We start from the raw sequence: 144,179 nt of genomic DNA, 5'->3' as shown, positions 1-144,179 counted from the left end.
CAGCAAAATGAGAAACCTTATTTTCAGCCCCATTGTGTCCCTAATGCAGCACAATCACATCAAGGGCTGCAGTGGAAGAGCTCAGGGGACAGTTGGTCAAGACCTTATGAGGAGCAGCTGAAATCACCTGCTTTGTTCAGCCTGGAGAAGAGGAAACTCGGGGGAGGCCTCATTACAACCTTCAACATCCTCACAAGTGGAAGCAGAGGGGTAGATACTGATCTCTTCACTCTTGGGACCAGGACTAGAGGAAACAACATGAAGCTGTGTCAGGGGAAGTTTAGGTTGGATGTCAGAAGAAGGTTTTTCACCCAGATAGTGATTGGGCAGTGGAACAGGCTTCCCAGGGAAATGGTCACAGTACCAAACCTGACAGATTTCAAGTGTTTGGACAATACTCTGAGGCACATGACGTGATTCTTGGGGCTGTCCTGTGCAGGGTTAACAGTTGGATGATCAGTGATCCTTGTAGGTTTCTTCCAACTCAGGATATTCTCTGATACTATGATTCTATAAAAGACCAATAGAATGAGGAAGGTGAGGGAAGAACAAATTCTTTCCTGCCAGTGAAGACAGCAAGAGCCAGACAGGGACTTCTGGATATAAACAGCCAGAAAAGACAACAGCATAAAAATGTGATTTTCCAAGGCCCTGTAGACTGCTGACAATTAAAATAAGAAAAAAATAGGCACTGAATCCACATGTCAACCTGCAACACCTAACCCACAAAAGTGAAAGATGCTACTAAGGCAGCAGACAAGTGTTTTGAAATTAAACGGGGGAGAGAATTTATTGCATTAAAAAACAGAAATGGATTGACTTGCTGCATTAACCAGCTGCATACTGGTGTGAGGACTAGATTGTTAGGCTGTCCCAAATCACCTCCCTGTCCTCCATGTGTCTTAGCATAGCTTCTAGGAGGATCTATTCCATGATCTTCCCAGGTACAGAGGTGAGACTGACAGGTCGGTAGTCCCCAAGATCCTCTTTTCTATCCTTTTTAAAGATGTTTCCCCTTTCCATCATTTGGGACTTCACCTGACTGACATGCTTTTTCAAATGTCATGGAGAGTGGCTTGACAGCAACATCAGCCAATTCCTTCAGGACTCTGGGATGCATCTTGTTGGGTACCATAGACTTATATACATTCAGGTTCCTCAACTGGTCAGGAATCTGATCTAAGTACCTCAGCCTTCTCCTCATCCAGTTTATCAGCATTTTTTATTGGTAGGGTACACCTTCTTTGGCCTTCCTTCTCTGGTTAACATACTGCAGAAGCCCTTCCTGTTATTCTTTACATCCCCTGTCAGGTTCAGTTCCATCTTCATCTTGGAGAAGAACACTGAGAAACAAATTGGAGGAATTGAATCAGGTGTCAAAAACCTTTACAGAAAACAAGAGAGTTTGAGGATTTATTACCAGATGAATATCTTGACAAAGATCACATAATACCTGCGGAACAGCTGTGCTGTCACAAATCCCAGGAAATGGAAGCATAAGAGGAAGACTGTTTTTTAAAAATTTTTTTTAACATTTTAAACTCTGAAACATGTTTAAATCTGTTTACTCATATTAATATATTTAAAACATATTAAATATGTGAGTTTAATACTTCTTCAGAGTAGGATCCCAGCAGCTGAAGCTCATCCTTTCTTAACCAAAGCACCACTCCCCCAGTAACTTGTTTGTGACTAGAACTTCATAAGAAAACCATAGAAATTACAACATAAATTAGAATGATTCCACTGAAACCAATGAGGTTCATCTGAGTTGCTTCAGCTGAGGATCCAGTCCAGCTGGATATTACATATATGGCATAAAATAGATGTTTTAGCTTTAAACTCATTTCTCTCTGTTCACTTTAGGTAATAGCTTCTTGGTTTTGAGCCAGTTCTCTTCCCTACTTCTTTTGGCTGGCTCATATTGAGCCTTGCAGATTATTTTTTAGTTGTATTCCCTATTGTATGAAAGCCAAAACATAGAAGTGTTTACATTCTCTAATTCTGTACTCTTCGAGTCCATGTAAATGGTGCAGAAATTGCTATTTTTCATTCTCAGTCTTTCTTTCCTTCTTTGACTGTTACAGAGAATATCAAAAAGCATCAGGCGCAGCAGCTTTCAGCCAAACCTAATTAAAAGGAATTTTTTTACATGTAAATTAACAAGTTGAGGTTTTCATTCCTTGTGACTCATTTGCTTCATCTTAACAAGAATTCTCTGCTGTAAGAGCAAATGTTAATTTTAATGATTTCAACTTCCTTTTTAACCAGAAATGGACAAAGTGTTTGGATATTTTTTCTGTTCTTTTGGCTCTTTCATCATTCCTATCAGATGTATCTTTACTGCTTCAATATCTTCTCCAGAGGATAATTGTTTTCACCTGGTATAAGCCTAATTTCCATATCCGATTTCCAGCCTCTGGCACTTCTCTCCCATATCCATCTCTGAACTCCTTGTCCTACCAGAGATTAAGGATGTCACTTCTATGGCTTTACTCATGATCCACAAAGCTTTGCTTTGTCTCCATGTTTTTTTCCCACTGCCTCTTTTTCTGTTTCACTAATAAGAGATGCTCACTATACACCTGTAAAAATGCTTCCCCTTAGCACGAGTAATTTTAATGATAGGGAGTTTGTGAACAAGGTTATCAATTCCAATAAAAGTTAAAGAAAATTAAAATGATAATTAAATAACCTGATTACAGTGGTGGATCAGAGTGACCCTGGGAGCAGGTGACATGTGAGTAATCCAAGGCAATGAAGCACAGTAATGTTTTACACCCAACTCAGCTGCAGCTAAGCCAACAAAAATGGTCCTGGAGTTTTGTACCTTTGAAGTCTCTACAAGATCGGATTCCTTAGAAGTTTAAAAAAAATCCACTGACAAACAGCTTTTCCTAAACTTATGGAACTAGAACTGCTTGAAGATTAAAGGCAATTTCAGTACTTAAGGAGAATAATTGAAATACCCAGGGAACTCCCTAAAGAAATTCTTGATAAAATGAGGATCCTCACACTGGGCCCCAGATGACTCCACATCTATGTGTCCTGTCATTCAGACGTAATGCGTACCAAAGTAGCAGCTATTGAACATATTGTTACCTTCACTTCCTTTTCTGTAGATTTACATATATATTTGCTGCTGTAATTCTGTGTCATCCTTTATATGACAATCCTAATCCTAATAATAATCCTTCATAGAAAAGGGTTTTGGGTTTTTTTTATTGGATCACTCTGTGAAACTGTTACACAATTTTAGTATATTGCTATTTAGTAAATTAGTATATGATGGCCTGGGTTTTGGTAAAATAATAATGTATACTTTAAGATGTTCATCTTGGAGGATAAGACACAAGATGTGAAAGGTGTTAAGAAAAAGTGGTTATTTCTAGATGAAGCCAAACACCATATATCCCTTATGTCTTATTCAAAGAGCTGGCCATGTTAAAAATATAACATTATTTCTATCCCTGCAAAAGTTAAACCTAAATGGAGACACTAATATTTTTTCTTGGAATTTCTTCTACATGTTCCTTCACTGAAAAAAATTTTTAAGTATAAAAGAAAGGTAGAAGACAGGAAAAGATATATTAATTCTTAAGAAATATGCAGAAGTAATAACAAATTTTCATTAGCAACATATGAATAGGTAATATTCTTCAATTACTTCCTCCCTCTTCTCAGCTGTAAGTTTCTTCTGTTTTTAGTAATAGATCAGCATGAGCTTCCACTTAAGAAGCATTTTGTCATGGCTTGACATTCAAACAATTATGCCTTCAAACATCGCCTTTTCTGTCCATAAAAGGTGCCAAATTTGTGCCAAGGAGCCTCAGGACACCTTGCCAGCAGCAAGCAGTTGCAGCCTGAGACCCAGTAATTTCAGATGTAACTCATGTCTATGCCAATCACATTAACTAAAGTCATGGTTATAATAAAGCCAAATGGCACAATTCATTTTGGCTATTGACATCTATAAACTTGTTTCTTAAAGGTGAACTATCTAAAGAATAAGGTTACATACAATTATACTCTGCCCATATCTGTTGTTTGCTACATTTTCTTTCTGTAGCTAGCATGTCATGAGAAAAGCACAAAAAAGATCCAATTTCCATAATGCTCGTTCTGAGGTTTTTCATAGTAAGTCTGTTCAGAAATAGGTATTTAACTGATTTATATGTTATTCAAAATGAAGTGATGAATAGTTTTGTAAAAACTATTATATATACTCACACCATGTTCACTTAAGTATGGAATCCTACAAATATTTTCATTACTTTTAAAACAATTTATTTTCCCAGCTTGACAAACACTGGCTTAAAGTGAGATAGGAGGAGTAGCAGTTAGTGAAATTTCATTCCATGGGTTGTTCTTGAGTGACTCACTGTACTAAGACTGAAACTACCACCACTGTGCTACTTGCTTTTTTTACTCCCTTTATAATTTCCAAATCTCATGCTATTTTTTGAATGTCTCCTAAACTGGTAGAGCTGTCCAGATGGCCATGTAAATGCTTTCAGTGTCAATACTCATGTAAACATGCATTCACACCCTTATTTCTGGTATTTTACTTAGCATTGAATGTTCTTCTGCTTACTTTTACAAACATTTGGAGAATGCAAATGAAAGGAATTCTGAACACTATAGAAACTGATTCACAGTTTCTATACAAAAAACTGCTACTGAAGCCTCCTGAAATAGATATAATCATGAGTGTATTCTTCCCCCCAATGACCCAGATTCGAAGAAGAAGTAAGTGGGTAACTTTAAACATGCAAATAGTGTCAGTTGCACACAGATCTAGAGATTACATTTCTGGCTTACCCTGTAGCTGTATGATTCTTTTTTGTGTTCACCTTTTTCTGAAATTTTATTAAAAATCCTAAGGAATATCATAAAAACAGTGACAATGCAAGGATTAATCAGTCACAAACTTTAATATCATAATGAAAGGGAGAAAGAATGATGCTGAAACAAAAGAAACAGATGAACAAAAGGACAAATTCAAATAAAAAGGAGCAACGAGAAGAGTACATAAAGCCAGAATGACTGGTGACATAAGAATATAAATGTAAAGTCAATGATTACCAGGTTTAAAAGGCCAATAAATAAAGAAATTGATTGAAGCAATTCCAGGGCTAGAATTTGGTGATGATAATCAACAAGATGAGGATCCTTCAATAGGATGGAGTGTTACTAGGGAAAGAAAGTCTGTACGTGAGCTGAGGGAAATTAAAATACAAAACTCATGTGATTCAGAAGGAGTCAATGTAACAGTATTCAACAACTGATCATCAGTTTATTTGATTAGTTCTCTAGTAATCTCATTACATTACATATTTCTGAATGATTTCCTTTAATTTCATTATTATGTATCCATTTAGAGCTCTTTCCTTTAGGAAACTTAAACTTATTAACTTCTCATAAAAGCCATAAAGAAACTAAGCACTCAACACGTTAATTGTGTATGTTTTATAATAGGGTACCCAGAAAAACACTGAGCAAATCTTTGAAACAGATGTTTAAAAAACCCAGATATTTTGCCTACGAAGGAGTTTACAATAGTATTGGATTTCAGACAATTTTGAGTCAGTCAGCACAAATAGTTTAATCAATTATTTGCAATATTACTCTTCTACAAGTCCACAGATATAACCCACTCAGTCCTCTGCTCCTTGAGTATTTTAGACAAGTTGCACAGAAGTACTAGACTAATTGCTCAGCAAGCAAAGATCTGTTTAAGACGATGATGTTGACTCCAGCTTGTTTTGCTGTCTATGAAACAACGCTCTAGGAAACTGGAGGATCCATTAAGGGGTAAGAAAACTAGCAGAAGATAGCCCTTAGCAGAGGAAGTAAAAGAAACAGAAGAAATTAATTGGGAAGCACAAGGTTGGAACTACAGTTTATGGGAAGATAACTTGATGGTAGTGGATACAAGAAAAATAAAGGAACTGAAGTTGAATTAGGTCCCTTGAGATTACAGGCAACCAAAGCCACCTTTTTCAAGAATCATTGTGATGCCACCTCTCAGTCTCTCTTGAGTCCCCTTGTAAAGCAGCACCACAGAGCTGGACTTTGTCAGTAAATAGTGGTTGCAAAAATGTTGGAGTTGAAAAGACTTTTTTTCTTCTCTTGTATCAGAAACTTCCATACTTCTGCTTCTGGTGTAAAACCAGTGGCCACAGTGACACACCTACCCTTCCTCCATAAATCCAGTGCGCAGGCTCCACAATGTCGGGTGAAGATGACAGTAGAAACTTTACATTGCATTAAGGGGAGGGTGATGTCTGTGCAGCGACTCGATAGGCAAGATTCCCCTTCCTACTTTTCAGTGAGACTTCGCAGATTACCAGTGACCAGCAATAAGATAAGACTGTCTCCTGTGAGACTGTGGGAACTGTCAAATGTAAGGCAATACTTTAATGGTCTTTTCCAGTAAACCATAAGTAAAGAAGCTTATAATGAAGGCATGAAAATTGAGATTATACAGTTACTCATGTTTTCATCTTCCTCCACTTATAATCAGCAACAAACAGAAAAGAAGCTAGAACTTGAATACATAGAGAAAATGAATAACACTAGCAATAAAAATCACAGTAATAATAGCAATAATAGAATTCAGTTGCCTTCTGTGTATGACCCAGAAGGAGAACTTAGGTGAGGCAGTTAAGCGGGCATGTTTTGCTTTGTTGCCATGTCATTTTTCAGCAGGTTTAAAAAAAAAATAAAGGGACTGTCATATTTTCTTGAGAAAAATTTAAGAATTGTCAAGCTACTAAAATAAGAAGACTATTCTGTACTCACTTCAATCCACTTTAGCCATTGGGCAGTTATTTCTGAGTGCATAGATATGTGCTTCACATTCAAAAATAATTATGGTAAAAAGCCTATATGTTTGTGAGAACAGTATTAGAAATCTGTTTTTCTTTTGGAATCATTATTTCTTGATCATAAGAAATGAATACACTACAGGTACTTGTGGAAACGTATTATAATCTACACTAAGACAAGATGTCTCTTGGTTCTTTTGTTACCTCAAGTCAAGGGCTGGACTCCAAATTATCTTATCTGCTCAACTTAGCTTCTGGACTCTGAGTTTTGAAGAGATATAGGCCTTTCTCTATAGAACACAACAATTTTCCTTTTTTAATATCAAATCCCTTGGGGCAAGAATACATGACCTGGAGTGAGAGAAAAAATGATTTAGACACAGGTTCCCTTAAGAAATAGTCTGAAGAGGCTCAGCCAAAGTTGCATTTGTTCTAATGTTTCCAACAAAGATTCCTACAGAAAGTCAGATAGCATCAGTAAAAACAATCCAGAGGTTAAAAAACAGAAAAATAAATAGCAAAATATAGAGAACAGTCCCTTTTTCTGTCATTCTCTGAAAATGGTATTGTATTGAATAACACTGCTACTGCTGATCCTAATCCATAACCTGTACAGGTTTTCACCAAGATTTGTACCAGTTTCAATTCTGTATGGTCCCTCTTCACCCTTAGAGGTGTTTCTCCAGTTCAGAATAACTCATCCTTTAGTTTTAGAAAGCATTTTCATCTTTCAGTTGAATGCAAGTAGTTCCCATTTATTAACTGTGGGATAATTGCTCAGAAAGAATCTGTTTGGAACGCACATATTAATGCCATTAATGCATCTTTTCACTAATGGATTCTTGAGTATTTTTTAAAAAAGCTTTTGACCAGTATAAGTAGAAGTTAGAACAGCTTTTCCATCCTGTAGGTATGATATATTTTCTAGTGTGATCTTGTCTGATTTTTTTTAATTTTATTTTACTTTCAAAACCTTAGAAACTTGAAAATTTAATTTTTACCACAGGAAAAAATTACTGTTCTGTGTCTCCTCAGTGGTGAGAACAATTGAAGCAATAACACTAACAGATATGAATTTCTTCCTACCAGCAACTTATAATCCAAGAAAATTACCTTGAGGCCAGAGGCACAGAGTATCTGTGTCAGATCAGCACACGTGGAATACAGTCAACTGACAGCACCATCTTCTGCCAAATACTTTTATCCTGAAAACAAACCCAAAGGCCCCGGGTATGAGTGTTCTCACACATTTATATGAGATGTTTCACATTTCTTTCTTTTTGTCCAGTTTGTCAAGAGATGGTTAAAAAACATGACTACACTTCCCAGCTGTAAAACTGGGGTGCCTGGCAATGGTTCTTTGCTTCCTCATGAGCAGACCCTAATAAAATAACCTAGGAGCCATTTGGCATCTGAATTAGTTTTGATGATCTATACCTTAAATTCTTGATGGTTAGACTTGCAATTGTAAGTGTGCAACCCACGGGGCAAGTGAATGCCAGACTATCGAACTGCAGATCACTGTTCTGTATATATACCACATTACTGTGTAATGCTGCCATTTTTCTAGTGTAAATCAGGTCACCCTCTTTCTGCCTACCTCTCAGTGTCCTCAGTAAACTGAGGTTTCAGAACCCTGCCTAGCCCAAGGCTGCTCTATTTTATCCTCTGCTAGCCCCAAAGTGTTAAACAGGAATCTGGCATGAAAACAGAGTTGAGAAAGATCAGTAGCCCTTTGCAGGACTGAGATAATTAAGCAGACTACTTGTTTTAGAGAGTTTCTATCCTTGCCTTTGCTTCTAGTTATGAGGAGTGAGGTACTAAAGGTCCAGCATTCAGAGTCCTGGAAAAAAAAAAAACAAAACAAAAGAAAAGGAATAAAAGAGAAAGATAAGCAAGGAACTTGTTTGACAGAAAAAGTGTTTACAGGAAGCTCTTTTGTGCAGTAAAAAATAGCTCCAGACAAAGAAAGTGGCTGATACTCAGAGTCATGTAGCGGGGACATCAAGTTCAGTGGAGACTGGGATTGGGGAGGGTGGTGGTGGTGGTTAGACTTAATGCGTTTTCTTATACTCCTAAATCAGAGGCACAGTCAAAACTCTGTGTGAGCAATTAGCAGAGGGTAAGCTGTGCAGAAGAAGGATGCTTGGGGGGGGGGAATAGTCAAGTCAGAAGAAACAAAATAGGGGTGCAAACAAAAGCGTTCCTTGCTCTGCTGGGACTAGTCAGGGTGGTACTGTTCTGTGTGAGCAAATACTGTTAATGATAATGCCCAGATATTGTGCTATAGATTTTTCATTAAAAAAAAAGAAAATGTATTCCACATATCCCCAAATTTTGATAGTTACACAGCTAGAAGGAAACAACCACCTTTTCCAGTATGATGATCTACTGTGTGCATGTCAATTTTGCTGGAAATAGGCTTGCTTAATTATGAATGAACAGAGAGCTTATCTTGTCCAGGTTGAAAAAAACTGAAAGATATAGCCTTTCGTATTCATAAACAACAAATCTATTATATGGGCCTGATAAGATTAAGGCTAATGCTGGAAACTCAGGGTAGCTGGCAAGGATTGCAAATGGCTCTGAGAGTCTGGTGCAAGAAGATTTAGAAAGTAAAGGGAGGTACTTCTAATACAAGTCTGATGAATTACAGGGGATCTAGGAGGAAGAAGAAAAAAAAAAAGCAGAAGCAAACCCAAGTACATCTCTCTCTGAGTCTCAGTAGTCAATTGATTTTCCTGAGGGTATTAAGGGTCAAGTTTCATTAGGGAAAAAAGCAACAGTGACTAAAGAAAGGATATCCAAGCACCTAAAAATACTTAAAAATTAAATAAAATATTAACATCAGCAGTTAGACACAGTGATTAGGAAAAAAGGAAAGGGTGAATTGGAACCCTTTATGGGAAAATCTTATGGAATTTAAATTAAAAGTTTTGAAAATAATTGCAAAATGATTAAAAGAAGTGAGCAGATGATTTGATTTTGAAAAGGATTTGAGAATTCTGAAAATCAATATAATTTCTCAGCTATGAATTTTCTCTCAAAAAACAAAACAAAACAAAACAAAACAACAACCTTTTGGAAATGTTGAAATGTGACTTTTAAAAGGATTATATTTGAACTTGGTGGGGTGTGGGAAACCAGGTCTTTATTAACAACCAGAGTCTAGAAAACCTAGAAGTGCTAGTTCCCATGCTCTGAGCCTGGAAATTCTTATGACTGACAGATAGAGTTATAATTGAAACACAAAAACTCGGAAAAACTACAATTTCCACTTAGGTGCTCAACTGAAGGGTCTGGGAGATATTTAATCTCCAGCAGGCAGACAGAATACAGAGATGTTAAAAAGAGTGGTTGGCATATTTTAAAATCCTGCTTGGCATATCATATCCTTACAGAAATCAAAATACCTCTGCAAATATTTCAAATTTGATGAAAATTTTTTCTCTGATGGAAAAATTGTTCCCTTTGAGAATTTCTTAAGTCTGTTTAACAGAGTTGAAACACATCATAGTCCAGAGGTGAGACCCAAGAAAGTAATAATAAAGGTTTTATGCAGTACTTTTAATGGTTTCTGAGTTAGCTACTTGTAAGTCTGTTCTGTTCCTCTACCTCTACCTGAGATCTTAACAGCTTTATCACAACTGCCTAGCTTCATCAGTTTGATAATAGCCAAGAAATGTTTTGACCCTCAATACATTCTGTCGAAAGCAAAACTTGTAACTTGTTGCCACAGTGGTATGGCACCAAAAGAGAAACACCTATTTCCACAATTAAATAAAACAGTTAAATAAACACTCACATTTCATAAAGCTGAAAGACTGAATCCTTTGCTTTGGGATTACCAAAATACTATCTTCACCATATAAAAATATCTTTAAGAGTTAAAGTGACAACACTAACTCTACATGGGAGTTATGGTTCAACAATTAGCTTTGCACATCTTATTGCATGACCAAGACAAAAAAATTTGCCCTTTAAAGGATACAATTTTTGGGGGATAGACATTTCCCATCCAGTTTTGTTCTTAAGGTCTTTTTAATTCTAAGTATGTAAAAAACTCCTATTAGAACTAATTAGATGTCCGAGTAGCTTCTTTCACAAAAATTTTCCTTGTCATAATATTGATGCATTTCACAAAAAGAGCCAGCAAGTGTGTACTAGGAACTGTCCAAGCTCCCTTTGGGTAGCTAGCCTTGGGGGCACAAGGCTCTTGATAAGAAATACCAGCGTGGATCACCAGCTGGGTAAATCACAGTAATTTATTTGATTTCAAGTTGCTCCTGTATTTGTTAGGGTTAAAATCAGAAAAGCAGTTACGATTCCAATTAGAAAAAGATTTTTTTTTTTCTGCATTTATCAATGAAATAATAGACCCATGGTGTAGACCTTCTCAGTATTTCTGTAAGGGAGAAAATAATTACTATTGAAATTTGAAAGATAGTGACATGAAGACATTTAGGGCATTATACTTACATAAAGTGGTACAATTTATAATAATTGTACAATTTTTAAAGTGGTGCAGTAAATGATCGAGATCTGCTGCTATCCTCAGTAAATTTTTATTGCTATTTTAAATAGGGATTTGGTACCTAAACTCTTGATTTGTAGGTCCCAACTAAATTACTTCCTTGATACCCTATGCAGAGTAGTGACCACATGGGTTGCCAAGGAAGGAGTGCTCTGGCAGGGGCACTTAAGGATATAGAACAACAGTACAGGAATTAATTTTCCAGAAACTGAGTCATGGTTAGACATCACACCTAAGATATGTGAAACAGAACAATTATCTTCAGCTGTCTAAATTTAAATACCTTGACTGTGAGAAACAACAATATCAATTGTCTTGTTTACAGTTTCATATTCAGTGTCTTGGCATCCACTGAATCTCACTTTGGACTGCTTTTGTATATGAGGAATCTAACAAAATGTTAGCATGACCATGTCCACTGTAAGTCTCACAGAGTATCAAGGCTCAAGGGATTAGTATTTTAGTCTGAAGGAAGTGGCTGGACTGTCTGTGTTCAGAACTATGCCATAGAAATACACATTCTGAAAAGGGGTGACCTGCTGAAGGCAAGGATGGGAAATGGGAGAATGAAACACATTGGTGTGTTGCTTAGAGGCTGCTGCTGTGGTCAGTTTGCCACTGCATTAGGCAAGCAGAGGGTAGAATTTCAGGATTCAGGAGGATCACTCAAGAAGCAAATCCAGGGGTTTCCTTGTGGAAAGAAGATTTGGGATACCAGCTATGAAAGTAAGCAGTGCAGTAGCTGGTAAGCCCATCAAATAAACAGGGAACAACAGAGATCCTGTAAGTTATCATGAAAATACTCAGTGTGAATTTTCAGAGTGGGAGAAAGAGGCAAGACCAGACTGCAAAGCACAGCTGCAGTCATCAGTTTTGGCAGCAGACCAGAGAATTATAAAACATTCTGTACCGACAGAAAAAAAACAAACCAGCTGCACCTCTTGGATTTTCTGTGGGACCAAAGGACTTCTACCCTTTCTGTTATCTGTATAGGTAGTTGGTGCAAAGCTATACGGACAAATAAATGGGCAGTATAACACCAAAAAATCCTTACTCTATATGATACACTTGCAAATATCTGAGTGACATGAATTGGGTGGGGCATACATTCACCAACAAAAAATTTGCTTCCAAAGTGATGGAGGCATTGTACAAAGTGGAAAAAAAAAATGCCCAAAGTAATATTTACAGAAAACGTTTGTGTAACAAGTAGAATGTCAGTTGAAAGGGTCAGATTATCAGTTCAATATACATTCATAATATAATTCACAGCTGATTTCATATAGTGTATCTCTCTTTTCTCCTTTGATGGTGTCCTGTAATTGCTGAAATTAATTAGGTCTATGTGCTGAGGGAATCCTTTGGAACTGAGCTTGTTACACTGAGTAAAACATCCCCTTTCTTTCTTCGTTAGATATCCTGTTGTTGCTTAAGGACCAAAACAAAACTTGAGAAGGAGTTGTAAGAGCATGAAAGACTAAACATTTACTGAAGGCTCCAAAACTTTATCATAGAAGTAGAGGTTCACGTATTTTTATTTACATTGGAGATGTCTGATTACAAGATAACAGAAAAGTTAAAATAATATTTGAGAAAACTGAATCATTATTACACTTATAATAACAGGGGAAAAAGTTTCAATGCATTAACCTGCTTTGGGGAAAAATATGCTTAGTTGTGAAAGAAGTGTTATAAATAGTATGTAACCATATGTTGGCCGCTTAAATTTACCTACAGTTTCTTTAGCTATTAGTCTAGAAAAGGACTAAGGACTTGACTGTAACCAATCCCCTCTGCTATTCATCTGCATACATCAAAATCTTAGCATAGATTTATAAATTATAAGGGAAAGTGTCTCTCATGAGGAGAAAAAGTCAATTTTAGTAGGAACATTTGAGATGAGTATGTTCTTTTTACACATGCAGAAAATGCTGTGGTTTGTCACTACATTTGTTGTGATGTCAATTGACACGAACTATGAACCATCAGAGCACTGGTGGTGGCACATCTGCATAGAGGTCCATCTGCATGGAGGCAAATCTGCATGGAGGCAAATCTGCATGGAGACTGTGTTTGGGGTGATACTGTATTCCAGACTAGCAATCTAGCAGGGCTCATCAACATGTGTTCTGAGCTGTGTTGACCCAGTGGTCCTCCAACCATTCTAGAGCTGGTGTGCGTGCAGCCAGAGAAGTCATATCTTTGCCAGTCTTTTGCACTCCTGGCTCCAGTATCTGAAGCACAGACCTGTCTAAAAACAGAAAGTCATTTTTACCTTTTGGAACAGCTTCTTATCCCAGAGAGAGTGGCTACTGCAGTCCCCTCTTTGGTCTTATCTGGCTGGGCATCCACAAGCCAATCCATTTCCTGATTCTGTCTTGGTTTCTGTACATACAAAATGTGACAGCCATTTTGATCTTCAGCTATGACCTCTTTCATGCAAACAGTCTTTTCTTAACATAACCCCACAAACTAAAATTTGCTGATTTTTCTTTTCTTACACTTGTCACAGGTAAAGAAGTGTATATCAGCCGAACAGCATGCACAAACTACTGCTACTTCCACAACATTGACTTCCATTCCTCAAAGACTTAACTCTTCTATTTCTACTAATCAGTTCATTAAACAGGTCTTTATCACTGAATTTTCTTTCTGCATTCACCCCCTGAGTGATGGATGTTATTTTCATAGAGTGATTAAGACTTGCATTTTGTTCCTTCCAAAGATATGATTTTCAGCACAAATGGTAGTTTTGATGCCTTGCCTCATGCAGATTTAGTCTTCTTTTCAAGAGGTAAAATGCTTTTGAAGGTCTGAATTTATATACAACTATTTTTTCAGTTTCTAGGGAACAACATATAAAGAGTTTGGGCTTTAATTTATTTCCTTGAACTTTAGTCTGCTCTATGGCCAACACTCTTTGCTGGTTCAATACTTGGAATGTTCCTCAATATACTCCATAAGTGAATATCATATCGTTTGGTCATCAGTTGTTAAAACTTCAGTTACATTTGCAAAAGGATGAATTTGGATGAATCCTCTTCTCTGTTGCATGGGGACTCCATCTCTCTGCACCAGGGATTGTTTGTAGACAAGATGTTATGGAGCCAGTGTTTGGTGAAGAATTCAGGGAGAGTCTGGTGGCACCATTTTTTGAGGCCCCCCTTCTGGACCCAAAGCAAATATTTTCCAGAATCAGGAGTCAAACTAGGACATTGCTTGCACCATAATGTGTGGTGCATACTGAAGGCTAACTAGATGCAAAGCTTTCCCCATACCCTCTCTTTTACATTGCCTCCCCCCACTATAAATACCATCCCCACCATGATTTCCCTCCACTCAGAAAAGGAGCAAAAAGAAAGTAAAACACACTAAAGAAGTTGTTAGATTCTGTACCCTGTTAATTTGTCATTCACCCAATAAAAACCAATTAGGAACCTTAATTTAAAACAATTGACCCATCAAAATCCTGAGAGCATATTCTTAAGAATATTCCTTCTGAAGGGATGAGAAAATGTAATTACATGTTGCCAGACTCATTGCTTTCAATGCTTCATTGTACCTGAGTGGACTGTGTGTACAGAACTGCTAAAAAATTCATCTTATGTACCAAAACAGACATAGATCTTTACTAGTAAGCAAAGCAACTGTAGCTTGCAGGGGAAAAAAGGAAAAAAAATATTTTTCTAAAGACAAATAACATGTAGCTTAAATTTTTTTTTGTCAGGTAGTTATAAATCTTTAAGTGAAGATTAAAATCCTGGGGAATATTAAAAGCAAGCAAGCAAACAAAGCAGTGGTAATAGAAAACTTTAAATGCAAGTGCTCACTTTCCAATTGAAACGGTTTAATTTAAGATGACATTTAACAGTCCACTCCACCCACACTCTTGGAAACTGGAATCCAGACAGAACATCATTATGTTAATTTTGCAATTGAAGTTTAACACTGATCAAGAAAATAAAGGTATGTTCTAATTTCAGGAAAAGATATGGAGCACCAGAAATATAAAGAACATAAAGTTACTTAAATGTATAAATTACTTACAGTGATAACAACGCTACAGACAAAACTCATGTTGAAAGGCTCATGTGTTCCTTCCTCATTTAAACAATGAGAAAAACATAGATTTCCAATTCAAATCATAAGAAACAGCAACACAAAATACTTTCCTACTCTGCATCATCCAGCTGTCAGTCTTCTGCGAGTAGACTCTGTACTGGTAGAAATAGTAACCCTGTGACAGATGACAGTAGATATCTGGGCTGTACTGGTTGACTTCAGAAAGGTAAATAAATGATTGGCACACAGTATAACAGGATTCATTTACTCCGATATGCTACTTCTAAAATGTTATGGTTAGAGGGACCCTGCATGGAAATTACTTCTGGGAACCTTAGATGAGTATCAGTGACTTTTTCTGAGACAGTATCTTAGCTTTCAGGGTTGTTTATAGTCAGACTCTTCTGCAGAGACAACATAGTTGTTTCATACAAATCATTAAAAGCATGTGAGTGTTCCCATGCAAAATTTTCATAAACAAAGAATAACATGGGATATTCTTCTCAGCTTTAAAATTTACTCACATTCCCACCTAAGCTTTAGCAGATAATTGCATTTTGTTGTCTGTAGAGAATTAAAAAAGAGTAGCAGAGAGGAAATGGAACAGAGGCGCTTCCCTAATATGCTGTGCAAATCATACAATAAAACGCACAGAAAATTAATACTTCTCTTGTCTCGTATTGCTGTATTCCCAGCTACTGCTGCAGACTCTGCTCTGACATCACCAGAAGCGCAGCTTAGAAGAAAGTTATGCTGGTAATTCTGATACATCTTCCCCTGAACTGCACTCATGCTTTGTGGAAACGACAGGGTGAAATGACTTTCTGGACCACCTAAACATAAGTCTCAACATCTGACAGATCTGACAGATCAGCAGGTGTCCTGTTTAACACTTACTTGACTTCAGTGGAACTGCTCATAGACTGCTGCACTTTCTTATACATGAAACGTTCTTATCCATATTCTTAGACGGCTTGATTCTACCCTTTTTATGTTTGGTTGTTCCTGTGTTCTGGTGATAGAACTATCATCCTTTAAAAACTGAAGCTATTTCCTGAACACCTGGTTCTCTTTGATACCTGGTCATCCTCCACTTCTATGGGTTCTGAAGGATAACTCTCTTGACTGTATTTTCACCCCTGAGGTGAGGAAATGCTACCATTTGCATTTCACAGGTAGAGGGTCAATATCACACAGGAGCTGATAGAAGGGTTTCCTTTCTGAGACCAGATTCTGTACTTTGTCCTCTGTGTGATGAGTACTGAGTGAAACTTGTATTTACACTCATTGTCTCTATTTTACAATATAGTGCAATTCATGATTTATTTATACTTATTTTCTTTCCACTCTTGTTATTTGTTTGAAAAGACTCAGGTCAAGCACTGTGTAACTCATGGACCACAATTCAGTTTCAAACAGCTTTCCATTGGAATGGGAGACACACTTACTAGATTTTGGGTTTTGCATGAGTAAGTTGGTACAGGCTTTGCTCTCCAACTAAAAAGACTTGATCTTTAGAATCAGTGTCATTCTGTGCATATGAATCAACGTTTTTCTTCTATGAATGCTCTATAACATCTATGTTTTAATAAGACCTCTTGAAAGATATTTCATAAACTAGGTATAGAAATGTATGAATGTACATGTGGCAGAAAGAATAACAAGGTGACATGAAGAAAACTGTCCCACTCTTGACCTTTTTTGACCTTTCAAAAATTTCTGGACATAAACACATGCTTGGGTGTAGTTTGCAAGACTAGGGCTTTAATGCTTTCCAAAACATAACATTGATAAACATTTCTAAGTACCTTCCCAGCTTCTCTCAGCCCTTCCAGGCAATGAATGATATGCAGATGAATCATCACACTTTGGGTTTTGCATTAAAAAATTAGAGTTAATATATTTTTACATAGTAACCACAGTCTACTGTAAGGGTAGGAAGCCTGTGTGAAGAGGAGTCTCAGAAAACGCACTCCAAAAGATGAATTTGACATTCATTCCACAATCTCCTTTCCTACTCATTACCCTGGAAATCATGGGAATTCCTTCTTACCAGCTCCTGCTTATTAGCGCCCAGGTTAGTTTAGTTTTGTATTGAATAGGTTCCTGTAATTTTCTCATGCCATGGTTACCTGTGCCACAAATGTTATGTACCTGAGCGTTTGGGTCAGTGCTTATTGGCTGCTACAGAGTTCAGAGAGAAAAACTACATACCTTCAATAAGACTAGTAGTTGAGCTGATCAAAACCAGCATCTGAATCCTAAAGCTTGCTTAATTCTGTAACAAGACTGCAAGGTAATTAATGAACAATCTTCTTTTGGTAGCCCTGGAAACTGAGCACCTTTTTGACACTAAAGTCACAGTATTAGGGAAGTAACTCCTCTCTTCTCAGATGAGACATACATAAGCAGGGCCACCTAAGCAACTGAGACAATCTTGTTGAATGATTAAGAGTCCAGCCTCAGTTTCAGCAAGAAACCAAAGCATAAAAGGTAGTGAAATACAAATTTCTTTTGTTTTCTTTGATCTTAGACTTCTGATACATACCTGTTGTTATCTTCATATGCCATTGCAGTGGGTTTCTGTGGCTGGATTTTGATAATGGAGGAGGGGGGGGCTACAGAGGTGGCTTCTGTTAGAAGCTTCCAGAAGCTTCCCCTGTCCCATGGAGCCAATGCCAGCTGGCTCCAGGATGGACTTCCTGCCACTGGTCAAGGTCAAGCCAATCAGGAGTAATAGTAATGCCTCTGTGATAACATATTTAAGAACAGAAGATTGTTGCACAGAAAGAATTCCAGCCAGGGAAGAGCAGAGTGAGAATGTGGGAATGACAAGGTAGACACCAAGGTCAGTGCAGAAGGAGGGGTAGGAGGCGCTCCAGGCACCAGAGCTGAGGCCCTGCAGCCTGTGGTGCAGACCATGGTGGGGCAGCTGTGCCCCTGCAGCCCACAGAGGAGCCCATACTTGAGCAGGTGGATATCCCAAGGAGGTTGTGACCCCGTGGGAGCCCCAAGATGGAGTAGGGTCCTGCCAGAGAGGAAGGTCCTGTAGCCTGTGGAGAGGGAAGCCCACGCTGGAGCAGGTTTCTCCTGGGTAGGACTTGTGGCCCCTGTGGGGGACCCACATCTGTATAGCTCATTCATAAAGGACTGCACCCCATGGAGGAGTCATCCATGGGACAGCAGTTTGGGAAGAGTTGCTGCCCGAGAGATGGACTCACACTGGAGAGGTCCATCAAGGACTGCCTCCCATGAGAGGGACCCCACAGGAGCAGGGGAACGTCTCCTCTCTCTGGTCAGTGGCAGAAACAACAACTGACCATAACCCCCATTCCTCGTCCCCCTGTACCGCTGGGGGAAAACACAGAAGACAGGAGAGGTGGGGGGAAGGTGTTTTTAAGATTGTTTTATTTCTCACTCTTTGGCTCTGATCCTATTAGTAATAAATTTAAGTAATATCCCCACTTTGAGTCTGTTTTACCAGTGAAGGTAATCAGTAACTGATCTCTCCCAGCTGTTATCTCAACTCATGAATCCTTAGCTCATTTTTTTCCTCTCTCTCCTCTGTCCAGTTGCAGAGTGAGGGACTGGCTTTAGTGGGTACCTGGCATCTGGCCAGGGTCAGCCCACTACAACCATTTACATTTGTTGTGAATGAGTGCTTTAGGTTGCTCAAAGAATTTATTCAAAAGAATATTCTAAAGACTATTCCAAAGAATATTTAAACACTATTCTAAAGAATATTCTGAGACCATAGTGCCACTCGGGTGGGGGGGAAGTGAGGGAGGGATCACCACCAGCACATAATAATATGTGCTATTTTCTTTTAAGGTTCTTCAAAACCAAATTATTTTATGTGTGTATTTGTATATGTATGCATTTATTCAGACAGCCTTTGAAAAGTTCTTTGCTTGGTAATACCCAGAAATTATCAGAAACATATTTGAACTTAAAAAAAAGAAAAGCCTGCATATGTGGTTCTCTCAGTATCTTGGCTAGTCTATGCCTTGCCTTTCAAACATCAACTTTAAAACAAAACAGAAGCAATGGTAGGCTTTGAAAGAAGAGTGGAAAAGGTTTTGTCTTGTAGAGCATGAAGGGAAAAAGAGGTGTAGGTGAGGAGAAAAGACCGACGTATATAAAATTACTGTTAACAGAAATCTGTTAGGAAAGTGAGTTCCTACAAGGTTCATAGGGCTCAGAACAGTAGAAGGAAATTTAACGTTGCTATTGCACAGCAATGCCAGAGCCAGTTTTGAGTGAGCAGAAAGGGTAAGTTAGTTGATGAGAAGACCTAGAAAGCTGTTCTATCATGACTGAATATCTCATAAATAAATAAATAATAATAGAAAATAGATGTACTATGAAAAATTATAATTTTATGTGACTTCTCTGTCATTTTCTGACTATGCCTTGTTTTTTTTTTCCTTTCTTTTTTAAAGAGTCAGCAATAAAGGATACAATCTGTTTGCTCATGGTTACACTTGCAAATGCACAAAAACGTTGTTTTGAGAAATGTCTCTTTTCTCAAAACACATAAAGGAAGAAAAACTCAGCATCTGCGGTATAAATACTGTGAATAAATGCATAAAAAAAGATGCAAATATGAATCTAACTAAATAGCTATAGAGATTTGAAGAAATGTGGTCATTCATGCCTTAGTAGTACACACTAGTTTTAGTCATTGTGTTTCCAAATAATCAAGTCATACTTGCGGCTGAATTTGCTTAACCAGACTCTGCATTGAGAGAAAAGAGATGCAATTAACTTAAAATTTCAGAAAGTGTTTAGTTTACAATTTCTGAAAGGGTCTGTGCTGAGATGAGTTCTTTGAGCAGCGTGCTATTGACTAGTTTGCATGGTCAGTTACTCACTAACATACCGAGCACGTAGAGCTACAGGAGGGATCACGTTTTTCAAGTTGAGAATGTGTTTGAATAATCACCTAAAGCTTCTGGTGGACTCCTGTCAAGGAGATGATGGACTCAGAAAATGAGGTGCTCCTTATCCCCACAGCTGTCTTTCCAGCTGATGATTCTCAGTCCAAATGGGGTGTGAAACAAAGTGAGTTTTAACATCAAGCTCTTGTCTGTCCAAGCAAGCATCAGGTGGCAGGGATGGTACAGAATGTGGGGTTTGCCCTGCCACCACTGCCTCAGCTACTGCCACGGAGCTGGGCTTGGAAAGGTTCCTGTACCACTCAGACCTCCTCCAAAGTCAGCAATGTGGAGATACCCAGTGGTGCTGAGGTCTTGCATTGCCTCAGTCTGTTAAGGGTAAATTTCACACAGACTTTGCTATCAAATGGATTTCATTTCCACAGTCATGAATACAGTGCCTTCCACCACCTCTGCAATCACTTTCAACTTAAATAAATTGAAGCAGACAGTGGGTAAGGGGAAATTAAACTAGCAAAGGAAAAAAAAATTACTTAAACAGACTGGAACAGTTATTGCTGCCTGCTAGAAAATGTTTTTCTAGTCTCTTATTACCACATACAATCCCTAGTCCCATGTGATTAGCAAATTCATCTTGAAACACTGGTGTTGTTTGAGTGCAGTTGAAAAATTAAGCGATAGCTTTAATTCTTGCTCCTCTTCTCATTGAAAATGATGTTTTGCAGCACTTGGATTAGCATATATAATCAGGATGCACATTTCCTATTGCATTCAACACCTGGCAATCTCCTCTGTGCCAGTTGTGCACTGTGCAATGATATGTCTAGAGGTAATTATTTCTATCACCTACATAAGGGCAAAAAATGAGAGAGGCATCTCATGCTTACCTTTTTGTTTAGTTTTAAATCCCTGGCTGGGTTTGTTTACACAGAAGCACATATTTTATTCTAGAAATTTGTTCCTGAAAATGATTGCTAAGGGAGACATATATGAAAGAAATAGGACAAGTATGCTCTCTTTATTCAGAATTTTCTGAAAATTATTGAGATTGCTGCAATGGAGAGACAAAGAAAAGGCGAAGCAAACATATTTTTTTTCCATGACATAAAAGAGGAGCCCAGAAAAAGAGTCCTAGAAATATTGGTGAATAAAAATTCAAAGTCAAATCCTCAATCCCTTCTGAAGCTTTAAAGGGGAAAAAGCATCAGCTCTGATTGTGTAAGAATCTGATTGTGTAAGAGTCATCAGCCAAGTCCTGCTAAGATGTAAATTACCCTGTCCCTGGGCAGGGTCAATCTACATAGTAATTCTTTTATTCCGTGGAGGTGATGCAGGTTACCTGTGGATAATATAATGTCTTCTGAGAAGAGTGTGCTGTGAGACAGCCATAGTCACTGTGAGCATGCAAGCAGGAGTGTCAAGGTTGAAAAAAAAATCTCTGCTCACTAATGGCTAAGATTGCAGCAAGCAGGGTAGGCGTTTAATCTTAAGAGGAGCAGCATGCAGGTAGCTGAGTTAGCAAGTGACACTGGTGCTTCTCATCACTGGAGGGCTAGTAGAAGAATTTAATGAAAACTGTGACAAAAAGATCAAAACCCACACAATCGTACATTAGCACATAAAGGAACCACCACTGGTGACACCTTGTAATCCTTTATTTTACCCTGTGGATTCTGCAAACTGGTTTCTTTGCTTTCTGATACTTCACATAGATATTAAATTTTGTCTTACAGCTGTGTGAAAACCAGAAATACCTTTTTTCCCACTTCAGACATGTAAAGACCCTTAGAAACTTTGTTATCACTAAGACCTCATCTCAGATCCTGTACCTGCCCACAGAGGTGAGCTTGGGAGCAATGGGCAGTGAGGGAGGACAGTAATATTGAGAACCTCACTGGTGTCCATTCCACAGATTGAAAACTAATGGGTAGGACTTCCCACTGTGTTTACTGGAAACAGCTAGCCTGAGGTATCTGAAGTGTGCCCAGTGGAGGACGATGATCTGTTTGTACCTCTGTTCTGTGTTCTTAAAAAACCTGGGGGCTCTCCTGCCCCAGGTGATGTCCATCCGGCCCTGAAAACGTTGCCAGCACTGGGTGTGATTAAAAGTTCTGCACAAATAGGGCAAGTATCATGGCTGATGAAGCTGTACTTCTACCAAGATGGTCTGACAGATTCTAGGAGCAGAAAATAATGTCAAACATGTAATTTTTTGCCATTTGCAAGTGAGCCAAAATGTCACAGCCTGAGGTAAAATCATGCTCTACTCCTTGCCCAACATTGTAAATGGAGAACATGGGACCACAAGGCAGAAGAGGTTCTTCAAGGCAGGATCTGTGATCATATCTTAGTCGCTAGCTTCCTCTTCTCAGTCCCTTTCAGATCTCTGTATTTCCTTCTGGTGTTACTTATGATCACTAACAGCTCCGCAGCTGAGACACAAATATGTATTTCAAAATCTTTTTCAGGGATGTGCCTGGATGGTCCTTTATATTAACTGCAAAATTCTGTAATGTGAACATTAGGTATTGTATTATTATTTCAGCCACAAGCCTACAAAAAAATAACCTCTGGACCAAAAAAAAAAAAAACACTTCAACTGCTTCCACTATTCAGTAGTTTCCCACAAAATGGAATAAGGTGAGATCAGAAGTTTCACTTCACTAGAAATATCTCTCCAGCTATTAATTATCAATAGTGGTTAGTCAGCCTAGACTAGCCATCTAGATCATTACTAGAGACAAAGACACTAAAAATATACACTGCAAATGACCCTCCATCAGCATAGTAATTAAGATTTTGTTAAAAGAAATAAAAAGGTAAATAGCGCTTGGATTCTACCTGTGTGAAAGACTAAAAACACCATCTGTAGAGATTAGTAGAGTGCTGCCTGCACAGGATGCTTCATATAAAATTAGGCCCAAATAGAGGATCTATAGGTTCTCTGTTGGCTTCAATGAAGTGAGTTGAGTTGTCTCAGCTGTGTTCAGTGGGCAGTTATCCACATTCAAAGATAAAAATAAAAATGCTACTTTTATTTTATTTTAATAGGTGACAAGGAGTATTCCGATTTCTTCAGGGACAGCAAGGACAGCTTAGGAAGTAATACTAAACACCATTTGTAATAGTTCTTCCAGAGCACATCTGGGCTGCAGCAACGAGGTAAAGAAGTTTGTTTTGTTGTCTTTTTAAGCTGCTCTGCAGCCAGAGGATGCAGATGTTTGACTGGCACCTTTCCCTGGTCAGCATATTCAGCTAACTGTGAGGGATGAAAGGCAGCAGGACCACTTGGCTGGAACGTAAGCAGGGAACAAAACTGCAGTAGATCATTTTGTCTTTTGGGATATGAAGGATTTTGGCTACACGTAAGAAGACCTAGTCCCCACTCTGTACCTAATTTTATTTCCATTACAATATTTTATTTTAAAATACTGAGTTTTATTGCTGTGATTTTAAGAGTCTTTATTTACAATATTTATTTTGCAATATTTTGAACAGTTATTTCCCAAGATTTTTTTATTCAGTAACAATGTCTTTCTCAACCTTAACAGCAATCCTGTACATACTGCAGTAACAGGCTAACTGTATCACCTTGAGTTAGTTCTCTTTCTGCAGAGGAAAATAGCAAAAACATGCTACATGGAAATACGGGGCTGATTCACCATCAACTTTAATTATTACTAGTAAGAGTGGTAACTCTTATATTGAAACAAGGGAGAGAGGGAAGCTATCTAATCCTAACTGAGCACTGGGTCAATGTGGAGCTAAATTAATGGAAAAATCTGTGCATTTTCAAATCACATCCAAAGATCTCAGTTTCCAACTGTAATGCTTTATTTGTCCACCTAAAAACCATGTGCATGCTGCTAAACTTCTGAAACCTTACTCAAAATGCTTGAAGGTCCTTTCCGAATTTCTATTACCATGTCTCTCATGAAGTTGCACAATGATGCAGTCCTGTTTGCTGGTGAAAAGCTGTATTATCTGCAGAGGTACTACACAGAAGAACCAGCCACTGATCACATTTAACACATCTGGTGGTGCTGAAATGGTATGAATGGTTATGCTGTGAAAAACATTTGAGGCAAGGATAGGAATCTGCTCTTGCACTTCAGTAGTTGAAAAAAATCTGCAAATTTGTCTTAGAAAGACATAAAAGAACACTGAATTCTCTGTTTATTTGTTTAGGAAAATATTTCTTCTGTTTTACAGAGAAAATATTTTAAAATTTTCTCCCTAGTGCTCTTCAGTCTCCATCTATAAATTTGAAATTTTTTTAATCTGCTATTTTAGGGGCAACTGGTCACAATTTCATTAGAAATATAGGATTCATTAAGACAGTTATTCTAGTGGTTTGAATTTTTTAGATGATAAAGTTCCAAAGCATTTTCCTAATCAAGTGGGTCCATTTGTGACACCTGGAAAGAGGAAGATATAATTAGTCTGTTTTAATGTACGGGAAATGTGGCCTAGAAGGATCTGAGAGAACTGCTATACTTTCTCTGTAAGAAAATCAAGTGCAAGTGTCAGAAATCTCTTGAAGACTGATTCACACCTGGCAGATATTCAGTCCTGAAGGAAGGATTGTTCTCTCTCAGGTAAAATGCATCAAAAAGCAAGATCGTTGAATGACTGGGCTTACCCCAAGGAGGAAGCTAGGGAAGATGACCAGAGATTTATTATTGCTACTAGTTTTGGCCTTTTTTTGTGCTTTGATTGTTCATTTGGATGTTTTTTTAGTTGTTTTGCAGGGTTTTTTTGGATGAACTTGCAGGTGCATTATGCAATTTTGAACCCAAATGATTGTGGCAATTATCACAGTTTTCACGAGGTACAACCGACCTTCTGTCCCATACCTCTACAGTTTCTGTGGAAGGACCTGCAATAGCTTCACAGCTACAGTGATAGTGATTTATTTGTCAAAGGGACATGGAAGTGGTGGCAATGTATGACCTGTGTCTGGCTGAGTTTTTATCCTGAACCCAATCCATATGTTGTGAGGTGAAGAGATGGATCCTTGCTTTCCTCTACAGTCTAGTGTGATGGACTAAGGAGTTATTCCTCAAGTTCAGACACAGCTGGGCATAAAAGGAGTTATGAGTGCAACCTGTGTAAGCACTGGGTACTGAGGCATGGAGCTTCTTCTGTGGGAGCTCTGATGTTAACCAAAGGAGCTTCGTTCTCGCAGAGGTGCTCAAAGCCAGAAGGAGCGCGGGATGAAGACTTTAGGGTTGTGGTATCATTCATGTCCCCTCAGGATGGATTTCTTAGAAACTTTGGTAAGATTTCATTTAGAAACAGCCAAAACCCAATCACTCAGATTTTTTACTTCTGATCCACCAGAATTATATCTCTGTACCAAAATCATTCAGCTCTCTTCTCTGATACTGTTTTCTAGTCTCCCAGACCAGGGCTGGATTTGTTCATGAAGAAGGATTTTATGGAATCATGATAAAACACAGCATTCTTCTGTGGTACATGGCATTTTAACCATCTGTATATTGTTGCCTGATATAGTTTTATTTTCTACTGTTGTCAGAGGAAATAGACATAAAAAAAAAAATCCATGTGACTAATATCAATGGACTTTTAGATAAAATCCCATAGGCTATTAATTTTATCTACAATGTGTATAATGTTTTATAATATAGAAGTAGACTGCAAAATGAAATTAATACAGACACGAGACCATTACGTACTGCAGACTGTAATTTTTCATGTTAACAGATTATTTTGGCAGTTGTGCAGAAGAAATGCTGATATATACAGAGAAAATACTAACTGAATACTCATCTCCCTCCTCTTTTTTTTTTGTCTCTCTTTTTTTTTTTTCTTTTTTTTCTTTTTCTGGCCCTGCATTTACATCCAGCTACGTAAAGCACCTGGTTCACGTTTAGCCCTCTGAAAGTCCCTCTACTGCTCTTTTCATCTGAAGTCTCCTTGCATACTATAGATCTGTCATCTTCCCTGATCCGTAAAGACTTCACAAATTTCCAAGTAACCGTATAAGACTTGAGGAATGCTCTATGAAAGAAAAATTATGAGAACACAAGGATTACTTTGCTCTCAGGAGACGCCACTGTAATAAAATCAATCATATGAATTAAAGGCTTTTGACAAATAATTCATACACACTAAATTAATTAAAGCTTTTATAAGACAGGCTCAGCACAGTTTCCTGCGTTAGCCAGCACCACATCAGCAGAGCAGTAACAGCTCTGCCATCTTTGCTCCCCGTAGTCATGATTCAGATTTGGAAAGAGGATACAATTTGCATAGAGCTTGTGTGCCAGTGAAAGGATTACCTTTTTATTTAGTAGCCAAAATAAAGCTGTATACATATTATTCTTTTTATCCCTCCTCTCCTCCCATTCCAAGACACTAGGAGCAAAGCAACTGTTTCTTCATAAACACTCCAACTACTGTGTTGAATAGAGTTGACATTTACATAAATGGATTGCAGTGCAGTTGTTGAACATATAGAGGGATGATTCTCTAATCCCATTTTAATTAGATAGATGTTGCAAGCATACAAATATTACAAGCCTCACTCCCTGTGGTGATGCCATACTGGCAAGGAATCAATCATAGCGGCCTTGGTTGCCATGGAAACTGATAGCTCCTGTGCCACCATCTAAGTGCTAAATGATTGGTGGTGTACTCCTAACGCAGGGAGAGCAATGAGTTTTTATATCCTGCCCAGCAGCTGTGCCAGAGAGTTAATTAAAAGCAGAGAACATGAAATAAATCTAAATCTGTGAAGAAATGAAATGTACAGTACAAATTGAATTCCCATGTTGGACAGAAATTAATATGCAGCACAAACCACAGAGCTGCCTGAACAAGCAGCAGCTGTGAATCCTGGGAACTGGTACCTCCACGGAAGCTAAAACCTGAAAGTGGAGAGAGTACCTCCTTATCTCATTACCTAAACAAGCACTTCCCTCAGTGCTTGTGTGGACTGATGCATGCAAATCGCATCCTCAGATGTTAAAGGTGTGCAGAAACACAGGATAGACAAAGCTTAAGCAAGATTTAATTAACAAACTTAGCAGTTTATCAGTTGTGAACCTGATATAAGTAAATATTTGCACTGCTGTACCTGAATTCACCAGACAACCTCTATGAAAGTCAATGTGGTTTTATTGATAAGCCGTGAATTTTGAATTCATACTTCACATATCACAAGTCTAGTAACTACCCCAGAAATGCTTTTGTCACAGCAAAATTAGCTCTGCATAAAACATTTTTTGTTAGCTTAGGATGCAGCTGACCAGGCATGAAAACTAAGCACAAAAGCACAAGGTTCCCATAACCCAGCCTTCTTCCACCTCAGCACCACTGTTTAGGAGGCAGATTTTTGTGAGTGGGACTGCTCATCTCTGTTCTGGAAAGAGGTTTAACTGTTCACACACAACAAACATGGCAAGCAGGCAAACACACCACAGCTGAACTCATGGTGCACAAGAGAAATTAAGTAGGGAAATTATGATAATGAGAAAGTCTCATTCCAGCCCCAAATGCAAGTATGTTTTGGCCAGCCATCTTTACAGTCAAGCAAAAAAAAAATTACTTTAGCATTCTCTACATCTGAGGCTTTTTAGGTTCTTTGCATCTTTTATCAAGCCTTTTATGTTCAGTTATTTCCCCTGATAGCCTATTGCGTCAGCCTGATTGGTTGGGAGGATGGGTCCTGGTCGTTTTTTGCCCTCGTTTCCACCATTTGTCTTTACTGCTTGTCAGCTCTTCCAGCTGATATCAGCTACACCAAAGTCCAAGGATTTTTCTCAGACCTCTGAAACTGCATAAAAAACAAAGCTGTTGAATCCATTCCTCGAGATGAAGCTATGGCACCATAATACCATATTTTTCACATTCATGATCGTTTTTCCAAAACAAGTAAAATCCTGATGTACTCTAAAATCCCCTTCCTTTTGCCTGTAACTTATGAAGTAAAAATATTACTTCTTTCCAAACCCCTTTTAGTGGGTGTTTTACTAGCAACCTTTCATGTTGGAGATGGATGATACAGAAACTCTTGACTCTACCTTTTTCAGTGTGCCTCCTGCCACCTCTAATATCTTCTCCAGTAAAAGAAGAATAGATCTTCTGGAAGACCACAAGTGTAGTAAATTATGAAATATTACAGTTTATTTTGTGTGATTTAAGTAACCTGTTTTGCAAATTATGTTATAAATAAATGTTGATGAAATCTACTCGTAATTCATCTTAAACTTTCTTACCACCGTGTGATCATAAGCCTTCAGAATAAATAGAAGTAATAGCCTTAACAATGTCACCCTAATTAGACATCCATAAAACCTCTCAAACATATTTTCAGTGATTTTTTTGTCACTTTGTGTAAGTTTCATAAGAATAAAAATCCCTGCTTTAAAAAAAACACTTTTCACTAAAGGGTTTTTTTTTTTCTCAAAATAATAGCAAGTATACAAAAAAGCAAGTTGAAATCTAAGGGAATACCATCAAACTCTGGTATCAATACAGGCTGGGGGATGAACAGACCAAGAGCAGCCCTGCCGAGAAGGACTTGGGGGTGCTGGTGGATGAGAGGCTGGACAAGACCCAGCCATGTGCGTTCACAAACCAGAAAACCAGTTTTATCTTGGGCTGCATCAAAAGCAGCGTGGCCAGCAGGGAAGAGACCTGGGGGTCCTGGCTGATGGAAAGCTGAATATAAGTCAGCAGCGCTCTGGTAGCTAAGAGGGCCAATCATGTCCTGGGGGGCATCAGGCAAAGCATCACCAGCCAGTCAAGGGCATGTTCTGGGATTCTGTGATTAGCCATGACAAAAACGATTGTATTCCAAGCAGCTATTAATCAAAAGAACCAAATATTTAAAGAAGTCTACATTCTATAAGTCAGTTGTCAGTTAAGTTGGAGCATCCAATTGTTCCAGGATCCTTAACAAAAGTTTTGGACAGAGGACGTTATTATTGATCATTAGTATTGATTGGAATTACAATGTTTACACTGTTGCCTGAGTTCATGGGTTCCTGTGTCTCCAAGAGTGGTCAGAGTCCACTTGCTCACCACTGCTTTTATTCCTGCTGAAGAACAGAGGCATTGCTGGACCTCTTCTTGGGGGGTAGTGTGTGTGTGGGTATGTGGTGTTTTTGTAGGTACTTCTCCCCTTCTCTGGAATGAGCTATTTCTGAAGAGGTAGTTTTCTTCCCCCACAAAAACTATCCCAACTTACAAAAACTCCCCATCTGTTAACTGAAATAGCTATCTATTGAAGAAATGTCACATAAGTTTCTTGTCTTTGTTTAATATCATACTACCTATATGTCACTACTTTGGATCTGTTCTATGCATTATAGTCTTGGACTAAACTCACAGTCTAGTTCTGACTGGTTTGGGAAACTGTTTTGTTCATATCTTCTCAGAACTGCTCTTCTACTGAGAGTGAAATTTTCAAAAGACTTTGAAACCATGTATCTCCAAGCTCTCTGTCAGTGGGAAGTTGGTAAGTAATTAACTTAAATGTCTTTACTTTTTTCTCAAAAGTGCAATCAGTGGTAGTCAGAAGGAAAAACTGCATTTTTCCAACAACAGTGGTGAAATTACCTATTCTTGTTCTTTTAGGTGGAATCACTAATTTACCCTTTGCATTCCTTTAGGCAAGGAGTCTGCCAGGAAAACAAAACAAACCAAAACCAAAACAAACACAAACAACCAACCAAAATGAGACCAAAACAAGGCAAAACACAGAGTCAAAGAAGAGTATATTTCTGGTTTATGTCTCTTCCTTCCTCAGTATTGACAACATATTAAGTTACCTTCCAAATCCATTGCAATAAAAATTAAACAGTAGGAGTAGAGTTGGATTTGTTTTTCTTAATCTTGTTTTTTATCTCTTGAGAATCTGGTAACATAGAGCTCCTCGTTTGGAGTTCCTGATCTACATCAAAACAGCTGTAACTGAGTTCTTCATGCACTCTTCATTCGTTAACCTTTAAGTGATTAACACTGTGGATTGGTTCATCATTTGGGTGTAGAAGTTCACACCACTTATTTCCTTGTGTAGTATCATTTTATCAATGCTGACCTCTACAGTGAATAAAACATACACAAGATTTCTTTTCCAGTCCTAAGCTAATACACTTGAAAACAAATAAAAACTTACAAAATCAGATTACAGCTACCACAATATGGAATTCTGTATTATAAATGTAAAACTTTGAAGGTATAAATAAAATATCAGAGAAACTTTTTCACCTGTCAAATTATGGTATGTCATGACCACAACTGTTTCATCACCTGAGATGTTCATAATTTATGTTGATAAAACATTCTAATATAATGAAAAAGGTAGATAGCAGGTTTAAAATCATAGAATCATAAATTAGGTTGCATTGGGAGGGACCTTTAAAGTCATCTAGTCCAACAATCACTGCAGTAAACAAGGACATCTTCAACTCAATCAGATTGCTCTGTGCCCTGTCCAACCTGATATTTCTAGGGATAGGATATCCACTACCCTCTGGGCAACCTGTCCCAGTGTGTCATCACCCTCACTGTAAAAAATTAATTCGTTATATCTAGTCTGAATGTATCCTATCTACCCTCTTTTAGCTCAAAAGCATTTCCCTTTGTCCTATTACAACAGACCCTACTAAAAATGTGTCCCCATCTTTCTGGTAAGCCTCCTTTAAGTTTTGAAAGGTCTTCTGAGAACTTTCTCTTCTCCAGACTGAACAATCCCAGTTCTGCCATAGGAGAAGAGTTCCACCTTCTGATTGTTTTTGTGGCCCTCTTCTGGACACATGTCTTTCTTATGCAACAAAAGGAAATGTTTTCTGTAAGAATACATAACAAAGCTGTGAAACTGTTTGCCCTTACATGATGTAGATGCTGACAGGTTATTTGCATCTAAACCAGTTGTGCTAGTTTATGGGGGGAAATCTGGGTGTGCAGATCACAGCATCAAGAAGTCCCTAAGATTCTTCTCAGTGGAATCAGGGGCTATGCAACAGGACTTCATACTGCTTGCCCTCCTCTAAGACTCTTTACATTCTTACCTAGGCATGCACCATCGACTCCTGCAATGGACAGGGTCCAGGCCTTGACAGAGCATTGGTCTAACTCAAGAAGCTGGATTTTTTTATTCTTGTTTAAGTGTAAGAAGGTTGATTGAGAGAGTTTTTTCCTGACTTTTCCTAGACCTCAGAGGAAAGAAAAAATGTTTTAAAAGTTTTGGTAGCTTTTCTAAGAAAACTTATTAAGTATTGCAAAAGATTTTCTGTGACATAAAGATATTCCTACTGAAATCTCCAGTATCTCCTTCCTTCCTTCCAGCTCCAGTGCACAGCTGACATTGTTTGCAGCACTTCATTGGATATTTTCAGGTTCTTTCATGTTCTAGTTACTGCTAAAAGATTTAAAAAATAAACAACAACCAAAAAACCCCCAACAAACAACAACAAAAAAAACCCTAAATCAGAAGCAGTTTGATATCCCCAGTAGGAAAGAAAACCTGAAAAAAAAGCCTCAGCCACCTGTGAAATGCCTCTGAATGCAGCAGCTGTGCCCAGAGGATGAGACAGCATTCACACTGCCTTCCTCATGTCATAAGTACACATATGGATGGTGCATCACATGGGTGTATAGATCATTTCTGTATTTCCTCTCTGTCTGAACAGTTCAGTCAGACACATGAAAAACCCTCCCATTTTCCCTTCCTGAGACGGCAATCACTGAAGTGGCTTTCACAGAACTCAATGAATTATCAATTGGAAAAGCAGGATCAGATGCTTCACTGGTAAAAGCAGTGAAGCTCTCTGCTTTTAGCTGCTGAAGAGGAGTGGCAAGCATGCCTGTGGATACAACAGCACACTTGTGTAATAGGTAGATTGCAAAAAAAAGGGAAAATAACAAGGATGCAGTAACAACATGAATGTGTAATAAAAAGGGATGAGAACATCAGCAACATAGACATGCAATGGAATCTCTTCTCATTCCATTTTTACTCCTGTGTCAATAAGGTTTCTTGTATTGATAGTCATTGGGATTTGAATTAGCTTAGCATGAGAGAAGCCTTCATCTTGAAACCATTCACAGTAAGGTAAAGCAAAAAATTCACATTCAGTGACACTGGTGTATGTGAGGACCCCTTCCAGAGTCCACATCCATAGTTCTGCAGAAACTCTAAACCAAGCTACCTATATCTATCATAACTTATTATGCAGAAATCTCAAAATTCCCAGTGTCCCCATTATATTGATAGGTTATTCTCATTAACCCACCCCTATACACTCAGTCTTTTGAATGCCCAGTACAGCACCACATGGAGCTGGACCACGTGGACATTAGTCCTTACAAGGTCTACCGAGGGCTTTCCTCCAGGGTGCTTTGACAGGTCTGTCTGAAGAAGGACTTTGAACTATTCACCAAGATAATTAATCAAATAGGGAAAGTGAATAGTGGGCAAAACTAACAGAAATCAATTTCTAGGCTTTTGAATGAGCATGGTCTCTGTGTTTCTTAATATAAATCCTAAAAAAGTTAGCAAATAGACAATGTAATAGATCTTCTGTGTTTTTAGACAATCAGCATATCTGAAAAAGATTAAAATGTTGTGCTAACAATAGGAGGTGTTCAAATCACATGTAAAACATTGTGCGGTCTTTTTAGTTTTACAAGTTCAAAAAATAATTTCTGAATAACTACTATGGTGCCATTCCCACTAAATTATGTAGAGCTTTCTGTAAGTGCCTCTGAGAGTGTTTTAAGAGCACACCTTTCAAGTTATCCATTTTTCTTAATCGGTTTTCAGACAGCCTCAAGTTACTCTGATCTATGTAAAAAAAAAAAAATTCTAGAAAGGGTGGAATTTTCTTTCACTCCTGTTCAAAATCAGTTTATTTCCAATGAGTTCAGATTTGTTCAGTTTAAAGGCAGTGATAATGAGATTATAAACAGAACCACTCTTTTTTGACTCATTTAACAATTTGAAGTGAAAGAAAGCTTCACCATTTACACATCAATATGGAGGACAAACCATGTAATGCTGAAGGAAGGGAGGTGCAAGAGACTGGTTTTCTCTTGAAAAATGGTTGATATGTCCAGATGTCAATTTGAATATGCAGTGAAAAAATTTCATGGCAACGATTCAAAGAATGACTAGCAGAACAATCTCATGGCATATTTATAAACAACAAACAAACAAAACCAAACTAAATAAAAAAAAAAAGACAGCTGGTCTTGACTATGGACTGCAGTGCTGTTTTCAGGCGTTTGAAGTCCAACAGCATTTCTCAAGGGAGAAGGAGGTACTATGCTTTTCAATATTTTTTAATACAGTTTCTGCTATTCCATTTTAGAGATAAGTCCAGAGCCCTTAAACTGACGGTTCAAGCTGCAAAGCAGCAGTGATTAAATTAATAAACTTGTTTTAAGAGTCCAAAGTTATGAGATTGTGTCAAAGCCTTCTTCCAGTTACACTTGTGGGGCCACAAAAGAATTACAGAAAAATTGTAACTTGTATCAACTGCTGTTGATGTTAGTTCACAGTTGCAAGCTAATTGTTTATAGGTAATAAAAATCAAACAGTACTTGACTTTCGGAAATTAGGTAGTCTTTGTAGACTTTCTGCTGCATGGTATGAGCTTCGGTCTGATCCATGATTGTTCAACTAATTAAATATGGATTTCACAGATTTCTTACTTGGAGCAGTGAGGGTGCATCAATTTTGGCAAAGAATTCCATACCAATTCTGGCAAAGAATGTGGAGAAAGGAAAAGAAATGGTAGTGATTTTCCCTGATGTGCCAGGGGTGTCTATCTTCTTACATGCAGTCTTTGCTAGCTATAACTTATGATACTTTTCTGTTCAAAGTCAAAAAAACTTGGGAGATTTTAAGAGCAAAACAAAAAACCTGGCCTCATACCATTAAAAAAACCCCAAAAAACATAAACTATGAAGTAACAAAAGTAAGAATCACAACTGTTTTGAACAAATTCCATCAAAATTTCAAATAGCAAAGGATTTATCCTTTGCTTACTGAAAGTTCCACTCAGAATTTCCCTCTTTTATTAATTACTGACAAACTGTGGGATCCTCTGTGACCATAAGCAGGAAAGTGTATGATAAGAAATTTCTATTTTTTAACTTTTTATTAATTATTTTCTAATAATTTCCATTCCATTCTATTATATTATTAATATTTACAGTGAGAGCAACATTAGGCAGTACAACAGATGTAAAAATATCTTCATGTCCTTCATGTGATAGCTATCAAATAGAGCTACATTGAACGAAGATGAAATTTTGCTGCCTGATATGAGGTAACAATCTGTTGAATATATTCTGTGTGCCTGCCAGGAATGAACCCAACCTACTTTGTTGTTGCTGTTGTTGCTGCTGGAACTGATGCCAGCTGGCAACGCCCTCAGCTGTGAGGTGCTCTGTTATTAGCTTTTTAGAAGTGCCCACCATCCTCCGATAGCTAATGGAAAACTGAATGGCAGCACTGGAGACACACTGTCGGGGTATAATATTTTAACAAACATGCATCAGCCAGCATACAGAAACTGACTCTCTATGCTTTCAGAGCCAGTGGCAAGTGTAAAGCACTTTAGCTTTAATTTCTTTCTGCTGGAGTTTTGCCTAACTGTTTCCCATATGGATAGGAACACATCTGAAATTCTAAATTTCCAGTTGCAAGAAATTTCCAGTTGCAAATTGTGTATTAGTTCCTTTGGGTCAAATTTTGGGGCAGTAGTTCAGGAGTATTTTGGAATCCTTAGCTCTCTCAACAGGAGGTGAGTTCAGAAAATTTGTACCCTATTTTAGTTATTATGCTGGGTATTTCAGATGGCCAAGGTCTTCCATATATCCAGTCCTTTATATTTTGCTTAAAGAAGATACAAACAGCTAGTGGGCTACTTCTACTATCACAGCCTGAAGCTGTGATAGTCTAAAATAACCCTATGGAAGTCTGTGATACTGTTATAGAAAAATCTCCACCTTTTTCCTGATGAATCAGGAATGGTTACTTCCTTTAACAGGTATTTCTTAATAGAACAAAAGTTTCAGAATATTGTAGCTGCACTGCTGGTATGAGGTGGTCATTCACTACCATGTAAGCTTTTCAAGGTCAAATAAAAGTTTAGCTAGAAATTTACATCAGATGGAATACTCGATTCTTAGTAGTAAGATCTTTTAAAGGCTTTTCTAACTTTTGGCAATGACATACTGTATGCTGCACGCTCACTATGGCTCCTCAGCTGGTCATAAATTTTCCTTTATGCTCAGCTGAGTGTAGCTAAGATCAATTTTTAAGTCACATTGCTATATTATCCATCTTTACTGTTGCAGACAAGGTGGATAATTGTTTGCTATCTTAGAGGTCCTTGAGTTAAAAAACTAATTTTTTTCCCAAAATTTGATTGTAAGTCTCAAAGTGACCATTGTTTGCTACTTGCAGGGTATTTGTGTGTATCATTTCCACAAAGAAAGACACATGCACAACCATCAAGATATACATACACATACTCAAACTCAAATAATAAATAATTTCTTTTTGCAAGTGCTGTTCTTCAAAAGTAAGGAAGAATTTGGTCATTCCTACAAACAGCTATGAAATGAAAATAACTATGAAAGAAAGATTTCTGTTTCCATTAACCAGACAAAATGTGTATTAGATATGATGAATCTTCTTTGCATGAATATAAAGCACATTAATAATTTAGCAAAATCAATGAATTTCCTCTGCTCCACTACACATAAAAGGTAAATTACAAAGCTGATCTAATTGTTAGGGGTACATTTTCTGTAGGACTACGTTTTGTGTCTACCAAAACAGATTTGTTCTTGTATATTTTTTTCTATTAAATGACTCAGTTTTTTGTCAAGTATTGTTACCCAGCGAGATCACTGCTCTTTCTGTTTGTCAGTATGGGACAGAATGCATACTGTCACACCTCAACCTTTCTGTAGTGAAATTTTTGCTTTTTCTCTACAGACTGATATTGTCAGCTTCTGGAAATCTTTCCACCTTGGAGATAACTCTCTGGCACAGTGGTCCCCAGGAGGAACCATGGCCAATCACAGCCCACCAGCAGCAGGAAATATGACCTCTCGATGCCATCCAGATCTTCTGTCAAATAACTGTGACAGACAGAAAAGGTCCTATCTGGTCTCTGCTGTTTTCATCAGTTTCCTTGTTGACTTGTGCTGGAAGCAATACACCAACATCATCTCCTTTTTATTCTCCAGCCTATCTGCAGTTTGAAGAGCCAATTTAGTCCTTCAAATGGCTTGTAACGGCGTACCAAGGCATTCAGTACAAACTTCGAACCCGCCGCTCTGGGGGGGTTGATGTTTAATGTGATATGTCTTGGCTCCTCTAACCTGAAGATGGATTTCTTCCTGGCCTAAAAATCTGTTTTTATTTTTTTCCCTAAACGTGAGGTTTTGAATAGACCAGATAAGTCTGAGATTTGTAACATCATTTAGCTAATTTAGCACTTGATATGACCTATTTCCAATCTTCAGAGGATGTGATAGGAAAAAGGAAATAAAAGTGCCTGTATTTTCCTCCTATGAATGAAAAAGTATCTCCTGATATTAGAATGGTAAAATACCCTTGAAGACCTTTACAGGTGTAGTGGGTTGACCCTGGCTGGATACCAGGTACCCACTAAAGCCACTCTCTCTCTCCCCTTAGCAGCTGAACAGAGGAGAGAAAAAAAACAGCTAAGGATTCATGAGTTGAGATAAGAGCTGGGAAAGGTCACTTGCTGATCACCATTAAAGGCAAAACAGACTCAAAGTGGCGATATTAGATGAATTTACTACTAACAGGATCAGAGCAAAAGCGTGAGAAGTAAAATAATCTTAAAAACACCTCCCCCCCCTTCCTTCCATATTTTCCCTCCCTCGCCTGCCCAGCAGTGCAGAGGGACAGGGAATGGGGGTTGCAATCAGTTGTTTCTGCTGCTACTCAGGGAGAGGAGTTCTTCCCCTGCTCCTGTGGGGTCCATCCCATGGGATAGAGTCCTTGATGGACCTCTCTAGTGTGAGTCCATCCCTCAGGTATCAGTTCTTCCCAAACTGCTGTCCTGTGGGTCACTCCTCCATGGGATGCAGTCCTTCACGGATGAGCTGTACCAACGTGGGTCCAGCACAGGGGCCAGAAGCCCTACCCAGGAAAAACCCATTCCAGTATGGGCTGCCCTGTCCACGGTCTGCAGGTCTCTGGCAGGACCCTGCTACATTTTGGGGCTCCCACAGTCTCACAGCCTCTTTCATGCATCCACCTGCTCCAGCATGGGCTCCTCCATGGGCTGCATGGGGGTCTCTGCACCCCGATGCTCCTCCATGGGCCGCAGGGGCACAGCTCCAGTGCCTGGAGTATCTCCTGCCCCTCCTTCTGCACTAACCTTGGTGTCTACCTTGTTGTTTCCATGTTCTCACTCTGTTCTTCCCTGGCTGGAATTCTTTCTGTGCAATACCTACTGTTCTTAATTATTTTGTCACAGAGGCATTGTTGTTACTCCTGATTGGCTCAGCCTTGGCCCACAGCAGGAAGTCCATCCTGGAGCCGGCTGGCGTTGGCTCCATGGGACAGGGGAAGCTTCTGGTAGCTTCTAACAGAAGCCACCCCTGTAGCCCCTCCCCCATTACCAACACCTAGCCACAGAAACCCACTACAACAGGTGACCAAGAAAAGCCCTATATCAGTACCTCCAGATGAAGTAAATATGGCATAAAAAGTAGCAATTTGGTGTCTTTTCTAACTCTTCTGCAGATATTACCTCATTGCAAGGTTAAAGACAAATGCCACTAACATGATTGACCACTATGGGAATTTCCTTCTCAATTGAAAAAGATATCAATTATATATTTTGTATAAGGCACAGAAAAGTAATGTAATAGCAACAAAGCTTTTTGGAGTTGCTAGTGATTTCAGCAGAAAATAAAATATTTATCACATTGCTACATGGACTAGTCAAGTCTGTAGTGAAGTGAAATTTCATCATGCAAGGATCAAAACTGCTACCACTGTTGGCAACTTTTTCGACAGAAACTAACATTGTGCAACTCCTAACGTGTTGCAAAAAAAGCTCACATTATGCCCTGAATTTTATTCTCAAGAGGCAATTCTCCTCATTTCCTTCAGTTATAATGGATTTTGTATACCTTCAATTCCTACCTTCCATTCAGGACTCTCAGTTTGGGCTGTGTGTGAAGGTGTAAGGCAGATCTCAGTAAGGAGCACCATGTATTAGGAAATAATTCAGACTGTGTCAAGTTTATTTTAATCCCTCTCTAAAGATCTCAAATAAATCTGACCACTACTCAAGTTTAAGTACCAAATAGAGTACCCAAGGATGACGAAAATAAAAAAGCCTAGAGCAGCTACAGTAACTCATTGACATTATGCCAAGTATACTGAGCCAAATCCATTCCTCATGTAAGTACTCTGACCACAGTGGAGTTACACTACAGAAGAATTTATTCAGCATCCTCTGATCAGAGGGAAATTCAGTTCTAAAGCAGGGGAGGAAATTCCTGACCCGAGTATAATAAAGAGACATGGAATGGAAGGGATCAAGTAAATGAAGATAGAAAGTTATCGACTTATACTATCCTGAAAGTCAATCTGCCCTTGTAAAACTTTGTTCAGAGATTACAAGAGTTTAGCGTGGATTTTTGAAGATCTCAAAAATCATCTGTACAAGACAAAGTGTATCTTCAGTGAGGGTGCAAACAACATTATTGAGATTAAATTGCAGCAAAGGAAGAAAATGTGTTTTTCAAGTACAGTGCTGTAGAATCTATAGAACAGCTATTACAGACTTCAAAGGAAGAACACAATACAATGGCACAAAGGAAAATAACTGGACCACCTTCCTCCATGGAGCAATAAAAGCAGTGATTTGTGTGGACATAGATAGAATGTCTCCCCAGAAATTATTGTATTTAGGGATGGCCTTATATAGAAAATTTTCTCCAGTTTGCTTTCTTTCTTTCTTTCTTTTTCTTTTTCTTTTTCTTCCTTTCTTTCTTTTTCTTCCTTCTATCTTTCTTTCTTTGTTTCTTCTTCCCTTCCTTCTTTCTTCCTTTCTTTCTCTCTTCCCTTCTTTCTTTCTTTCTTCTTTCCTTTCTTTCTTCTTTTCTTTCTTTCTTCTTTTTTCTCTTTTTTCTTCTTTTTTCTCTTTTTTCTTTCTTTCTTTCTTTCTTTCCTTCTTTCTTCCTTTCTTTCTTCCTTTCTTTCTTTCTTCCTTTTTTTTTTTCATTTTTCAGTATGTTGCAAAACCACAGAAAACAACCAGGCAGAAGTTTCAGTGTGGGTAAAGACGTCTTGCTGTGTAAAATACGTCAAGAAGAAATAAAATTTAAAAAGAAGTGTGAAGCTTGATATAAAAAAAATGAAAGACAACTGTTCTTGAAGGGTTGTAGCAGGGAAAGTTTGGAAGAATGCTGAAACTGAAACCATACGCCGTTGAAAACTCAACAAAAACAATATTTATTACCAAGAGGTGGCCAACAAAATGAAAATAAGCCCTCAGTACGAATTCCCCACTAACTCAGGCATTACTTATGAAGTTCTTACCAACCTCAGAATGCCTAGAATTACCCATAGCAGAAGCTGCATCCTCGGGGTGTCGGTAAGCTCACAAGGCGGCGGGCGTCCCTGCAAAAGGCAATGTTGTCCTTTGAGGTGAAGCTTGTGCCACACCCCCCCCCACCCCCAGCATGAGCTATCTGCTTTTTATTCAATTTACTGGTAACATTTATGTGGCAGATGTGGCCATCACTGCACAGCTAGAGGCCTTCAGTCCCTCCCCCCATTATGCAAGTGGCATCTCTTCTGTGCATGCGTGGGTACTCTGGAATTTTCCAGCACATGCGTGTTGCACCTCAGAGTCTTTTCCTAAAAGACTCTGGGGGCTTACTTCATCCTCCCCCTCTTCAACTTCTTCTTCAAATGCCCCTGGATGGCCACCTACCAATAGCGAGGTACCAATTAACTGTAGTTTATACAGGATGCTCCCTTCAAGGACAAAATTCTAGTTTATCAGTGCTTGTTTTCTCATCACTTGGCAGGAAAAGACTAGATTCTCACAAGTGGCTGGGCCAACCACAGAGCAAAAAAACAGCAGCATCTAATTAAGCACAAATACAAGGGTACAGACTTTCTTCCCGTATCTGAACACATTACATTTCAGAATCTAAAACTGCTTTTAGTTAATCACATTTTAACAACCTTCTATCTCTATGATCACCAGCATCCTCTTTCCTTTTCTGTTCCATAGGTATACAACAAGCAATAGCTAAATTGCTACATATGCCACTGGCTGTGGCCCCATGTCCTAAGGGGAAAAACGCCTCTTTTTCTTTGATGGACACCTTCCAATTGCATGACTTATTCTGCTTCCTAAGTGTAATCACAGAATAGTCTTCCATTTTTACTATAAATATAACTATATTATCAGATTTGTGTCTTTTCTTCTCAAGGCTTATTTGAAAGAATACTGAGAGAGCTTACATGACATACAAATTTTGCTACTTCAACATGATGTATATAACCACAGCAATGTCTGTCCTCAGTGGTGCACCAGCATGCCTTAGTGTTCAATAAATACTTTTATTAAAGTTTCTTCAGACTGAACACGTAATAAAATTGCAATTTTAGGATGACAATATTACAGACAGTAATTAAGACTGTGAAGAAAACTTCTTCACAATCTGATGGTTTTAAATCTAGTTTTATTCAGCGTTAGACCTTTTAAATGTGGGATCCAGCTGTAAGTACCAAGACAGTCTACGGATTTGGGGGCACAATTTGCATTAAAATAAACGTAATTCTTCCACATCTTAGTAGAATTTATTTTAGTTAAGTGGCTTTAATTTCCTTTTAATATTACTTGTTCCACACTTTTAACTAAATAGATCAACTTGCTTACTTGAAAATAAAGCAAATAGTTGCAGGAAAGAGGAAAAAGAGAGAAAGAGAAGGGTAGAAGGGGAAGAGAAAAAGGGGAAAAAAGGGGCAATTTTTTTTATATTTCCAAATGAAAATGTTCCAAGTCTTCATAAACAAACAAACAAGTAAATACAACACCAAAAAAACAACCAAACCAAACCAAACAAAACAAAACAGAAAAAACTTTGGTTTAGAATGTTCTGAAATACACTTTCTATATTTTAGAAAGTAAATAATCTCCTAAATAAAAATATTTTACTTTGAGTCAAAACAATGTCTTGCTGGATCAGAAAATACATATTTTTATTTCATTTAACTAAGGAAAATTTAACTTGAGGAAGAACAAAAAGTAGTTTTTCAGGTAGAGCAGAGAAGGGAAAACAATTATTTTCACTTGTTTGGCTGCTAGCCATTTAGAAACACTCTCCTTCTGTATTCAGTCTTATATATCTATGCTGTAGATAGCATATTTACAAAAGAGTTTGATTTTTTTCTTCCTTTCAATTAACCGCTGTACCATAGCAGGTTCCAGTAATCTTTTTTCACATTCTTGTTTAATCTTCAACTCAGTCCCCGCTGATTTGATCTTTTCTCTTCGTCACTTTTGCAGAACTGCCTTCCTCTTGGTAGACATGAACTGCAAAAGCAATTTCTCCCACTTTTCTGATCAGTTTTTTGTAATAGCATCCCTACCTTCCCTTTCGTCTTGTTTTGGGATGAAAGGTCTCCTCCTTCCAAAGTCCTGGGAGCTGAGATGGCCAGAGAGCTTCTTTTCACCAGCAGCATGAATGACAACTCTCCAGAGATATCTGCTTACTTATATCTGCCACTGAATCTGTGTTTTCCTCCAGCATCTGAGTGATTAGTGGGGTTCTGCTCTTGTCACAAGGAGAACCTTCAAGATGTAGGGGCAGCAACGTGATGGGAGGTTTCACAGGGAGCTTCCTATAGATGAAGGATTTTATTCATAAAGGTTTAGAGCAATATAGAGTCAGGAGTTACAGCAACCAGTCTGAATATACACAATATTGTGTGAAATATACACTATTGAGATTTATGCAATGATTTGCCACTGTTACTTTTTTCTAAGCACATCAGCATCAAGAGCTCAAGTTTCAAGTCTGATGGGTTACACCATGTACTAAATCTGGGGCAAAATCAAAGAAGTTTAACTAACATAAAAATCCTCTGGTTATTAACAAGTCTCTGTACAGCACATGAGGAAAACATCATTAAGAAGGGATGATGCAATGAAGTCTGAGGTATCACAGTGGCAACTAGTGTTTTACTCGTGCAGCAGTGCCACACATGTCACATCTTTCTGGAGGAAGATACATTGGGGCAGTAACTATACAAACGTGAAGCAACACGGGATGGGCAAACATATTCCATTTAAAAGAGCAAATCAAAGAGTGACCTTATAAAAAAAAATCATCGTATTTTAAACCGAATTATTAACCTTGGAAAAATATTGAGGTAAAGTGCTGATATGGTTAAAAATGCCTACAGTTCCTACAGTGAACAACAGCATTGTCAATCTTAGTTACTGATTAAAAAAAATTCATAGAAAATATTTTTCTGATCAAAAGTCTGGCAAATTGTATCTGACAACACTGGCTTTTTGCCTTCTATTTTTATACCTAATCTCTCCTTGTTCTTTCAGTTATGCAAGGAGCAACATCGGAACTCTCTGCCCTGCAGAATGCTGGGCTTTTAAACGTACACTCCATGCACCATTTTAATTTCTGATACTGGATTTAGCATCAGAATTGTGCTTTACAGGAGTGGAAAAAAACCCCAAGTTCAGTGGTGATGAAGAACCACATTACATAGTGAAAATTGCCAAATTTTTCCATTAACAAGCTCTATTTTTTGATTCCTATTTTTCTTTGAGAATGTGTAGTTGAATGGGGAACACTTCTATCTTACCAATTCCAGTATCTCATCTCACTGTGTACATTTAGATCACCAGTAAGATGAAAGCATGATGGATAAAAAAAGGAAGGGAGTGCAGGAGCTGGAAGTAGGAAAATCAAGGCTTAAATCCAGTCTGAGCTATTTGTGAATTATTTTCACGGACGTTTCACCAGAAAACTCTTACTGACTTAAGGACAAGTATCAGCAATTCTTCAGCTGGTGCAGTACTTTAATTTCATATCTCTTTGATTACCTCACAACACTATGATATGCAATAAAAGAAAAATCTTTAATATCCTTACCCACCTACAAGGGCAATATAATTTCCTACTGCCTTCACACTGCTCAAAAATAAAACAGTATCTTTTTCATGCTCGTTAAAGCAGTGTTAATAAAGAATGGGCACTGTTTATCAATGTCTCCTGCTGGTTACTACGCACGAGTGATATTATTTCTCTTCAAGATGTCTGCCATGCTCACAGGAACGTTACTTATCTGTAAAATGGCTGACAAATGATGTGGCTTCAGAAGTGGCATTTGCTGCCTTGGAGCACATTTTGCAGAATATGCATGCTGAGAAATGCTTCCTACATTTCCAACTTCCATAATTCTGGGCTGTGCAGGAGATTTATCTCTCCTTAAAATCAGAAATGTGTCACTGACTGAGACATTTGCCTTTGTTCCTTTAAACATTGAATTAAGGTCATGATCTTAGAGAAGGTATTAATAAAGTAACCACATAATAGAGATGAGAGCTTAAATAATGCAGTGACTTTATAGCTGGAAATCAGTTTTGCACTCAGCACTAGCAGCCACATATTCAATGGGGGAAAAAAAGGGTATGAAATTTAAAAGAAATCTTCAGAGCATGTAACTTCAATTGTAATATAAAAGGGAAACAGAGCAGGCAACACAACAGAGTGAGAGCTTAGCTCTTTCTTCTTTGTCTCTATGCTCTGCTTGGTCCTGGTGTTAAATAATCCTCAGTATAGTGGATGTAATATACTGTAGTAAAAGAGGTCGGTTTAAACCCTACAACAGATATTACATGAAATTATCTGGTGGGAGTGTGCCACTGTGCACACAGATGTGAAAAGGGATTTGGACAACTATTTAGCTCATGGTAAAAAGTATAGCCACTTACATAAGAAGCAACTCTTTACAAACACTGACAAAAATCCTGAAATAAGTGTTCTGCTGTTCAGACATGTGAGGAAATGGCATAAAATATGAAACATGAACAGCAATTAAAAAAAAATCATTAATTAATTCGGTAAGAGACATTTTCTAGTCTCAGACCATCAAACGGACTTCATTTTGTGCCTGTGCTTCAAATTACCTGAGAGACTTATCTCCTGAAGACAGACCTAATCGGAACAAATGGCAGAAACTCTTGAGGTTTCAAAAGCTGATATGCAAAGATGACTGGTATTCAAATGTTAGCTGCTATGAAGTGTACTGCACGAGGCTTTCAAAATACAAATTAACATTCTAGATAATCAAAGTATCATGTTTTGCATTTTATGAAATTTCCCATAGTTACTTAGCCCTGCCCTAATATTTACTAATGGATCAAAAATTACTCTGGTTTTACTAATGTTTCTGAGAACTATTTTCCTCTTGACTTTTCTGCCTATTGCAATATGTAACTTAGTTACTTCCTTCTAAATATTTTCAAACTTGGGCAGAACTCTGAAATAATATAGAAGTCCCATAAATAGGATTAGATATGGAGTAGTATCTGCTCTGGGTAGATTTCTTAATGAATCATGTCCAGTCTGCTGTGTGTCACCACCCCCATCTGAGATTTCCTCTTACACTTTTCAAAAGAAGCAGACTCAAACTAAGTATAAGTGAAATTGTTTAGTAAAGAATAAAAAATAGGTGCTTGTAGTTAATTACTTAACACAGAAAATTTGGTTTCAATATACTGCTTGGACTATAAAACTGAGGAGACACACTTAAACGTACTAAAAACTCATCACAAAACCCTATGAAAGCAAATAAGCAAAAAAGCCAAGTCAGTGCTCAGCAGTTTAAAGCTATATACAGGCCAGCTTTGGCCACTAGTTTGGACTTCTTAATGCCACAGTTTTTCAAAACCTAAACTTTTAAGCTAAAGTTCCAGAGTCTGAACAGTTGCTCCTGTCCAAACCAGGTTAAGTAACAGTGTGTCTTAATGAGAGAGCAGAGGAGATGCGTGAAGCTCCACCCAAGGAAGCATCACAAGCCATTGAGATGTGATGAGTTGGGGTTAGACAGAAGACGCAACTTTGAAGTGGGACTGCATTACTGCCACAGATGAGCTGATCAGGAAGAACTAGATAATGTCTTCTTCAAACAACTAGAAGAAGCCTCCTTTGAACAGATCTCTGTCTTCATGAGTGACCTAACCACCCCAGCATCTGTAGGAATGGAAATAAAGCATGGAACAATCAATCTAGGAAGTGGTAGAATCCAAAGTCCTGAGAAGAAGAAAGAGGAGAAAAAGTTAGGGCTTATCCTCAACTGGAATTAAATTAGGTTAGGAAATATTTAAACAAACTTCACAGATACAAATTCATTGGGTGTCACAGGATGCACCCACAAGTGTATTTTGAGGCAACTCTTGATTATCTTTGAAAACTCACAGTGAACAGGGAGAAAGAAAATATTCTTCTCTCCAGGAAAGGAAAACAGGAAGAGAAGAAGGAAACTGAATAGGTGGGCTCAGAGGGCTGTGACCAGGGGCACAAAATCTCCAGCTGGAGGGCCATCAGCGATGGTGTACCCCAATGGTCAATAAGACCACTAGGATCAATATAATTTTACCTCTTTCCCAGTGACAAGGATGCCAGGATGAGTAACACTCTTAACAAGTCTGCAGATGACACACAATGGGGAGGAGTGGCTGATAGGCTGGACGGATGTGCTACCTTCCAGAGGGACCTGGATAGTTCGGAGAAATGGGCCAACAGGTACTTGCTGAAGTCCATATTCTTCAACTGGAAATGCCAAATTCTGCACCTGGCATGAAATGATCCTAGGTATCAGTATACACTGGGAACCAACTAGCTGGGAAAGAGTATGACAGAAATGGACTCAGGGTTCTTTTTTTTTTTTTCATGAGCCAGCAATGTGTTCTTTTATCAAAGAAGACCAATGGCCTTCTGGGCTGCATTAGGAGACCCATTGTAATTAGGTCAAAGGAGGTGATCCTTCCCCTCTGCTTAAGCTCTGGTGTGACAAATCTAGAGAGCCAAGTTCAGTTTGGATCTCCCCAGTACCAGGGAGACATGGACCTACAGAAGCAAGTCTAACAAATAGGCACGAAGGAGATAGAGTACTGAAGCATGTTTTATACAAGCTGAAGATAGCTATCTGAGATTGTTCAGGTTGGAGAAAAAAAGGGGATTTTATCCATGTATGTAAATATCTGATGGCAGGGCATGGTAGTCGGACTGGATGATCTCTTGAGGTGCCTGCCAACTTTAGCAAATTGATGATTGTGTGGCTCTGTGAATATGGACTGCCAATTGCTGAATTTATGTAAGATTTTAAAACAAAATTGCTCAGAACTTTAAAAAGTGTGTAAATGGTCCCTTCGTTCTGGTAGATATCATCTTTCTTGTTTGAAGAATGACTCTGAACTCATTTACTTCAAAAGGAGTATTTCTATTTATTTAAAAGAAACTGCACCAACCCCCTTCAAGGATTTATAATAAAAACTTCTAAAATTTATAAAGTTACTTTATTTGCTTTAAAGTTATTCAAATTACCAGTTTCTTATTACCTGCAGTAACTTCAAAAATTTAAAGTAGCTTGAAAACTTACTCTTTGCACATAATTATATGTTGATTCTCTTGTGATTTTTAAAGGTAGCTAATATTATTTGGCACAAGTAATCAGTGAAAAAACTATCAGAGGGCCTTGATCACAGAATCACAAAATCATTTATGTTGGAAAAGAATTCCAAGATCACCAAGCCCAACCTTTGAACAATCACTGTCTTCTCAACTGGACCATGGCACTAAGTGCCACGTCCAGTCCTTTCTTGAACACCCCCAGGGATGGTGACTCCACCATCTCCCTGGGCAGTCCATTCCTATGTTTGACAACCCTGTCCATGAAGAAATTCTTCCTGATGTCCAACCTGAACCTCCCTTGGTGTAGCTCAAGGCTACGTCCTCTTGTTCTGGTGCCAGATGCCTGGGAGAGGAGCTGACCTCCACTTTGCTACAATCTCCTTTCAGGTAGCTGTACAGAGTCTCCTTTTCTCCAGGCTTAACAATGCCAGCTGCCTCAGCCGCTCCTAATACAACTTTGTAGACCCTTCACAAGCTGCTTTACCCTTCTCTGGACATGCTCCAGCAACTCAATGTCCTTCTGGTAGTGAGGGGTCAAGAAATGGACACCGGACTTGAGGTGTGGCTTCACGATTGCAAGTTCAGGGGGACAGTCTTGCTGGACTCACCTCTGCTGATACAAGTCAGGATACCATTGGCCTTCTTGGCCAACTGGGCACACTTCTGGCTCATGCTCAGCTGCTGTCAACGAGCACCACCAGATCCTTCTCTTCCAGGCACCTTTCCAGGTACTCTTCCCCCAGCCTGTTTGTTGTGGCCAAAGGTTATGATCTGGCACTCCATATTTTTTGAAATTCATATCATTGATATGATCACACAAATCTCCTACTAGGGTATCCTGCCCTACCTTATATTTAAAAAAAACAAACAGGTAATGAAACAGCATGCTTCAGGATTCTTCTCAAAGGAGGCAATGCAACAGTAGGTTCACATTGGACAAACTTTGTTACAGCGAATCTGTAAAAGGAAAAGCAACACTGAAACATTTTAATGCTTGATTCATATGATATAATCAATTACTTTGCACCTCAAGACTGGCCTCTCTATTCCTTTGAGTTACGGACATTGTGTGTTGCAGGCTGTGATAGTATAGCAAGCAAAATGTACAGTTTTATGACCAACTACACCACAATGAGGATAATTAGTAAACTAGTATAGGATTGCTTTTACCTCTTTTATTGGGGACTAGCAAGGATCAGCTATGGTTTCACTGCAACAACTGTGTGCAGTGAAGAGCAAAAACACAAATCTGAATTTCCCGACAAGCCAAGGAGCTTCTCCAAACTCCAGGGAAGCAGCCTTCACTTAGTGTTGCAGGACACACAAAGACATCAGCTTGTCTTTGCCGCTCAGCCACATACTGCTCAGAGCTGCACAGCGCTGCAGCCCCCAGTGCAGCATTCAGAAACATGACATTCAAGTTTCTGTCTTCAATTTAAGCTGTGCAACCACCACTCTACAGCTTAGAAGGCTGACAAGGAGAGCCACAGACTACTGAGGCTTAAAGACACTGGCTTGATTGTTTTCATTTCTTTTCAGACCAGAATTGCAAGATACAAGCAGAAAAAATGGTCACTTTTGAATGCACCAGCTGATGGGTGATTACGAATGCTAAAACAAGAAAGAATTAAGCTGAAAGAATGAAGCTAAAAGATTATATGAGAAATATAGGGTGAGAATAACTGATACATCAGCAGATCTCTGCAATTTGTTCTAGAAGCGTCCAAAGGTAATCATAAAGCAGATTGTGTTCTTCAGCTCACCGAAAATGCTAACGTATTATAATTTATTAATAAATTTTCAAGAATCTGGGCTATCAGGTTGAGGTACACCATATACTTACCTATCACTCCTGTGTGGTATTCACTTTGTTAATGACTTTCCCAGCCAGTATTGTCATATCTTAGACTGATCTCTCTGGATGCACTTCTGCAGTACTCAAGGATCTGATGGATGCCCACCCCACAGGATCTGCTAGCCCTTATCTTAGGAGAAGAGCAGCAGAGATAGTCACTGTTGAACCTGCTGGCAACTTCTCCCAAATTAAGTGGTTCTCTTGTCTGGCCTTTTCACTTCCATCTGAACCCCTTTCACATCGCCAGTTTCTTCCCCATTACCTTGACCAGACCCAAACAATGACATAGTGGTACTATCTGGAAAATATAAAAAGAAGCCTTGATCTCTGCCAGATTGTACATTGGGGCTGTACCATAGAAGAGTGAATCCTCCTCCAGAGCAGCAAAGGAGGGATGGATTTTCTGGGTAACTCCTACCAGAGACTGCCACCTCACAATGACTTTCAGATTGCTGCAGAACCTCATGACAAAATGCCAATTTTGAAAATTTTATGGAGGTTACTCGCAGGCTGAACAGACATCTTAATACATTTTAAAAGAAATTTCCACAATCTTTAAGACCAAGAAGTAATCACTATAGGAATATTAGTGAAGGAATTATTAACTTTGAATTCACTGAAGGTTTCCAGTTGTATGCATTAAGTGAAGCCTGGGGCCTTTCCAGTGAGATAAAAGGGAATACTGAATGATTACCCTGCCCTGAGTGAGTCAGGCACCCTGTGGAACAGCTTGTGTGCTGTTATGTAAGAAAATATTGCAAGGTAATGCATATGCATGTGCATAAGGAGGGTGAATGCAAATATCAGGGACAATCTTCATTGTGATAGTTCCTCATTTTGTGAACACTAGAGTTCACAATCTTAGTGGTCTTGCAGTTTGAGACAAATAATCACATTTAAGGGTTTAAGACTGATGTTTGGAACTCTGAACATGGTAGTAAGTTAAAAAATACTAAGATTTTATTTTCTTTAATTAGAAAATTGATTTAGTAAGCCATTGAGGAAGTAATGTCTCAGTGTAGTTTATTGATTCAGGTGGGTTTCGTTCTTTCTGCCTTTGAGATGGGGAAACTAAAACTTGTGAGAGTTTCATATATCTACCTAATTCTGAAAGGACAAGTACAATTAGGAATAAATATATCTGTTTGAAATGCAGCGCACGGGGAACCATTCTTTCTGCAGGTGATGGCTGGATCCCTAGTTTTATTTTTACTTTAAAGAATGGAATTTTCATTTGTTAGCAACTGTACTTTTCCCACCCAGATTGTATCTTTCCTCATAACACTGAATATTTTTTTTGAGAATATTGATTTAGATTAATTAATTTAACTTGAAATTAATTTTAAAATGTGTCAGTTTGCAAGTACTGATGATCTTATTACACTGCTTTGTTTCATATTTTTTCTAGGGCAACATCTTTCAACCTGAGGTTGAAACTCAACTAGGGTCCTGTTTGCAGCACATACCTGTAGACCACAAATTTAAATTTAGATAAATAACTAATTATGGTATCTAATTATTTTTGCAGAATAGTGTACAGGATTAAGCTAATAGCTCTTGTCAATTTTAAATGAGGCTTGTACTGACACCATAATGTAATGAAATAAATAGAATTGAAGGTAATATAGTTTTTATAGTCTCCAGAATAGGTACCTTTTTTAAAGAAATAATTCATTCTCTCACTTAATTTTCTTTTCAGATGTAGTAACAGAATATGCTAAAATTGATATTTAAGATGACTAAATGTGCTTTTAACTTATATAGGCTTAATTTTAACACAACCTTCAGTCTGCTTCCAGAGTATTTTAAAAATATGTTTGCCCAAAGTTTACTGAAATATTGATGAGCTTGAGTGCTCACAAAAATGCTTCGCTAAAATGCAGCCCTGTGGGAGGTCTCACTGCTGAACACTGACTCATTCATGGACAACTCATATGAGTAAAAGTGAACAAATGTCATGAAGATAGTGCAAAAAATGGGCTAGGAATTCAACAGTAGCCTAGCGGCTGCACTGGGAGGATGCGTGGTGTACGACAGTATTTTCAGCTTGCAATGCTTTTCTTTGATTGTTATATATAGATGCTATCAGAAAACATGCAAGGTTTTGTATTTTTGAATATGAACCAGTAGTGTGGCCAGGTCGACAAGAAGGCTAATGGTACCCTGGCCTGGATCATAAAGAATGTTTCCAGCAGGCCCAGGGCAGTGACTGTCCTCACATACTTGGAGCTGGTGAGGCCCCACCTTGAGTAATGTGTCCAGTTTTGAGCCACTCACTCCAAGGAAGACATTGAGATGCTGGAGATTGTCCAGGAAAGGACAATGAAGCTGATGAAGCGTCTGGAGCACAAGTCCTCTGAGGGGTAGTGAGGAAGCTGGGATTGTTCAGCCTGCAGAAAAGGAGGCTCAGAGGGGAAATTACCACTCTTTAAAACTACATCAAAGGAGGTTGTAGCCAGGTGGGGGTCGTCTCATCTCCCATCTAACAAGTGATAGCATGAGAGGAAGTTTAGATTGGATATTAGGACAAAATTGTCACTGAAATTGTTGGCAAGCATTGGAACAGGCTATCCAGGGAGGTGATTGAGTTGCCATCCATGGAGGTATTTAAAAGACATGTGGGTGTGACACTTGGGGGCATGGTTTAGTGTTGGACTTGGCAGTGTTAACAGTTGGACTCAATGATCTTGGAGATCTTTTGCAACCTAAATGATCCTATGATTCTATCAGGCACACATTTTGGTACATTGTCTTGTTTTCCAGGGCCATTCACAGATTAACACCTTGTTGGAATGGGCATGCGAGAACCATCTCTTGTTGACAGTATATCTTGTTAAGTCTGTGCCACTGAGTCGATTTTCTTCAGAAGAAGGTATGAGATAACATGAGATGAGTTTTGGAGTCTTCTATCCGGAACACTGTCGTTGCTGAGACAACACACTGGCAACAGCCAGCAATACCAGCTAGTGCAGCACATTGTAATTCCTTTTTAGGAATACTTAAAACATATTTATGAATCAGTTTATTCTTTAAACTTCCTTATATTTCTTCTCAATGTCAATTGTATTCTAATGCAATTTTTTGCCCTATGACTTTTTCCCTGAAAGAAATTATTATGTGTTGGCATTTGTTTTTGTGCTGCTTTAGTTTGAAAAGCTGAACCATTGAGTATAAAGACCACACTGCACAATGACTGAAGGAGGGAGCATAAAAAGGAATATGCACAATAATGGACGCAGGCTGATGGGAAACTGAGCTGCAATCTCACCAGGTGAAAAAGGAATAATGTTTTGGTTCATACTGAGACAGCATTTCATTTTTGTTTGCTTCTGGGGATTTCAGATGAGATCTCTTGCAGGAAACTTGTGAAAAAATCAAAGAGAGTACCCTCTTTAATTTGTACCATGGCTTCAAGCCACAAGTCATTGTTTGCATATATAAAACTGAAAAGACAAAAAGAGGATACTGGTGATGAAATATCTGCAATTATTTGGCACACAGCAATATGTCCTTGCACCTTTTCTCATTGGCAGGAATGAAAAATTCTTCACTCAAGGCTTGGGCATTCTTTTCCTCTGACTCTGTCTCTTTTTCTCTTCTCATGAAACCACCTCTTCCTCTTCTTTTCTCCTTTTACTTCTTCCCTTTAGCTGTCACTTGATACTTACTCTTCCTGTTTGGATTTATTACAGTGTCAGTATCCAACCCTAAAGTAGAAATATGTAGAAAATAATTTGTCTTGGCCCTATCCATGGCCTGCAGAGCTTTTATAATTTGCCTGATTTGTTATTACAGTTAATAGTATTACTAGTTAGACCTGCTAATACAGCACAAAAGCAAAAAGAATTGGTAGTAATGAGAAGCTTTTAGAGGCAATATTTAAGCAATAATGACCCCTGAGTCAAACATTTTCTGGCAGTTAATGACTGGCTGGAAGAGTAAAATGTCTAAGATAAACCCAGGGGCTCTCAACGCAACACACCATTAGCTGCCAGGAAATGCCTGCCTTAGAGATTACTAATGCTATTATGCATCATAAAAACATGGAGAAAATCTAATTGCTTTCCTGCATGTTCAAAAGCTAAAAGCTGAACATCAGGTTACCATGAATTGTTCCCTGTACTTGTGTTTTCCTAGGTGTTAATCACCAATGTAGTTACCAAAATAGAAACTGAAAATAATTAATTCGGAGTTGGTAATATTTTGTGCTGATTGTTCACCGTTAGGTGTAAGCCTGGATAAGTCTTTTTTGAAACACACTAAATGACTATATATATTTAAGTCATCCTAACCTTGAAGATTAACCATCAGTTCTGTGAGATCTCAAAAGTCAGGTGTTACACCGAATGTAGACTACTTTTTATCTCTTTAGACATCTTTGTGCTGATACAAGAACAGCAAGCATTTGGGAAAGAATAAAAGTAATCTTTCTAATGCCAGTCTCCAACCAATACAAGCTGGAAATAAGCATTTTTACATATTTCTGAATAGATAGGAAAATAATCTGTGAACCAGATCAGTTTCTATTCTAGAACAAAAATAAAATCTCTCACAATTTCATGGCTCAGTGATTAATATGTTTTATTTTATATAGTTTTGCATATTTTGGATGCCTCCAACTTCTCCCCTGTAATTAGTTTTGTTACATTTTACATTAAGCTTTAGATATGGCTCTTCCTTTTCCCACTGGTCTTGCCTCACCTACTTATTTCTTCTTGTTCTCCTTGTAAACAAATCTCACCTCTTTTGACAGGCATCCTGATACTCTTTGAGACAAAGTTTTGGTTTACTATTCATAAAGGGAACTTTTTGCAACAAATTATTTCCCAGAACATCATGTTTGGATGGGAACGACTGTTGGTCAAGCAGACAGGTGAAACTATCACATGCAAAATGGAAGGCATGTTGAATAAAGAATAGACCATTTGGAAAATGTTACTCTCTTCCCTGCTGAATGCCTGGGCATTGAAATATTTATAGTGTGTTTTGTCTAGAGTATAGGCTGCACAGTGCAGCTATTGCCATATTTTTGCTATTAAAACAATCACTTCCACCCACCTCAGATCAGCTTCACTGTGAAATTTCTTGTGTCCTCCTTCTCTGAATATTATCCAAAGGTTTTATTTTTGTACAAACACGTTTTTACGTAAGCTCAAAATTTGTTCTTGAGTAAATATTTTTGTGATTTGTATATCCCCTGTTGATTTAAAGTCCTAGAGAAAATTGAAAGTTAAAAAATCAGGCAAACCCAGAGAGAGTTATACAACTCAGATAGCACATGCTTAGGGAAATATGGTAAAACGTGATGGAAATAAAGAAGTGACATTACCATGTACAGGTTCACAGCTATAAAAGACAAAGAAACAAAGAAAAGTCTAACTATAGCTTTTTCCTACTTGGGAAAAGTATCCCTATCCTTACAACCATGTTTAGTGCTAATATACAAACATAACATTACAGAAATATCTATTGACCAAAAACTGATTGAGTGCAAAGGTCCTGAAATTCTTTGATACTTGTCAAGTCACAAAATCTACCATATATAAAACCACTGTCTAGTTCTACTCTTGAACACCTGGAAATCCTTGATTCATTAGCAATTTATGACAATGCAGATGCTGCTACTCAGTGACTTTGTAGAACAGACATTTAACCTTTAATTTGCTTTTAAGGATGTTCCAACCACCACAGAGAGTTACATGTGATACGTACTTGCCAACACACTATATTTGCTCTAAAATGCAGTCAGAATTTCTGTTTGTCAGCACCACAGGGTACTGGGTAGAGACTCTTCTATCACCTCTTTAGCCCCTATATGAATTTACAAACGTTTCCTGAAAATGACCACTAACACAGAAAGCACAAATGATCTTTAAGTGCATCTATCATGTGAGCCAAAAAAGTGACAGATCAAGCTGTTGCCAGTCACAGAAGTTCAACCCCAAGAGCAAAATATGACCCAGAGTCCATAACCTCTCTTCGCCTGCTTCCCATTGCCACAATAATCTGCAAAATCAGATGCTCTAAGAGCACTATTAATAGTTTCTCAACATGGTTCTTTCTTGAGCTGATAAAACCAGAAAGAAACAGTTGTCTAATGCTGTTTTTATTTTATATTCCAGTTTAATTTACTACCTATGCTGCTAACTCTTTTTAGATAAGTGAGAAAACCACTGAACTCAGATCAAAAAGAATATTTTTTCACACAGACTTAAAAGTCAAGTCTTATACAGAAACTGTTTCTTTGAACATGATGTTCTTTACTTATTTTGGATTAGTATAAAGGTCTGTAACTGAGTCCTGCTGATTTGAGTTAGCTACTTTTGATCACTCTTGCTTAAATTGCAGTGACATTTTCTGTAGTTCCAGCTCCAAGGACACAAACCTGCTTCTTGCTTGGAATGAACAGATTCTGCATGAAAAATCAACAGCACAAGGTGTCAATGCAAAGTCTGCTTAGTGCAGTAGATTAATAAACTAGCTTGTTCCCCTGGAGTACAATGATCACAAATAGAATAAGAGGCAATTCTGAACTGGTCTTCTGTTTTCATGTGTGTAACATCCATACAGTATTTTAGTAGGAACAGTTTCAAATTACTATGATGATTTAGTTACTCTTCACCTAGTACCAGATTTCAGTCAGTACCTCAACAAGGCTGTGTGCTGTACAAAGCAGAGCTATAAAACAAAACCTGGCATCTCAAAAGGGAGTGAGAGGCTCTTGCCCAGGACAGAATTGGTGCAGAAATTGACCAGGACATTATCCAGCCTAGGAGCCTACTTTACAGAGGTCTTATCTGGTTTTCAGTCCTCTAATCTCATGAGCAGCCACTTGAACATGCACAGTATGTAGCTTGTAGGTGAGATGCTGATGTCCAAGAGCAGCAGTGGGTCCACAACATCTCCCTTGTCATCTTAGTGCATGAAGTCACACGCTACATTGGGATCTAAAATTATCCTATTTGCACCTGCTGAAAAAACTTCACTGCTTAATTTCATACTTCACAAAGCTTACCTAAGATGAAATTGAGCTTGAAATACACCTTTCCTTTAAAAAAAAAACAAAAAACGCTATCTAAGCACTACTTAACAATTAAAAGAAACTAGGATGTTCGGAGACCCTGGAAAGATAGATACCTCTCTGGCTGTACCAGCAATTATCTGAAACATAAGTGGTTTCTAACCAAGTGCCTGAGAAATACTTATACTTTCACAGATCATATCCCTGCTTGGATAGCTGTTGTACAAGCACAAAACAAAGAGGATGTTAATCCGTGACTAACTTAATAACATTTGACCATATAAGAACAAAAATACTGTCCTTGTGGGCAAGAGTACATGGCTCATAGTCTTGTCCCTGAGAGTTGCCAGAAGTGAGGCAAGTCTAAGAAATAGTGTGTGTACATAGAACGATCTTTGTCCTGAAAGACTTTTACGGATTATAAATAAGACAGGCAGAAACTGGGAGACAACAACGGACAGTAAGACTGGCTGTGATGCCAGATATCAAGGGATTATTTGTCTGCTGTAAGCTTCAAAAGGAAAGACATTTTTAAGGAGGTTGAAAATGTGATTCTGGGGACCTGCCCCCTTATTCTAGGAGGGGAATGAGGCTAACTTTAAAGAACACAAAAGGCCCAACAAATTAAAGACTACACCCCTGTAGGGCTGGTATAGGACATCTGCTCACAGAGATGCTGGGCATAAGCAGAATACACATGCCTCCAGTTCTTTTCCTTCCCCTGTTTTCACCGTCTACAGATCCTAGAGAACAAAAGACAGCTCATAATTATAATTTATTATATTGCAGAAGTCAAGCCACGCTCCTTGAACTTGCTGCAAAACATGATGAGATGTGCAGAGGTCCTTTGTGTCTGATCTAGTTCTGCAAGTACATATTAAACTTTTCTTTCTGGTAAGAACACAGGTTGTGATTCAGAAGGTGCTGTTGCATATGAAGGATCAAAATGCTCAGTAAAACTCTTTGCAAAAAAGTAGAGTCTGGAAGTTAAAAGCCAGGCAAAAAGCACCATTAAGAGAACTGTAGCACCAAATTATCTTTCTATCCCTTAGGAGGCCCGCATAGATAACCAGTTTTCAGACTACAGTGGAAAAATTTTCTTGGTTTTGTTGAAAGAATAAAGATTTAGCTCAACAAGTTACTTCCATTTAATCTGTTTTCCAAAGTGAAAGGAAATATAATGTCTGGATTTTAGCATCAATCAATAAACACAACTACAGTTTAATACAAATGTTACTGTTCATTACTCTATGCTATAATGACTTCATTTGATCTGAGCACTGAAAAAATCAAGAAAACTAGGCTCTTGTAAGGCACCAGACATTTAGCAGGAACCATCTTCAATCTCACTGCTGCAAAAATGCATGAAAAAGAAAGTTCCCATGTGTGCTGTGTTGTAAAGTAGAAGATAGCTGAATGAATAAAATTATCCCACTATCATAGTATTGAAACTAACAATGGAATAAAACTACCTACAGTCTAATAAAGACCCTGGGCTGTCTGTTGCCTTAATATTTCTATTATTTAAAGGAATGTGCAATAGAAACCTTAGGCTTTTAATAATACTGAACACTATGTGAAAATTAATGCACAGACTTGCAACTTCTAATTTAGCATCAAAAAGCAAGACATTCCCATTTTTTCTATCTTTTCCCTCCATAATTATTTTAAGCAGGATTTTCACTGCAAATGGAATTTCCCATTTGCAGTTACTATACCCTCATTTAAATATGTATTTATATCAGTGACAAAAGCATGCTAATGCATATTTCTTCATCTCCTTTGAAGGAGGAAAACTGTGGGGAGGTTTTCTGCATGAAAGTTGATTCTACATGTCTTATCATTTTCTAATCATGTTTACCTGCAAGCAAGTGCAAGAAAAATTCAAAGTTCTGATTGATTTGGATTCTTCACCACTATCAGTAGAATAATTTCTTGGGACATGATTGAAGAACTGCTGTGGAACCGCTTCACCTACTAGAGTTGCAGGTCTGAAACATTTCCGAAGGTAAAAGCTTTCAAAGTTAAGGCAACTGTATCTAATATGCTGATAGTATGCAGTTAATACTTTTAATGTCAGTGAAGGACGCTCTTCAGATTTTGCACAAACGTAGCAATGTTAGTTGCAACTGCTTTCTGTTTTCCTCCCTTATCAATGTAGCAGGACGGACTTGGATACTGATGACTCTTAAAAATGCTTTTTCCTTCTTCTGGTCAAGAGCAATTTGCACTAGGATAATTGTCTATGCAGTGTAAACTGATCTAACCTCAACAGTGTTGGAGCTTTGCACCCAGCTAACGCTCCTGGACAAGATCTAAGGCTGTCTCTCAGAGCTGTTTTGTGGGCACTGAAGTTTGAACTAGTTTTTGAAAAAGATTTTATCTTTTAGCTTGTCCTTTCAGAAATTATATGGCAACAATGAAACAAGAGTTACTCACTAGGGTGTTTTTGAAGATGTTACATACTGCAAATAATGCTGTATACTGATGGCTTAAGCTGCAGGGTAGGTACAAGAAGAGGATTGCTGCTTTATTTTGATAGACTGCTTAGAGAATTCATTATATTTAACCATTATTTGGGGGTCAGAAACAGTTTTGCACTTTATGTTGCTCACAAGTGCAGGAGGACATTTAATGTGATAAACTGACAGTAAGTAATGTGGAATTGAGGCAAGGGAATAAACATGAACAGTAGTCCAAATGCCTACACTAAAAATTAACTTCAGAGCAGGGAGCCAGTGACTAATCCCCTTTTGAAATTTGTCAGTAAGCTAGCTAAGAAACTGGCTATGGTTATTTGCCACAGGATAACAAAACATATTCCTTAAGGGATAGTAAAATAACAGTGTATAAATATTGCCTACTGTAAATTAAAATATAAGCAAAACATTAAAATTATTAACATTAGCAAACAGGAAAATGTTTCACCAATAAAATCAATTACACCATCTCCCTTGCTGCTTGATTGCCCTGCAGGTAGTAACCAGCCACTTTGAGGAGTTTTCCAGTTGTTATCAATGAACTCCTCTGTAACTCTTTTGAGATACCTGCAAGGATCTGTAAAACATGAAGTCTCTAATGTTCCCCTGAAATCTACTTCAAGTGTGTATCACAGACACTTGAAATCTTGCAGGAGTCAGAAGCTGATCTTCAGAGAAAACTGTCCATGCATGGGAGGGGGAGGTCTGGAGGAGGATGCCCCTCCATCTGCACCCAGAGACGTGGCAGCGCTGGCCACTCGCAGCCAGAGAGCAACCGGGAGTGGAGCCCTGCAGAGTACATGTGTCCACTCTCCAGTAGAAGAGGGAAGGGCAGACAACAAGAACTATCCTGATTTGGGTGTAGCAAGCCCAATGTGAAGGACTGTGGGAAATAGGGGCAATATATGATATATTATTTAAACATACTCATTTCCATGTGTATCTTGAGTACCAGTGAGATGCTAAGCACCCCCAGTCAGTCATTTGGAGATAATTTCTTTAGGGTGCAGAAAAAACACTCCATATTTACTTAGAACACCAGGTGACTTTGGTCCACCACTTACCCAGGATATTTTGGTGGTAACCAGAATTACACCACAAGCTGAGTATTTCAGTATTCACTTCTCTGTATTCTAGATTATTTTGCAGTGCAGGTGGAATTCACTAAACTCTATATTAATATCATGAAGTCACTGAAAATAAAGAGCTTCCTGTCCCTATCCACCCAATTATCCTGGGAGTACCAGAACAACCTCTGCTAAATAGGATGGAGTATTTGAACATAAAGCAAGAAACACAGTAAAACAAAACCAAAACCAAACAATTTATCAAGCTGATAAATTCAGGGTTCAAGCCAGAAAACAAAGGCACCAGTACCACCTTCTGCAGATTAGAGTCATTCCAGAAGCCTCTCAACACTTCATGAAAGCAGTCCTCCACTCACAAATCAATGACATTTCAAAGACAGAGGAGAAAAAGTGATTTTTAAAGCAGTCAGTGGGAAACAGACTTTATTTCACCATAACAGCTCCAACAGGCATGTTGTGCAGAGATGCTGGCAGTCAGGAACAGAGAAATCCAGGTTCATTATTTAGGGTGGACTACTATATGGTACCAAATGTATTGCAAAGTAGGGACTTGGTAGATCTTCTGTATAGAGGGCAATGACTGATGTACTGAAATGAAAATGATGTTATAAACCAGATATATGGGTTGTACTCTAAAGTATGGGAAATATTGAAAAATATTTCAAAAAATATTTCAGTTTTTCTTTCTGTTCTTCTGAGGATGCTGTGAAACATCTGTTACTGAAAGCATGCACTGAAGGAAATACAGTGTAATTTAGGGCTGTATGTTTCCACTCCAGTAAGATGAAATTAGATGCTTTAGGGGTTGTTTGTTTGGTTGCTTGTCTGTCAAATATTTTCTTTCCTAATGTTTTCCCTTCAGTTGTAAGATCTGTATGGAAATTGTGTGGACACTGTCAGTCACTGTCAATATATATATGAGCTCTAGTCTCCAGATATTATTTATATTATCAGGGCAAACCTGTACATATTGAATTGAAGTACTTCTGTTTAGATGCATATGTCATTACCAGCCCAAGGTTTGGTAGTTACCTGGGGGACAGTGTTTGGTCTTTTAGGTCTAGCTGAGTCTATACTGCCAGTATGAAAACAATTGTGTGAAGGACCATTAGGCTAATGTAATTTCTGCAATCACACAGAGTCTCATATTGTGGTATATCTTGTACCTGGAGAAATCTTTCTTCCTGTAAAGTTTGGCCACTGCTGCGAAACAGCTCTGCTAATATTCAAGATTTTGTCCAGACATTTTTAAGCACTTTGTTAAGTGTGAATTTTCTTACCCTACAGTTAGAGAAACTGAGGCACAAGTAAAATAAATACAGTGGTAAGACCACTGTAACAAAGGAGATTAGTCAAGGAAAAGAGTCTGCAATAAAAACATTCCTTATCGTATGACTTTCCAGTTCACATATCAGTCAGACAACTTGTTGAGGCACATATCTAACTCTTTTGTGGCAGGTATCACATGTTATGTATGCTACAGGAGATTTAACACAGCTTCATAAAATTTCCCTGAAAATCTATCACGTAGTCTTTTTACTACTACATATGCTACAAAATCATGATTTGTGACATGACACTGGCTGTTGCAATTAAAAGGCTTAAGCACCAAACTCTGTAGTAGCTTATTTTTGGCTTTTGTCATGTAAACCAGTGAGATTCAAAGACTATGTGAAGAAGCTACCACGCTCTGCAGGAGCTGAGAAGGGCTGCAGGAAACTTAGCCTCATTTGCTTGAAAGAGGAGCAGTATTTCCGTGTGATCTCTGGAACAGTGGCTACCTCTGTTTTACAAAAGGAAACTCAAGAGTAGGGATGTCAGTGACACAGAGCAGAGCAAAGTAGATGGTTGGATCCAGACCGGGGTTGGGTCTACCTTTATTTGATGCAGAACCTGGTGTCAGGCAGTCGGGGGGTAACACTAGTGTGAAATTACTAGCTATGTAAACATGCCTGACAGCAGAAAGTGCCCAAGGAAGGCAACTTTAAGCAGAATCAAGTCCTAAACCTCTCCACCTCTTCACCTGCTCCCACAAAGAGACGGCTGTTTCTGTGTCTGCTCCATGTCAGTGTTTTAACATGTAACAAATACTGCCCATTGCTTGCAGAAAACTCAGAAGATGTTTTCTGAAAGCCTAGAGGAGACTGAGAGGATACCTCATTGCTGCCTTCAACGTCCTCACAAGTGGAAGCAGAGGAGCAGGTACTGATCCCTTTGCTCTTGTGACCAGTGACAGGACTCATGAAGCTGAGTCAGGGGAGGTTTAGGTTGGATATCAGGAAAAAGTTTTTTATCGAAAGGGTTGTTGAGCCCTGGAACGGGCTCCCCAGAGAAATGGTCACAGCACCATTCCTGACAGAGTTCAAGAAACATTTGAACAATGCTCTCAGGCACATAGTGTGACTCTTGGGGCATCCTGTCCAGGGCCAAGAGTTAGACTCGATGATCTTGAAGAGTCCCTTCCAACTCAGCATATTCTATGATTCTATGAAATGCTTAAGTGTCATAATTACTGAAGAAAGTCTTGAATTGCTCTGTCAAGAAGGCAAAGGACAGTTGACAAAAAAAAAGAAAAAACTATATGATGGTTTTTTGCATGAAGTATACATTGAGAATACTGTGGTAAAATTCCTTGTTGAAAGTGAAAAGGAGCCCACCATACTGTACTCGTACCGTGATTAAAACCTGGGAGGATTTCATGGCCAGGTGCTCAATGCAAGATCTAAAGCTTTCAGCTAAAAGGTTTTATTCTGTAAAACTCTAAGGAGATAGAAAATAAATATCTAGAAAACTCGTTAGAACTAAACTTAAAAGAATCTTGGTAGAGAACACACAGGTGGGATTCTACTCGTCTTTTCTAAATTATTCCTTAGAGAGGCAGTTTCTGAAGAGTGGTACAGTAAGAAATTCGTAGTTTCTCATCATTTTGGTGTGAAGGGCAGCAAAACTTGGCAGATATAAAAACATAGGTTTGTAGCATTCATATGCAAGTTGTTTGGGGTTTTTTCTTGGCCTTTTCATAGTGGTCTAGTTTGATAGTAAAACTGCTTGATAAATGGAAATACTTCTTACAAAATAACCAAGGAAAAATGTGACATTTTACCTGAATTTTAGCATCTTTTTTAATTAAAAAAAAAAAATTAAAAATATATTCCTTGAAACATTTCTCAGAGAGGGAAATAATCTCTTTTGGAGGTAGCATTTTCTTTTTGCTCTGTCTTTCTACATACCCTCATGAAGTTTTTATATATTCTAGTGAAAGTCTTCAACTTGTAGACAATAATTAAAAATGTGGAGCCTCTCAATCAAAGCAAGGTAGAACTTGGAAAAAGCTCAGATCTGCTCAAAGGCATGCTGAAATTCTGAGAGAACCTGAGAGAGAGAGAACATTTTTCTTCAGCTATGAACTCACAGTCAAACAGAACTGTTGAATCCACTGTAATACTAATTCCAGTCTTTCCCCTCCTTCCTTAGCTTGCACTACTTATAAAACTTCTAATTTAGAAAGTGATGATGAATGTACTGATAGCTCCATTCCTTGTTTATGTTCAGAGAGTTGCTGGTAGCATTATGTGAACAAAATACTTTTATTCTTTTCCCCTCATTATGTGAAGAGAGCTGGGAGAATTGATTGGATCTTATTCTGTCCTGTTATCAACAGAATAGTTTTAAAAGCAATGATCTCAGAATCCTTGTTTCCAGTGAAATGCAAAGGAGAAACTTCCAAGTTCCGAGGACTTTTTGGAGCCATCTATCATGAAATATTTGAATGCTACTTGCAAATGGCCTGAACTAAGAGATGTTGAGATAAATAAAATGCCTATGAAACCACATATTCTATTTACTTTTAAAAATAGAAAGGTGCTTTAAATTAATTTGTTCAGTTTCTTTACAATATAAGCTGGACTTACATCCTAGATTCAGCCTTTTCCTTTCCAAAACCAAGTAGTGTGCAAATGTGAATTATTGTGACTTTTGCATATTGCTTTTTTGGGTGTTTACAGAGTAATACACAATTATTATACAATAAAAATATTATTCTCCAATGTGAAAAGAATGCTGAAATCTAAGCAATATCTGTTCTTGTTTTTGCTTGTGCAAATATGAAATCTAATGTAATTTCTTATGTCATCCATTTCATCACCATTCCCTTCAATTTGTAATCCAGGTTTCTCATCAGGAATTTGAAAGAAGAATATGCCAGTTCTGTTCTGTCTCTCTTAACTACAAGCCACCACATGCTTATGATATAGTGCAAACAACCTGAAACTCCACATGTGGGATATACTTTGTTTTCACAATTAGAAGAATCAAAAGCACCGTGTATTCCTACATCCTTTGACTGTACTTTGCAAGAGTGGCTATGGTGCTAAGATTGTCAGGAATCCAGATTTTTTAAAAATTTATTTCCAAATGAAGCTTTATGATGACTTATTTAATGAGTATATTCTCCTTCTGTGACAATGCAGTCAAAGGAGGTTAGGCAACTCACAAGGAGGTAAAACTTTCAAACTCTTCAGGATGTGGTAGCATATACTTGGAAAAGGTAAGAAAATTGCTTATTTATAATTGAGCACTAGTGGTTTTCATTTGGAAGCCTCCATTTGGATGAGATAAATCCTATATTAAAAAGATGATACCACAACTGAAGTAAAGTGAAAATACATTTTAGGAAAATTCTTTGTAATTTCAGCATCTCTGCTTTTTGTCTTGCAGACACTTGATTTCAGGGGCCAAGTTGAATTTTATTTCTGAGAAACTTGTCTGTACAAACTATGGGCTGCTTGGTTAGCTTTTACTCCATCACACAAACAGGTTTGTTTGCTAAATTGCTTTACAATTTATTGCCTTGTCTGTCTTTACTGTCTTTACTTTTTGGGGTTGGTCTCTTCTCCCAGGCAACCAACAATAGGACAAGGGGACATGGGCTCAAGCTCTGCCAGGGGAGGTTTAGGTTAGATGTTAGGAAGAAATTCTTTACAGAGAGGGTTATCAGGCATTGGAACAGCCTACCCAGAGAGGTGGTGGATTCACCATCCCTGGAGGTTTTTAAAAAGAGATTGGATGTGGCCCTTAGTGCCATGATATAGTAATTGGAGTTGGATCAGGGGTTGGACTTGATGATCTTGGAGGACTTTTCCAACCCAATCTATTCTATGATTCTATGATTCTATGATTCTACTAGCATCTGAAGGTCCAAAACCAGCCTAAAAGGGTCAGAAAGGGGGAGAATACATAGGCACACCCATGATTCATGTTTATACACTTTAAAAAACCCGAACAACCTTAAAAAAAAGAGATCAAAACAGTTTATTTTAATGCAGTAAAACAAGGTGCTGTGGAAATCAGGCTCTTCCTAATCTTCATTGAACCATCCAAACACCAGTACCAACTTGACACTGTAATGAGTCAAAAAGCACATCTATAAAGTAAGATTTCAGTTCACCAAACAAAATCATCTTGTGCTCCTATGTGGTGACAAAATGTTTTTGAAAACATAAAAGTACCTGACAGTCACTTTTGTTCAGTAGGGGAAAACTAAAGGATACCAAGAAAATGCCAGGATACAACCTGTACCTTATTTGCATTTTCTAGTGTAATACCTAAATGATGCATCAATTAGCTTTTAGGTATTCATAACTTAGTTGAACTTTCTTTGATGGGAATAGTGCAACACTTGACGATTTCAGCAGAGATGGAATCTACCTCTCAGTAAATAGAGATAAAAAAAATTGCAAAAAGAAGAAAAGTCACAAAATATCATGAAGAAAAAAGAAGCTATAGTGGTCAAGATAAAGAAACAGATCTACAGGAAATCAGTCTTCAAAGCCTTCAGTGGACATAGCAACTACACAGCAAGTGAGAATTTGGTCAGTAGCCAATAGTGAAAAAACCCCAAACAAACCACAAAACAAATTTCAAATTATAATACATTCCATTGCTGCAAAAACAATGCTGGGAACCCCTCCTGCAGTGAAGCCAGAAACAGTGCCTCCAGGACTACTACAGTTGGTTCAAGGCACCATATTTAAAAAAAAAAAAAATTAAGAAAACATGTAGGATAGAAGAATAAGGCAGTTTTCCTCAAACAAGTGCATCTTTTTTATAAAGCAACTCATGACCATTTGTTCTTCCTGTAAGTCATCAGCAGCATGATGAATTTTGAATGCAGATTATAGTTGTTACAGAAAGCAAAGCTAAAGATTAACAAAAGCTTTTAAACTCAGAAGGCAGAAACATTTTGGGTGACTTGTGGAACCTTTCCCACTGGAATTTCTTTTCCAAGAGCTTAGGGAAGTGATTTAGGTCATTGTCTACATCCATATTTTTTCAACAATAGGGAGATGGCTTCCACAGTCTTTTGACCTCGAAATATGCATTTCTGTAAATCACAGACAGTGTAATAGTAACTGAGAGACGGTCAGGGCAACTTAAGTTTGTACAAAGGAGTGCAAGTTTTCCTGTCCCCTGCACTCTACCATACTTCTTGTTAACTCTACAGCTGAGACAATCAATCATTTCCTCCCAGGTTTGCTGCATTGCTGGCTTTGAACCTGTGTGAGAATTCCACTTGCTTCTGAAGGGTAAGGTGATATCGCCTTGTTGGAAGCCCATTTTAAAACTGCAAAGTAGAAACTTGACCTTGCAATGTCTGAAGACAGCATCGAGGCTGTTTCAGCTAAAATTCCTTGCTATGGTGTGAAAACGATGTCTTAGCCACTCCACGTGTGGAAAGACACAGCTGTCTGAATGTGACCCTTTATCAGAAAGAATATGTGCTGGTTGAGGCCAAGTCATGATTTCTGAACAGCCATTCTTAACTTTAGTTATGATCCATTTGGATGAACCATTTCCTCACACAAATCCCACAGAAAGGCCTTATATTACCTGGAGTAAATCTACCATCCTCCATAGAGAGTCGTAATTTAGGCAGGGGCCTAAATCACGTAGACAGCTCCTGAGCCCCCAGGAGCTGGCATCGTTCCCTGTGTCTGCAAGAGTGATGCTTTTCACCAGATGGAGACTTATTCTGTGCTGACATCTTCAGAAAATGTTCATTCTTTGCATTGTCAGGTTAAAGTAGTATTCATAAGTGAGAATACAGGCGTACATTATTCTGGGAAATAGGCCTGGAAAAACTGGAAATACACAGAGTGTGGGGGGGTGTGCACATGCATATATTGTGTAGAGAGACAGACACACAGTCCAAGCTGCCCTGCTTCATTCGAAAAAGTCAAAAAAAGACAGCTTGTACTTAAGGCTTGGGATTTGCTGTTTTGGCTTTCCTACTCCACTTGCTTTCTTGCCAACCTCAAATTAGATCAGAATGAAAAGAATTGTAGGATTTTTATGAAAATAGTGGAAAAAATGTGTCTGCATTTCTCAGTTAAGAACAGGGAAGATCGTTTTGTTCATAATGATGATGGTTCCCCTCATTATTGAACAGGCTCTTTATTGTATGTTTAGGGCAACTCTCTGCCATGCAGTATTTCATTACTCATGGGAGTTTTTAATGTTAATTTGAATGAGATTTAGAACAAGATTTGGCATAATAAAAAACTATTAATAAAATATCAATTTCCTGATATGTATTTATCACTACATTTGTAGTGGTGGTCCTTCATTATCCCCTGAAATAGCTTTCTTCTTGATTCTTTTTTTCAGGCAAAATAATTTGTGTGTTGTAACTATTCAGTTAACAGTAGACTTAATAAATGAAGGTTTTTCACCTATATGAATATAGAAATATGTATTTGAGAGGGTAATCTGTACCCACAAACACATACACTTCAGTTTAAAATAAACTTACATGTTTTAATTCGCTTTTGTAGCTAATTTTGTCTTGCTAGCTAAAAGCACCATGGTATATGACCTTATTTACAATAAAATATGTCTTGCTTCATTTGGTCACAAAAAAAGCGAACTAAAGCTGGAGTTTTTCCTGTCGTTCTGTACTGTCTTCATTCTGGTTGCTCTATCAAGCTTGTATCTTCTATTTTCACAGTTTTTAACGCGTCTCCCTCCGTACCTGTTTTTTGCCATAAATTTCACAACTCGCCACTGCCATCTTGTGGGAAAACTTTTGTTGTCACTTCACAGAAAGTATGGGAAGAAAATGACCAAAAATGGGAGAAAACTCATTAAATACAATTTGTATTCTGAAGATATTGGTAGCAGTCAGCTGAAAACTATTACTTCACATAGAAACCAAAAGTCATAAAGTCGTATATTTACCATGAAACTTAAAAATGAAAATACAAATTTCACAATGGTCGAAGTATTTGCCAACAACATCAAAACATTTTTTTCTCAAAGAAAACCCTTTATTATACAACTTAAAAGGGGTTACATTAAGCATCTAGTAATACAATTTCTATACACCTATAGCACATTAATGTACTCCATAAATCGAAGCAAAGCTATTTTGATTTTTATTAAATGCTTTGGTACAAAACCCCAAAAAATGTGTCAAAACCTTTTAATTTCCTTTCTTTCCTTTTCTTTTTTTTTTTTCTTCAAAATGCGGAAAAATTCTGTGAAAGTTTTCAATTTTTCGTAAACTGCATTTTACCATGGATTTTTTTTTCCCAAAAGAGTTCTATCTTATGTTAAAACTTGAGAAACAAACTTTATCAGGTCATAATTGTAAAATGTAAAATGTTTTATATCAATGTATGACACCTTAAAAAGCAGTAGAGTTGCAATAGCACGTAGTGATCAAACAAGGAGTGGATACTCCTTCCAAAATTTGCATGATCACAAATATTTTCTAGACCATGCAGATAGAGGAAAGAGAATATATTTCAGCTTTTTTCAAGGTCAATAGTTGCCATATGAATTTTTCCCCATTATAGGACCAGATTCAACAGTTTTGTCTATCTGGTCGACTCTCTGCAAATACTGTAAACCCAGGTGAGTCTGAAAGTCTAGGTTTGCAGTTGGCTGGCCTTGTCGAAATACCAGGACCTATTGCCTTAATCTTGGGTGCAGCAGATCCTCCAGTCATGCAATTTTGTCATCCCCAATGTCCAACATATACAGATGTGTTTATACTAGATGCACAAAGAGAGAAAAAGGAAAGTGGCATGTTATCTCATCCACTACCCCTCATGCATAAAATTGAGTTTCAGTGTTAATGCAACTTTTTGCAAGTTTGTTAACTTTGCAGAGTGATGCTTCTTTATTCTCTGACTTGGAAGCATATTTAAGTCAAAAGCAGATACTCAAATTCTTAAGACTGTGGTGCACAGTGGCCCTTAGCTGTGAACTGCATGGAGAGAAACATCAAACAACGTAAGATTTCCGTATTTTCTGCCATGAAAACATGGGCAGAAACATCCAGAAAACTGGTGGAAGGACTGTGAATTGAGGAAGGTCAAATATACAACAGTAAGTGGACTAAACAACAGCAAATTTGGGATTCCTCGCATGCCTTTGAGTCTTGAATTACACCCTCTAGTACACATTTCCTTTGTTCCTGAATGGAGGTGGACAGGAATTGGTAGTTCTTAATTGCACAAGGTATTTTTAATTATAAAACCCTTCCTTTCTTTTGCACCGAGATCAAGTTAAAACTTTTCTGTGTACAGTTAAAAGTAAGATGAGAAGAAGGATTAAACAGGCACTAATGTGCAATTCCCTCATCGCTCTTCTTGCACATGCCCCTTATGGTCACTTCCTCTCTGGACCACTGAGTATGTATTTATACAGTGTGGAAAAACGCCAGGAATGTAGTTATATAGAACTTCCATTTTTGATAAACTGTCACTTCCAGGGGAAAGAAAAAAATAAATGAAAAAAAATCATCATTTATTTGGAAAATTGCCTAACTCTTCTGACTATGTCAGAAATACAAACGATGAAAGAAATAATAATAACAGATAGTGTCTTTGCTTTGTTCCCTCCAAATTTCTTTCTGAATTTGAATGAAAATGTAATACTCACCATCATGAAAGAAGAGAGAACATTGCCTGCTACTTATCCAAGAGACAAATGGAGGAGTTTATTTCTGCAAGTGTCTGCTTACCAGCAACTGGCATTGTTATGGCACGCTATGCTGGAAAAGGCTGTCTAAAAGCCAAGTGAGTCAAATAATTAGCAAACAAGAGAGTCTGCTTACAAAGAGCTACCCAAGGCTAGAAAGAAACTCAGACAAATAATCTGTGCACAGATATGTATTAAAGCTGCTGAATGAGTGCTCACCAGCTGCTCACAGCTACTTGTTGGGTCAGCTGTATGGTTGCAGACACTTGGTTATTGCTCTACCAGTAAACCACAATCACTAATGTAGCAACGTGTGTGTGACTGCCTGGATGTACGTGTTCTTGGATGTGTCCCACAGCTAAGTCTGCAAGTCAGGATTTAGACATTTGGAAAAAAGATGGAAGGAACAGTACTAAAGATTAGACTTTCAAATCTCATAGTACAGGGTGTCAATCTAGTCATGTTAAAACATCCACTTAGATCAACTCACAGAGTAACTGTAGCATATTATAGAGAGGAATCATGAATATGCAATCAGAACAAAACAGTTTCAGAGCTTGATCACCACCTTTGTCAATTACAACAGTCACTTTCTGTGATGCTGTCTTGTCATTTTGACAGTGATTATACTTTTGTGTGATGTATTGCAGATACTACACTTCAGCTGTTTACAAAGAAAACTGTATCTTACACTTTTACTGTAACAGTGGAACACTTTAAGTAAGGAAAATACTCCTCATCATAATACTTCTTGAAACTCAGTCATGCATGACATGCACTTGAGAAAATCATCCTCTGTCACAACTGCATGACATGATCAAGCCTAACAAAATCAAGTCGTGCTGAAGTTTTGCAGACTGTTTCTAAAATCAGTGTGAAGGATTTTTCAACTGATAATGCTTGTAAGAGAACATTTTTCTCCAAGTAAGCAAGCTGTATTTAACAAAATCATTAACATTAGAAGCTTGTAAAGGCAATATTTTTAAATTAAAATGAGTTATAAACATCTGTTTTCTGACTGAACATTTTATAGAGCTCCTGTTCACATTGTTCATATTTATAAACATCTATTCAGGATACTATACATTAACTGTTCAGTACTTCAGAATTATCTAAAGCAAGGCAAGACTTCTTTGCAGACTATTTAAGAAAACTGTAGAATCATCATAACAAATGAAGCACGTAGAAATCTTTTTTCAATAATTACTCACAGGACCATTATATTTTTAAATAATAAATATATCAGTATATCCTCACCATTCAGTCTCATTTGGATGGACATTAGAGAATATGAGGGATATAGGTCTCAGTTGTCAATAATTATTACAGCATAAATATCCTGCCAGGTTCTAGTTATAAAGCACTTTCAAAGACTAGATTGTAGACCATATCAGTTAATGTCAAGTAAATATAATAAAAAACTAGAAACTCCTTTATTATTTTTTTTTTGCATTTGCTGTCCCTCTGATATCAAATCAGGAGTCTTACTGGCATCAGAATTCTGACTTTAGACTGAATTCTATGTAGATATAGTATCAGACTTATTCCAGGTATTACATTTTTAATCAGGGGCTTTAGACATTTTTCTAGTAATGATGTATTGGAGGTCATATGAGTAACTATGTGATATATGTTGCCATGAAAAATGCACAAAACTATGGACAGTTACATTCTCACCGATAACTTTTAGTGCCCAAATTTAACATCAGAACTTCTCTGAGTTATTAGTGCTTTCATATAAATATTCAGAATGAAAATATTTATTCTTTGGGTGGTAAAAAACTTTGCAGAGCATTTTACCTTAGAATTTTTGTATACTTTTCAGTGTCACCTATCAGCACAGATGAATTGCAACTGTGACTCTAGGCAGGGAGGAAAACAAACCCTGACTGAAATGCAAATTTATCAAACCTACTGAGAACCTACATGGCCAGTGAAAGAAATCTGTCCATACAGACCCAACACTGAACTAATCACTTCTATATTTGTTATCTCTACCAGTTTTTCTAATGTGGTGCTATTTGCATGATGTTGTTTAACTATGGCAGTCTGAATAAAGCACAAAACAGTACTTATTTCTGGATTTCAGAACACTAATAGTTCACTCAACTCTACACTCATTATGAGTAAAATGTTTGCGTCCAAAGGAAGCTGCCAGTTCAGCAGAAAGCTTAATGCTTATGGTCTTATTTGTTCTGGTATTTTTCTGCACGTGGTAAAAGCAATGACTTCAAAACCTGTTATCAACATTGTTACTATATTAGTGAAAGTACTCTGTAAGAGCTGTAACAAATAGAAAGGCCTTAATAAAGTGTAATCCCTCTCTTCTGAGTAAATTAAAAATTCAGAGATGATTTGCAAGCAAAATATAGCCAAATTTATAACAGTTACTTAGTAGCTGTAATATACCAAAGGTACGCATCCTATTCTAGCTTCTCTAATTACAAAAAAAAAAAAAAGGAAAAAGAAAAAAAAAAAGAAAGTGTAGAATTACAGAATGACATTGAGGAGATCTGAAGTAAGTACAGTAACAAAAGTATGGTTGTCATGGATGGCACAGGTGTAATAGGAAATGTCAAGAGGAATTTGCTTACCAAGGCACTGCTCTAACCACTTGAATACTGTTTGCACAAGTATTGCATATCCTTTCAACGGAAAATGCTCCTTAAGATCACTTGAGATTTTTAAGTGTTTGTTTGCCAAATGTCATTTCAGGTATCTTTGCATTTTATTTCTACAGATATAGTAGCAACACATTATTTCACATAAATATTTTCTTACAGTATTTTTTTTCTTTCTTGAGTCAGTTTGTATAGCTGCTTTTGGCTCCGCACACAGAGACTCTGCATGTAAGATACAAAGAACTTTATAAAGTAAATAAATTCCATAATGATTCAACAAACACAAAAGACAGCTAAAATTTAACGGGCTTATAGTGTCCATTTTTTCACCAGCCTCAGAAGACCCCTAAAGGCTCTTTGGTGGGCTAGGCAGGCATCAGTCAGAGGAAAGAGGTCGAACCACTAACATCTCTAACAGCAGCATCAAAAAAAAAAAGGAAGTGAAATAATCTGTGCAACCATGCAACACATTTCAGACTAATGGAAAGAGATATGCATTTCGTTAGTGCACAATTAACTTATGAATCTCATGGCCAAGAAACCTTAGAGAGGTCAGAAGCCCTGTAGCACTCAAAGGTATACATCTCTTAGTGCTGTAAGCACACTCATGGTCATTCTGAACATGACAAAGGGAGTAAACTGTCATCCTTTTGCCCATAATCAAATCAGGTTTGATCAAAATGAACAATTTTTAAGGAGTCTCACATTTGTCCAGTGATGTGGGTTTTTACACTCTTCTGGTGTAGCTGATAGTGCCCAACATTAAGGAAACTTCCCTGTCCAACCATCCAGGAGCCACTCAGGTAGTCACACTTGCACCACCTGAGCTGGGACCGAGGCCCCCAAAAGTACACACCCCACACTCACAGAGTCAGACCAGGTTTTCCTCAACAGTTTGGCCCCGAGTTTCCCATAGAAGAGTCTCAGACATCTGGATCCTTAAAATAATCTAACCTTGGTGCAATAACTAAATAACACCTTGAACTGGAGCCTTTCAGGAGGGACCCCGAACAAAGGAAACTCTGGGCTTTCATACCTTCACAGTCGAAGGGTGGGGAAGTCCAGGCTTGTTGGTCCCTGCTGTGTCTCAGTGTCTGGTACCCTGGCTGGGTCACAGGTCCCTGGGCCCTTTGTTGTGCAAAGGGTCAGCAGTTCACAGCCTGTCACCTGGGGCTTCCACCACCCAGAGCTCAACCTGCAGCTCCACTGAAGCTGCTCACTGAGCCACCTGCACTGAAGGTATTCCTCAACACCAGGTATCAAAACCTGAGCTGAATGGATTGCCTCCATTACCTTCTGTGTTCTCAGGTTCTGCAGCAGATAAAATGTTTGGCTCAGAAAAACTTGATCTATTTTTTGACAACAGAGATGTAGCCTAGAGCAAATTTGAAATGATTCCTAAGACATACCCAAACACCTTCTGCAGTTCTAAATTTTTAATCTCACAAAGGATTAGCCTATTAGGTATTACAAGCAGGCAAACTAGGAATTCTCATTTGTTAAATGCTTTTCTACTGGAAAAAATGCATTAGGATTTTTCTAAAATAACTAAATGCAGTAATTAGAATATTAATAACTAAACAGTAACTGAAAATACAACACTAATTACAGCATGAAAAAGCAAGGTATTCTTATTAATGTCACTTTGAAAAATCAGTCCCACAGAGCCACTTCTTTCCCACTGGATAATTTGATTCAGACTTGTCTCGGGGGTAATCATTCATTAAGAAGATGCTTTACTATGTTGGCATAAAATACCTACTCAAATACGCACTTCACAAACTGAAAAATCTAGGGCCCATAATCAGCTTGGGTAGATTTTTTAGCTCTAGAACAGCTAGTGGAAACATGCCAGCTGATTTACACCATCGTGTTTCTGAATTCCTCCCCCATGTTGTGCTTTCTTGACAGGTATTCAGGCAAGGAGACACCATTATTTCACCTAGTTTAAACTCCATTGTAATAGAAAGTTACAGCACACCTGCAGCACCTGCTCCAGATCCCACCTGTAACATCCTTTTATACATTCTACAATCTTACAGTCCAAAGTAGTTAAAAAATCCAACTGAACAAAGAAACAGGGAATGCTGTAGATAGTGGGAGATGTTATTATTAATGTGCATTATCTGTAAGAAAAGTTACTGGTAAAGAATATAAAGCAGAAGGTGGGAACTGGAGAAAGTGCAAAGCAAAATAAAGCAAAAGAAGCAGAAGACAGGAGAGATCTACTGGCAGCAGATAAGGGGTTTTACACTTACATAGCAGTATTAACAAATGGTGTTAAAGTGCCAGATGACTCATACCAAAACATTTGTCCGTTCAGTCAAAGCAAAATGGTTCAAGTTGATCCTCAACAAATATGAAGCATAAAGAAATACACCAAAGAAAATTTCAGTGGGCTGAAACAGATGATGGACCAATAGGTGCTGCAGTCCTAAGCAGCCAAGTGAAGAGGGCAGCTTTAAGCGTTTCTCAAGACACCCTGAGAACTTGCTGTTGGTGGTGCTCAGTCATTGTGCAAGGACTTGTAGGGAATCCTGTGGCCCTTGTTCAGGCCACAGGCACTGTGGATAGATGAGGAAAATGGCACAACAGCAGTTCACCACCACTGAGTGCCAAAGTCACAGAAAATGCTTCCCAGTGGGGCATGGTTTGAAAAAGCCAAACTTGGTGGAAACTGAATTTTTCTCAAACTGCGGAGAAATTGCTGGAGTCAGTAGAGGGATTGACCTTGAGGTCTGAGAGAGGAGGAGGCAAGCTGGAAAGCATTAGTGGGGGGAATCTCCCATCTGAGCTCTACAGAGATAAGAGTAGCAACATTAGCTCTGGAACCCAGAAGAGTCTCTTCTGCTTCAGCTTCAACTAGAACTGCTTTAAAAGCAAAAGGTACATGTATTTTAGGCCCTGCTGTACCTCTGCAGTAGTGAAACAAGAAACGATGTCGCAGTTGTTTATTCACAGACTGTTTACCTTCTTTAGCCTCCAACAAAGTAACTGCTTCTTGCTTATAACTACAAAAAGGTTTTGCCATCCAGTCATAGAGCAGATGTTATTTTCTCCCCAAGCAACTCTCACAGAACTGATGCTGCGCATTTCACAAGTCAAATCATAGTACACCAGGCTGAAGCTCACATCCATCTAATCACAGGCTTTTAACTGTCTATGCCCATCATAGACTTTTTGCTTTTGGGGACCACTTAGTTTCATTGTCACTTGTACAGAGCAGGCTGATACCAGGCAGATTTATCTGGAGATAACAAGCACACTTGGCCAGGTTCTCAGCTGACATCCATGGAGGTCTATGAATTTACTGTTTGCTGAAAAGCTATATTTTTTCCAGTGACAACCTGCCTTCCTTTCTTCCACTGAAAGAGACATAACAAAGTCTTCCCTCACACCTGTCACACACACGGATGCACAAAGGCATGTGTATTCATGCATTAGAACAGCATTACATGCAGCTAAGATACCAAATAATACCCAAAGCTGACACCTGAGAACTATGATTTATTTTCCTTTGTAACAGTAATACATTTGGAAAATACAAATACTACTTGTTCAGAAAAAAAATAGAGATGTAAGGACCTTCCACTGAAATCTCTTATGAGGAATCATTAACAGTGAATATTTCTGTTGAGGGCTTTTCTCTGCTATCAAAAAAAAATATTTGGTAGCTTCCACTGGGTCTCAGCTTTGCACAGCCAAGAAGTAACCAGTCTGATGCTAAGCTCATTAGTCTTTCCTCAGAGGAACAGGCAATAACTGCTCTGTAATCCTATCCAGCTCCCCCAGCTAAGAGCCAAGAACAGGGCTGGTGGCTGTGTTTATCTTGGACCAGGCTTCGGTTTGTGAGGTTGCAAACATCTGACTTCAGGTAACCTCAAAACTTCAGGAAGAATCGTCAACACACCAGTTTTCCCATTCTGTATCAGGCTTAGGCACAAAATAGGGAAAAAACTCATAGTGCACTGACAGCGTTTCTTGAGGTTTTGACTTTTTTTGAAATCAGATATTTGCAATCTCACATATCTCATCAAACACCAATAGACTCTCTTTGAGAAAACAATGTTCCTCCTTACTGAGACGCAGGACTGCAGACTTTGTGGACTTAAGGAGCTTTTGCACCCAATTCTTAAAATATTTCATTGTACGGAAAAGCTAATGCCCAGTCTGCCCAGTCAAAAACAGTATGACACGCTGGCCAGCTCAGGGAAGATTAAGGAATAGTTTTTCTTGAGATCAGCTCTCCCCCTTCTTACAAACAGAATAGATAGCATTTAGGAGTATGAGGGTCTGCACTTTTAGATATTTAATTTGCATTTGCATAAGAATCATTAGAGACATAAACCCTTAGATACGAAGAGGCAATCTTAATCCAACATGGATTGCTTATATCCTCATGTTCAGTAAAGTAAGTTTTGAAATAACCAGAATAAATAAAAAATTTGGATCAAATTTAGACAGCAGCTTCAGACTGGCATGTGTGTATGTCCCTCAGTTTGTTTTCATGACAATGCATAGAGAAAATGAGAAAAATGCTTGATTTTTAGCTTATTAAAAGGTTTCCTGGTAATTTTCATCTTTGTAAAGTGAATCTTAATAATGGCATTTTCTTTTCAATTATAACAGCTATGCAAGCAGCATGTGAGAAACACAGACATGAAAAACCCACCATCTCCAGGTCTCTGACAGAGTCAAAATGAAGCCATAATTAAAGCATTAAAATCATACAAATGTCAAACACTGGGCTGTAGTAGACAAAAGGCGATGAGAGAAAACAAAATACAGAAAACAATTTTCCAAGAAAACTGAGGCCAATTCAAATTTCAGAAATGGCAACAATTTTATTTAAACAGAGGGGTCTTTATCCAAAACAATCTGCAATGATATCCAGATAAGTTATCCCCTCATTCTTCAACACGACTGACTTACTCTAGTGCCCCTTCGCACCACTGAAGTGATCAAGTTTAAAACTTCTGTTGACAGGAGGAAAAGTGCCATTGAAACATCAGCTTTGGACAGAAGGAGAGCACATTCATTCAGGCTGCTCAGGAAATTATTAAGTAAGGTCCCCTGGGAAAATGTTTTTGCAGGTGCTGGGGTCCATCAGTGCTTTTCAAACATCACCTCGTTTAGGCACAGAAGCAGCAATTCCCAAATGTGAGAAGTCAATCAGGTAAGGCAGAAGGCCAGCTTGGCTGAGCAGGGATCTTCTGTGCTTTGGGTTAATATAATTTCAGAATTATATACATTCTTGTGCAATAACTTAGCTAATTTGTCTGTCAGGAGAGGCTCAGAGAGCTGCAATTGTTCTGTCTGGAGAAGGCGAGGGGGGTGTGTATGAAGGGAGGATTATACATGTACACATGGGTATATAAACCACACAGGGGTAACAAAGACAGAGGAAGAAGGGTATCCAGTGAGCAGAGAAGAGGCAAAGAACGCAAATTGAATCAAAATAAATACCACTTAAACATTTAAAAAACCCTCACTTTTGTGGTGAGGGTGGTCAAGCAGCTGAGCTCCGAGAGATTCTGAAGACTTCATTCCTGAGGTCATGGTCCTGGGCAACCTGCTCCAATAGACTGTGCTTTGATGGATCATTTAGACGATCTCAGAGGTGCCCACAAATCACAGCAATTCTGTAATTCTGTAAATGAACAACCTTAGTTAAAAATAACAGAGATTAGAAAAAGAAACCCAAAAACACAGAAGGGAAATACATTCAAAGATTAAATTTAATTTAATGTAAAAAATTATAATCTAAACATTTAGATTGCTATTTTGCCCTGTCATGTCTATCTATTTGGTGGTGCTGGTTGTAGGAAGAAAGTATGGAGTGGGGAAAAGACTAATAGAGAAAACTAATAGGGAAGAAGGAAACAGGAGATTTCATGGGAGCTCTGAACACTGCTTGGACACAATGCACAGCCACAGAGCTCTGTGAATATCTGTGTCTTTGTATAAGGACGTCAAGACAGAGAAACCCAAGGACATGGATGGGAAGTCCTCTGCATATGGTAAAGGAAAGGATAGCCCCTCTGAAAGCATTTGTCTGGAACAAGAGGTAACTATGGTCCAAGATGAGGAGGGATCCAGGCTGACCAAGGTCATAGATCTGAATGACAAGTGGCCCATGCTGCTGATGGTGATGGTTTGGGAGACGAAGGTGGGTTTGAACAGTATGGCTTTAGAAGAGTTTGATCCTGACAGTGCTGAGTGATGCCAAAATGCACAAGGGATGGCAGTAGAGTTAGGTGATACAGAGCGTCCGATAAATGGTGACAGACCTTAAAAAGGGCCACAGATGTATCAGCGTCTGTAAGAGTAGTGAGAACTCAAATCAAAATTACATCTCTGCTCCGAGAGTACTCCAGGATATAAAACAGAAGGGAAAGAAAAGTGACAGGTTTCTGTGGAAAATCAGACAGAAGAGGAATACTTAATGAAAAATATACTAATTTTTAAAAATGGTTAGGCATTTTTATTTCTTGGAACAGACACCAGGTTTTCTTTCTCTAATGGGGTGAATATTTGGCAGGCTGCACTATCTTAACTTGCATAAGAGCAGTAATTATCAATTTAATAATTTAAGTAAGTAAGTGAAATCTTCACATTCGTAGTTTGCTGGCTTTCAAGCACTAAGTTTCTAATCAATATTTATTTCCTCAGTATTCCCAACTGGAATAACCTATGACAATTTACAGTCCTTCCAAGTAACCAAAAACTAAAGAGAAAATACTATTGTAACAATTTTAAACTACCATGTAGCTTATTACCCTCTTTCAGAATTAATTTGCTATACTTTAATTATACTCCTCTACTACAATGTGCTCATAAGTATTTCGCACAAAGGCTAAACAAAACAACATCCTAAACTTGTGCCATTTATTGTGACAGTCTGACAACTTGTTGTGACAGGCGTAACAGATAGGGCAGCAAAAACTGAGAAGCAAAGGCTGGCTGACTGACTTTTGTTTCAGCAGATGACACTCTTGCTTGTTTACATTTTTAAGAGTGATCAGAACCAGAAAGACTATTTTCAAAGTAATTCAAGTTTCAGAAAAGCTGCGATGTAAACAGAGATGCAGTCTTAGGGGAGGAAGCAAAGCCATAGCTTTATAATCTCATGGAAAACCTTAGGGGAGACATGAACTTAATTCCTTGCATGCAAGAAATTTGGGATGAGAGTTTCTTCCTGACTCAGTCCAGGCTGACTGGCAGCTTGAGTCAGGGCTGGACTGGAGATGGTGCTACCAAGTCCCTGTTAAAAATCAGTCTCCCAGCCTCTTCTCCTGAATGCAGGCTGTCACAGCTTGGCAAAGAAATCAGATCACCTTTCTCCTTTCCTGGGCTGTGAGATGTGGATTTGGAAGTCATAGAATCATAGAATATCCTGAGTTGGAAGAGACCTATAAGTATCATTGAGTACAGCTCCTGGGCCTGCACAAGACAACCCCAAGAATCACAGCATGTGTTTGAGAGCATTGTCCAGATACTTCCCATGGAGGCTTAGATAGACCAGGAAAAAAACAGTTTTAGTATTAGATACATACCCTTTTGGCAAAAGAAGAGGTACTTTCTGCATCGCTGCACAGCTCAAGAGTTCAGACAGATGAAGGCCTTGCAAAAAGTCACTATTTTGCTCAAATATGTGGAAAACCCAAACTTAAAACTTCTTACTGGTAAACAGAATTGCCAGCCCTGGCTGGCTCTGTTCATGACTTCAGCACAATCAAAAGACAAATCATTCACCAGTCACTAGTTCATGACCATGAAGACCTGAGTAAAAAATCAAAATATTCCTAAAAAGGGTTGGAAATGTGCACACCAGTACATTCCAAAGCATACAAAGTGTATTTGAAAGCCATCTACAATATCCCAAACAACTAGTTCACCAGAATTCACTAGTCACATACCCAGACTGCACAAATAATAACCACAGACTGGAAGCAAGAAGATCCAAACTGTACTGGAGATAAAATTCTCAGATCTGTTTCTTGCTTTCCTGAAAGAAAAGCAGCCAAACAGATTTAAGATTAATACTGCTGGTAATAAAAAGCAGCTCTTATAAATCCAGAATGTGCAATATGTAATACCTCTTAAAATGATATTGTCCAGTAAGCACTGTATTTATACATTGTGACAATAATCAGATGGAAACCTGATGAAGTTAATCATGCAGAGGCTGTACTGGAACCAAGAAACATGAGAAAGCTTAAGAGGAGGAGATGGAGATAAAAACTACATATAAAGGTAATCAAGTCCCTATGTCTGTGTCCATCCAGCAGAAGGAGGTGTGAGGACAGAGGATACATTTTTATCTTGTGCTGTGCAAACATCACATAAGATATAAAAAGAGAAGAAAATTACTTACAAAAATGCTATGAAATTCCACACAATTCAAATTAAAAGGCTTTTCAATTATCCACCATTGTGAAGACATTTGCTTCCCTGGCCATTTTAGTCAAGGGCTGCACAGAATGACAACCTGAAAGCATGGCAGGGCTGACACAAAACCTTCTCATGACAATATTCTAGCTTCTCCTGTTAGACCAGTGTTTAGCAGCACTGACAATATAGTACTTCAGGAGCTGGAACTCAAGCAGGACACAGCCAGACTCAAGGCAGGTAGCACAAAACTCAGGTAACTGGAAGCTCAACCAGTTTGCATCTCCATGAAATACCGGCAATCGTCAAGAGCTGGCTGCTTGGCAGAGGAGCCTTGGGCATAAGGACAAACCAGAGGGGCTGAGCTGATGCACAGCTCCCAAGCGCTGGGGAGGCCCCCAGCACAGCCCCTGACACCTCCGCCAGCAGCAGCACAACCCCAGACTACAGGGCTGCAGTGTGTGAAGATAGAGGAGACACAGGGAGAGGCCTGGAATGCAATGCCCTCAGGGCTCTGACATTACCTTCACACAGTTCATGCTCTGTCCATGTTGCCCTATCTATCAAATATCAGAGAAGTTTAGGGTACATGCAGAAAAATAAACAGAAAGGTGCTAAAAGGAGAAAAGGTTAAATAAATATGAGAAGAGAGAGCAGAGGGAAAATGTCAGCTCTGTAGCTCTTAAGCATTTGTAGAGATGCTGTTAATCATTGATAAAATTTATTATTTATGAGCTTCTTTATGATGTCTCAACAGGGAAGAAGATGCTCCATGCAAGGCCTCCACTGTCCCTTCAGGAACACCTTGATTAAGTGTAAACAAATGCATCTACATAACTGCATGTGGGTTTTAGCTGCAAAATACTACTGAAAACAAACAGCCCAGGCAGGGTGATGTATCTTACAACAGTTATTCACCTATTTGATTTCATAATGCTGGTTTGGGATGCTCTTGTGCTGCAGATGCCCAGGATACCATAAATTTTCCTCATTCTTGCATTACTCTCAGCTAACCAATTCTATTTTAGCATCTGTGGAGATGGGGTGACCACTTCTGGGAACCATCAGAGATTAGACTATGAACTGGTTTTTTATGTTTTTAAGATCACCACTTAAGTACTCTATGTACACAGAACATGCAGAAGAGCCTACGATCTCCTGGCAAGAAGTTGAGCTTTGCTGCTGGTCTCTATTCTTTATCTCAAACTCTGGGATGCCAAAAGATGGCTGTAACAACTAAATTCTTCTAATGAAGAAGCCCAGATCTTCCATGATATGTATATAACTTCCACTCAGCTAAAAGTCTAGACATCCACATCCATCTAGAATCACACTAAACAGCACAATATTCTAGTGACAAACATTCAATAGGGGAAATAGGCCAAGGCAGTCAGTTAAACACAAGGTCATCAGTCATCCTAAATCCACTTAAATTTATAAAACTTTTAGCTCCCTAGGACACCTTTTTTAGGAAGGAGAGGTATGTAAATTCATCTCATTGTCCCATGCTGTGCATAAGGAAAGAAATATTCCTTCCCACCATTAAGGAAACTTCTCTGTTCAATCATTCAGAAGCCACTCAGTCAGTCACTCTCACACCTTGAGCTGGGACCCAGGCCCCCCCCAGCTACACCCCCCGTACTCACACAGCCAGACCAGCTTCCTTAACAGCTTGACCTCAGGTTTCCCATAGCAGAGTCACAGGCGACTAGATCCTTAAAATAATTTAATCATGGTACAATAACTAAGTAACAAAATAACACCTTGAGCTGGTGCCTCTCAGAAGGGACTCTGAACAAAAGAAACCCTGGGCTTTTATACCCTCACAGTCTAACGATGGGAAAGTCTAGGGGTCCTTGGCTCCTGCTGTGTCTCTGAGTGTCTGGTCCCTTGGTCCCTATGCCCTTTTTTAAGCAAAGGGTCAGCAGTTAACCACCTCTTGCTTGGAGCTTGAGCTGGGGCTCCTGCCCCCAAGAGCTCAACCTGCAGGTTGCACACCAAGCCACTTGCACCAAATGTATTCCTCAACACTACTTCTACACCCTCCTATATACTCACACCTCACCCATATTCCCCCCAGACAACATATATGTTCTTTTAATTTAGAAATCCAGCAGCCTGATGACATGGGGTGAGGAGAAAGCACGCCCAGAAAGTGTGCTAAAGATGTCAGGGCTCTAGCTCAGCATAATTAGTCAGAACAACTGATTTGCTATTACACAATAGTTCTACATGGGCAAAGGCTAAAGTTCATTTTTTCAATTACATTATTATTGCTGGAGGAAATATATGTGGAAGTGGTACTGATAATGATAATCTAATTGGTGACAATTAGATTGGTGACAATTCTTTATAAGAAACCATCTCTCTGGTAGTGGTGGTTACAACACAGGTACTATGCTGCATACTATTTTCAACATGTCTGCTCAGTGCTGTGTAGGAGATGGCATCATTATTCACCTGTTTCACTATAGGACATGGTAAGGGTATTTTGTAACATCGATTTGTTCTTTGGTAATCTTTGCTGTGGTGCCGGCTGTTTTCCTTTGAATTGTACACCAGTATTGTTTTCCACCACTGCTCTGTAGCAATCAATAAGCCTGTGCAAAAAGAGAGCAATAATGCAATTAATTTCTGACTATAGCATACATTTTGGCATGTTAAATAAAGGATTATTCATATTCCCGAGATAATCACTCCAACTTAGTTTAGCCAACCAAAAGGTATCATAAAACACAGCCCTGCAAATCTGACAGTAAATACCAAAGCTCACATTATAACACTAGAAAATATGGAACGAAAATAAAAAAAAATGGTGGTCTTTAATCATAATTCAGAGTACTGGAATTGTTGCATTAGTTTTAAAGTGAGTAATGGCACCTAGTGTGTAACGATCACCCTGTAATAAATCTCTCACACTCTGAAATTGAGATGCCTGCACAAAAGACTGTGATATTAAACAATATGAGGTTTTGCTTTGTTGCTGAACTCTTTATCTTCATAGCTTTATTTTCCCCTTTATTTTGTTCTTAGCCTGGAAGGGACAATTTAATCTAATTGTTTTACTATGACCCACTTCATAGCAAAAGTCAAAGAGCCTTACTGAGTTATTTCTGCATCAACTTGCCATGAAAAATGAACCACAGAAATTTCCTTTGTTGTACTTGAAAAAAATAAACAATACAATGGGATTGATGAAATCTATTTCCACTCATTAATGCCTCAGCCTAAAATTACTGGTTTCTTCTGTATTGATCCTTATTGTGTGATCTGGAGAACAGCTGGTCCCCATGAAAAAACATCTACGATTATAGGTAAAGCAGTAGAGGTTGCCTGTAGAGTACCTGAAGACAGCTTGATCACGAGCTTGTGATGATCCACTGTATTTAATTATCTGTGTGATTCCTGCTGAGTTTTCACCTGTGACAACTGAAGCAGGAGTGCTGGAAATTACCCATCACAAAGAAACATCACCTGAGAAAAAGAAGGAGCAAAAAAAGATTAACAGTTCAATACAAGCTTCATAATGACCACACATTTTGAGATCCAGTAGGCTGCTGCCTGGTCTGTGCAGGAAAATGACAAATGAATGCTGTTTAACATTCTGCTTGAACAGGTTTTCCATTCAGAAAACTATTTGCAATATAATAATGAGAAATGCAGAGCTGTGAAGCATTTTATAAGGCCAATTACCTTTCTAGGGTATATCATTTGATACATGCTTTGTTTATCCAGAGTAAATTCAGTGGTTGAAAAGATTAATGGAATATATTTTATGTTACTTCTACATGCTTTCAGAGAGGAAGTGACTTGTTTTTTTCTTATTGACTCATGCACAAGAGCTTGCAATACACCAGTAACAGTAAAATGACTTTTCTAAATTTAGCAGTTCATAAATCTTGCATGGCACCAGTCCATTCAGTGGTATGTTGTTTTGAGTTCTCTTCCTTTCTTTCATGTCTTTCTCATATATCCGAAAAAGAAACAGAAGTGCATGCAGGAGGTGCACAATATTTGCCTTTGCTTTTCTGCTCTCCTCTGGTACAACAGGCATCTGTCAGCTTACTCCTGCTCTCTCCCCTTCTCTCTCCCTCTCTCTCCAAAAACATATAATGCATGCACGTGTGTACACATATACACACACGCATACCTTTATTTTTTTTCCTCTTCAGCTAATGGAGAAGAAATTACTACGACTTCGAGGCACAAATCCCTGTGGTTTGAATGAGCCATGTGATCTGGTTCATGTAGGTGGCTGAGAATAAAACTGTTACCACCCCAGATATGCTTTACCAGGTGAACGATCCTAAAAAAAGTTATTTCATAGTTCTGCACCTCTTTGCCCCTATGCACTTCATTTTCATCTCAATGCCTTGACAGTAGCTTGTCACCTAGTTGTGGCTTGTTCTGTGCATAACACACCGGATGCCTGACCTCTAAGGGCTACAGGTGTTCCAAAATAAAATGGTAATATTGCCACACACACTGCTTCACGTTATTCATCAGGACTGAAGAGTAACTTGGATGTGCACTGGGTCACTTCACATCTTGTGCAAAAAAGTCTTTAGAACTAAGCATTCCCGAGCATCTCACAGAGGACGTTTGTCCTCTACTTTCTGACAACCCTTGCTAATTCAGGTTTCCTTCAGTTAATTTAGTTGCCCTTTTGGAGACCACTGAAAATGTAGATGAGCAGGTTGCCTAGCTAAGCTTGGGTCATTTTCAGGTCTTCTGTCATGCCACAGTAAAGGCTGTGAAACCTACCGAATTGCAGTCTTAGCCTGCGGGGAAGTGACACTTCAAATGCCTAAAAACCGAGGCACCGACCATCTCTGACACTGCTGATGACTGATCTACCAACTAATGTTCAACAGATACGAACACCAGCAGAAGCAGCATTTTCTGCAGCCAGACTTTGGATTCCAGTCCAGTTTGGAGACAGGAATATACACTGCCTCATGCTTCTTCCTCATAGAATTTCACTACAATGAGATGAACTTTAAGAACTCAATTTGAAGCACAGCAAGCAGATGCTAAAGGAGGAGAGCCCTGTGCAGTGCACCCTGGGTTATTATCTATTCCTTATAGGATGAATCTCAAATAAGGTTCCATCTCCACGTGCTGTACATGCATGCAGAGCAGGAGATATCCCTGGTGGGTTTACATGCTCTCATATCTCTCCTGAAATTTCATGATACCCTAGGGTTGGCAGATAAGATACCTTCTCAAAAGGCACCTGGAAACTAGGCAGAATATCCACAGAAAGTCAAACAGCCCCAGACAAGGTTATGTGGGTCATTAAATCCAGTACCATTGCTGACAGAAGTCTTCTGGTCTAAGACTACAAAATTATGCCAGGTGAACTCTGGAAGAGGTTTGATACATCTCACTCCTACCCGGAGCTGATCAGTGCATCTCAGTCCTCATCCTGGTTTTGGCTAGGATAGAGGTAATTTTTTTCTTAGTAGCAGTACAGTGCTGTGTTTTTGATCCAGTAGGATAATAATGTTGATGACACACTGATGTTTTGGCTGTTGCTAAGCAGTGGTTACCCTGAGTCAAGGACCGCCCAGTGTCTCATGTTCTGCTAGTAAGTGCACAAAAAGATGGATGGGAGCATATCTGGGGCAGGTGACCCAAATGGACCAAAGGGATATCCCACACAATAGAATGTTATGCCTAGTATATAAACTGGGGGAGTTACCCAGGAGAGGGTCTTTCTGGGTATGGCATTGGCCAGAAGCAGGTGAGAAATTTTACTGTGCATCACTTGTTTCTCTTGAGTTCTCTCTCTCTCTCTCCTTTTTATTACTATTACATTTTATTTTGTTTCAATTATTAAACTGTTCTTAACTGAACAAAAAATGTTCGCTTTTTTTTTAAAACTGGATTCTCCTTCCCAATCCACCAGGGAAGGGGTAAGTGAGCGAGCAGCTGCCTGGTACTTAGTTGCCACAGCTGGGGTTAAACCAAAACAGTTCTCTTCAGCAGAAGTAAATTGCTTAATAGCAGCTGACACTGTGAGTTGACCTGCTTACTCCCACTTTGCAGGTAGGTGCAGCAGGAGTGATGAGCTGGTTTACATAAAGCAGCACTGGAAAGCAATGGCTGCTTGTGGTAGACTCATTTTCCTCAATTGTGTTCACTGCCCTATACAAAGAAAATAACCCTTCACATTTTAATGACAATTTCCTAGCAATGTGTGTCACGAAAAACAAACAGACGAAGTTTCCCCACAGTGTAAATGTCTCCTTGAAGTATTGATAATGCTCTTGACAGCTTGCTCTTTTCCAGTGTTTGCAGGAGATCCCATGCAGCATGCAGTTCCTGAGCCCTCAAGACCAGACTCCCAGGGGACTCCCAGGTGGCATAACATTTGCTCTCTCAAAACCCACTGTATCACTCTGCTCTTCTTTTTCCTCATTGCACTGACATTTTTAAGCAGAACCATTTCATAAGCACTGTGGCCATGACCATGCCATCTCCCACCAGACCTCTTCCATTCCCAACCAGCATAACGAGGAAGGCATCTTTCCTAGTTGTCTCCCAGACCACTCATGACAAGAAGTTCCCTCCCACAAACTTCAGGAGTCTTTCAGACCAGCACAGCGTAGAGGGTAGCATTTTCAGCTGGTCTCTAGGAAATTGAAATCTGCCATAAGGACAAGGGCTGCCAATCCAGAGATTTCCCCTAATTGCCTGTAAAGTCCTCAGCGCTGGCACACTGGCTGGGCAACTGGAAGAAGACACCCACTACAACATCTGCTTTGTTTTCCACCCCCTCATCCTCACCCAGAGGCTCCCAACCACATCATCACCGACTGCGAGGGCTGTACATCTAACCTCTCCCTTGTACCTAATGTGACATGTTCACCTGCCTGCCTGCTGGGGACACCCCAGCCTCTCTGGACCCCTTCCCTCCCCAGTAGAAGCTGGGGAGGCTGTTGGGACTGAGCAGAACAAAGGGAGCCTTCACACTCCCTCCAGACCAGATAACAGTGATGCCATCACTATGGTTCCCACCATGTGGCCCCAGGGCCTGCCAGTGACCCAGCTCCTTCATACATTTGTGCTCCCCAAAATCTTCTAATCCCAAGGCAGAGATCAGTCTGACTCCTGCAGCCCAGGGATGTTCTCAGGGGCAAGAGTGGAGGGGACTGACTGCCATCACTCTTGACTCTCTCTCAGGCTCGGCCAACCTCTGCTGACTGGTCAGGCAGCAGCAGCCCTTCACCACAGCCTGGGTACTCTGGGCTGACGAAGACCACAGTGAGGGAGGCTGTCCCCTTCAGCCCATGCAGGATCACAGTGGAGCAGAACCGCACCTGCTCCCTGTGGAGAAGCCCCACACTGGAGCAGGTGGACATGCCCTGAAGGAAGCTACAGCCCAAGGAGATTGCACACAGGAGCAGCCGCCTGGCAGGAGCTGCAGCCTGTGCTTAGGAGCCCACATAGGAGCAGGTTTTCTGGCAGCTGCAGCAGTCTGTTCCTGAAGAACTACACCCCTGTAGAAAGGGCCCATGTTAGAGCAGAGGAACAGTGTAAAGAGTTATGAGAAGTAAGACAGTGTTATGGACTGACCACAACACTGTAACCCATCCTTCTGCACAGATGGAAAGTAGGAGGTAGAAGAGCCTAGAATGAAAGAGTGAAGATGAGAAGAAGAGAGGGGGAATTGGGTTTAGTTTTGTCTTTGTTTCTTGTCCACCTACTCAATTTTCCATTGGCAGTAGAAGACACTAATTGCCCCCGAGGCTATCTGGCCAGTGAGAGTAATCTCCCTGTCCTTATCTCAAACCAGCCTTCTCATCTTATTTTGTCCCCAGTCTTGTGGAGAGAGGAAAGCAATGGAGAAGCTTGGAGAGTATATGGCAGGCAACCAGCCAAGGTCAAACCCACCAAACTCATGAAGGCAGTAATACAGGAGAGAGAGAAGGCATCTTTCTCATCCAGCCCTAAGAGCTACTGCTGTGTGCACAGATATGGGACAAAGCCAGAGAAGAAGACTCTGCCTGGAGCCCTGTGCCTTGCACATAAATGCAGCAGGACATCTAGGGTGTGCTGAGGTGGATGAGTATTGGCTATTGCAAGGAGGTTGAGAGCAGCTGCTCTCTTGCCAAGGCTACAGACAAGGCAGATGTCTTCAAGCATGCAGCGGTAGGGCATAGAGAAGAGGAAAAACAGCCTCCTTGAGAGCAGCATAGCTGCAGGACACAAGGCTGCAACAAGAAGAATAAAAAAATAAACCTGAAAAAAAAAAAATATTTCCCAAGGGAACACTCAAATGTTAGAAGGGGTAGCACAGAGGGGCCATCCAGTTTTGGGAGAACTTAAAACTGAAAAAATCCCAAGCAATCTGATCAAAGTTCCTGCTTTCAGTGAAGGAAGAGATCAGAAAATCTCTAAAGCCCCTTCCAACCTGCAGTACTCCTGACTGCACAAACATCCAATGGTCTGTATAGGTAAGACACCCAAAACCAAAAGAAAAATGCTCTGTTCGCAAAACACATAGTACATATTAAATGTGTTTAAAAAAAAAAGAAAAGAAGTCTTATTGCTTTATTCAGATTTTGACATAGCTTACCTTGAAATTACTAGAAGTCCTCTGAGGATCTCTGTAGAAATCACTGACTACTTTTCAGCAGAGATCAGCTTAAACCAAAGAGATTGAAATGATGCTGGAATTCAGACTGGATAATTTCTTATGAACCAAACATTTTTTCCCTTGTCTAAGAAGGGCAATCCCCATAAAATTACTTTTCTGGCTTTTGGTTTGGGCTCCTTTTCTGTCATTTGGTTTAAGCAAAACTTTGAAATACTGTGGATGGCTTTATCAAATTACAATTTCTAAACAGTCTTCCAAAAAAAAAAAAACTTTTAAAGTTACATACTAGCAATTCTCTATCTTCTTCGACTCAAAAGTGCATACACATTCAAAGGTTTTACACATTTCCCAGACATCTTTTAACAGAGAGAAATCGTACCAGATATTTTAGTTCTTAAGGGGAAAAAAAAAAAGGCAGTTAAATTCACAATTTCAAGAAATGTTTTGTGGAAAGTGTGCTACATTTTTTCTTCTGGGAAACCAAACCAAGAGGATTTGTTGACAAGTCTCTTTGGTAGTCTTAGAATCAGTGGTTGTCTCTCTGGATGCTCTGGGAAGGAAATCCTGGGGGAAGATAGTTGACTGGAAGGCGCTGCTGGTGCTTCCTGAACATAGCTGGTTACAGTTTCTGTGTGAGAGGTGTTACTGCTGGTATCTGCTGTGATAACACTCTGATCACCTGCTGTTCCTTGAAGTTTGACATCAGCCTTTCTAATGTCACCATCTAAGTCTTCCCTTGTGGTAGGGATACTGCACTTTTTGTCTGCTTCTCCAGTTTCCTCACATCCTGTCCTCAGAAAAGAAGATGGAGACTCATTTTCCCCCTCGTTTTTCAGAGTTGTGCCTGTCCAAGTAATACTGCTGTCCCATTCAGTACTTTCTGGCTCCTTGCTACTGTCACTATCAATTGTAATCACCACTGGAGAAGAATGTGCTGAGTTACTGATGTGATGTTTCCTGTGTTTCTTCTTGTGCTTTTTCTTTTTTTTTTTAAGATGCCTCGTTGTGTCCGTTGCTTTTCCCTCGAAGACTATCTCCACACTTGGACTCCTCAACTTCTTCTTCCTTTTTTTACGCTTTGTCTCATTACTTGCTCGATTGTCTGACGGGCTATCTTCATTTTTGCAGCAGTCACTGAATTTTGAGGAAGTTTTCTTGGGGTCATTTTCTCTTTCTAGACTTATGCTCTCCATGAATGCATTCTCCAGGTGGCGAGTTTTGTACTTCCTTTTTCCACCAGGCTTTTCGCTTTTCATTCTGTCAGTTCCTCCAGAAGGAGTCCTTGACCTGTTGCTCGACCGACTCCTTGACCTGCATCTTTCATAACAGTAATAGTGTCTCTCATGGAGTCCCCTCTGGCTATGCAGGTCTGTCCTTTCAATAAATGACCGTATCCTGTATTCTGGACTAGCAGATTGCCTCGAATAAAAAGTATTAGATCGTGTCCTCCTCCTACTGGAGGATTCATAGCTATCCCCAAACACCTTTCTACTACAGAAAGCAGAACCCCATTGATGTCTACTTTGATAACTGTCTCTTACATAATACCGATCACTGTCTCTACTTCTTGATCTCCTTTTACTGTAGCCTTTGCTACATGATCGTGGTCTGCTTAATTCTCTGGATGGAGTGCTCTCACCACTCAGAGAGCCTCTCTGGCTTTTCAGAGAGGCTCTGCTGTCACGAGCCCTCGACCTTCTACTGCTTCTTTTGCTTCTGTGTTTGCTGCTATCTCTGCTTCTTGATCGTCTCCTTTTAAGCTGGCTTTTGCTATGGTGCTCCCTCCTAGACCGATGGCCATGACTGCCTCGACTGCTCCGTGAACAGGACTGTGGGCTTCTAGACTTTCCCTTCCTGTGATTCCAAGGGGAACACACTGTGTCACTCCCTGGAGAGGGGCTCCAGTTCAAGTCCCGTGGAGGCAGATCTTTTCCCTCACATTTTTTCTTCTCATCTTCTTTTGACTCTGTCTTCTCAACTGTAGGAGATAAACAGCTTCTACAACTACCTGCATCTTCCTTATACGTTGGGGAACATGGTGAGAAGCTCCTGCTTCGTTCACTGTCACTCCAGCTGTGACACTGGACTAGACGCTGTTTCTTGACATCCTCCCTTTTCTCTTCTCTGATGGATTCCTCAGAGTCTGAGGACAGTTCAACCACTTCTGGTGTCCTCTCAGCTAATGGCTTTACATACCCAACAATGACACAATTGTCTGAGGAAGAGCCACTGTCATTTGAGTCAACATTAGCCTGTAACTGAGTCTGCAGTTTGGTTCTTTGACTCCCTGTAGCAGAGTCCTCATCAGAACTTTCATATGATTCCAGAGGAGAAGCTATGGTTGCACGAACCTCTTCTGAAACGGAATAGGAAGGCCCTGGAGTTTCATCATCCCAGGGGGCCTGACCAAGACCAGGCACAGACGAACTGTTATCTGGCCCTTGAGAATATGCCACATCTGGAGATATTGTAATAATTGATGAGTCTGAATGGCTTCCTTCCTCATATGATGGTGCAGGACAATCATAATTGGCATGTTGATCGTATGCTTCTAAGTTAAAAGGACAACGAGCAAAACTGATGAATTCATGCAGGAAGTGTTCTGTCCGATTCAGCAAAAATGGCTTTAAATCATCAGCAAAGGCCTGACTTTCAAGATCATACCTAGTCACGTTACTCATGATTATGTGCTGTACAATATTAACCAAAGATCCATGGGCACCAAACAGGACTGTAAGTTCTCGCTTCAACCAAGGAACCAACCGGTGGAGGCAGGCAGGGTTGCGGCGGAAAAACTCTGCAGAGATGTCTCGATAGCGGCCGCCATCCTGAATGCCGCGGATACGCACACCAGTACGGTAGAGGGCTCTGCGGAAGTTGATCATGTCCTCCTCCTGAATCTGCCGCAGAGATCTGCCCTCTGCGCTAGCCTGCCTCCTTGAGGCCAGCCTCCTCATCATCTGATGAATCTCTCGGTGTCTGTGACGCACCGGCTCGCTTGACAACCCTTCAAACAACATCCCGTTATCTGGAGGGGACAGCATCCTTCGGGAAGGGGAACTGCGATTGCGGCGTTCCCTTGTTAAGGTAGTACGGTAACGAAACCTCCGGCCATCAGGGCTGGCAAAAGAGCTGTTTTCTAAAGGGCTGAGTACATACTCCTTAAAGTCATCTTCAGCACGAATTGTATGGAAAATGGAAAAAAATGGTTGCTTGCAGAGGGGGCATTCTGCTTTGTTTTTTGACCACTCCTGGACACAGCGGAAGCAGAATCTGTGCAAGCAGCGATCTAGATATGCAACATTGTCAAATCTATCCAGGCAGATGGGGCATTTGGAGTCAGGAGATGCATCTGTTGGCAGCTTGCTGGTGCTGGCTTTTGGTGCAAAGTTGCTGTCTTCTGCAAACTCTTTATCTACTGAAGTCATGTTCTAGAAAAGACAGAGATAAAAGATGATTGATATGACTGAGAAGCAAAAATCTTACTGTCTAGATGTGGAAACCCATAGTAATCACTTTTAAGGTTGCAAAACCCAGAAGTAGCTATAAGGAAATGCTGAACAAAGAGGCAGCATGACCTAACTACTTAGTCAGGCTTCTCTTCACAGTGAGATCTAGCTCTTCAGTGCCGCAAGTTTTAAAGAGCACTTGAATCATGAAGTAACAGGCAGGACTGTCTTCTTCCCCATTCTTAAATAACTGCTTCAATGTGGTCAGTAAGTTTATGATTTACATGGTATCCTCCAAAACACAGCTCTAAAAGACTAGCATTCATGTATGACAAATATGAGAACAGTTAGTTCTGTACTTTAAGAGAAACCAGTCAAAACAAGTAATTGCACTCGAGCTATATTATCACCTTCCAAGTTCTGCTGGACCTATCCTGTTTCTGAACGCCCTGTCCCTCTTTTGTTGGGTACTCATGCTGGACTACACACAGCTTGTTGGATTAGACAGCCTCCAGGGATGTGTTCCTGCCAGGATAAGTATTTGTCTTTAAGACTGAAGCAGAAACAACCAGGTGTCATTCTTACACCCATCCTCAGGTACACACTGCCTTTGTATCTAATCAGGTTGTCATGCTGGTTTTGGCTGGGGTAATCAACTTCCTTCACAGTGACTAGTGCAGGGCTGTGTTCTGAATTTGTGCTGAATATAGGGTTAATAATATCGAGATGTTTTATTACAGCTGAGCAGTGCTTATAGAGAGCCAAAGCTTTCTCTGCTTTTTGTACTACCACACTGGTTAGGAAGCTGGGGATGCATGGAACACTGGGAGGAGACACAGTCAGGACAGGTGATCCAAACTGATCAAAGGGATATTCCAGACCACATGACATCATGCTCAGTATGTAAAGCAGAGGGAAGAAAGAGGAAGGAGAGGGATATTCAGAGTGTTCACCTTCCCAAGTCATTGTTATGCATGACGGGGCCCTGGTCTCCTGAAGGTGGCTGAACATCTGCCCACCCATTGGATGAAGTGAACAAAATCTCCTTGGTTTGTTTTGTTTGTGTGCACAACTTTTGCTTTCCCTATTAAACTATCTTTACCCACGAGTCTTCTGGCTTTTTCCTCTCCAATTCTCTCCCCCATCCCACTGGTGGAGAAGTGAGTGAGTAGCTGCGTGGGGCTTGGCTGCTGGCTGAGGCTAAAGGTTAAACCACTACAGATGTCAAACGTGGGTAAAAAAAAAAATCTATCCACTCAAAAATTATTTTAGGCATTGGCGTTATTCTAAGGCATTATAATTCAGCGGGAATAAGTCGCCACGCTACTTCCAAAGTGATAAGCCCGCATTTAGCAGCAAGTCCGGAAGCAGGTGTTCCCCGCCGGCAGGACACCAGGCCCCAAGCGCGCCGTGCAGGCCAGAGGGACACACGCCCGGACACGCGGGGGCCGGGGGAGCACCAGCGCAGGGACACGGGCGCGGCCGCTACCCCGGGAGCGCCCACGGGGCGTCACAAAGAGGCCCGCGTCCCGCGGGGTTTCACGGCCTGGGGGCTCCGCCCGGGCCGCTGCGGGACCACTCCCCGCCCGCTCCCTCCCCTGGGGACGCCCCCGGCCCGCTACCCGGAGGGCCCGGCGCCCCCGCCCGCCCCAGGCCCGCACTCACCGCCGCCGGTCCCTCGCTCCCTGCGCGGGCCAGTGCCGCGGCCGCCTTCAGCCTGTGGCGGGTCCGGCAGCGCCCGGCGCCAGGAGGCTCTCGCCGCTCCTCCCCCGGCGGGCGGCGGCGGCGGCGGGCGGCCTCCGCCAGGCGCCGGGACGGGTCCGCCATGAGCGGCGTTGCCACGGGAACTGCTCCTCCCGAGCCGCGGAGCAGCGCCGAGCCCTGCCGGGACAGAGGCGCCGCCGCCGCCCCGTCATATCCGCGCCTGGAGATGACGTATTCCGGGGCGGAGCCTCCGCTGAGCGCGGGCCGGGGCGGGGCAGTGATGGCGCCGCCGGGGCGGAGGGACCGGGCGCCCTGTGCTGCCTGGGGCGAGCTCGGGAGCTCAGATGCTCTGCCTTGTGTCCGGGGGAAGCAGGGCTGGGAGCACCTCTCGGTGGAGGCAGCGGACGCTGGTGGATAAAAGCGTGGGGGGACTCCCGGCAGTGTCGCCGTCAGCGCGTGATGCGCTTTGTCCCGCAGGCGCTGGCTGCCGTGGTGATGCTCTCTTGGGGCTTCGTTCTCTACGGGCAGCGGGAGAGCGGCATCCTGGCCCAGGGACTGCCCTGAGCACTGGCCACCCTTGTCTCCGAGGGTGCAGAGTGAAGGCTGGAGGAGTCCTGTAGTCTTTTGGCCAAATAAAGCATGAATAGCACTTAGGAGAGAAGAGGTAAATAAAGCATAAACAGTTCTTAGGAGAAGACCTCATCTTTCTGATTTTTACCTGTGAGAGACACATATGCCAAAGCACAGACAAGGCCAGCTCTGCAGGCTGCTTCCCAGATGAGGCGCTGCCTCCCACAGCGCATACATGTATTAGTACTAGGACTCGTGTAGAACGTGAGCACAGCCAGCCACGTCCCTTTTCTGCAGCCAGTATGGTTTGACGTTCACAAAAGCACACATAACTCACAGATTCCCAGAGTACCAGCACAGTCCTTCTGTTAGTGTGATAACCCTGCCCCATATCCTGAGCCATTTTACTCATTCCCACGCACCAGCTGTCCAGCTTCCTGCTCAGGAGCAAACACATACTTCTCAACAGGTGCCCCACTCCCGCAGATATCCCCAGGTAACAGCACAGGCATGTGCCTCACACTCTGCCTGGACTCAGAGCCTCCACCAGCCAGGTAGCCCACCTCTGTTCAGGAGTGACATCCCCAGCCCCAATACTTTTCCCTGGTGCCTGGGGGAGATGCAACCACTCTTGTCTTCACAGCAGGCAGCAGCAGGCATGTGGGCTGGGATCTGCATTCCTGCTTTGCATGCTGGATTCACTCACTTTTCTCCCCTCAGTTCCCCCAGTAGGTGCACCCGGGGCACACATACCAGTCCTGCCCCAGTGGCTGGAGCGGAGACCCTCGCTGTCATCTCTACCCTTTGCTGGCATTGAGACCCTTACCCACTCCCATCACTGGCATGATAGGAGGGATCTGCATCCATGGTCATACTCTGTCAGCTTCCTGACTGCTGTGTGTGTGTGTCAGCTCTTAGGCAAAGTGGGGTCCACAGTCTATGTCTGGGTCACTAAAACGAAAAGATGGAAGGTACTCCAGACTGTTCACAGTGGATTATCATTTATGAGCTGAAAGGCAGCCATTCTGGAAGTAAAAGAGATCTCTTTTAGGTGCTGGTTTTCTACATAGCTGGGAAGAACAGAAGTCTACTGGCTCCTCTCCCACTGCTGACACAGACTGGCAGCACATCATCCCACCCACAGACCTACTGAAGCTGGGGAAAAACCTTTCTTTGGAGGGGATTGGACCTTTTTCCTGTGCCATTAGATCCTCTGGGGTCCCTTGGTCAGCAGCAGGAGTTTTTCCCACCAGCAGCTTTGTGGGAGGAAGAGTGTGGAGGGGTTCCAGTCTCATGTCCTCCTGAGCAGCAGCCACAGCACTGGCAGTACCCGTGCTGTTGACAGTGAGACCTACAGTCCCTGTCCGGGGACAACCTCCAGCCCTCTTTCTGGTATGCCCTGGCAAGAGGGAACACGCCCCTTTGGGCACAGCAGCAACAGCTCCCCTGAGAAAGGAGGTCAACAGGAGACTCAGACTGAGTTTCTTTAGCATCTCCCATGTTAGCTGCATCACCCTGCAAATACATGAAAATTGTCAGTGCCCCTCCAAAGGTTTCTGCGCTGACAGGCTCTCTGCCTCTCCACTGACTTTCTCGGAGCCAAAGCTGTCTGGCTGGATCACCCCTCACTGTCCATGCCATAAGAGCTCAGCTTCAGTGCGCTGTTGTCCACGCTGTGGTGTTCAACCAGTCACCAGACTGTAGTTAGCCTCTCCTTTCCCTGGCTAGCTGGGCACCTCCAGCAGCACGACACCAAGAGCAGGATATAGAAACAGCCTCTGATCCCCAGGCTGTGGCCTCTTTACTGTTGTCTTCTCAGCCTTCCTTTCACCTTCCACCGCTGGCAAGCACTTGGAGGGGGCAAGCCACTTGCATGTGGGCATATCAGCCGAGGTATTGGTCCTTGTAGGTTTACGGGTTGCTCTGCTCTTCTGCAAACTTTTCAAGTGTCATTTTGCAGCCACTGCTATGGAAATCAGACTTTCTCTTGTTCCTTCTGGGTAGAGAGTGTTCATGATCACGCAGAGACGGTTTACCTGCGAGCTGCCACGAGATGGCAAAATACTCCCCAGCATCACTCCCAAGCCTGCTTAGCAGCACAGCAGGCTGGTGCCATGCAAGATTTCAGGGATGCAGCAGCAGCAACAGCTGAATTTGCTGCTCCTCACCCCACCCCACCAGCAAAGAGGCTGGGGGTGCACAAGGAATTGAGAGGGGACACAGCTGGAACATCTGACCCCAAATGACCCAAGGGATATCCCATACTGTATTGGTGCTCGGCATATAGAGCTGGGGGAAGAAGAAGGAAGGGGAGGAAGTTTGGAGTGATGATATTTGTCTTCCCAAGTCACTGTTACATGTGATGAGGCCCTGCTCTTCTGGAGATGGCTGCAGTGAACAAATTCCTCATTTTGCTTTGCTGGTGTGTGTGACTTTTACTTTCCCTATTAAACTGTCTCTGTCTCAATCCATGAGTTTTTTCACTCTTACCCTTTCAATTCTCTTCCCTATTTCACAGTGGGGGAGTGTGCAAACAGTTATGGAGTGTGTAGTTGACAGCTGGGGTTAAAACACGACAGTCCTTTTTTGGGACACAGTGTGGGACTCAGCAAGTTCCGATAATGACAGATTTTATTTGAATGTGCTAGGTGAAATGTTCAGCTCTTATTGCTGTTTAATTATTAACCAGCAGGCTCCTGTGCTTGCCATGGGGCTTGCTCACTTATGTATAGCAATCTAGTGCTTGTTAGTAGCTGGTCACTGCTGTGCTGTGCTGGTTATCACCTCAGCCTGCTGTGGCTGGGAGCACTCTGATAACAGCCTGGCAATGCGCCTGGGCTGGCGGGTGGCCAGAGCATTGCTGCTGTATCTGTGCTGCTGTATTGGACAGGCTGGAACTCCAGTGAGTTGAGTCAAAGGGACTGTGACCTGTGGATGAGTCCACAGTGCAGGGGGAAGAGTGTGAGGGGTCCTTCCCCTGAAGAAGAAGGAAAGAGAGGAGGTGCTTGATGTGCTGGAGAAGATTCCTCTGCAGCCCATGGTGAAGGCTGTGGTCAGGCAGGCTATCCCTCTGCATCCCATGGAAGTCCATGGTGGAGACTAATTGCTATAGCTGGAACCCCTTGTTGCACCCAGACTAGAAGGGGAGGACTTCATTACAATACTAAACCCTATAACCTGGCATGAAAGGACCAGGGGTGGACATTGTAATAGGTGTGTCTTTAAATTGTTGTAAGCCATATTTTGAGTTATTATAACAAGAACCACACAAACCAATGGAGGAGAGAAGCCTTAGAAGAAGCAGTTGCAGCACAGCGGTGACCTGACCTGAACTGGCTTTGGTGCTCAGTAACTCCACTCAGCACACCACCTCTCCTGTCCTGAGTGACCACTAGAACAGATGGAGCCCAAAGTCATGGAGTAAATGAATTCAACAGACATTTTGTGGAGACCTGTGGACATCTGATGGACATTTGCAGAGGTGGTCCATAGACTAATGGAACGATGTCTGTGTATTATATCAAAGGCTGGAAAGAGGATGGGAGGTGTTAATGAGGTTGTATTGAGTTATGTAGGAATAGAGCATGACATAAATTATATGAAAGAAGGGGTAGAGAATGTACTGATCATGGCTGGGGTGGTGTTAATTCTCTTCATAGTGGCTAGTATGGGACTTTGTTTAGGATTTTTGCTGAAAAAAGTGATGATAATATAAAGTAGTTTTTATTACTGCCAAGCAGTGTTTACACAGAGCCTTTTCTGCTCCTCAGCCACCACACCCACAAGGAGTCTAGTGGTGCACAAGTTCGAAGAAGCTGGGACACTACCAGGACAGGTGATCCCGACTGATCCAGGGGATCTCCCACACCGTATAGAATCATATTCAGCATATAAACCTGAAGGAAGAAGAAGGAAGGGAGGGACATTTGCAGGGATGGCATTTGTCTTCCCAACTCACTGCTAAGCATGAGTTAAGCACTGTTAGGCATCTCTGTCTGCCCATGGGAAATGGTGAAGAAATTCTTTGTTTTACTTTCCTTGCGTGCATGGCTTTTGCTTCACCTATTAAGCTGGTTTTATCTCAGCCTGTAGGGTTTTTCATTTCTGTGCTTCTGATTGTTTCCCTGATCCTGCTGGATGGGGGAGTGAGCAAGCAGCTGCATGGTGCTTAGTTGCCCACTGGGCTTAAACCATACCTATGAAGTTTTGATACCAGTTGTTTCATTTCTTAATAAACTGATCTACCTCTCTCTGAAGAATCTGTCTGTGAAGCTGCTCACAGTGTTATCATCTAGCTTATATATTCCACCTTTCCTTCCCTTTCAAACTCTCTGTTCAGCTTGTGCTCATGTGCTGACTCACGGAAGTCAAGAAGCACATAGAAACCCCCTCAACTTGCTTCTGGAATGTCATGAGAAGGGCTTTGACCCAGTGTTCAGCATCCATCATCCTCTCCTCACCCGTGAAGATGCAGTTCAGAACAAAAAGTATGTGTTTCTTGTCACATTGAAAATGGTACAGCAAATAACTACATTTAGGCAGCTTTAACCCTTCAGATAAGATCACCAGAGATGGCTAAAGGAATATGTGCTTAATGCTGATGAAATATCCCTCAGATCTTTTTTTTCTTTTTAATTCTATTTAAGAAAGCATAGCTTATATATCAAAGCAAGACTGGTTTATTAGTCTTGAAGTGGTTTGTTTGTTTGTTTAGGTTTCAGGAGGTTGTTTGGAAAAATTGTGAACACCATGTTTTTGATTAGCATAGCTAAGAGGACTTCTATTTAATGAAATGATTAATTGATTCAGCCAGATACTCAGCAATACTAACATCTGCTTCAACAGAGACAAAAGATTCTCTTTGAAATACAACCTTACCTCATTAACATGAAGCAGTACCCATGGATACATGATAATTATAAGGTTGATAAGAATATGTAAGGATAGCTAACCTTGGTTCCAGTGAAGGCTGTGGAACAGATTATCTTGGGTATGATCCCATGGCATGTACAGGACAAGCAGGATATCGAGCCCAGCCAACATGGGTTAAGGAAAGACAGGTCTTACTTGATCAACCTATTTCCTTCTATGACAACGTGATTCACCTAGCGGATGAGGGAAAGTCTGTGGGTATTATCTACCTGGACTTCAGTAAAGCTTTTGATACAGTAAAGCTTTTGATACGGCATTCTCCCAGAAAAGCTGGTAGTCTGTGGCTTGGACAGATACACTCTTTGCTGGGTAAAGGAACTGTCTGGATGGCTGGGCCCAGAGAGTGGTGGTGAATGGTGCTGCATTCAGTTGGCAGCTGGTCACTGGTGGGGTTCCCCAAGGCTCAATATTGCAGCCAGTCCTGTTTAATATCTTCATCAATGATCTGGACAAGGGAATCTAGTGTACCTGCAGTCAGTTTGCAAATGCTGGGTGGGCGTGTTGATCTGCTGGAGAGCAGCAAGGCTCTGCAGAGGGATCTGGACTGGCTGGATCAATGGGCCAAGGCCAACAATATGAGGTTCAATAAGGTAAAGTACCAGGTCTGACCTTGGGCCTCAACAACCCCAGGCAGCGCTGCAGGCTGGGCAAAGAGTGGTTGGAAAGCTGCTCAGCAGAAAAGGACCTGGGGTTGCTGATTGATAGCCAGTTGAACACAAGACAACAGTGTGCCCAGATAGCCAGGAAGGCCAGTGGCATCTTGGCTTGGATCAGAAATCGTGTGTCCAGCAGGACCAGGGCAGTAACAGTCCATCTATACTTGGAGAGGCCACACCTTAAGTCCTGTGTCCAGTTCTGGGCCCCTCAAGAAAGACACTGAGGTGCTGGAGCAAGTCCAGAGAAGGACAATGAAGCTGGTGAAGGTGCTAGAGAGTAAGTCATATGAGGAGTGGCTGAAGGAGCTGGTTTTCTTTAGCCTGGAGAAATGGAGGCTCACGTGAGACCTTATCACACTCTACAACTACCTAGAAAGGAGATTGTAGCCAGGTGAGGATCAGCCTCTTTTCCCTGGTAACAAGTTGTGCTGAGGAGGTTCAGGTTGGACATCAGGAAGAATTTCTTCACTGAAAGGGTGGCCAGGCACTGGAACAGGCTGCCCACAGAATTGGTGGAGTTACCATTCCTGGAAGTGTCAAGAAATGACTGGACATGGCACTTGGTGTTATGGTCTAATTGACAGCGTGGCAATTGGTCAAAGGTTGGACTTGCTGATCTTGAAGGTCTTTTCCAGCCTTTATGATCCTATGATTCTAATGTTGTAGCTGAGTTATTTAGGGAAGGCTACTGAAAACAGCCAGAAACAAAATCATTAGTTAGACCACTCTGGACTAAATTCAGCTTTAAATCACTTTAACATATGATGATAATCAACTTCTTACACATTGCACCACCAAGGAAGCTGGAACATAATTACAACCCTGCACTGCATGTTGTTTGAAAATGCAGGATTTGTGCAGTTTCAAACTAGAGTTTAATAGAGCTCTCTGCCTGCTTAATAAAAATTATATGCTTTCGTTAGCCTCTCTATTATATATGCAATACTACCTATAGCCTAAAGGCTATATAAATACAAATTTTGGTAAACACACACAAGTTCATGGTAAACGGAAACCAAACAGTCTTTTAAAATCCCAAGATGACCAGACGTAAAATGCATTTAAACCTAAAGACAGTACTTCAGACTGCAGGTAGTTCTCAAGTCACCACAGACCGAGAAGCAAAAGGTACAGGTTCCGTGGTGAAAGAGTCAAAAAGATGTATGCATGTTACGAGACAGAGAAGGATAAGGGTGAGAGAGACACACAGGAATGCAGAAGTCAACACTGAGCCCAAAAGACACTTTGGAGGGTGACATGTCAGAAGGCCCTGTTCAAGGACTTTAGAAGTGCTTTGTGATTAGAAACACTGAACAGGCCTAGAACTGGTTTGTCTGAGTTGTGGTGCTGGCAAATACCTTGTAAGAGTTTGGAAAGATGAGTTTCATTTCCTTATCTCCGCATACAGACTGGCAGGTTTTTTATGCATTGCCACTTCTTCAGATCTCCTCTACTGTGTGCTGCTGTCATCTTCAATCCCTCCTCTCGTGCTGTGACCACTTCAAATGATTCTGTGTGTCCCAACAGAAGTCAATACTACAGGACCTTGGCTCACCAACAGAGGCTCAACAAATCTGGGTTAACACACGAACACAAGCAACCAAGAAGCAAAAGCGCACAAAACCCTTGCAGAAGCTAGACGGCAGTGTTGGCACATACTCTAAGGCACAGGCAAGCTGCTGCTCAGATTTTGAACACTAGGCTCTAATTGTGGGAACTCCATTTACAGGAACGGTGTTTCGACCTCCTTTTTTTTTGGTTTAGCATCTCTGAAACCTCAGCCTCAAAAACAACAGCCACAAGAGAGGTGCTCAGATTACATAGGGGAAAGCAACAGCCAAAATGATTCAAGAAAAGGTCTCAAAGCAGAAAAGAACTTACTGTTTTCCTTAGTAGTAAAAGGTGTTTTCTCCCTTTAATTCAAATTTCTGCATGTCAGTACATGGTCCAATTGAACAGTGACACTAAATGAGCTTGTCACTTAGAGGAAGTTGCAGTTTTTGAAATGGCTATTCACATTCAAATGAGATTGAAAGAGAAGTGGAGGGCTCTACCACAGACACTGGAAGACACAAATGGTTAAAAAGATAAAGACCTTCCAAGACCATATGTTGCCCCAAGCAGCTGTTAATGAATTTTACTCTGGTTCAGTGACTCTGGCTAGCTTTTAATGGTTCATTTGGCAAGTTGTCCCTGCAGTGATTTCTAATAATAATAATGTCACAATAATCTTTGAACTGCAGACAGCTTTGTGACTAAACAGGATTGCTCTGAAAGTGATTTCTGAACTTGGTAAGATGGAAAAACAGAGGCAGTAAGTTCATTTAGTTCCCTCGTCCATGGCACACATCACACTTAGGAACAGAAGGACAACAGTCACTCTAAGGAAAAGGAGAAGGAATTTTCATCCATTCAGATAAGGATTATTTTGAAATGATAGCAGCAGCTAAGAGTACAACATTGCCAGCAGATAAAGACAGCATTTACTTCCTTCACACTTCTAGTGTTACTGATTACAGGCAATAAGACAACACATTTTTACTCAACAAACTCTTTTTTGGTGGAGTTATTTCCCTAGTCCTCCATTCCAAATGATACTTTGATTCTATTCTTGTGCTGAATCAAGTAGCAAAATAATCAAAATTACTAAAAGAGTGAAGTGATGAACTGTAATTAAGACTAAATATATATTGATTTTTTATCATGAACCAAGAGCTCAGTGCCAGTGTTAGAACCCAAACAGAAAAAAAGATTAAATATGAACTATTGAGATAATTTGCTACCTATGCGGCTTAATAACCATACTTTTTCCTTTTGCATCAGCTGCAGTCATCCTGCTGCCACTCCAAATTACTAAAAAGGCTCTCAAACACAGGAAAACGCATTTTGTGTTCTCTGTTGACATTTTTCAGATGTAACTATGGGTGCTCAATACATTTTGCAGCATATAGAAGTGCCTAATTGAAGAAGGAGAAATTTGGAGCACAGGATAAAGGATAAGAATTAAAAAGGAGACTTTCCTTAGGAGATTAAATCTTAGATCCACACAAATTACTCACTTGACTTGGGGCAAATAATTCTATCAGAGTAAATAAATGCATGCAATTTTAAAAATCATACTCTGTGTAAACATCTGCAGCAGGCTTCACATTGGTGGCAGACAAGAAGCTTGCTACGACCTTGATAGTTGTTCCCCTTGATTGCAGGGGGACTATTCACATAAAAAAGTGTGTGCTGAACTTCCATATTCAGGATGTAAAGCCAACTAATTAAATCTTAGCTACAAACATGCTCCAGACTAAAATCCTTGCAGGGCTGCGATTTATTAATCAGTATTTATGTATCACTGTGTGATACATACTAAATCTTAAATTCACATGTCATACCCTGGTTGCAGGATGAGACTTGTCAGCACAAGGGATGAGATTTACCCAACTACTGTATCTCTCCAAGAAGGGCTCATACTCTAAGGTACAATACAGCACAAAAAATTGGGTGCTGTTCTTCTTGGAGCTAGCCTGCTTCCAACTGGATTTTTACACTATTTGTATTCCAAAGGTTTGTGGACTACATTTTGTGTGAAATTTGCAGTTGAATATATTTGTTCTTTTTAGCATCTCATCACTGATTATAAAAGAAGAAATTCCATTACTTCAAATCAACAACCCTTGCCTTGGTAATGCTGAGCTCCCTTCTCCACAGAGGGAAGTTGTTTGGGTATTTCACCTCAACAGAACTAAACTAGGCAATGTTAACGTTTCAGTCCTTATTTCCATTTCTGTGCTGATAGATTATTAGGATTAACCTATTCAAAACATACCGATTCAGAAGTTAGTCAATTAAACTATTATACCTGACTTCAGGCAGTGCATCATCCAGCCACTGCCCACAGATCTTATTTACTGCATCCAGGAGGGTTGTTGTAAAGAACCAAGGGATTTGGTCTGGTGACAAAGGTGTCAACAATAAACTCCCCCTCAAATAACTGCAGTTCATTAGGCTTGATCCAAAGCACATCACAGGTAACAGCTTCAGGGAGTCTGTCAGAACTATTGTTAGAGGAAATAACAGAGTATATTTACACTGTTTTTAGTGTAAATATAGCACATAACCAAATTTTTGAGGGAGTGTAAAAGACAGCACACATCCCTTAGAATTTACAGTCTTATGTAGAACTGCTGGAAAATGAACAAACGAAGGGAAATACATTCATGCCTGTTTACCTGAGCAGGAGCTGAAGAGATGAGCTGGTAAGAAAGTTTTCTGTGCTCACAAGCATTCTGAGAGCTAGCAACCAACCACAGTCCTCCTATGATAACAGAACATCTTCCAAGCCAGACAGGGTTTTAAAGAGCCTTAAAAAAACAGCTAACATATAATTTTTATTAAAGCCTTCTGAAAATGTACTGAGATAGCCACAACTGTGATGGGAACAGTAGGCTGTAAGTGGGTGACAGTGGAGGAATGCAGATATTAAGAGAAGATAGTACCTATGGTGTCACAGTGCACTGCCCCACATTGAAAGACGATGAGTCTGATATTTAAAAATCTGAGTAAGATGGACAGCGGACAATCCTGGTTTGAGAGTAGGATAAGAAGGGAGACAGCTCCACCAGACAGGCATTAACAAGCTGTTCTCCTCAAGAATAAGCAGGTCAGCAGATAGGGGTATATTTCCATGCCCTGTAGTCTCCTGAGAACAAGTGATCACATGGGGACATCAGCTACACGCAGATGATTGATTTACATCTTTCCTTACAGAGATTGTTTCTTTCTGAATGGTCCATTAATTTTGACTTCCAGCGGAAAAAAAAACACAAACCACAACACAAAACCAAACAACAACAACACTAACAAAAAAAACAACTGCACAAGGAATTTTGGCTTTGGATAAAAAGAAAGGTTTTACAACAAAAGGAAGCCCAGACTTGAGAATTCTGAAACAACTATTTCATTACTCTTCCAGACATAAGGCAGTAATTGATATGTATTAGATAAATTCTATGTAAAAATACATCATTTAATATGCTTTATAAAGTAGTTGTATCTCAGATCAATTATTTTACATTTGAATGAATAATAAAGGTATTTTTCCAATTTTTTTGAAATAGTAAAAGCTCAGAAAATCATATTTTTTTAAGACAAATCTCAGTAGACTGCTATAAACTCCTGGTTTCTGTGCAAGATTCACCCACAGTTAGTCTGTGAATCAGTACATTGATTGCACTGACAATTTTAATTTGGACAAATTCAGATTAGGAAGCCTTTACCCAGGAGGAGGAAAGAAACATAACTTCATCTCAAAACATTGCTCATACTGCAATCCATTGTTGACCAATTTGTTTTTCTTAGCCACAATACTAAATGGCTTTTGGGAAAAGAGTACCCAATGCTCATTTGAAGAATGCATACTTCTGGTTTGAGAAGCAGTTGTAGAAATAGCTTATTAAGATTCCTATATTATTGCTTAATAAACATATGCTCTTTTATTACTTCTTTTGAGTTAAGCATAGGTCACCTATGTTGGTTTTTTGCTATTGAAGTCAAATAACAAAACTGTAAGTGATACTTTAGAAACCTGTATAAAGTCAGTGCTGAATTAAATGAACAATGTCAGTTGCTACACAGAAGTGAGCTCTAGAAGACTGCAAGCTCTGCTTGCAGGCTGCTGATAATTCATGTGTTCACAATCACATTTTTCACTAAAAGAAATGCTTCTTTCCCCGCTATGTTGTGTGAAAGGACCAAATGAAAAACAGAGTAAGACTGATGGTATGCATGTGAATGTAGAGAACTGCCAAAATTAAATCAGGCGTGGCTCCCCACTCCTGCCAGGGAACAAAGTGCACCAATAGAGACTTTTGAAACCACTTGCCCCTGAGAAAACAAGTCCATCTTCACCAGCAAAAGTTTAACTCGCTTTCCTGACACCATTAGCTCAGCAGACACAAAGCCAAGACCTTGGAAAAAAAGAAAAAGAAAAAAGCCTGTTTCTTACTTTGCTGCATTTATAATAGGTTTAAGTACATTTTACGACAAATTTAAATTTAAAAACTCAAACTGAAGTCAGGTTTTTGCTAAAAATCTTCCTTTGAAAATAGTAAAACAAAAGTTTTGAAGCACATATAAGACAGACAGAGGCAACAAACTCTTACTCTATAGTGTAGAAGTTGTATTTTAATACTACTAAAAGCCTTCAATGAGGCATTCAGGAGGCAGAAAGAACTAACAACTGAAAACCAGGAGATAACACCTATTTTATACTCGACATTTACAAATCTTTAATTATTTAAAGACCTCATTCTCCTCTCATGCCTGCATGAATAAGTTGAATTACTTTGGTATGAAACTGATTAGGTCAACATGTGAGAACCAAGACAGACATCACATCTTATAAGCCATCCAAGAGTTAGATATCTGTCTTAAACTGGCCAACTAGGTTTCCCACCGCATCCTAGGCCACCTAATTTTTACTGAATATTCTGGTGTCTTGATTTTCTCGCATGGACCCAATGAATTATTGCTCAGTGCTTTCTTCTCAAATTTCTTCTGAGTGCCTTAAAAATGTGAATCAGGCGTAAATTATCACTGCATTTATGCCAGCATGAGAGTGCAGACATTCGAGGGTAAGACCTGTAAGAGTTTTTTTGCTACACCAAGGCCAACACTAAAATCTGTCAGTGATTTCAGCTTCAGCACTGGTGGAAAAATATGTGTATCCACTGCCTGAGTTTGGACATCATCTGTACTTTTTCTCCGTGAAATTGCCCAGCCTTGAATGTATAAAAGCTGTTTGTAACAGGCAAGGATCATGGACTTCTTGCACAGGTTCAGTGAGAGGTTTTGTCTTCTGAAACAAACGCTTTTCTTAAAAAAGCAATCTGAACTAATGGATTTTTCATAAGGAATGTGTGGCAGAGAGGTGGAAAGGGATGATGCAGCCTCAAAGCCAGAAATAGAAAGTGGGGTTCTCCTGATCGTCTTATCTGTTTGCTGCTCTTCATCTTTCCATGGCTTTCAAAATACGTGAAACTAATCTAATTAACCTTAAACCATGGCTGTTGTTAAACTGAATGTGTGAAGAGGAAGAGAACAATGGAATTTAACCTGTGCACTGTGAGAATACAGACAATTCTTATTGTTCATGTCTAATGCCTTCCGGCTTGGAGAAGAACGTTTGGCATATGAAGTATAACCAGCAAGTTAGCTCTCCATTTTGCCTTCTTGACTTGTTTCTGGTGCCTCACGCTAAGAGTTATGTATCAGTCATATTTTATATCCTCCTACTGAGCTTGAAAATAGCAACTTGCAACAAAACTGTCCAAATGCTTCAAAATTATCAGGTGAGTTCCACTGTTCAAAGAAAAACTCCCATTTACTCTATAATGAGAACACGGGTAACAAAGAATCAAGAAGGTATTTTTTACCAGTAACAAAGCCCAATATATTCCAACACCTACAAAGGCATATTTTATAAAATACTTTCTGTTTCCTGGACAGAGTCTCAACTGACACTGGAAAAATCAACACTCTAGCTTTTTTCACCCTTTCATCAGGGTCTGCTGATGCTACAGTAGGACAGTTGAAAATTTAACAAAAAAAGACATCTTGTTAGCTTTTTAGTTTCATCTCACACCTCTCTTTTCCAACGCTAACTCTGGATCCCTCCACTCTCAAATCCTCCAGAAGTGCCATGTTTGGCTTTTCCTGTGTCAGGATAGAGCTAGCAAAAGAAGGAGTGTCTATCTGGAGGTGAACTGCATTTGCCACTATTTGTAAGGGACAGCTGGCATGTGAATTGTGTATCTCTAAATAAAATGTGGGAGGACACAAGAGTGAGGAGATGGGCAAGCTTCAAGTGAGGTAGGGTTTTCTGCTCTGTTTTTTCACTCAGAGAAGATCAATACTGTAACAAACTTTGATTTTGTTTGTCCTGAACACTGGACAGCATCCCCTAACACTCTTGTGAATTAGAGAATTAATAGAGTAGTATTTAAGCAGCGGGTAGAACTACATCTCTGCTTAAGAAAAGACGCTTTCCCATGGCTTAACCTTGTGTGTTGAGCTGATCTTCCAGGCTGCACTGTCTGCCAGACCAGGGAACATGACTTCTAACAAGGAGACCTGGTCACACAGTGAAGAAATTAATTCACCTCAATTATAATACCTATTGAAGTAACTCATTAAATCAGCCAAGTTGTAAAATCCAGCACACCTGATGGCCTTAATCTAATGTCTCATCCTGGCCCTGAGGTTATCAGTGGACAGCCGTAATTACAAGTGATTGAAAAGATATTTTTGCAGATAAGTCTCTGTTTTATGAAAGTCAGAGATTGATGAATATTTTCCCTGTGTTGCCCATTCCATTCAATCCAATATTTTAATCTCCTAGCAGACCTATGCAGCTTATAAGTAACTTGAAATCAAGGTATGAAATCAGCAATATTCTCATTACAGGTAAGCTCTGGAGGTAGCACATACGGTCTTTTAATGGCACTGTATCCCCAGTCTTGTAGTGCCACTGCAAACACGGAAGCTGATTCATCTAAGAGGTCAAATTTTGTTTCTTCATTCATGAAAAGTCTTGAAGTGTGTTACACTTGGAAGACGTAGAGATTTTCAGGAATGCCAAAGTATTTACATGAGTTTTTGCAGAAATTACAGACTTCTTTAAACATGAGGTTTTTTCTAAAAGAAAATTGACCCATTACACACTCTCATGTAACTGAAAGCACCCAGTATCCACCACATTTTAAGATTACCATTTGGCTAGTCGGGCCATTGCTGCTGCAAAGCATCTTGAAGCCTGAGTCACACCATGACCTGTGAAGGATGGGCTGAGTTTACTCACTGAGATAAGGAATTTTTCCAAGCAGAATGCCATGTGTACATCTCTCATCTCAGTTCTTGGTACTTAGCCAAGGGTGCTCACAGGGTCCCAACTTGCAGTAGAGATTAGAGGGTCTTTCTGAGTTTTTTTTTTTCCTTCAGTTTCCCTTCAGCCCCAAAGACTGGCCTTAAATCACCATCTCATTTTGATGTGAGCTGCAGGCAGTTGTCAGATGGCAACATTGCTCACTACTGTGCTAATGGGAATTGAGTCAGCAACTTGGAAAGTGAAGGATTAGCTTCCATAACTGCCCCTTTAAGCCACCCAGTTCTTAGAATCCAGCGAGCTATTCTACTTTCAAAAATTATCATGTTCTAAGGGTAAAAGAATAAAATTAGATTTATTTTAAAATAAAATTAATTATTATTCTCTAAGCAAAATCACACAGGGTCAGTCTCCAGGACATGAAAGAACATATACAGTCTAAACCAGCATCATAATTGAAAAGACAAGATAGGTACAGTAGGCAGACACTTACAGAAGGGACTGAATCTTTCCAAAATTACACGCTGGCCTTGAGGAGTTCTTTGGGAAAACTGGAAAGGAAGATACAGAGAAATACCATTCAGTATCATCTGCAGAGTTTTATTTCTGAACATGGAATAATATTTAATATTCCTTGGCACAGGCTCTAATATGCAAAGCCTTTAAGCTCTGAAATCAGCTGTCTTCTACCAGCAAGCTGTACATCCTTCTGTCATTCCTCACACTGCTGCAGGGATGCACATCCACTGGCCAAACAGTGCCCACATTAGCAACCTGCTGCCTTAAACATATCCAGTACCTGCCCTTTGGTTGGCTGGTGACAAAGAAGCAAGATAAACTGGAAAGGTCAATTGAAAATCACTGAACAGAGTGAACTGTGTAGCAGACACCAAGTAAAGCGGGCGATGAGTTCTCAAGCTCTGTGAAAACTGGGTCAAATGGGTCTGAAACAGAAGCTGTTAAGCAAAGTGAGAAACCAAGGTTGTTACTTCAAAGATGCTCCATGAGCCAATATTGGTCTGTGGCCATGATGTGCTTTGCTTTTTGTTGTGCTCTTATCAAGACTGAAGGCAGTTTTGAACGATAAGACAGCAAGGGTTGTATAAAGGAGATACAAGCTGCATCAGAAGCAGCAACCATGTACAAAAGGAGAAAGGTAAGGAAGAAAAAGCAAGGGCAACAATCTCGATAACAGGAAGAAATTAAATCACATGCTTTCAATAGGCAAGGACAGCAGTGAAAACCTTCCACACTCACTAATAGGTAAAATCACACATACAGAACTTTTCACCTTTCAAGAATTTCATGCAGATTGTCCTTTTAGGTCATAAGATCCCAGCTTCCTGTCTTTCCACACAATGACTGTACCTATTTCCTCAAAAGGAGAGTAATAAAACCAGAGATGACTCCATCCTACTCAAAGAGGGACAGTAGCAGGACAGTACTTACAAGGATCCTTGTAGTACCCTTTGGGAGGCATTTCAAAGCTTGCAAGGCATCACTTTATGATCCTAGGCAGCTTCAGGTCCTTCATTGCAATATATTCAGAGCCCACAGCCCTAAGTGTAGAAATATGGGACCTTGGAATAAGAGATTCATGGCAGGCATGAACATTACTGAGACAACCCATGCTTTCCTAGGTGAGATGAAGTCAGAAAAAACACTCTGACCCAGAGACTACAGGAACTGGAGTATGACCCCTGGGCAAGAACAGATTTCTGCACTGAAAAATTTACCTGGAAATTTGTACCGAAGTACAAAGAGCTCAAAGGCTTTACTTAACCATCCCAAAATTATCTGTTCTTATGTTTTAATTATCTCATGGTGAAAAAAACCCAACCAAAAACTATGAAGTAACACCTGTGAACAGGGATTGAAGTGACACCCTACTGTAATAGCAGTTTCTTATAAAGAGAATGCACCAGATCCAGCAGAGACTGAGGGAGAGAATAAAAAATGGTGTGTGGTCACTTCAACCCTGTCTTCCTTCCATGACAACTGAGCCCTGTGTACAGCAAAGCTTGCTCCTTGTATGCAGTGGAAATGCAGATTTTGATGTATGCCACTTCATTATGTTGCAGCTGAAGAAAGAAGAAAAAGAAGCCTTTTTTGTACCTACTAACTCATGAAAGAAATAAATTGTAGTAAATTATAAGGTCCCTCAAACCACAGCTTTCTGTAAACACAGAGTTGTTTCCAGGTAAGCAACGACCTGCCCATGCAGGTTTTTTTGGTTGTTTTTTGTTTTTTGGGTTTTTTTTTAATAAATATACGTTAGACATTTAAACAGCCGATATGGAACAGCCTGGTTTTGGGAGCCAGCAACCATGGTGAATCCTCAGAGTCAGGATGATACTGCAAGGCTTGAACTGCATGTTCAAGTTATATAAGCAATTTTCACTAGAGGATATATAAAATGCCCAAATCTGGTACTATGCCTTATGTTCCTCTGCTCCAGAGTTTGAACACTGAAGCAAAAATCTGCTGCTGCAAAAAAAAAGTTTTTCAGTCACACCAGTACAATCTACAAGTTTTGAACTTTAGACATTTGAGATAGCTTTCAAGATGAAACTTGATGATTTCATAAGGTTTAAAGATTTGGTTTTCATTTAATTTCAAATTTTAATGTTAGCATTCCTGGAGTTTGGAAAGTTGGGTGTCCAGCTGGATCTCATAGTGTTAAGACTTTTTTTTTTAATTCTGAGGCAAAATAACTTGACATTCACAAAAAGGCAATTTGTAAGTATCTTTGAAGCCCAATGTGCTTTCCCTTACCACGAATATGTGATTAAACTGGCTGCCAGTACAATGACTGGTAAATGTTGAGAAGGTTTGCAATCAGCCTGCAAGAGAAAACAATCTACACTCCCTTCATCCCAACTTATACACCATAGTACTACATGAAGATATATCATTATGATTGAATAGAAAGCAACCACATGAAATGAAAGCAGTGAATATTTGCTTATCCAGCCATTAAATGAGGAAAATATAACTTAGATTGAGGGAAACAAAAAAAGGAGAGTCTTTTTTTTTTTTTTTTAGTGATACAAACTATCATCAGACTCTTGCTTAAAAAGCCATGTGAGAAACGCAAACTTACAATGAGCTGGGGGGGGTGTACAAGTACACCTGAGCAAAACCACATACTCTTATTCAAATTTCACAGCATCCTCATTTGCATATGCATATCTGAAAAGGCAAGTTTCCTCCTACCCATTTTAGGCAGGGTATAGTACAAATTTCTTAAGGGGCCACAGTTTGAAAAGATATAACCTGGAGTCCAAGGCATCTCTGAAGCACCAGGAGGATAAGACTTGTGCAGGGATAGAGCAGTCAAGATCAGCTCACAGCAGCAGGTCAGCCCCCTCAGCTTGGTCTGAGGCGCCTGTACTTCAGAGAGGGTAAAAATAGAAAGTGGCAGGTTTTTAAGAAAGCACCAGCCTTCTGTAGTGCTGCAGGTTAATGATATTCTGTTAAAGCCATATGGATCTGTGCAGACTAAGGAGAAAAGAGAAGAGGAGAGGGTGATGAAGAAACTGAGACAACAGAGTAGGAAAGCTGAGGAAGAGGAGGAGGGGAGCCGCATCTCCACTGATCTCTGTGACTATTACACAGAGGTACAAGGTCATCCTGAAACTGGTGATTTAATGTCCCCACATTCTCAGCCCAGGGGGAAACATTAGTTTGAGTGTCTACTTCCCACAGGGATTCCCTATTTGGCATAAGGTAAAGAGCAAATAAAGCTCTGTCTGAGCAGCCCGTAATGCAAAACCAAACCTTCAGCTGTTTGTCTGGGCACCAGCTTCCTTTTGTCTGGACAGCCCCTGGCATCAACCCCAAGCACTGGGGTAGTGCAGCATCAGCTCCTTACTCCCCTTCTCCTTGGCAGAGAAAGACCCCGACTACTACCCCTGCTGGGATGAGTGCTGGTAGGGGAAGGAGGCCAGCAGGTATAACCTTGAAGCCTGTCTTGAATGAGATTGACTCTGTATGGAGGCACCAGAAATGGACAGCACTCCAGATCACATGAGACACCTCCTCTAAAAATGCTTCAGGTTATGTGCAAAACTTTGTCAACATTTATGCAGGTGTCTAAAGCTGAGGAGAAAGTGTGGCCTCTGTGCTGGATTTGGCTGGGATAGTGTTCATTTTCTCAGTAGTAGCTAGTATGGGGCTATGTTTTGGATTTGTGCTGAACACAGGGTTGATAACACAGGGATGTTTCTGTTACTGCTGAGCAGGGCTTACACAGAGCCAATGCCTTTGCTGCTCCTCACTCACCCCACCAGCAAGGAGGCTGGGGGTGCACAAGGAATTGGAAGGGGACACAGCTGGGGCATATGACCCCAAATGACCCAAGGGATATCCCATACTGTATTGGTGTTGTGCTCCGCATGTAGAACTGGAGGAAGAAGAAGGAAGGGGAGGAAGTTTGGAGTGATGATATTTGTCTTCCCAAGTCACTGTTACATGTGATGAGGCTCTGCTCTTCTGGAGATGGCTGAACACCTGCCTGCCCATGGGAAGCAGTGAACAAATTCCTCATTTTGCTTTGCGTGTGACTTTTACTTTCCCTATTAAACTGTCTTTATCTCAACCCACGAGTTTTTTCCATTTTTTTGCCATTCCAATTCTCATCTATATTCTCCTCTGGAGAATGTCAATTTGCCCAGTAACACATGTGAAATCAAACCTTTTTTTCTAATGTTTTAACTTGCTCTCTACACACCATGCCACGTCTTGGAAGTCAATGGGCTTGGAGGAAGCAGTGTCTCAGGGATGACAGCCTTTCCCCAGGAAGGATGTGTGCTGAATATGTCCACCTCCAGACCGAGTTCAGTTGAAATGTGAGCTGGCTGACTCTGGAAGCACGTGCAGGAAAGGCAGGCTCCCCGGTGGCCACGCACACGCCACCTCCCTGCTGCAACCTTTTCCCAGTTCTTCATGTCATGGACCGAGGATGTCAGTGTCACAGTCGGAAGAGGGGTCTGGTAGGATGGCAGCTGCCATCCGTGCAGGAAGGAAGCTGTAAATTAGCACTCAGTGAAACCCTAATGGACATCAGAGACAGGCTGATGCAGGACACTCAGAGCTAAACCATCTCCTTCCCAGAGCTACTCCACATACCAAAGCTAGCCTGACCCAGAAGCTGCCAACTGAAATCCTACCCCTCAAGCAATGCAAGAAGACCAACTGAGCCCCTTGTGGGCTGATAGATAAATGTATCCACAGGTGCAGAAGATACAGAAGTGTGGATTATCCCATCTTGCAGCAGCTCCACAAAAAAATTGTGCCCACTGTATCTGGTAGACCTGGGTGCAGATGCTGGGAGTTAACGCATATGGCTGGAAATCCTCTGGCATGTCCAAAAGGATCCTTGAAGGTCAAACAGCAAAGCACATGGTAGAGAACCTTCCCTTCTGATCCTTGTCATGTTCATCTTTATTTTCTTGAGACTCACTCTCTCTGTAGCTCTCCTACTGTCAGCTGCTGCCCCAGTAGTGCACAGGTCCCCCCACGTAGATGGTGTAGCCTGGTATCACATTTGGGCATCAGGTTGCTTTTCAGCTGTTTGAACTACAGAAGAAAGAGGCTGTTGCTTTCAACCCTGACACTGAAACATCCTCACTATCCCCGTGGTTAAGAAAAGGGCAAGATTTCTGAAGCTGAACAAGGCCTGGAAAGTCCTCTATTCTGTGAGGCTCTAATGGGACATCTGGCTCCAGTCTGACAACAGGGGTCAGGCATAAGCACTGCAGCTGATTTTGCAAACCTCAGGAGTCACACTAGATTATTAGAACTGGGAACTGGTGGCATCAAAGCAGCATGTTCCTGCTGCAATGATTGGACTGACACCTAGTCAAAAAAACAGAGGCTAAAATGCTTTCAAAAGGAAAAGCAGAATAGGCAGTACTGTAGCTATGGGCTTCCCATCTCCAGTAATGATAGATTTTTAAACTTTTCTTTCACTATAGATGGACAGCAGCCAACATAGGTGTCATAGGTCTGTCAAGCAACACAGATGTAACTAATTACCTCAGTGGGGGTTGCCTTTTCAGGTATTCAGAACATGTGCCATGTGAGTAAAGCTTGCCAGTGCACCTGGCACCTCTGGCAACATGCTGTCCTTTGCTCTGAGACTTTCCCACCTATGGTAGTTCAAGATCTGGAAGTGAATTTAACCAGTAACACAAAGAATGATGAGCAAGATTAGCAAGACCATGATAAAAGTACTTGTAACCAGTGTGCTTTTTCTTGGAGGACTGTGAGCATTGGAATCGTTCTGGCACACCCCAGCAGAGAGATGTAAGGGAATCAGCTCACGCACCACTGAAATGTATTTGTCACTGGGGGGAAGTACAACAGCTGTTTAGCCATGTACAGTAGCAGCATGTAATAATGTTATACTAAGAGTGCCTGAATTCATTAGACCTTTGGAGGAATTGAGGAAGGCAAAGTGTAATTACTTGAGCTGGAATTTATCCAGCCTGAAAAAAGCCCAGGTTATTCCTGGAAAAAATTATTATGTGGATTTCCAGAACGAAATCCATTTTTTAAAAGGACACAGAATTCTGGGTTCACATTCCTATTAAAAGCTATTCCGTGCTGCAAAGAAATAGGCCAAACTCACTTTTCAAATAAAAGATAATTTCAAGGTGTTAATCTCATGCAGGCAGGTCTGATCAATGAAAAATACAAATCAGTATATACCAATTGATTTTACCAGAGCAACAGAGCTGCTTACACTGATTTATAAATGCTGCACGCCTGGCTAAGGTATGTTTACTAGTTTGTTTACAATATGAGATGGTTATTTACAATAAAACAAATAAGCATTAATTTTTTCCTTCCTCTGACTATCCTGAAGGCAGCTGTCATGTTACAGATACTCAGAAGCCCATTGAGAAGTGATCGAGTGTTAATGTCAGACTGAGAGGTACTGAGCAGCACCACATCTCAATCATTCAGCAAATTTTGCACCAGATGTGGTTTATTTCTTACTTAAATTGAGTCAATTAAAGAAATATTAAGGTAATGGATGAAGATAAGCCACTAGTAGGCTAGTGGCTAAGTTAATTAGTACAAACCAGGTAAGTGACGTGAGTTGAACTGACCATGCTCTTGTGTTTAGACAAAGAGAAATATGCCTGAACTCAGTTCTGAGACTTTCACCAGCAGGGTCTCTGCAGTCAACTCACCTGTAGCACGTGGTGTTTCAGTTGTCTATCTATGCAAACCCGCATAAATCCCGAGCTGTCTGAGCTCCATGCATTGTTCTCCAGTCCATCAGCTGCCTGGCATGTGCCAACAAGGCAGGCTGATGCCGAACCTCTCAGCAGAAGCCATCTGGGATCTGATGTAGTTTGTGTGGTGCTGACCTACCGACCATGGGGTCTTGTTACCTTGTTCAGAAATTAATGCAATTGCAAGGAGCAATTTAGGTCATGCCCTCACTGGAGGAGGCTCAGCTGCTAAGGTAACAAGAAGCCATCTTCCAGGACATGGTGTCCCACATCTAAGGCGAGTGAGACATTTTTATTATTAGAAAGCTACGATATATATTTGCCAGATTCCACTAGGTCTTTTTACACTTGCTTTGTCAAACTGAAACCTTGATAGTATTCATACTGGTCTTTTTGTCACATGCTTTTGATAAACACAGACCTGACAATTACAAGCTTTATTAAAAAAATAATAAAAAAATTAAAATTTGCAAAGAGAATACTAAAATTTTTCTTGCTCATTCACACATATTCATATACTGTCTAAAGTGAACACAGGACGATCTTTTAGAGAGCATGTGCCTATAGATAGCTGGAATTCATTAAACCTTTGGCTTATATTAATGAATTACACTAATGAATTTTGTTTGGTTGATGGAAGTTGGGTGTTCCATTTGACTCTTCGTATCTCAGATGTACATTAAGAATTTGATCCAGTTAATGTGCACTTAAGCTTTTATCCAGCAAAAATGTCCCTGGCACATATGGATTGACAAAGCTGATGACACCGTCCCAAAATTGTCTCTGTAGTGACAGTGGGCAGCTGTTACACAACTCAGTGCCGAAGACTGATCTGGTTTCATCTGCAGGCAGCCACGGAATTGTCTGCCCTCCAAACATTTCAGCAGAAAGAAAGATGGATCCTAGCCAAAGGAAATGAGAAAGTGGTAGGCATAAAAAGAAGATTCAGCTCAAATGCCGCAGAGGGTGATGGAATGAGTCTAAACACAGGCACAGCTTTGCTCTCGTAAGAGGCTTAGCGCTGTCTTCCCAAAGCTAACTTTCACACAAGGGACCATTTCAGCTCACTCTAAAGAAGAAATGAAGAGTTTAACGGCATTTCAAGAATACCAAAACAAATTCAGTGCTAACATGAAAGGGAAAATAGCTACCATCAGCAAAACATTTGCTCTGCTAGCACAGTCATACTGCTGAATTCATTCCTTTTCCCTAAGTACATTTGAGACACACTCCAGAAATATAAATTTTGGGGGAAGACAGAGAAATCATTTCAACACCCCTCCCTGTACCAAATCTCCCAGGAAAGAATAAAAAGTAGTGGAAGTTCAAAGCCAGGATCTGCAGCACCAGTGGTTGCAGGGACTAAAAATGCACAGCTGCAATCATGGAGGTAAACTTAGCTCTATCTAGTAGAAGCCACCTCCCAAATTCAGGGCTAATTATACGATGCTGAGAGAAATTGCTATAGCACACTCCTCTGACACAGGCTACACCAGCTCCTGTCTCAGGTGATTACCAGTTCTGAGAACAGGCATTATCCAAGGAGGAAGCATAATAAATACCTTTTCCTCCCACCCAAAGAGTAGGGGAAGGGATTTAATTTCTTCCAAATCTGTAACGATATAATGGTCTTGTTCACAAATAAGGAAGAGTCATATCCTAGTCTTTTGAGGTTTTTAGTAAAATGTCCATTAAATTTAACAGGATCAAGACGGGGTCTTTGATCACAGAGGATGAATCTGTCAAATAAATGTTGCTGAGAAATTTTTTATCCAGTCTTTGTCCCTCTGCCTGATTACATGCTGTGCATCTAGCACCTGAGTAGGAACTATGGAAAAGATCCTGACAGGGACACAGGGTCTGAATGAATGCTAAAATATCACTAGAAACTTGCTTTGCTGAAGTCAGGGATCCTGCAACAAGCCATGGGATAACACAGCTACTGGTGGTTCCCCTTGGGCAAAATAGGGTGGTATTTAGGGCAGGAATTCACAATAGGAACCAATAACCTTACTAGAAATATAGGATAATGCTCTACAGTTTAAGCTCAAGGACTACCTGCTTCATGGCTGTTTTCAGTGTATTTAGCAGCAGACCACATCATCCGTGAGACAGCTTTGCCCTGAAGTGGGGTAGGAGTATAGAAAAAAACCAAATGCATGATCTGGGACCCAGAGGCAAGGTAGTACCTAGCAATCACACCTGCATATTTAGTGAGGTCTGGAAATCAAAAAGCAGCATAATCAGGTAAAATGCACTGTTCAGTGTTACTACTGGGGCTGAGCATGCCTCTGCAAAGAAATATGTACCATATGTAGTCACTTGGTGTTAACACATCCACAAGACCTTGCCCCTCGCCTCGTGGTCCCATGAAGATTTTCTTCTCTGGAAAATCAGCAGAAGACATCAAGTCGGCTTTAGAGGCCAGACAGACCCTCAGGCACTGCAACACAGCCAACTACCCCATCTATTAACGCACCAAAGCACAAAGGACACACAAGTTTACAACCTGGGGGCTCTTATGCATACGGCATCCTTAGAAACCAAACAATGTTCTTGAGAGCAGATATTTAAAGGTAATTTAAAAAGAACCAAAAAACAACCAGCAGATAGTTTCAAAAGGAGTGACAACTGCAGCTCACCTAGCTGCACCCAGCAGTTGACATGAGCGTTCCTGGTAGACAAAGTTATCATTCTGGCAGGCTGAGCTCTGGCGAGGGAGTAGCGCATCAGGTAGGAGTCAGCACAGCAGTGCCAGTGACCTCAGGAAGCCACCATGGAATGCCCAGAGGACTGATCAGAAAAGGATAGGAGTAAAAACTGCATCAGTGTGGCACAGGCTGCTTATATAAAGCTACTCCTCCTAAAAAAAAGCCAAGCCCCCTTCTTAATAGGGTCCTTGGAGGCTTTTGGCAGGAAGAAATCGAAGCTGATAGCACTAAGCCAGTATTCACCTGTGAGGAGTCTGGCCTTGTGAGTCAACAGCACATTCTGTCACACAGATAAGGCAGAAGCATCTGCTATGGGAAGCACACAGTGTGCATTTTAGAAGCAATTGTGTTCCATCCTTGCTACCTCCTGGCTGTCAGCACTCAGCTTCAACAGAGTGGCTGGGCACTGCAACTCCCCTATGCTCTGTGGTCCCTTCAGACCTGTGAAGTGGGTCACCAAAATCCCATCATCCAACCATGGGGGAAATCGTCAACAGCCTTAAGGATTAGGAGGTGGAAAGCAGATAGCTATAGCAAATGAAGTTGCACTTGATGTTCACTGTAGCTGCTTACCTCCAAAATAGTCAGACAGGACTGGGAAGGAAGAGTTTATGCATCACCAGCCTGCAACAAGGGATAAAAATCGTAATGTGTATGGCTTTGTGGAGCCTCTACAGCATAGCTCTGTTGCCATGACACAGGGGAAATGTTCCAAATTCTGCCCATGTAGAATTTCTGGGAGTGGGAGAGAGTGAGGCAAAAATTACACATAATTAGGTACTAAGAAATGCAAGCTGATAATCCCACTTAAACTTTTAGTTTTCACTTCCTTAAACAAGCTTAAACAAGAATCTAGGGGTTCTAGTTTGGGTCAGCATCTTAGAAAGAAAAGCATGGAAGCATTTCTTGATCTGTGTGTCTCTGAGCAGATGACTTGTAGGGAGTCACCCCCAGCTTAAGCAATTTCCCCAACAGAGTGGTTATGTATACATATCCACAATCCAATTTCAACCAAATGTGAAAGAAAAATTTATCTCTGTGGCTTTCACCTAAGTTTCTGCTGGTTTCTGAAAATGGGGAACTGGGTATTATCCTCGAAAAGGAAAAAAAAAATATATTAGATATTCAAATATTCATTTCAAAGAGACTTTCCCAATTAATTCTAGTGATGATGGAAATACCTGATCTCAGTCATGTGGAGAACTGTACCCTGCTGAAAAAGACAAAGAGTTTTTAGTTCCTGCTGTGGTGCCACCTTATTCCCCAGGTGAGACCTTCCAGCTCAGGTTCTTCACTCTTTTTCTCTGTCCAGAGCCGCACTCTTCCCAAGCTATGCAATCACATGCTACATAAGGTCCAGCCTGCCATCTCTGCTGTCATCCACTCACCCTTGATATGGAGTCAAATACTTCACCATCACTGTTATACTTTGTAAATGTGAAGCAGTGCAGACAGTAAGGGAAGGTAAAATCCTCCTAAATGTTTTCCCATTTGGACAGATCCTCAAGTGGAGATAACCGGTTTGCTTGTAGGTTCACTATCAACCCACATCCCTACTCTGTTCCGGATTATGTCTGAGACTCTTGAAGGATCCTAAAGACAAACTGTGCAGTTGTTAGGTAGGGTCAAGCTTTTGAAAGCTAATGTAGGAAGGGAGGACACTCTTCCCTGCCACCTGGGAGATGTGGGGCCCTTTTCTGGTTCTCTTAGGCTTTGCAGGAGATCCTGTGAAACCCTTGAGGTTGCACATGAAGTCACACTTCATACACTGATACATGAGTATCAGTGTTTGCCACAGTCACAGATGCAGGGATCATTGTGGTGGCAGGAAGTTTGGTTCCTCAATCTTCACCAAGATGCTGAAAGAGACGATACTCATAACGGAGTGCACTTAGCACTCATGGTGCTCAGTCAAATTACTCCAATGGGCAAATCACATACGAGGGACATTATTCAGTTCTTAAGAACCAGTACTTACTTCAGTTTTCAAAGCCTTTCGACTTGGGTTAAGGTAACATCTGAGAACAAACAAAATGACACAAAAAATCAGAAGGGAGCAAGTGTTTTGCCTTGATAAGATTAGCACACTCTTCAGCAAAAGTGTCTATTCAAGTTCTGGCTGTTTATCCCATAAATTAATCTAATGAGTCGCCTGTGAAATAAACTGTTAGAAAAGCCCTTGTTAATTTGTATCAAAGTAAATGGTTATCTAAAATAGACTCCACAGGGATGTTCTTAATTAGTCTGTTGTCAGCTGGGACTGGAAACGCTTGTGGCAGCACGAGGCTAATTAATTACTCATCCTGCCACATTGCAGCTTCCTGTCAAAGCACAGGGTACTTGTCAAAATACCCCAATGGCTGGTTGCTCCTTTTCAGAGACCAGAACAGCAGTAGATGAGGGTCCCAAACTGGCCTGTGCTCACTCTCTATAGGTGGGTGGGTTGAGGAGGTGTTCAAGCCAAGTGGCTGCACCTCATATGAGCTGTCTGTCTAGACAAGGAGTCTTTGATGCCCATATTCCATGGCTTCAGCTGAATGTGGCTTCCTGAACAGAAAATGAAAACAAGGCTTTGGAAGTGGGCGTTTGGGGTCTACTGAAAGCCTCAAGAACATGCTTACCCAAGGGTCTTTATCCTGTGTTAGGATGGCGCTGCACAAGCTGTGCCTGTCTGCTTGGCAGTCAGGAAAGCAGGAAGCAAACTGGCTCCTCCTTTAGGAGTGTCGTCCCCTGCGGGTCTTTGGACCAGACCTCTGATAGTTGTTGTGCTGTTCCAGGGCTTTTGGGAGCAGGCCAGTGAAAGAGGCAGTGCCCACACTTGTGGTACACTAACGACCCAAAATGCCATTAGAGTCTAAGGAACCACCTGCACTTTGCAGAAAGGAGAAAAAAGCCTATTATAAAATTTATGTTACCATGTCTTCCCTACCATAATGCAGTGAAAGATATGTGCTTTGGTGGAAGTGAATTAAACAATTTTGCACATATGCACTGGACAGTATTTCACAGCAACCTGCAAAGCAAGAAAGGAATTTGCCACATTGCCTTATTTGTAGGCTGGAAATCCCTTGACAGAGGACATAGGGTACCTGATGCCTGATACTGAATGTAGAGATGGAGCCTCACCAGAGAATGGGTTGTGATGGGCTAGGAAGGGCCAGCACTGGGTAAGTGTTCACTGGGGCCCTCTAAACCCAGCAGCAAGGTTAAAGCCCATCTGTGGGGGATGGTAAGACACATCAATGTTCAAATGGAGCTGCCCTGAGTGGCCTAGGATACCTCTGCTCCATACAGATGCAGGGTAGATAAGGGTGGGCAGAGGAACAGGTTTGACCATTCTGAACCTGTCCTCAAAATTTGGTTTGCACCACCCCTTACTCCTGTAGGATGGCTGGAGACCTTCATGTGCTCTGCTCCTCCTCTGCAACATATGTAGCTGTTTTTTACGGCATTCTTCCCTGCGCCTTCAGAGATACAGGTCTGTTCTATAGAAAGGGAGTGAATTAGCTGTGTATTTACACCCACGCTCGCAATTAAAAGGCTTTTGATATGCCCTGATACCAGCATGCCAGGTTTTTACGAGCTCTAAGTATTGCAAGCACTCCAAGTGTACAGCTATAAAAACTTTAATACCCTCTCTGCCTCAAATGCCTTTGAAACACAAGAACACCCTATTACATTGGAAGGCGTGTAACGCTGGCAGAGTCCTCCCCCGTCACTGTCCTTCAACCTCCTCATGTAGTAAACACCAGAATCTGGTTTATACATTCACAGTACTGTGCCTTCAGCACAATGAACATATAACCCTACCTTTAAATCCTGCTCCCTGACACAGTGCAGAACCATGGCTGACTCATGGTTGTCGTCATCCCACTATCTGCAACAGCTTAGTTGGATAATGGATACTACAGGTGCAGCTTCAGGAAAAGTGGTTGAATCCATAGAAAGGGAATATTACCATCTGTGAAGCTACCCTATAACTGCCCATTTAGTCCAGTAGGGCACTAAGGTCAATAAAGTATACATTCAGCCACTCTTATAAGTGGTGTCTGTACAAGTCAGCTCTTGATTTTTAGGCAACCAGTGGCATTCAAGGGCCATGGTGATCCACACGCATTTTCCTTTGGGCAACAGAACATCAGATTTTTTCACACTGCATCATAGAGACCTTATGACTACTACCCCTTCTCACCTATTCCATGCACTATGCATGGAGGAAAACAGCACTATCTTCCTAACAACTATTTCTTCACATCCTTCCTCCCAAAATCCTCAGAGGTGGTACCTGTGGCTAAAATTCAAACTGTGTTTCCTCTGAAGTCAATCTCCAGCAGCTCACACTCGTTGGAAGAAAGCCTGGACAGACTTCTTTCACTCCCTGACCTTGGTCTGATGGACCTGATGGCCAAATACAAAAAGGAGAATTGCGCAGCATGTACGTGCTGATGATTTGATCCCCAGCTGCTCTGATTGCTGGCTTTGGGCATCGATCACTGGGACAGCAGAGCTGACAGATACCTATCTTGTCGCTAGGCTCTCACTCCTGGGACTTCAGAGAGGGCCTGAAAGATTTTCACCACCAGTAACTATCTGGGCTGAGGTGAGATGTGTCTGCTGAGGAACCTCTGTGGCCCTGCAGCTGCTAGAGGGCACTGGTTGAGGAAGCTGCTCTGAGATACACAGCTTGTGGGGTGGTGGCAGGTAAAGCAACAGGTATTTCCCAAAGGCAGCAAGAAGGGGGGCTGCTAGGGAATGCCTGAGAGCTGAGAAGCTACCATGGGACTGCAGCAAGATGCTCTGGTGCCTCCAGCCAGGTGATGGCTGATGGTCTGGTGGACCAGATGGTGGAGGGAAGCCATCACCATTTGACAGGGATCAGACAGACTGCCCCTGAAAAAAAGCAGATTTCATGGTATTCAAGAACACAGCTGCTCCATGCCTTATGTCACATTGCATTCTTTCTCCCAGAGAACACCTGGTGCACCGTGCAGATTTCACCTCCTTCAAAGGGAGTTACTTGCATCCCCTTCTCCAGTAAAAAATGCCTTTTGCCCTTCTTCTGCCTCCAGTGCCCCTGCACACAGTGATGAGAGACTGCTCAGGCTGTGCCCACCCACATGCACACACTCATCCATCATTTTCTCTATCATTGAAGAATCACAGAGTGGTGCACATTGGAAGAAATTCCTGAGGTTCATCTGATCCAACACCTCTGATCAAGCAGGGTTGTCCACAGCAGTTTGCCAGGACCATGTCCAGATGGTTTTTGAGTAATTCCAAGGATGGAGACTCCACCATCTCTTTGGGCAATCTGTTCTAGTGCTTGGTCATCCTCACAATGAAAAAGTGTATCCTGAGGTTCGAAGGGAATCTTCTGTGTTTTAATTTGTGCCTACCACCTCCGGTCTTGTCCCTGGGCACCACTTCGAGCCTTGCTCCATCCTCTTTGCAACCTCCTTGCAGATATTTATATACATTGACAAGATCCCTCTGAGTCTTCTCTTCTTCAGGCTGAAGAGTCCCAGCTCCCTCACCCTTTCCTCATAGCAGAGGTGCTCCAGTCTCCAAGTCGTCTTAATAACCTTTCCATTGAAAAGTCCATTGAAGAAATTATTCTCTCCATTATGTTCATGGCTCTATTGCACTGAGGAGTCCAGAACTAGACAAAGTACTCTAGGTGTAACCTTACCAGTGTGGAGGGGCAGGATCACCTGCCAGCTGGCTGGCAATACTCCTCCTACTACAATGCAGCCCAGACCACAATTCGCCTTCTTTGCCACAAAGGCACACTGCTGGTTCAACTTAGTATCCACCAGGACCCCCACATCCTATTCTGCCAAAATGCTTTCCAGCTGGGCAGCACATAGCATGCATATATCTATATAGATATATATATTTGTATATATATCTATACACACACACACGTGTGTGTATAGATATATGTATGTATATATATATATACATATGTATATATGTATGTAAAAGTTTGAAATGTCCAGAGCAGAATGTGGGGGTTTATGACATTGAGATGAAGAATTACATCTTGCCATTCTCAGGGTCAGAGTTCAAGTCATTGATGGAGTTTAGGGATGGAGGGATCATCAGAGAGGCCAAGGAACAACTCAAGATTTTTCATCTTCTACAACCAGCCTGACAATTCTCAGCCTTTTGGACAAAGAAGGCTAAAAAGGTTTATTTGTTAAAGAAATAAATGTGTGCTGCTTATATACAAGTATTATATATAAGTAATATTTAAGTTTTAGCCTTAACCTATGCCTCAAGTATTATGCTTTCTGCATATTATAAACTGGCTTTAATGACTGATCTTAGTGTTATGCATCATCTTACTATTTTGAGGATTTTGACATCCATAAAGGGTGAGGCTCTCAGAAGCTCTTAGGCTTTTCTTATTCCACCTCTAGTGAAACCTTTGGAAACACTTTAATGCTATTTGACCGTTTTTCAGCTTATTTTCTTCTGGGTTTTTTTGTGTTTTTTTTTTTTAATTTCTCGAGCGATCGTTTCAATGGCGATGGAGCAACCCAGCCCCGGGCACTGGGGCCTCACCCCCGGCGGCCCCGGGCGTGGAAAGGAGTGAGAAAATGGGAGCTTCGCCTGGGCGGACAGTGCCATCGTGGGAGATGGGAGGGGAGCCCTGGAACACACAGAAGAGAAGGACAACTCTAAACCCGGGCAGATGGAGCTCGTCAGCCCTGTAAGGCCATCCATCTAAGAGAAGGTCACTCTAAACAAACCTACGTCCTGAGGACCTCACTGCCACCGTCCAAGCTCGCTCAGCCCTGGTAGACGAACCTTAGGATTAAAGGGTGGGCTCAGTTCAGCACACACTCTGTCTCACCTAAAAAATCCATTGCGCAGGCTCGAAGGCCTTACCTGCATTTGCAAAGCCCTGTATCACCAGCGCGCTGGTAACAAATGTGGGTGGAGACCTTTCCCGGATCTTCATTCGCAAAGACTGGCCATGATGATGATGATATATATGTATATATGTGGGGGGGGGGTGTTAATTTTTTTTTTTCTCTCCATGTGCAGGACTTGGAATTTCCCCTTGCTGAATTTCATCAGGTTTTTGTCAGTCTGTTTCTTGAACCTGTTGATGTCCCTCTGGATGGCTCCATGACCCTTCGATACCAGCTGCTCCTCCTAGTTTTATGTTATCTGAAAAGTTTCTGATAGTGCGCTCTGCCTCATCATCCAGCTCATTAACGAAGATTGTTGAAGCAACCAGTATTGAGTCCTTGGGTACACTGCTTGTCACTGGCATCCAGTAGATGTTGTACCACTAAACACCAACATTTGGTCTGCTCATTCAACCAGTTTTCTGTCCAACTCACTGCTCACCCAAGCCATATATTAGCTGCTCATCTATGATGATCTTACAGGAGACAATGTCAAAGGCCTTACAAAAGTCCAAGTAGACAATATCCACTCATCTACCAGGCCAGTCATTTCACTGCAGGTTATTATATGGATCAAGTATGACTTCACATTTGTGAATCCATGTTGACTGATTCTGACTCTTTTCTTGTCATTCATATGCCTGGAAATGTTTCCCAGGATTAACTGCTATATCTTAGCAAGGTGGAGATGTGACACTAAATAATCAGAGGTCAGGCAATCAGGAGCGTTATGACAATGATTTCACTGCTTGTTTCATATCCACAGCATAGAATAATTTTAAAGAGATATTTGCATAGTTCGAGCTATATACTTCAATGAAGTCCATCCCCATTAAAATTTGTTTCAAATTCGCTTGTCTTGGGAAGTACCACTCTTCCAGAGCCTGCAAGGAACATAGAAATAGTCTTTTGATGAGTTCCCTCATTTACTTACTTTTCTTAAACAGACAGGAAGGGTGTCAGCAAGCTTCATAGAAAGAATTAGTCATTGTAAAGACCCTAGTACACAGTCATACATTTCTACATGATTATGTTTAAAACTGCTTTAAAGGTGTTTCACCACACCCAAAGTTATTAGCTTCTTCTGTAGAGCTAGGTCAAGACAACCTGACATGGGTTATTTTCCCTTTTTCTTTCTCCACAGACAAGCAATTTGAGTAGAGACACCTTTTCAGAAGTGTTTGCTAAGTTTTTTGGGACAAAGCATGCTGCCCATTATCTACCACTGTGCATAACTCACCATACTTGTGACTTCCCTGAATTTATTGCATCTTTTGAGTAATCTTCAACAGAAGTAATAAAGTATATTTAATAAGAAGTCTCCCAAAGGGAAAGAGCATATCAGGAAATATGATGCAGATGGACAAAGTTCTCATTGAATGCTACAGGCTAATTTATTAGCTGTTGATGTGGCTCATACGGCAGCCTGTACTTCTTCCACAGCAACCCTGCTAAGTCCCCACCTCAAGATGGATGCTTGACTCACTGCCAGGGTTTTTGAATCTCACTCCTTCTGTGAAGGCTCAGTGACAAAGCACAAGCCCTTCAGGCATCTGTTGTTTCCCTTTTGCCCCCTTGTTTATTGATCGAATGCTCTTATCAGGAGAATTCTTCCACATCCAGCCAATCAGCCAGCAATCAGCAGTCAAGCACAAATGATTGTCAACAAAGATCAAGACTCAGGGGCATCAGTGAACAGCCAGAGTCCAATAAGCCTCCCTCAGGTGAACTTTTTGTGCTTGAGGACATGAAAACACTAAGAACTGCCTGGGGCTTTGAGCACAGTTCAGAAGCATGGAAGAGCCATAGGGTGTAGCTAGACAGATCCCCTAAGAAATATAAATAAGGTAATTTGGTATGTGGAGCTGGTTGAACAACAAGCATTGTTAAGTGGGAAAAAAAATCTATTAATTGAGGTGCATGAGGATCACAGCACACAGTTGCACAACACAAAGAAATTCTCGAGTATTTCTTCTTGTGAATGTTGCCAAGAAAACACAATATTCAAGAGGGCCTGGAGATGGATGTGGCGCGTTCAGCATCCACTTTAGCAAGCAGTACTTGCTAGGACTTAGTGAAGCAGCTCTTGAGAGGGTTTGAAGTGCCTGCCAGTGACCTCAGCAGTATGATTGTCTGCCCAGGGTAATGGGCTGGCTCAAATGTGTTCACAAGTGCATAACTGTAAAAGCTTGAAACTTGAGCATCTCAATCCTTGTCAGCCAAACTAGTCCTGTGTTCCATATCCAGATTATAGGTAGGACTTACATGATCCCACATTCAGAAGCAGTATCAAGTTTTAGCATTGCCACAGAGCTTGGAAGGTGGAAACAAGAGTCTAATTTTACCTGTTATTAAGAACTTCTAGAGTCCTCATATAGTGTGGCTGAGATCTTATCAAAAAGCCAGCTGTCAGTTGTAGTGTATTAATTTGAAACTCCCTCTACCAGATCTTTTAACTGTAGGATATTAAAGAATATGCCACACACACTTTTCTATGGATTTTGCAGTACTGCCTGGTCAGAGAAAGGCTTTGCATTTGCAAAAAGCCATTGGCAGAAGCACACAATCACATCTGCAAGGCAACAGGTTCAGAGAAGTGTTTAAGAAAAATTACCTCTTACTCAATCAGTACCCTTTCCAGCACATCCATCTTGATCCATTCTTTTCTGATCTCTACCATCAAACCTACATAAAAACCAGAAGGAATGTAGCACATCTCAAGTTGCTGATCTGGATAGCTGTTTTGATTGTTCCATAGTAATAAAGAAAGATCAAAGAAAATGTGCCCCTCTGATTAGCATGACAGGAAAACTGGTAATGATGTATGAGACAAGGCTGAGGTACTCAACTGTTTTGCTTCAGTCTTCATTGCCAGTCTCTATTCCCTCACCTCATGAGTTGATGGACTGCAAGATGGAGGCCTCGGAAGAAAAGTTCTTCCTACAGTATGAGATCATGTTCATGATCACCTGAGGAACCTGAACATACATGTCTATGGGATCCAACGAGATACTTCCCAGAGTCCTCAGGGAATTGGCTAGCGTAGTTGGTAAGTCACTCTCCATCATATTTGCAAAGCCATGGCAGTCAGAAGAAATTCCCAGTGACTGGAAAAAGGAATGGATTGATTGACTACATCAGTGGACAAGGGAAGGGCAACGGTTGCCATTTATCTGGACTTCTGTAAAGCCTTCAACGTGGTCCCCCACAACATCCTGCTATCTAAATAGGAGATAGATGGATTTAATGAGTGGACTTTTAGATTGATAAGAAATTGCTTGGATGGTCACATTCAGAGAGTAGTGGTCAAGGGCTCAGAGTCTCGATGGACATCAGTGACAAGTGCTGTCCCTCAGGGGCCTGTACTTTGAACCAGATGACATATGTCTAATGACATAGATAAAGGGATTGAGTGCACCCTCAGCAAATTTGGAGATGACACCAAGCTGAGTGGAGTGGTTGACACACATGAAGGACAGGATGCCACCCAGAGGGACCTTCACAAGATGGAGAAGTGGGCCCATGGGAATCTCATGAGGTTCAACAACTCTCTCAGCCTTTCCTCATAGGAGAAGCACTCCATCCCACCAATCATCATCTTGGTACCCTACTCTAGATGCACTCCAATATGCCCATGTCCTTCCTGTGCTGGGGACCCCAGAGCTGGATGCAGCACTGCAGCTGTGGTCTCACCAGAGTAGAGTAGAGGGGTAAAATCCCCTCCCTTGCCCTGCTGGCCATACTGCTTTTGATGCAGCCCAGGATAGAATTTGCTTTCTGGGCTGCAAGCTCACATTGCTGGATCCTGTCCAGCCTCTCATCCACCAGCACCCCCAAGTCCTTCTCGGTAGGGCTGCTCTTGTTCCATTCATCCCCCAATCTGTATTGATACTGGGGGTTGCTCTGACCCAGGTGCAACATCTTGCACTTGGTCTTTTTAAACCACTTGAGATCCCTGTGGGCACACTTCTTGATCTTGTCCAGGTCTCTCTGGATGGCATCTCATCCCTCAGACACATCAATTGCACCCCTCAAACCACTCAAAACAGGTTGACTGCAAATCTGCTGATGGTTCTCCAGCAGTGAGGGTGAGTTACACAGCACTTGTCCCAGTGCAGATCCCTGAGGAACACTACCTATTACCAATCTCCATATGAACACTGAGCTGTTGACCACTACCCTCTGGATTTGATTGTCCAAAAAATTCCTTATTCACTGAACAGCTCCCCAGTCAAATCCTTCTCTCTCCAGTTTAGAGAGGAGGATGTTGTTAGAGACCATGTCAAACACCTTACAGAAATCTAGATAGATGACATCCCTAGTCATTCCCTTGTCCACTGATGTAGTCACTCCATCATAGAAGGCCACCTGGTTGGTCAGGCAGGACTTGTCCTTGGTGAAGCCATGCTGGTTTTATGTCACAAATCACCTCCCTATCCTCCATGTGCCTTAGCAGAGCTTCTAAGAGGATCTGTTCCATAATCTTCCCAGGCACAGGGGTGAGTTTGGTCTATTTCTTTTTGCAGCATTGTGTAGCTTTTAATAGGAAATGTCAACCCAGGAAGGCTGAAAGGTCAGTAGTTTCCAGTGTCCTCTTTCCTACCTTTTTAAAAGATCGGTCCAATATTTCCCCTTTTCAAATTACCTGGGAATTCATCTGACTGCCAGCACTTTTCAAATACCATAGAGAGTGGCTTGGCAACTACATCAGCCAATTCCCTTGGGAGTCTGGGATGCATCTGTTGTGGTTTAATCCCGGCAAGTAGCCAAGCCCCATGTAGCTGCTCACTCACTCCCTCACCATTCGTACTGGGCAGAGAATCAGAAGGGTAAAACTCAGAAAACTTTTGGATTGAGATAAAGGGGAAAGCAAAAGCCAGGCTTTTGCAAACAAAATGAGGAATTCTTTCACTGCTTCCTATGGACAGGTGGGTGTTCAGCCACCTTCAGCAGAGCAGGACCTCATCACGCATAAGGGATGACTTGGGAAGACAAACATTATCATTCCAAATGTCCCTTCCATCCTCCTTCTTTCCCTCACTTTATATACTCAGCATAATGTTGTGTGGTCTGGAATATCCCTTTGATCAATTTGGGTCACCTGTCCTGGCTGTGTCTGCTCCCAGTGTTACGTCCCGCCCCAGGAAAAAGGGGGTGGAGGGGGTAACCCAGGTTTTATCAATAATTCCTTTGGGGTGGATTAAAGCGAAACGACACTAAATAATCGGTGTTTGAAAACATATATTGACGAGATTTATTTTAACAATTCTGTATTAACAGGCATGCTAGCAGTTTGGGTGCTGTCATACAACAATGTGACACAGAGATAACCTTTGGGGAGGGAAAGAAAATGCATAGGGGAGAGAAAGGCAGGATAAGAGCAAGGGAGAGTAAGGGAAAGAAAAGCTCAGAGTGGACAGATGTATATAGTCACCGCCCACGGGGTCCAGCGATGCTTCCATGTCTGTCAGTTGAAGTGGTGGCCTTGATCTGCTGGGGGTGAAGGGGGGAAGCCCCCATACTCTAAGAAGTTATGAGTTATTATATCACGGGCCATGCCTCGAGCCTCCAACAACTCCTGGGTCTGTGCTGAGTTTTTTTTGTGTCTCGCCCGGTTCCCGCCTTTAGGGAGGGAGGGGCCTGATTGCTCATCAGATGTATCAACAGTCAAAAGCCTGCGAGCTCGGCTTCTTGCCTTTTCAGGGCTTCACACCTTCAGCACTGGAGGGAGGGAGGGGCCCGACTGCTCATCAGAGGTATCATGCAAGTCAAAAGCCTGCAAAAGTCTCCTAGAATGCATAAATCATTAACCATTTCAGTCTCTGACACCCAGTCTCCCACACACCCCCAATTTCCTTACCAGTGTGGCAGTAGGAAAAGCAGAAAAGGTCTTGAGTCTGTGTAACCCCTTCCCAGCAATAACAGAAACTACTTTATGTTGTCACCCCTGTGTTCAGCATAGATACAAAACACAGCCCCATACTAGACACTGTGAAGAAAATTAACTCTAAACCAGCCAAAACCAGCACAGCATCTCACTGGATCCCATAAACTGGTGTGTTCAGGTTCCTCAGGTGATCACAAACCTGATCTATTACACTGGGAACCATTTTTAGGCCCCAGTCCCCATCTTGCAGTACATCCACTTGAGAAGTGTGGGAAGAGAGGTTGCCATGGCAGACTGAGGCAAAAAAGTTGTTGAGTACCTAATTTTTCTGTACAGCACCAGAACAGAAACATGCTTCACCTCAAAAGAGGTTGTGTTATTAACAGGACAGAAAATTCAACTATTTGTATTGTTACTCAGTTATGTTAAGTGATACTTGCTGATCTCTTGATTTCTAGATTTGCAAGACCATTTTAACAATTGTAGCATGCTTTCCTGGAACAGGGTGTTTGTTTTCCCTCTCCTAACCCCTCTCCCAGGAAGAAAACATCTTGTTTTGAAAACACTCACAAAGGGACAAATTGAAGGCATTTAGTTCCACCTTTATCCTGACATTTTCCGTATTCTTCTGTCCACTAATAGCTTTCTGTTTCAAAGTAGATGTTCTTTCTTCCATCTCAGTAAGCCTGTCACTTAAATTTGAAGGGCCATTTTTATTCCTCTTAGATATTCTGACATGTACTGCAGCTCTTAAGGTATTTTTCCTCTCCACTGATGCCACTAATATTTACAATTCTGTGTCATATAGTGATGCACTTTTTCTTTTTCTGAAGGACTGTTGATGAATACAATTTCAGGTAATTGTTCCTTCCAAACATCAGAGTTTTTTTCAACTAAAGACCAATCTCCAATTTTTTGAAAGACTATTCAAATGCAATAAGGGAGGTGAAAGAAGGTCAGGGAGCAGGGAATGGTGACTTTCATGGCATTAGTTATCAACACAACAGTGCTCATAACTTACACTTTACAATACTTTATTTATGTGGGACAGACTGGCTGAAGGTTAATCACTTCCTTTCCTACAGAATTCAGCAGACGGGTAAAAAAAGGCATTATTAATTCCAGTGTGAAGACATAAAAGCTGTGTATCTGAATAACAGCAGATGGAAACAAAAAGCAAATTCTCACTCTGGAAAACAGGAGCCAAGACACTACTGTCATTTCTTGTATGGCTAAATCCTGCACAGTGGCAAAAGTAGAAGTTAACTTGTGCTGAAATCTAACTGAAAGGTTTTGATTTTTAAGTCTTTCAGTCAAGAAGAGTATTTCTAACAAAGTCCAAATTATTCCTATTTCAGACCATGCGGCAACAGGTGGGAGGTTCAGTGCGGATTTTACTGGACAACCTTCTGGAGTACAAGTTGAAACAACGATCATGGTCCATTACAAACTTTTAATCTCAAACCCAGGTCACTGCCACTGACTTAATAACTCTTCCCAGTGTATACTTCTACTTCCACTTACTCATCCTTCAAATTAAACAGCAAAGGCTATAACTTGACATCCCATTTATGAAGAAAGTGTCCTGTAAGGCAGGAGCTGTTCCCATTAATGAAAGGGTATTCTCAGGCAGTTTAGAAACCTACAACCCAGATGTGCTCTGTTCATGTTGTACTGTAGGGAGGGTAAATAAGATCCAGGTTGTTTCATGACTTAAAGTTGAGGAGCATTTGTGCATTTCCTAAATTGGCTTTTCTGAGCTTTCCAAATTGGAAGTATGAGGAAAAGGAATTATGTTAATGGAAAAACTTAAGAGAAATCATGGTTTCACAATTTAGTTCAGTGTGTCCTTTTCTATTATCTTAATTTTCTTGAAAGCTCTTTGGTATCATTCCTTTTCATCTCCCAGTATCACTCCCCAGGTGGAAGCATTTACTCCTTTATTTCACTGGCAACCTTCCCGATCATGCTGCTGCATTTCCATATTCCCACACATTTCAGATTCTTTCCTATACTTATTCACCTCGAGGTGCTTACTTTGCCATCACCCAAGTGCATCAAAACACAGGAATGGAACATCACCATCACAGCCGGCACACCTTTGAAACCAAGGAAACCCCTGCGAGATGCATCCCGGCATCTAAGTTCACTCTGGGGTCTTGGGGAGGGAATAACGCCGGGAGAGGCTTTTTCCCTAAGGGCCTCCTTCGAGGTGAAATCCAGCTGCAGCACAGCATCTCCTGAAGCCTTACTCTCCACTTGTACCTTGAGGAAAGGACTCGGGGCAAGACTGCTGCCTGCCCTGGGGAGGATTTAGTCCGCAAGCCCTGTCCCCGCGGAGACAGGGACTTTCGGGGCGGAGGTCCGTACGCAGGATGCGCAGGCCGACTCCCCCGGGAAGGAAGCCAGTCGGGGGTCCACTCGTGAGAGAAAGACTGCCCGGAGTGGCGGCAGGGCCGGCCAAGCAGTGGTGGCCATCAAGTGGGGGAACTCCGCCGACCCCCCGGTATCAACCCGCAGCACCCGCGCCGCGGCATCGGGGGCCGTGCGCGTACTCACGGCTGCTGCGGGGCTCCGGCGGGGCCAGAGGAGGAGGACAAGGAGGGGGAGGAGGAGGATGAGGAGGAGGCGTCAGGGCAGGTATTCCTTCGCGGCCGCTTGCTCCCCGCCCGCCGACTGCTTAAAACCGCCTGGGTGTCTCTTCTCCCGCCCTTTGCCGGGGTTTGAACCCCCCGAGCCCACTCGTGGGAGGGCGCGGCGGGGCTGCCGGAGGAGGGAGGGCCGCTCCCGCCTCAGCGCAGCTCAAGGCGGCTCCGAAGAGCGAGGGAGGGAGGGAGGGAGGAGGCAGAACGGCTCCCGGCTCCGGCCCGCCCTCCGTCTGCGGCTTCACCGACGGGAAGGCGAGTGGTGCCGGCAGTCGGAGTTCTCCGCGCTTCAGTGTCTGGGAAACTTGAGTCGCTTACCGGGACACATCTGTCCCCTGTCCCGAGGGGCGCTCCGGTGGAGGGAAGTGTCCCCGCGCTCAGCGGCAGGATGGCGCGGACCCTGAGACCCGACGACATCAACCCCCGGACGGGGCTGGTGGTGGCTCTGGTCAGCGTCTTCCTAGTGTTCGGCTTCATGTTCACCGTGTCTGGCATGAAGGGAGAGACCCTGGGAGATATCCCGCTGCTGGCCATCGGGCCAGCCATCTGCCTGCCGGGCATCGCCGCTATTGCCCTCACCAGAAAGACCGACGGCTGCACCAAATGGCCCGAGGACATGCGTCCGTGTTGTAAGCGAGTGAAGGACCGAGATGTCATGGAGCTGCTGAGGACCCCCTCAGACCTGGAGTCTGGCAAGGGGAGTTGTGACCAACTGGCCAAGAAAGCATACCAGAGAGACAGGAGAGTGCTACGGGGTGAGGAGAATTCCGTGTTCGTCTGCACCACCGCCGCTGCCACCATGGGAGAATGCAGCAGCCTCATCAGTAAAGTGGAACAGGAGGACATGCTGAAATACCTGGAGACCCCTTACCCACAGATGCCGGTGACTCTGTGTGTGGGAGATGGCTCCACATACAGTGCCTTGGAGAAGAAGAGCTCTTCTCCCAGCAGGGACAGCACTGCTTGCCCTGAAATTGAAGACAACATTTTTGTGGCACCTAAAGACAGTATCATTGTCTGTTCTTACAAGGACAACAGCCCTTATGACAGATACTGTTGTTACATAAACCCTACCGGAATCAACTCAGACCAGGAAAGCATAGTGTGAAAGACATATACTTTACATATATGTGTGTATACAAAAACTGCAGCTTCAACTTCTTGATAGGGGATAATATAGCTGACTACACTGCATGGGACAATCCTGATACTATTTCAATTTAACCTGGTATGTGACTGACTCAAACCTTTTGTGCCTGAAATACTCTTTCTGTAAGTAAACAAGCATGTTTAGAGTTAAAGAATTCCATTCTTCATTTTGGGGGAAAAAAAAATTACATTTTAATTTTATTTTCTCCCTTTCTCTCCCTTCTGTTTTTCTGCTGCCTACTGTAGGAAGCCTGTAGGCAGCCTGGCAGGAGGGCAGTGGCTGTCAGCTGGGATCAAGAGCTGAATCAGACTCAAGCTGTCTGTGGGAAAGAATGTGGTGCTCTATAGCTGAATGAATCTTTGAAATACTGTCACTTCATTTTGGGAGGGATTGAGAGATGTCAACATGCACTTCAGTAGATGGCTGATGTCAGGGAGTGTAGAAGTGATTTGTCCCCCTTCTTCTTCCTGACAAGATTTTATTTTCCTCTGTATCAAGAAATCAATGTGCTGACCCTGTGGGCTCTTCTAAAAGTCTCCTAGGAACCAGATAGACCCAGAGGACTTTTCAAAGGCTAATCCATCATCAATAGCATGCAACACAGATGTGTTAGCTTAATTCTCCACTGGTCTTGACTTCACTGGAATGTTTCTAACACTTTGGGATTTTATAGGCATACTTGACAAGGAGATTACAACATGATCATGACACAGTTCTCACACAGACTTAGAAGCAGATGTCAGTGGACTTAGGCCTTTAAAATGTATTTCAGTACCTCAAAAGTTGCTTAGGGAAAGACTTCTATGAATTATGTGCAGAGCAGGATCTTACCCTTCTGAAAATGCCATTTTCTTGTGCCTTTTCTAAAATGCCAGATGTTTCTGTATGGGTGATGCATGGTTACAGTCCAGTCAGAGGTCTCAAAACCATGCTTTTCTGTGGGGAGGGAAGAGAGGACCTGACTGACACATTTTTGCTCACAGCTTGTGGATATGTAGCAAGAAAATATGAAGCAAGTAATGAGGATTAACCTGGCTCATTCAAAATCTGAGCCTGCAGTTAACATGCAGAAACACAAATCCCAGCTATTCTGTCCAACAGTAAATTGCATTTTCCATGCTGTGTATAAAAATCTTAACTGACCTCTACTAACTAGGTATCAGAGACATGGTGTAACACAATGTACATACTAAGCAGCTGCTCCAAGGGGTAAGGTCTTAGGTTGCTAAAGCACAGAGTTAGCACCTCACAAAGCCCCAGTTCCTATAACTAAACTCTCACAGCTTCAAAAAGTTCCTGTGTGATGCAAGTCTTACTAACTGTCTCTACTTAGCTGGTTTTTGTCAACCATAAATTGTACCAGATAAATGTTTTGAATTACCACAATAGGAAACAAGAAAAACAGGCATTCTTTTGTAGCAACCTCAGATGTTGTGTAGAAAGTGCAAAAGAATTTTGCACTGAAATGAGCTTTCCCTGCCCACGTAATTGTCTGGATACTGAATGTAAATATTATGCATACACTTGTGTGTTTGTTTGTCTGTTTAGAAACTTACTTCAAGTAGTAACAGTCGGCCTGTCTCTGAAAAGCTTTCCAGAAGGAGGAAACAAAATTTTTTACATTGGATAGTTTGATTTCTTTCAGACCAAACAAGATCTAAAGCTTTGGTCACACTTTAGCATCAGGATGCTATTAGGATACATTCAAAAAACACTAGCTAGTTTGAGTCAGGTAAAGCGTCTCAATAGGTGGTTACTAGCAGCTTTGCTGCTCAGGCATGCAGGAAGAGTACTGTGGTAGTAAATAAACCCTTGCACTCTGTCCAGCCCAAGTTTTATTCGCTGAGCAAAGGAATTCCACAAGACAGACCCTCTCTCTGACATATTCAGCTCCCACTTCCACATAAAAGCACTCTGTTGTCAGCAGCTTGCCTCCTGCAAGCTTAGTCACTGTAGGACCTTATTCTGCAGAGTACAGAGCAGGTCTTTGATGGTACTGGGAAATCTTACTTCACAACCTCTGAAGCCAACAGCTAAAATACTGGTGATGAACATGATGAGGAATAGAATCTTTTGCTTTCTGTTTCCAAGGAAAGCAGATGAGGATCTTGGTGTGTGCTCATGTGTGCTCAGCATCCCTGAAGATCAGACCCATCATGAGAAAACAGGCTACTGGGTAGCTGTGTGCTGCCTTTAACAGGGTTGTGAGCAATCACTCGCATAAGAGAGCAAAGCATCAGACTGCTGGGAACCTAGATTTGTACGGATCTGCAAATATATATCTATATATATGGGAAGAGGTCAAGTTTTTCCATTTTTTCTAGGATTACATATTCTCTGTCAAAAGTTATATGGGGTTTTTCAAGATAAGACAGCAAACTCTAGTGATAAATGGAATGGTGAATATCTAACTTGAGATAAAGACATGCAGATCTGAGTCACATGCGTTATTCCATTCTTAGCGTAAAAAATCCAGAACGTCTGTATTAAAGCAAAGTTTAATGGGAGTGAAAACTTCCCACAATATATAAAGATATATTAAAAAAATATGGTTTAAATGTGATATTTACAAGCAATTTCATCCCTCTAATTCATTTTGCTGAGGTAAGATCTCTTAACAAACTACACCTTTAGGTAATATTTCTAGGCTAATCCACCATGATCCACTAAAGTTTTTTATTGAACATGTGACAATTTGATGTTAAAGAAATATATTAGTATGGCCTCTGAAATCTCTTTCTTTATATTTTTGCCCTTTCTTTTCTGCTAGTTAGAGAATGAAATGGAAATGAATTAATTTGGCCATTTTAAAAATAGGCATTTGTTAATTGTTTGTGGTTTTTTTAATAAAGTGACCTTTTCCAAACACCATGGTTTTGCAGTAGAAATCTACTGCTTATTTGATCGAAGATAGCATGACTGAAGCTTTAAGATTTTTATGTAGATAACATGCCCAGGCCAGAGAGGTACTAGGACTTTATTTTTGTTCAGCTCATGTGGTCTCTTCTGATGGCCACTAGAACTTGCAGTACCCGTGCTAACCTTAGAACAGGAAGGAATAATCATGTTGCTTTTCAGAGACAGCTTCTAGTCTGAATTTGGCTTCAGAATACCACAGCTTGGGGTGTGACTCTAAGCCACGACCAGAGGTGAGAGTTTCTTTCTGTTCTTACTAGTTTAAAAAACCTCTGGATCAAAATCCCATTTCTCAGTGTTATCTTCCAAATAATGCATGCAGCTGTAGGGGAGCTCTGCTTGTGGGATAAATGTCTATTGCCACATACTGCTTGGCCCTAAAACATGGGTGGCAGGTTGTATATAGTGTTTGAAGTAAAACAGTGATTTGTACATTGAGAGAAGGTGTCTAAGATATATAAAAATTATTTTTGGAATAGCATTTGTCGTAGTGTTGTCGTAGAGTTTATCTTCTTTTAAGAAGAAATGTCATACATAGATCAGTGTTACACAGGGAAATTTTGTGTTACTTTTTTTAAATTTCTGTTTTCACAAATAGTATTTTTTGCAGTCATGCAAGCTGATCATTGCAAAGTCTTTAACAGACAGTTGGAAGTTTTAGTCAGTGTGCAGTTTGTTCTCCTGAGCACTAACCAGTCCTTTCTGCCAGGAATGGAACAAGCAGGAGGAGAGTGTGCTCAGAGTGCTCAGAGTCTCTCTCAGGAGACTCTGTCTTGTCTCTCAGGACTGGTTTTGTATTCTTGATCTTCATTCTGCAGAAATATCCTGCTCTTCCACAGGCAGTTCCTGATCCAACCTCTCTACAGTCCTGACTTTAGTAACTATTTATTGTGTTGTGATTAGAAGAGTATCAGCTACTATGACCCCCTCTCAGCATTTCTGCTGCTACGTACCAGACTGTTCACAGAATGAACTCCTGCTTTTGGACAGGGTGGTAGAATTGGACACTTCATCATCCATTTGATGATCCAACTAAATTGTCAGTTTTTGCAGCACAGGCTTGGAATTTTGTGGTGGGTTAGAGATGGGTGACTGTCAGGCCACCAAGGCAACTCGATTTTCATTTGCATGTAGGAACTGATCTATTTATTTGCAGAACACAATCAGCACACAGAATCTTGAGTCTCAACACATTACCAGTAAAGCCATATTGCTAGACAATGCAGTTCTGACATGAAGATTTTTGAGTCCTGAAAGGTTTCTGTCTAAGTTTCCAAAATTAGTTGTATTAAAACACATAGAGCAGTTTCCTAAGATGTAGACTAGAGGTGTTTTTTTGGCAGATTCTTAACACACAGAGTGGGGCATCATCTGCAAAGCAGCTTGTGCTGAACCCATTTTTACTCTGCAGTCAGCCTGAACACACAATCCCTACTGGGACTGCTCTCGGGGAGTTTGTTATTTCTCTGGTGGTATCTGCCCTTTTATGTCTGGAAACAACACAGAGAATGGATCTAGAAGTGACTTTTACTGCTCTCTGGCAAACTTTCATCAATAAGCTTTACTGTTAATTTAGTGGTCCTGTCAGTGTTAGACCTCCAGACCCTCTGTGTCTTTACCAGACAAGGAGATTCAGCTTTCACTGGTGTTTAAATCATGACTTCTTTTCCATTCAGAACAGTTGCATGAATTAGCCTTGTGTCAGGTACACACAAGTGTTTATGCTTAATGTTTTTTCGTACTGCACCATGGATGGGTGCATATACATTATACATTTGTTTGCAAGAGCAGGTCAAAGAATGCACAATGTAGCCACATATCAATTTGAGATCTCCTCAAAGGTGTCTTTCTAATACCTCACCTAACTTTTGTGCTTCAAGCCTATTGTTGCAATTTATAATTCCTTCCATCCTTTAGGAGAACAAAGTTTTTTTAAGAACAACTATGTTGGAGCTGTTTTAGAACACAGAGTTCTTTCAACAGAGGTAAAGTGTCCCAGGTCTGTGCTTCAATACAGCCCCTGTGAAATCCTGGCAATTGAAAATTGAAATTTTCCAGTGCTTTGCATTCAGTATTTCCCCAAACCACTAGTAAAAGCCTAGAACCTTTGGTCAATTCTGAAAGATTCAGTTTTAGTATTTCAACTTCAAGTGTCATTACTTAGGGAGTGAAAAAGGGTTAAACACTCTAAAAATCTGGGTCTGTACTTTTTTCTAGTGAGAGTAGAACAGAAAAAAGAAGTGTCCTTCATGATAGCAAAAGTAACCAAATTTGTCAGATTAACTGTGTTAAATTCTGATCACAGAGGCAATATGTTTAGTGCATTCTGCCATATGTGTATCTTCTCTTCGGTAGCCTTCCCTGAACAGGCTCCTTAGGTGGGGACAGAGAGTGTTTTTCTGCCTGAAGGCAGGATACAAGAGCAACAGAAAAAAATTAGATGTAGTAGGGATCTTATGCCAGGAAAGCTGATTCATTTTCAGATCTCATCAAAACACTGTATTTTACTATGAAAAATACATCACTGTATTTAACTATGAAATGCAGTAATAGTCAGCAGTTATACACAGTCATGTACATAAGGATGCTACTACATTAGCTTCATATTTGGCACTCACTTGCAGGAAGTAACTATTTTGTTGCTGTTGAAATCCAAGGCAAAGTTCACAAAGGTGTAACAGTAAAAATTTGATGTGAATCTTCAGGGTCAAACTTAGTGTTGTATGGAAACTGTTGAATCCAGTTTTTTGAATGTAGTTCCAAAAAGGGTGCATCTGCACTTTAAACCTAGTGCAGTGGAAGGGTGAGGTACAACTACACAAGATCAGGTAGTTTGTTTGCTGTCTGAACCAGAGGACTGTGGTTAGTATCCTGTGGGGCACTAAATAACACCAGTAGATGTATGAATGCTCTTTGGAAGGTTTCCTCACAAAATCTATAAATCCCACTCACATTTCAAACTGGTTGTTTCATGTCTCTATATTAGAAAGTTCATTTAAGCAGTTTTAAAATTAGAAAGAGAATTTTCCTGTATTTTCTTTGGAGAGGACATTTTTTTGCAAATTATTTCATTTCTGAATTCCAATTTAGAATGTAAAAAATGTATAATCCAATGTTTTATATGTACTGGCATGAAGTAGGGAAAAATTCAGAGGGGAATTAGGAGGATAGAGAACTCATTAACTGAAAAACAGATGGTAGTCAGCTGGAGAATAATCAGAATAATGTTACATAGCCTTGTCTTTTTACTAGTCTGAAAGGACAGCCCCAGAAAGACACTCTTAAAAAACCCAAAGATTCTTGCTATTGAGGTCAATTCAGATGGAAGGGCTATTAGTAAGTGTCTAAGTGGGGTAGGAGAGATGTTCTACATACTGGGGAATCTCATACTAATCAGACATAGATCTTCAAGGGACTCTGCATCCTCTGGCTGCGCAGTCAGGCTCAACAATTGTACTATACCCTTGTACTGTTTGCAAAGAACACCTGATTTTATTTCACTTTTATTTGAATAAATTTGGGTTGACTAATCAGCTGTATGAAGAAGCAGATAACTGTTTAGAAAAAAATAACCTTGAAACTGGAGACCCCCTGCACATATCAGTAACAAGCTAAATATAAGATGTTTGCTACCTAATCTAGGGGATAAAGAATAACTTCTTGGTGGCAAAACACAGTTTCTTTCCAGTGCCAATGGTTTGAATGAAATCTAGGAAGTTTTACACTTGGAAATATGTTAATGATTTTTTCTTTTTACTTGTTGTGATTTTTTTAAATGTTGTGATTATTCAGTCTGTTCCTCAATATTGAAGTTGAAACAATATAGTGAAAGTTCATCAGTCTAATTAAAGACTTTCATAAGTCAGTTTTTGTGTTGTGTGATTTTTTAATATTCCTATCTACATTCCCAATGCTATGTAGATGGAACTGCAATAAGCAATAATCAAAATGCATAATCCTTCCATAAAATCACCACATCATGAATGCAGTATTAGTATCCTCTGTATCATTTTGCATGACTGTGGACAATGAATGGCTGCTGAGTGAAGAAATGAAGTAATCTATAAGGTATGTATTGCTTTCACTTCTTCAGCTCTGTTATTGTAATTTTTTCCAATTTTCTGGTAGAATACAATGTTCAAGGAAAGGAGGAACATATCACATACTTATCTGTATAGAGTACCATTTTAGAAAAGAATTCCTGCTAGGTTAGCTGACTGACTCCACATCTGAGATGTGAATTTCTGTGGATTGAAAGCATCTCACAGATTAACACTGTGCTGTTATCATATGTTACCAGCTGGTAAATGCTTTCCTGCATCTGAAATGTTTTTGTAGCTATTGACTACACCTGTCAAAATCCGAGATAAATTTTAAAATACTTGTCAATTGACTGAAGACACTTGTGTTTGCATCTGTGACGTTCGTTACCCTGTACTTCTGTCTTCTGGAGGAAGAGCATCATATTGTTACAGTCATCAGACAAACTGACATTCATAAGGACTACTGCTTGAAGTTGCAGAAGAGTTATCATAGATTCTATGGTCCTTAGAAAATAATCCAGTTCTCATTCTGGAGATGTTCTGTTTGATCAATAAACAACAACAAAACTGAAGTAGGCTGACACAGGCATCATTCAAGCTGTATCTCTTTTGTAGATAAACACCAGACTCTAAGCCTCCTAAGTCTGCAAGAGTCTGTATTATCTTCAGCAGACTTTGAATTACTACCTGAAGACTTGTCAGAGCTGAAAGCTGTCAATCCAACAAACTTGCTAATGGTCACTCACCACTCATTTCTTTCTAGAAGAAGTTAAACTCATAAGACACACATTTTAGAGCTTTTAATTCTATAAACAACATTAAGATAAAGCAAGAGAGTTAAAACTGAAGTATTGCTACAGACAAATATAGTAAAACATATGCTTTCACATCCACATTTCATAAAAAAACCTAGGATATGTGCCTTTTTAATAAAAATGTAAACAAGTGCCAACTCATTTAAAGAATAATGTAAAATATCTAATACATCACGAAGGATTATAATAGAGCAGAGAGTCTGACAATTTCTAGATAGTATTTGCATGAAGGAAATTGTTGTATTGGAGAACATCTCTTGGCTCTGGATAACTGAAAGATTTACTTCACAAAGATTACTAAAAAGGTAATGTACCTACTAATATGAAACTCAAAAGCAGAGAAAGTATTTTTTTAGGCTCACAAAAAATATGAAACCAATTAAAAATTTTAATTTTAAAAAATTTGACTGGACTCTCATATGACAAAATCAGCTATGTCTATATTCCTTGCTTTGTATCCTTCCTCTCTCTATTTCATGTATCTAATTCTGTTAGATTGTTTGTTAATCAGTTGAACTGGAGCTGGCTAAACTCTTCAAAATAGATTAGCCCTAAATGGTAAGTTTTTAAAA

The 144,179-nt window shown here is 40.5% G+C and overlaps 2 protein-coding genes and 1 long non-coding RNA gene across 5 annotated transcripts; 1 reads left to right on the top strand and 2 right to left on the bottom strand.

Moving 5' to 3' along the window:
• Positions 1-76,909: 76,909 nt before the first annotated feature.
• TOPORS (TOP1 binding arginine/serine rich protein) lies at positions 76,910-94,509 on the bottom strand. 3 transcript variants are annotated; one of them, XR_003529163.1, is made up of 5 exons: positions 94,202-94,509; positions 89,067-92,518; positions 83,827-83,956; positions 82,943-83,082; positions 76,910-77,741 (listed from the first exon to the last, which is right to left on the bottom strand). XR_003529163.1 is itself a non-coding variant. In XM_027652453.1 (2 exons), exons 1-2 carry the CDS (start codon positions 94,361-94,363, stop codon positions 89,546-89,548), a joined length of 3,135 nt encoding a protein of 1,044 aa, XP_027508254.1. In that variant the 5' UTR covers positions 94,364-94,509; the 3' UTR covers positions 89,005-89,545. The 3 variants fall into 3 exon arrangements, 1 of the variants encoding a protein (XP_027508254.1); XR_003529164.1 differs by lacking the exon at positions 94,202-94,509 and adding an exon at positions 92,947-93,061; XM_027652453.1 differs by lacking the exons at positions 76,910-77,741; positions 82,943-83,082; positions 83,827-83,956 and having other exon boundaries at positions 89,005-92,518.
• Positions 94,510-107,555: 13,046 nt separating this feature from the next.
• LOC113951465 lies at positions 107,556-111,499 on the bottom strand. Its single transcript, XR_003529165.1, has 3 exons — positions 110,565-111,499; positions 109,767-109,824; positions 107,556-107,778 (listed from the first exon to the last, which is right to left on the bottom strand). It is a non-coding gene; the product is annotated as an uncharacterized LOC113951465 (long non-coding RNA).
• Positions 111,500-134,893: 23,394 nt separating this feature from the next.
• Positions 134,894-138,555, top strand: TMEM215 (transmembrane protein 215). The gene has a single exon (XM_027652454.1). The coding sequence runs from the start codon at positions 135,072-135,074 to the stop codon at positions 135,789-135,791; it is 720 nt and encodes a 239-aa protein (XP_027508255.1). The 5' UTR covers positions 134,894-135,071; the 3' UTR covers positions 135,792-138,555.
• Positions 138,556-144,179: the final 5,624 nt, after the last annotated feature.

Source organism: Corapipo altera, unplaced genomic scaffold (assembly GCF_003945725.1).
Source record: "Corapipo altera isolate COAL_440 unplaced genomic scaffold, ASM394572v1 61286, whole genome shotgun sequence".
In the NCBI taxonomy this organism is placed as follows: Eukaryota; Metazoa; Chordata; class Aves; order Passeriformes; family Pipridae; genus Corapipo; species Corapipo altera.
The sequence above is the reverse complement of the archived record's forward strand: the minus strand, read 5'-3'. Positions and strand labels throughout refer to the sequence as shown.

Coding starts and splice junctions, on each gene's coding strand:
- TMEM215 (XM_027652454.1), top strand. CDS start 135,072: ATGGCGCGGACCCTGAGACCCGACGACATCAACCCCCGGACGGGGCTG.
- TOPORS (XM_027652453.1), bottom strand. CDS start 94,363: ATGGCGGACCCGTCCCGGCGCCTGGCGGAGGCCGCCCGCCGCCGCCGC. Junction 92,519..94,201: donor GGAGCGAGGGACCGGCGGCG/GTGAGTGCGGGC, acceptor TGTCTTTTCTAG/AACATGACTTCAGTAGATAA.